The sequence below is a fragment of the Vanessa cardui genome, chromosome 13, assembly GCF_905220365.1.
Source record: "Vanessa cardui chromosome 13, ilVanCard2.1, whole genome shotgun sequence".
NCBI classification, from domain to species: Eukaryota; Metazoa; Arthropoda; class Insecta; order Lepidoptera; family Nymphalidae; genus Vanessa; species Vanessa cardui.
In genome coordinates, this window is record NC_061135.1 from 9,357,960 (window position 1) to 9,502,138 (window position 144,179).

The following is a 144,179-nucleotide window of genomic DNA, read 5'->3' on the forward strand; positions in this document are numbered from 1 at the left end:
TTAGTAAGTGTTTGAATCAATTCTAATCGTACCTGTTCCTGTTCTGGTCCCCAATTAAATTTAACATCCTTTTTAGTTAAATGTGTAAGACTAACCGTTTTAGTTGCGTAATTCCTTATATACTTGCGGAAATATCCTGCAAGGCCAAGAAGCTGTCTGACTTGCTTAACATTCTGAGGAGGGGAAGATTTCGTAAGTGCTTACGGGGGCTCGGCTTAACCTGACCCTCACTAATTAAACGTCCTAAGTACTCCATCTCGGTTTTTAAAAAGGAACATTTACTTAAGTTTATTGAGAAACCAGTGTTTGTTAGAGTGCAAAGAACCTCTCGAAGAAGAGTAATCCCTTCAGCGACACAAGAGCTCATGATACAAACGTCATCGATATAAACTAGCACGCGTCCCGAGTTAATAAAATCACGAAGCGTATTATTGATGATACGATGGTACACAACGGGTGAATTAGTCAAGCCGAATGGCATCTTTAAAAATTCGTAATGACCCTCTGGTGTTACGGACCCCGTATAATGCGTGCACTGGCTATTAATGGGTATTTGATAAAATCCCGTGGCCATATCGAGACTCGTAAAATATTTATAGCTTCCCAATCTATCAATATGGTCGTCGATTAAGGGCAAAGGATATCTGTATCTTACAGTCAATCTATTAAGAGCTCGAAAGTCCACGCACATACGATCTGACTCATCCTTTTTTTTGACTAAGATGATTGGACTTGCATATTCTGATTGCGACTCGACTGGCTCAGAACTCGTTAACTTTATGCACATTTCACCTGTTTTAACTGTTGTAGTCGCAGTACCAGAAATAAGATAGTCAGAGTAGTCTCTCACTACTTCTAATAAGGATCCATATTCGTTACCTTTAAGCGGGGTGTCTATTTTAACCCCATCGATAGTCGTTACCCGGTTAACAGCTTTTAAATCATTCAAAGAATGCGAGAGATATTGTCTGTCTTTAGTTCTTATATAAACTACCCCGTCCCGATTCAAAACGTCCGTACCAATAATTATAGACGTGTTCATGCAGGACGATGGTACGACAATCAAGTCTGCTTCGATCGAAATTTCGTCAAGTTCAATATTAACGGTAACAAAAGAGTCCACTATGATCTCGCGATTGCTAATACCTTTGAGGACACAATAGGTTGTCTGCGGCCGACTTGAAAGATAACGCAAAACATCGGAGGATATCAACGACACGTTAAGTGCCCCACTATCTATAAGAACGTCCATCGGGACTCCTTCTACTACCGCGGTCATAACATCCTTAGAGAAGGAAGTCAAACGAGCTCTGCATAGGTTAACTTGTCGTTGGCCTTGCGTATTCGAACGATTTTTAGCGAAACAATCTTTCTCAACGTGACCCATCTTTTTACAAAATCTACACTGTAACCGATCTCTAAAATTCCCACTTGATACTTGACTCGCGTCTACATTTGAGCGTCTACACGAGCGTTCAAAATGACCACGTAAACCGCACTTAAAACACCTAGCATCGCCTTGCCTGTTAACGTTTGAATTCAATCGTTTGAGCGGGTGACCGTTACCGTTTCGCGCGTTTGATTTATTTTTAACCGTCTTTACATATATAGATAAAAACGACACTATATTGTACTATCGACTGTTAAGTGTGCATTTGTAGCTGCCGCCCGTATTTGGGTATCTTCTATTCCGCGTATAACAATTAACGTACGCAACTTATCGCTCAAACCATTAATTACACGTAATCGAAGTAGGGTTCTTCGCGCATATTCAGCATAGGTTACATATTGACCAGATGTTAGGCTAATAACGTCATAAAGGATGTTTGCGTAATCTAAGCGCTGCGGAGAGAGAGGCCTAAGTTCCTCCTAGGATCAAAATTAGATATAAAATAATTGTTTGATCTAATGGGTTGTAACATCTTTAGGGCCTCTATTAGCTCCGACGAACCGACTTCCCGACTACGAACGTTATCGCCGTGACTTGATGAGCCCTCCACCAAACGTGCTTGGTGTGAAACATTGCTACGAGGCGTAACGAGAACGGACGGACACGCGGCACTTTGATTATTTATAGCCTGATCGATTTCTTTGGCAATATTAACATTAGGGTTATTCGGTAACGTATTAGTATGATTGACCAGATTACAACACGTATTATTAGGTAGATCGCGAGGTTCATTATTATCGGCGGGACTTAACTTTCTTAAAATAGCATCGAGCGTAAGTTGCAATCTATCGTTATTGACAGAACGAGAATATGCGAGTGAGCGCGAATCGTGATTTCGGCGTTCGCGAGAACGTGAACGCGTCTGACGACGACGTCGCGCGGCGGTTGTTACGATCAGAGCTAGCACTGCGATTACGATGACGTGACCTATCGCGTTCGTCGTATGGAGTTATTACACGCCGTAAACTACTGCGAGAACGGTGCGACGATTCATTGCTATCGCGAGGCATTGTCAATGTAATTAAACAAACAATCACAAAACTAGTTCTTTATCCCACTTCTGAATTTAGGTTCAGAAATGAAAATAAAGAAAAAAATAAAAAAATAAATTCGAATACCCTACGTAATTACATTTATTTATTCTTATTTGAAACAAAAATAACTTACTCTTATATATTATCACTTCATTTACACTTCAAATCACATATATTCATATAAAGTCTAATTACAACAATAAAGCACTTTTAGGAACAATGAATCAACGCACTTTCTACTTGCCGCAACGACCACCGAAATCACAATGACTCGATGGCGGTAGTGCAGCTCATTTTATAGTCAATCAAAACATATATCTTATAATACAATATATCTATCTGGTTTCTTATAAAATGATGATGATAGCTGAAATATTATTTAAGGTATTTTAAATGAAGTAGCATTATTTATTATCGTAATAGAATAGTCGTGTGTTTCAAATGAGTTGCATGTTTTTAATAATACATTTTGATAGAATGTCCCTTAAGCTTACAATTCATTAATGATTTAATAATAAAGTTTTCATACAAAATATTGTTTTATTCGAAAAGCCTTTTAGAAGTACTTCTTAATCGTCAAAGGCCGCTTCCGGTTTTAAATGATAATTCTTTTATAAAGAATTCCCAACAAGCTTAGCTTTTATAAAATATAAGGAATATTGTAATTGAAAGAATTCTGTATAAATTATATAGAATTGACTAATGTGTACAACTGTACATATTGCGTTCCGTCAAACAATTTAATTTATTATTAAAGTTATTAATTTCGGGATATTTACCATGTTTTTTATTTTTGTTCGGTGGAGCTCGATATTTCGACATTGTCTACGAATGTCTTGTTCACGAGATAATAACTTTAATAATAAAAATAACCATGTTAATTTAAAAAATTTAATTTATAATTTCATTTAATATAAAAACAAGTTGTGTTTAAGTTTGATGGGTAAAATTTAGTTAATATTTTTAATGTTCACTTTTGTAATATTATACCTACATTAAAAATACGTCTTGTATTTTATTTTCTTAAAATGAACAAATTAATGGTTTAATATTACGTACGACCTTACGGCGTTGAGCGAGTCCGTACAGTATTACTTTTGTCTTGTCTTTGGGGACGAAGGTAATGATCGACAAAGATTTTTGCTGTTTTATAATAATTGGGAACAAAATACTAATGCAAAAATAAATAAAAATATTTATTCAAGTCGGCTTTACAATTACTGTTGACTCGTCATTTAACAAACTATATTCAGTGAAACTACCACTAAGAAGAACCGACTACAAACTCTGTAATTACTTTTTTTCACGCTATAAAACACAATGTTATGTTATTTAAATATAATTATATATGTATATCCTGCCTTGAATTTATATATTATTACTTGAATTTATATGAGCAATTTGGGCTATATTTATCAAAATAGAATTATTGGCTAGAATGAAAAGTAAAGAACAAAGTTTTATATGTGAAGAGTGGGTCTTCCCTTCCTTTTATTATTATTTAATATATTACGTAAGATAAAATAATAAGGTTGTCGAATTACTATGGAAAAGGTGTATCTTAGCCTCAGGGTAAACGTTTAAATTAATTATCTTTATCACATCAAATGAGCCTTAAATCGTTTTGCTTATATTACTAAGCCGTGTTAATAATTATTTTTAATATATTTGCATATTCTGAAGAAAACTATTTAAAGTCAATAATGTATTTATAAATTCACACGTTCTATATGATGATCCACAGCCTTATCTCGCTAATACACAAATGAGACAGAGTCATACTAACGTCATATCTAGTGAAACATCCTTGAAAAAGTAACCACTGAATCTTTTGTGCTTTTGGTTGATTCTAAACTTTCAAAAATCTTATGATAATCTAATTAAACAAAACCAGCTATAATAAACAACTTAAATCTGTTTTTTTAGTGTTACTAGCGACTCGCCCCGCCTTCGCATAGGTGCAATGCTGATTCTAAATATACTTTAGAATGTCTTACTTGTTCACAGTTTTTCAATCGTTAGATAATACAAACTGCTATATCAATTTCAAATATTCATTGAAATGACATACTGTAACTGAACCGTATGGATCTGTGGTTAAAATATAAAATATTTTTTAATATAAGAATTAATAACATTAAATGCTTAAATATATACACATACGAACTAAAACTAGTTGCTGTATAAATCTTGACCGCGTGGAATGGTGGCAAGAATGCTAGCAGCATTTCCCCGTTGAATCACAATTCCGATCCTCTGGGCAAAAAACGAACCAGCCCTCCTGTCAGCAGTGGAAGCAATGAGGCTAGGTGTTATACTTTAGATGAGGCTTTTTGCACCACTACTCCAAGGGCCAAGCGTTTCGACAGCAAATGGAATAAAAAAGTAAATAAGTAATAATAATATGTTAAATGAGCAATGTACATATTTAATAAATATATGTACCTAATGATGTTTAGTTATGACGTATTATTCCTGCAAAGCATATTAAAATAAATGTCTGATGTTTATGTAACCGATTTAAGTTTAATATATCTTGTTTTGAAATTCTTATTTTATGTGTGCACGTGAAAAATATATAAATAACATTCTATTTACTGCTGTCTAAAGTTAATGTAAGCCTTATATTAACTTTAGACAGCTATAAACAAAACGTTCAACTTGGTATTAATTGAGGCTTTAAAAGAAAAACAAACTGGATGTGTAAATAATAATATTTTAAAAGCTCACTATGTTCACAGCGTAGCCAAAGAGAAAGTTAGCACGTGCTACATTCTGATTTACAATCTTTACATAGTATAAAACAAAGTCGCTTTTTCTGTCCCTATGTCCCTTTGTACGCTTAAATCTTTAAAACTACGCAACGGATTTTGATGCGATTTTTTTAATAGATAGAGTGTTTCAAGAGGAAGGTTTTAGTATACAATACATAGACAACATAGTTAAGTAACACTATAAGTCTTTAAAGTTTCTAATGTGATGTCGTAAATTTATAATTTTTTTGCGCTTACATTGTAAATGCTGTCTGAACCCTACTATGTAGATCAAAATAATGTACTACAGAATTGTACAACTCAAAAATGTCTACAAAAAAGTCCGCGATGGTATATGTCTATGCCCATTTAAGCCATGTTAATTTAAAATCTTAGGTAAATATATGATTTTATTAAACTCCCTCAAAAAGGTGCCAAAAAAGTTCCGCTTGAATCTTACGCTACGACAATAAAAGCAAGTGCAGTACTTTAAATTTAAGACGATCAGATATGTAACTATTGAAAACGTGATTGAATCGAACGCCTTGTAATCAACACCAATCAATCCATTATAGTACTTTTTACATAAATTCGTTTAAGTATTTTAATGGTCCTATTTCTCGATTCCTTATTTACGTAAACATGTATTTTTTGTAGACATGGTGTTAATTTTGGTTTAATGTTATCAATTTATTCAGCTCGCGATTGTTGACTCTGTACCAAGATTTACTTTTAATAATATAAACTGTTTTCCGCTGTTGTGGAATGCATTAAATCATTTCGTCAGGTTTTTAATGATACTAAAAACTATGAAATATTGAATCTAAATATTATCTTGGTGGTAAGCCTTTGTCAATTAATCATCATCAAATATCCTATCGCTAAAAAGCAATACTCTGTATAGTTGTGTTCCAGTGTCATAGGTAAGTGAACCATTGTAATTTCAGGCACAAGGGACATAAAATATTCTTTTCAAAATTGATGACGCATTTGCGATGTCAGAAATGGTTGATATTTCTTTCAGCTGATACCTTAGGGCGCTGGTGTACCACCAGATTATCCATTTGCCTCTGCACCTATATAAGTATATGGTAAAATAATTAAAACAAAAACAAAAATAGTGTAAACTAAATTTACACTAAACTTTAACTATGCCGTTTATATGCTGTAAATATTATTTTATTTGTATAAGTAGTTCTAGAGCAAAAATTAGTACGTCAAATATGTACACGCAAATAAGTAAGCTGTAGTATTGTACCTAAAATAATTGAGCTGGGTTTTGATAAATGGTAAAAACATTTAAAATATCTGAATCTGTACGCATTAAGACCTAACTTAGCATCTTGTTCTACAAATTTGCTGTAAGCAAAGTATGAATATTAAATCGCGTCGACAGTCTAATACTTTTGAAAAAGTTTTATTCTCTCCGGTGGTGCCAAGTTGAGAACAGGTTCAGATTATCAATAGAATAAATCAAGGAAAGAGGTCTTTTGAGAGATTTATTGGAAGAAGCGAGGCAGGATTCCTTTTTTAAAAAAATCTTTATTATCTGTTCTCGAGCTATAACACCTATTTTACTGCACTTATATAACTCTAATGAACTCTTAAGTCAATGGCTAAATAAATATCCTCTGACATTTATGTGTATAAGTTTCTTTATCAAATGTTTATGGTGTTTAATCTTATTTGCAACTTACATTTAGTAAAAATTAATATTGTGCTAGTAATATTAACTTACTAACGTTACTAAATCACATCGGGCTTAAATTAGTAAAACGTATTATAATTAATTCTTTTCTCTGTATTTTTATAACATTACTCTAGTTATGATATGACGACCGGAGAAAGTCTTTTTAAAAAGATTTATTTATTTATTACAATTAATTATACAAAAACATAACTTTATTGATAGGAAAGGATTAAGACTAAATTAATTATTAACTGTCATGATTTTTTAAATATACTTGTATAATTTTAATTGAAATAATAATATTTAGTATTGCTTTGACTTTTAAATACGTGTTTTTAATTGAAATAACATTTCTTCGTATGATTATTGATGTGGTTATCGACACCGTATAGTGGCACTCCCCTTAATATTTATATATATAGGTTAATTAATATAGTGGTATAACCTAAGTTGTTTTATTTTATACATTCATTCACGAATATTATAAATGTGAAACTATTGCTATCTATCAAACCAATGTACTCTGAATAAAAATAACAATATAAATATAAAATTTATTTTTTGATAAATGTGAAAACTAAGATCAACGGATAGATAAAACGCTTGCATTTATTTAATGAATGTTACATAATAAAAAATGTTAGCAATACCTCATGCGCGTCATTTGCTCTTATCATGTGGAGATAACGCTGCGAGCAAGCCGATGAAATATGTACTCACACGCTACTCGTCTTACCCTGTCTTACTTTGACGAAGTAATACCAAACATTATCCCGGGTAATCACGGCCGTGACATCTATTTCTTCCTGTTTAAGCTCTATATGATGTGATAATTTATTTGTAGCTTAGCAGCTTAACGAGTGCAAAGATCTTCATGAAATTGTGTCAAAATTAAACACCGTTATAACAGTCTTCCATTTATTTCCGTGAAGTATTGATTATGAATGATTTTTCATTCGCAGTCATAAATTTGATTATTACTGTTTAACATAAATATTAAAGAAAGCATAATATGTATATTAATACTCTTCGATTAAAATCTGCCTCATGAGAATATAAACAGTTGAAAAATTGTGAACGGAGATTTGACTTTTAATAAAACGTATAAAATTATATTTAATAATCTTTCGCTTGAATTTCAATACGAGATTTTATAATTTACCTGAAATATACTTCTGTTTCAATGCGGGTTGGTGGAATGCGCATGTGGCAGAATTTCGATGAAATTTGACTCATGCAGGTTTCCACCATGTTTTCCTTCACCGCCGAACACGAGATGAATTATAAACACAAATTCAGCACATGTACATAATGGTGCTTGCCTGGCTTTGAACCAGCAATTATCGGTTAAAATGCACGCGTTCTAAACACTGGGCCATCTCAGCTCTATTTACAATGTAACAGTGACGTATACATATTATATGTTATCTGTAAGCTATGTGACGAGACACAACGTCCGTCTCGATTATCGTCCGATACTAACCATGTGTGAAACATTAATGAAGATTTATTCATAGGCACTGCAATGATCGACTGCTTGTACATACAAGCTAGTAAATGAGAATCTTCTCGTATTACCTACTACCCAATAATTATCTAGCCAACGTACTTTATTTAATGATTACCGATCGATTTGCATTACATTACTTTGAAATAATATTATTTTAAATATCTAAGCTCTCAGACAATACCAGTTACTTTTGTATTTGTAATTTTTTTAGGATAGGGTATTTTTTCGACGGGGGAATTATACTGTGTTTGTATTAAAACAATCGTTTTTATTGCTCTACTAAGAGGCGCTAATTTGTCATTCAAGAATTGGAATTGTAATTTAATAGAAATATGGTACAATAACTGATAGTATTCTTTCAGTACGGTCGAGATTTGTATAGTAGCTATTTTGAATTCCTTAATGTAATTCGATGTTTAAATAAAAGTACCGGAAAAGAAAATGTAGTTTGAAATGTGATAGCTTGGAATACATCAACAAGATAAAGTATTTTTAACAAATCCAATGTGGAAAAGCAGTCGAAACAATTTATTATTAGATGATGTATACTCTTGTCGGCCTTATAACTATTACTATTATAAACTACCAGCTGGATTCGTAGTTTTGATTCATCAAATGATGCACAAAAAGTTTTAACTTTATTTATAATGAGTCTTTTATTCGTTACAAAAGAATTGATTCCTTTAACAAAATTCCAATTCTCATTTCACATCCTTAAGGTATGATTTATTATTAAATTAATGAATTTCTAATCCCTACTCAAGTAAGTAATAATATATAATCTGTGCTCATGATATTGACGCATAATTATCGAAAATTAAAACACGCAAGAATTAGATGACGATAAAACGTTACCCATTATGTAAACGTATAATATATTTAGCTATGATTAAATAAATTCATCAAATTATGTTGAAGATTGCAGAACAAATTGGCTTTCAAACGAATCCCACGAGGCAATAAATTAAATGAGGATGTACCTGCTGGGTGATCTATTCCTCTCCGCCAATGTTAAGCAGATCAAAATTAAACATCGTTTTCATTTACGGATATTGTTGAATATATTTATGTGAATAATGTATATCACATTTTATCCTGCAAATTCTTCATCGACAGCAAAGGAAAGGAGGAAAATATTTTTTTAACAGGCCAAGTTAAAAACAATTACGGAATTTTATAACATCAAGGAATACCGTGAAGCAGGAAGGATGTGCTTGAACTTGACGGCGGTAACTAAGTGTTATTAATTTACCTTTTCTTCTGTACAGTGATTGTCACCGTTTATTATAAAAATATAATCATTTTTGTGAATATCCATAATGCTAGTGTAAACAACTGTTGTATACCTTTTTTTAAACTTTAATAACTTTATTAAAATGAGCTGAAAGGATTCAGCAGTTTAAATATCGGTAGCGTTTTTTTTTTTTTTTTTTTTTTTTTTTTTTTTTTTTTTTTTTTTTTTTTTTTTTTTTTTATCGCTGGAAAAACGCTTTACGCGCTTCCCCCACGTGATGGAAGTGGGGGGGTGTGTGGGACTCCCCAGTTTCCTGGACGCCGAGTGCACCCAGGACCACCGGGTTTACCCACTAAAAAACCAGCGGTACCCTCTCCGTCCTTCGGCGGGCGCCACGGGATCGCTTACGCATGCTACCGTGACAATCGGTAGCGTTACCCCAAAACCAAGGTTATAATTATAAATGATATATAGCAAAGGTTTCGTAGTTTATGAACGCAACTCTTAGATAAAATAATTATTGATAGTTTTAACACCTTAAAGACTCTCATGATAAATTTAAAGAACAACCCTAGAATCTAGCAGTCGAAACAAAGAAAGCAATCAATTAATATTTTTAAAACCCTTCACCTGCAATCAAAGGTTTAATATGAAAAAGATTGTTAGTAAAGATTCCGATATTGATGGAAGTTATGTTTTGTTTTCAGGACGGGGCGCCATTCCTTCAATAAAATCCCTGTCACTTTCACTTCTCAGATCCAGAACAAACTATAAATCCAATGCTAATCCCCTCACCGTCAAACTCAACTTAGTTGAGCTAAAGATTTGTTTCAACCGATAATTCACGCAAACACAGATGAACTCACTTGATTTTTGTTACTGAAGACTACGTTCAGTTTAATTTCTTTCATTGCAATCTTAGCTTGTTTTCTAATTTTGATATATTTTTAATCCATACTAAAATGTGTCGTAAGCAAACTTGTATTTCAACAAAAGTATATTTTAATGTTATGTCATTTATCTTAATTTACCCCGAGAGTACCAAACGTAAAACATATAATTGCGTTAACTGACACAAAATGTGCTACGGGTAGAAAATCTTGACAAATATATTTTTCATTATGTTTGCGCCAATTTTAGTAGCTTATTAGAAAACTTACAAACTTTCTTCGTGTTCGGAAACATTTAATATATCTAAGGGTCAGAAAAACAAAATAGACATCCATAATATTATACAAACAAAAATCCAAATATGTTTAGGAGATGGTTTCAGTAATATATTATTATATAAGAAGCTCCGCTTCTCAGACTCTCTCACCTTAATTTTAAACAAATAACTTTAAGAAAATATATATCATTCAATAGAACACTACTTAACTTCTCTATCGAAATTAATAAAAGAGATTATTTCATATTACAACGTACTCGTTTAGTACATGTGATTTAATGCAGTTTAATTATTTATATAAAAAAATCAGTATTTAATTCTTACATTTGAACGTATTTCGAACGTAATTCTAATATCATATTAAGACGATAATTACTGATTGTGTGTCAATAATTATATTATTACCAATGAGATATATGAGCAGTTGCCTTAGTTAGTATATCAAGGATTATATAATGAGGACATTAACACATAACTAGACATGTATATTAACACAATTACCTTAACTAAACTATGATATGGTGATCTGATTGATTTCATACATCAATAAATATGATTTGAACAATAGATCTAATTAGGTATTGTTTATATCTCTCATAGTAGTAATATTCATATGTTATATCGATTATATTTGGAAATACTGCAGATTGAATCAAATTGTATCGATGTACATATTTATATACGAAATTTTAGAAATTATTTAATATAATTTTGGAAATTTTATTAATTAAATAAATTTAAATTCATATCTTGTAATTATTTCTATCATAATTTCTAAATAATTTTATATCCGTATTTCAAACTGACCGAAACAATCGGATAATCCGAAAAAAATTCGTGGCCATAACCTTATCTGAAACCGGTGAAATTTTATTTACATATCCGTATCCATACACATCCCAAATTATTAACTACTAGCAGTAAGGATATTAGGAGATCACTTGCGAGTTCACATTGCCGTTTCTGAACCTGATCTAGCTATCTGTCAATGGCTTACATCAGTCAAGTGCATAACTTGAACAAATTAGAATACTTAAAAATTAATTTGAATATGTTCAAGTAATGCTGAATTAAATAAATTATAATGATAAATTTTTCAAGCTGAGATAGCCCAATGGTTAGAACGCGTGCAATTTAACCGGTGATTGCGGGTTCAAAATCAGGCAATTACCACTGAATAATCATGTGCTAAATTTCTGTTTATAATTCATCTCGTGCTCAACGGTGAGGAATACAGCACGAGGAAACCTGCATGTGTCTAATTTCATAGAAATTCTGCCACATTTGTATTTGTATTCTTATTTTCACCACGTTGTTTCAATGCGGGTTGCATTGAAACAACGTGGTGAAAATATGTTCCAAACCGTCTCGTCAAAGGGAGAGGGGGCCTTAGTCCAGCAGTGGGAAATTTACAGGCTGCTGCTGTTGTTGTTGATACATTTTTATACTTTAATAAATACATTATTACAAGCAAGCGACGATATGTTTATTCTTTGCAATGTTACATAACGCTTGACAACAAAGATTTCCTTTTGGTTTGCGGTTGACAAACAAGCCTCCCAAATCTCAGAGGCAGCTAGCTCGGATGATATCTAAGAGACAAGGGAAAATAGCTTCGAGCGTAACACGCCTTCAACAAATACCAACGCGCTTACTATCTAAATTTTAGGCATGTTTTTAATCGTATCATCTACAGTTACGTTATCATCTTTTGTCGCCTTAAATATGAATAATATTATAAAAGCAGTGCTATTCTGTAAGAAAAACTTTCTTATCACGTTCGTGTTATATTTAAAAATTATTCTGTGGACCATTTACTGGGTACAATTTCCACAAAAAATATTTTATAGTAAACTACCGAACCACCCTGGCTACGCACTGTAAATAGAAATGATTAATAAAATAATTAATGATATAATCTATATTTTCAACCGACTTCCAAAAGGAGGAGGTTATCAATTCGTCTGTATTTTTTTTTTATGTTTGTTACCTCATAACTTTTCACTGGGTGGACCGATTTTGATATATTTTTTTTTTGTTTGAAAGGTAGTGCTTCCCGTGGGGTCCCATTTTTTTATTTTTTTTTCCGATGATGGTATCCATGTGAAAACGATATAAGTCTTAAATTTGCATTACGTATATGCGCGACAAATAGGTGAATAACTGAAAATCACGTTAACCAATTTTGATAATTCTTTTTTATTATAAAATATATACTTCAAGGGTAATTTGGTGAAAGTTTGGTAAGGTTCTGAGCACAGGATCCATGACAAAGTAACGGAACGGAAGGGAACAGAACAATTCTGAGGAGCACGTTAGCGATACTCGGTCGAATCTTTTATTTATAGGTTATTTGGATATTTGAGTCACCTTCCGTAATGTTTATGTAATTATCATAGTCGAATATTATAATCAACTAGCTACGCACCCCGGCTTCGCACGGGTGCAATACTGATACTAAATATACTACTGAATTTGTTTAAATACGACATCACATCGCAAACTTCTAAAATTATCAGTGTTTCTTTACTATATTGTTTATGTATTATATACACAAACCTTCCCCTTGAATTACACTATCTTTTTAAAAACACTGCATCAAAATCCGTTGCGTAGATTTAAAGATATAGGGTCAGAGAAAGCGACTTTGTTTTATACTATGTAGTGATGGAACTCCTATACGGCTCGCAGTTAGGGTGCGATATGGGGCAGAATTTCTTACTATCTTTAATCAAATTTTGTGTATGTGATGTGATGTCATATGATGTACGAAATATAGTTGGTCTTTTTCAAAGTTTTTTTGCTGAGTTCGATTACAGCTCTTTCGAGGGATCCTTGTAGTTTACGCCGCGTGACGTATTAAATCCGCATTTTCGAAAGTCTATTTTTGCTTTATTCGCAAGTTTCCTTTGAAATTGTCCTCGAAGTAGTTTCTGACTCATATAAACGGAACGCTTAATCTATCCATATTAAAAAAAATTAGTTAGTCAACATCAGCTTCACTTAAAATCAAAAAATAAATAAAATTTTAACAAAAAGAAAAACCGACTTCAAACCTAACACTATTTTAAAACAAATGAATATGCACGAAACAGTAATAAAAATAATTGCGTATTCAACATATTTTTAAGAGTCTTCCTAAGTTAAATTAAATGAAAAATATTAGACTACTTAAAAGTCGATTAACGATTATATCATGTAGTTATAATTATTGTTATATTTGGAGTCGGTGTTAGCCAATAAAACCCTACAGTATATCTATCAAAAAACAATACGAGAATACTTTAACAAATATGTTTTTTACAAATTACCTTTTACTCAATAATATACTGAATCAATCAAGGGGCTCGTATCGCTTCTTTCTTTTGATTGTTGGGGCAAGGGCACCGTGGCTGACACCGGCTCCAAATATACCAATAACTATAACTACATGATATAATCGTTAATCGACTTTTAAGTAGTCTAATATTTTTCATTTCATTTAACTTAGGAAGACTCTAAAAAATATGTTGAATACGCAATTATTTTTATTACTTTTTCGTGCATATTCATTTGTTTTAAAATAGTGTTTTGTTTGAAATCGGTTTTTCTTTTTGTTAATATTTTATTTATGTACCCGGAAATTTAGCACTCAGAAATAAAGTAGCTCGCTAAAATCTTTAGTTCAAACAAATAAACTATTACCTCTTTTTAATATTAGTATAAATTAAAAACTAAATTGTATCACACAAAAAATACTTTGTTGTAGAAAGCAGCCTTAGTCCCAAATAGTTTATTAAAATTTAAAAATAAACCCCCATGATTCAACCATAGCATAAAGAAGAACTATCAAGTGCGGTCATTGGGGTGAAAAAGAGGCGGTAACGAGCTTAACTTACCGGACTCAGGGTATAACATTTAGGGATGCAAAAAACTAAATTAAAGAGATAAGCTCAGTTATTTAAAACATGTACTTAAGTATTGTTTGTATTATATTCCTAGTAGTCTGGTACTCTACATATATGTATAAAACAAATGCATAACAAACAAACAAACAAATGCATAACATACTCAATATAAAAAAATAAATGAATAAAAGTAACAACCCTACGGCGATGACGAAGAGCGGCATTTCGAAACTTCAAAGGCGACAGCTTACTGGTAGTTTTTCTATACGCTGTTATAAAAGACCTGTTATGAATCCTCAAAAGGGCATCAAATAAAATCGAATGAACTGCAAATATCTAATATATTCTATTAGAATGTATGACTTATCGTCTTTAGTTTTCAGGACACTATTATTGATTCTCCAAAACTATTCATCAATTCTGTGTACGAATGACATTTCATATATGAATAATTCATTGATATAGGCAGTAGCCTGAAGCCCAGTTGCTCATATACGGAGATCAGGGTCACTGCGGGTGTTCCACATCATGTCCGTAATTGGAAAATAGTTTCGTCATAGTGTCCGTATGGGAATGTTTATTTGAAATTCATTGAACAAAATTTTAGCATAATATCGTAATGTCATAAATGTACAATATCAAAATGACTTTTACGACTTTACACTTTTAGTTATTGACGTGTTTAATGATGGATTAATATTAAAAACATATTTTACCCGTACAAAGTGATTATCTCCTGCAAAGTATGTCAAATTTTAATTGCAAATTAACAAAAAATTTAGTTCCCAGTCTAGCCTATAATGAATCATTCTTACGATGCACGCGAATTAATTAAAATACATACATATTATATATCAATTGTTTTGTTTGTAATAATTATTACGCATGAAATTTAATCTGTTTTTCACTAGAACCCATTACCGGAATCCATATAACGTTTTAATTAATATGATTTATTTGTAAACTTATAGTCTAAAAGTGCTTGCTAGAACCTACTTACGTACGTTATTAATATCAATGCATTTTATTTTTCAAAGCCACGTACATAATATATAACACCGTGGGTGATTTATTTATAAAATAAGCTTTGATCAGCTATGATATGGCGAATAGCACCGTGTGTAATAGACGAACCATTTGGAGCCACTTTTGATCCCTTCATAACTCAAAAACTGTTTGACGAAAACGTGTCAAATTTGCTAAGACTTGCGAGATACATATGTGCTCCAAATTTCATCAACACATCTTAAACGGTTATTTAGATATTAATGCCCAAAAATCGTCATAAAAAACACAATGAATATATTTTTTAATGATTACAGACATATTTTTAAGCGTCATTTAACATTGGACATACATATTTGACATTTAATTAATTGAATTTATGCGATTCTAGTAGTCGCCTGTGGTTTCGCTCGCATTAAAGGGTGATGGTTGTCATGTGTCATGGGCAAAAAGTAGCCTAAGTCCTTTCTTGGAGATCAAGTTAGCTTCATAGCAAATCTCATCAAACCCGAATCAGCGATTTTGTTGTGAAAGAGCGACAGAAACACAGACAGAGGAAAGTTTATAATATACTTTTGTAATATTAATATAGAAATATAGATTGCTTGTCGCGAGATTTACTTGTGTACACCAACAAATAAATGAAATATTTTGATATGAATGATTTTATCTATTTCAATTTTCAAACAAAATAAATACGAGTACTTATATCTTGCGTCAAGCTTTCATATCATATGAATGTGTCAATTGTAAAATGACGTTATAAGGTGACAGTAAAGTAAATATAATATATATGTATGTATAAAGTAAAGTTTGTTTTTTCTTTTTAGCGCATAAAAATAAAAGCTTTTTTATTTGATAAACGAGATGTGCCTGTCGTTGTTCTTCAAAAACAACATGTTAGTATTCTTTCAAATCATTATTAAAAATTATAAGAATAACATTTTTTTCTACTATTAATTCTATTTGTTAGACTTAAACATTTTAAGGAACAAATCACCGTGTTTATTAAGGCACCGATAACTAACAACGTTTTTTTTTATAATTTTAACAGTTAATACATTAAGTTTTTAATATCAGGACGATACAATTACGAACAATGACAAGAGTATAATAAAATGTAAATTGGAGAAGAATATTATTTACTATTATTTGGGAAGTGCTAATTCAGCAAAAAATATTAAAATATAAACAACTAGCTGACCCGGCAAACCTTGTACTGCCATAATCGAAATGCTTAAATTAGTCCAAATGTGATGTGCATAGAAACCATTGCACGCAACGAAACCGGTGAAGTAACTGATACATTAAAAGCGACACAGTCAATAATTTTTTCTATATTTTCAATGACACAGGAATCATGAGAGAGTGTGGTAAATTGCTATGTCGCTATGATTAAGTCCTTATAACATAAAGTTTGCAAAACCATTTAGTGTAAACTGGCTATACCATAAGTTTTAATTTGAAACTCATTTACAATACAAATCAATAAAATATCACTAAATACAACACAGGTAAAGTATAGGTGGTCAAGTTTTATTATTATTAAAATATTGTGTAATTTATATTGCTGAGAATGGTCACGTCACAACACTTAGATGATACTTACAAAAAAAAGTTTGTCTAAAATACTGGCTATTTAAAAGTGTTCAATTTGATATTGACACACATACAATAACGATACACTCTGTTAATTTAAAGCTTTCCGATAAACTAATTTTTTTTTGTTTTGTTTTGTGGTGACCACGCAACGTATAATTGTCCATGCGCGAAACAGGGAAACTCTAAGTAGATTCCGCAAACTTCCAACGACTGGCCTTGCGATTTATTTATTGTCATCGCAAATGCCAGGCGCACGGGAAATGAGATTTAATAGAATTAATTATTGATGTTTAAAATCGAATGGTAAATCCGTTGGAATCATTGGTATACGCGGGATCAAGACATCCTTTCCTTTATATTTACCCTTTATGATTGTTGCCTCAATGACGTTTTTCACTATCTTATTTGGAGTGTCTTTATGTGCAGCCACTATTTTGATGATTTTAGGCATGCGTTTAGTTCATCAGCAACAGTTGATTGGGGAATAACTGGAAGAGTCTGACGAAAATCACCTGACAACAGAATCATGGCCCCACCAAAAATATTTTGGTTGTTACGAAGATCTTTCAACGTACTTTCCAGTGCTTCCACTGATCTTTTAAGGGCCATTGTGCATTCGTCCCAAACAATAAATTTGCGTACCTGTAGGATCTTGGCCATTGCGCTATTTTTGGCGATAAATGAATAAAAATAAAATAAATGATAGGAATGATCTGATAGACAGTAAATATCTAAAGTTAGTTAAAATTAATGTTTTTCTTGTACCACCTGTGAATTAATATGTAGTTACAAAGATTTAACGATTCTTTCAATTTGATTTCTGAATAACGGGGGCAATATCAAATGGTTGAAAAAGTGGGGATTACCCATGTTACAAAAACATGATTACGGCGTTGATAACGACATCAATACCGAACATGACTGATTTGATACTTGATGTTTATGGAGCTCTAAACATCGATGTTAATTGATAACATTGGTGTTTTTTTGCGACTGGAAGAAATTATTAAATTCGAGAAATAGATATAACGAACTCATATATATCTCACCGCATAACGTTATCGATTTGATCCGGAGTTATTTTATGTACCCGCCAAATTAATACATGTGCATGCGGCAATTCCCTTTTTTGCCAATCAATGGAGTACATATGAAATCACCTCTCCAAATATACATAATTTTACAATTAAATACATAATTACTTTCAATTTTTGCCGAAAAAACGTGCTATAATGTCCATGACGATCAGTTGTCGACTGTTCTTCAAATAAATTGTTTTTAATATCATCCCACTGCGGATTACGTGTAAATGTAATGAACAGATCCGGTCGACCATTTTTCGTACATAAGAAATTGCGTCTTGTGTATATTCGTTCATATGCCGTGGGCAACCAAAAAACGAAGATGGCAATATAGACAGTCGCCCGATGTCATTTACATTAGCATCATTCGCTATCAAATGAATATATTTTTCGGATCTTAATTTTGCTTGGTCGAAACGAAGAAAATTTAGACGTTCAAAAATTTCACGTTTCTATTTTGGCATACATGTCAACGATGTACTGATGATATAGTTTACCACATCTCGAGATATAATTTTGTGTTTGTGGTCGAACCATCAATCGATACGAATAAAAATTCATGGCACTTACTTTTTTTCTGTTTATTTAGATATGAAAATAAATGCAAACGCTGTACTTTTAAATGTTAAACTATTGAAACTGGGGGATGATTGTACTCATTTTTAATTAATACTCACTTATGATTTGACCGCACAATTCCCCGTCTAAAAATTCTACATTAACAAAATGACCCGCCATTTATTGAATTCATTTGTTACAAAAAATGTGATAAATGAAGAACCACTCGACCGATTTTTTGCAAACTTCACAAAAATCATCTACTAAATAGTCCGAACAAACCCTGAAAATTTGGTTTGGATAGGTGGGCCCCTTCTTGAGTTATTAAGTGACATCGAAAAATGCTTCTTATTTTTATATATATAGATTCGAAAAATAGATGTAACGATGGTTTTAATTATGCAAAATCAACTTTAAAACATCAATCTTTTATTGTCTAACATCGATAATCATAGAAAATCAATGATAATTCTCTAAAATAGAAATAGATTTACTATTTCTAAGGAAAAACAAAGTCGTTGTTTTTATTATATTCCAAGTATTTTTATTGCACTTACTCACCTTCTAAACCTTCCCTGGACTTCCACATATAATTCAAGACCAAAATTAGCCAAATCGGTCCAGCCGTTCTGGAGTTTTAGCGTGACTAACGAACAGCAATTCATTTTTATATATATAGATTAGTCTTGCTCATATATTACCTTCGCTCCAATACAAGTGGAAATCGTCATAGATCTTGAATAATTATATACGTTCCGATTTTTAATAATTTAAATGCCACTAAGTTGTGTCTGCTGAATAAATAAATAGCTAATAAGTAGAAGAGATTGCCTATTTGTTTACAACATAGATTGGATATTTTTTTAAAGATTTTTAATTTAACTATTATATGCATAATGGTTAAAAGTTTTTCGTTTTTAATATTTAATAAAAAAAAATTAAACTGATGATAATATGAAAAACGTATTTTTTAAAAGTCATCCGTCCGTTAGCTGAAAAGTAAATAACAAATCGCCGTTTCGAATAAATATTGCAATAAATTTGAGGAATTATCTCTCGCTGATTGATAGAATATAATATAATATATAGATAGAATATGTAAACGAAGTGAGCAAACACATTTATTTGATTTAATGTATTTTACATCTAATGTTAATATTAATAAATATTAAAGGGCTCACTGGTCCTATAATAGTACTTTGAATATTTCTTTAAAATTACTACACGTCTGAGATGAATACCTATCAATCACTTTCAGTGCATACTAAATGCTATGCATAATTTAAGGCAACAATGGAAGTACATAAGAAGTGTTTTCATAATCAATATCAAAATATACTTTATTCAAGTAGGCTTTTACAAGCCCATTTGAATCGTCATTTAACAACTATGTTAAGTGCAGCTACCACCGATTCGGAAAGTAGATTCTACCAAAAAGAACCGGCAAAAAAATCAGTAGTTACAAAACTTCAATCTTTTTCAATACTTAAAATTTCATGTTAGTTAAATACTATCAATTAATTCTGTCATATAACAGCAAATGATATTAAATTGACCCCTGTAAAATTAAAAGATTGGTTAAATATAATTAATAGTGAGTTAGGTTCTTAACATACACCATATTTCAAATTATTAAAAGCCGTGTAAATAATAAATCGTATATTTGTTAATACAAGTATTGAAATGAAGCTGTGACCTATTGTCGCCAAGTGGGCCGTTTCCGATTGACTGATTAATGGTATTTCAACGTTTGTTAATAAACTAATTATATATGTATTTGTATTTTTGTAACATTCAAGCAAGAAGCAGAAATGAAGTGATGTACTAGAAGATAATTCTTGCTGGAATACTATTATATAGAAAATGTTATATGCTTCGAGAGAAATACACCTATCATTGTATCCTCTATCTATACAGGCAACCCTAACTATACCCTAATATATAGTTTCAAAGCAAAGTTCAGCTACAAGCTGAGCTTCGAGTTTAAATATATCTAATTTCGTATGTATTCCTATTGTATTTATTATTTAATTTATTTAATCACCGGCTTGTATATGTCACCTTTTTCACCAAGATTACAAAATTCGTAAAAAACGGTGACATATGATTGGTCGCTCTTGCAATAAGATCGGCCAATCAGGAAGAGCTTTCGACAGTTGACAATTTGACGCGAGACAGATTGTAATTTGACAGTTTAACTTCGATAGATTACAATATAGCGAAAAATATTTCGACATATTACAATCTGTCTCGTCAGATTGTAATCTAACGAATTTTATACTCTTACGGTGACATACACATACATTTCTAAGACCTCTAATTTATTAAAAAAAAATCCTCTATTCTCTCCATCCATACTGGGTTCTTCACACATCACTAAGCATAATCAGTATATATTATAAAACAAAGTCCCCTAGCCACGTCTGTTTGTATGTTCGTGATAAACTCCAAAACTTCTGAACGGATTTTCGAGCGGTTTTCATTAATAGACAGAGGGATTCATAAGTAATGTTTATTTTTATAATTAATTATGGTTTTTGTGTAAATAAGTTGAAATAGGACGATATTCGTCAAACATGTCGGAAAAATCAACAAAAATGAGTAAACAAAAGGTAAAAATATAACAAAAACCTATGTCCACCCGTGCGAAGCCGGGGTGGTTGTCTAGTGCATAAAACAAATTCCTCCATTAACTCTTGTTAATTTGTCTAATTATGTAAAAGCGATTAACGCAAAAACTAACAAATGAATTTTCAAGTTTCTTCCAATGGACAGAGTAACTCATAATACAGCTTTACGTGTAAAGTACATATTTTGTAGTAAGTTCTTATTGTACCAGTTAAGAATCGGGTCTTTGTACCAATGCCATGAGTATCACATTTTCTCTTAAAATCATAAATATTTTTTCGTACATACATAACATTGCAGAATATATATTGCGAAGCAACAGTCAATATCTTGATCTATTTATATTTATACCTTAACGATTCTTTAGCTCCTAGGTTATAGATTGCGCGAATAGCCCTCTTCTGCAGCACAAATATGGTATGGATAGCGGCTGCGTTGACCCATAGCATAATACCGTATGACATTATACTGTGAAAGTAACTGAAATATACTAAGCGTGCCGTATCAACATCGGTATAACAGAATAATAATAAGAATACACGAAAATATTCATTATCCTCAAAAACTTAAACATTTACAGACTTCCATATTAATTAATAATTGGTACCGAAAATCTGCTCTTCAATTTGTAATAGAACATTCATATTAATGAAAACCTTTCACTATAATTGACTTTCTGTAAATTTCGTTCGAATTTAGCATGAAAATTGAATTATCGGTAAAAACATCAATCGTGTATCGAAGATTTTTAATCTGTTATGTAATCAGGAGCAACAATTAAATATTTGTTAGCTTTTTACTTTGTGCAAGCCCGTCTGGGTAGGTACCACCCACTTATCCGTTATTCTACCCCCAAATAACAGTACTCAGTATTGTATTGTTCCGGTTTGAAGGGTGAGTGAGCCAGTGTAACTACATGCACAAGGGACATAACATCTCAGTCATTGTCTGTGAGTGATGGTAACTACTTACCATCAGGTGGCCCATATGCTCATCTTCAAACCTATACCGTAAAAAAGATAGCTAAGTCATTTTTTACACACCTAAACGTAGAATAACAAGCATTACTAAAAAAGAATATATATATAATGATGCATATAATTAATTTATTTTATTTAACCTTTATAGCCAGACTGACAAATGTATTACTTGATGGTAAGTGGTTACCATCGACCATAAACATTTGCTTCTGAAATGCTGCAATTTCTCTAACTTGTTCATTTCATTAAAATTCAATTGCTTCAAATTCATCAATATTAAACAAATAAATTTATTTAAAATGAGTGTGTTAATAAATTAATTGAAAATTTAACTATTATTTTTTTGTATTTGTAATTTATATGAACGTGATTTCATTCAAACTCGTTCACTCACTGGTGTTCCATAGCAGAGGTGATTAGGTGAAGTAATAGGCTATATCCAGCTATGAATCGATACGGACCGATGACGATAATTGAATGAATTATTTTTGAAAATAGAATAGAATAGGAACGTGACATTTATATAAGCAGCATTCAATACTCGAGTTCTAGACAATCCGATAACATATTGTGTAAACATTAAACTATCAACAATCTATGCCAACACACCTTCGAATTGTATAACAAGGGGCATAGACAGAGAGAAACTCAATAGTTTATCAAAGGGGATCGACAGCCCGGATGAGACCTGAATTCCTATACTATATGTTTAATTTAGCCTTATGTGTGTATAATTCGTACTGAGCATAATACTATATGCTATATTTGCAACTAATGTGACGCTTTCCTTATAATTAGTAATTAACATTTGCTATTAATTAGCTACCAAATAATTACATCAAATTTATATGTAATTAATTACTATAGTTTTTCATGAAACAACAACAGCCTGTAAATTTCCTACTGCTGGGCTAAGGCCTCCTCTTCCTTGGAGAGGTTTGGAACATATTCCACTACAGTGTTCCAATGCGGGTTGGTGGAATGCACATGTTTCAGAATTCCTATGAAATTAGACTCACGATATTTTCCATCACCGCTGAGCACGATCAGTGGTGCCTGGGTTTGAACCTGCAATCATCGGTTAAGATGCATACATTATAACCACTGGATGAAAAGCCCGAAATTATATAACTATAGTTTTTGTTACATTATATCATTATATCAAGCATTAATTTAAATAGTGTCCTGAACCAAATTTCTCATGGTCTTACTAAGCAACGTCCGACGTTGCTCCTCAAACATTCGATCGCTGTCTCTTCAAGATTTGACATAGGGAGGCTTATTTTTTATCACCAAAATGTTACGACCATAAGCAATCCGGCGTAAAACAAAATATGTATATATAACTTTGTTTTTAGTTATTGAATCTCATTCCTTTTTTATTAAAGACAGTAATTGTCATTGGACTTTCTACTAGCCAGCAATTATTCGTTTTGATAACTTTAATGTAATTGAATTTGGTTGAAATTTAATTTCTTATATTTTTATATATTTTTTATTGTCTTTAAATCGTACAGAACTTAATCAAAAAAATAATCTTGTCCTAATCAAAAAAACTTAGTAAAATATTTTATTCCAGACATTCAAATATAATAAAACCTTTGCGCTGGTATGTGTAAAAATTTAAAATTAGAACAATAGAGAATATTCTTTAATAGATCAATTACGGCTGACTAGGTTATATTTTTACGGATTACAATAAAATTAATCGATAGTAACATGATTCGTAAACATACATACAGTTAACTTTCGTCGAATCCAAATTATATTTTTTTTTATAATTTTGTTTCGTTAAAAATACTATTATAAAAGTAAAGTAAAGAATGTTCCTTTAACAATAAAATTTCTTAAAATAAAGAATGAATTTTTAAAGAAATATAGTTAAAACTTTTCTAAATTTCGGCATGTCGTCCGATGTCCAAAAAAAAAAAAGTGACGGTTTTTCGAGACGCTGGATTTCTTTAAACTTACATAGTTTGCAGTCTAAGATTTATTATACATAAAGAATTCTATTAAGAAGTAAGTAATTATGTTTTCTTTTAATAGTTTTTATAAATATATATGATAACATAATTTTAAATTTGTTTTATATTATTCATTTTATGCTCATCTTATGTGAAGGAGAAAAGCGCGAAAACCCTGTATGTGTCTACAAAAATAAAGCATTACAACAAATTCTGCCATGTGTCACAACCAACCTGCATGGAAGCAGCGTGGACTATGCTCCTAATCTTCTACTTAGAAGGTGAGGAGACCTTATCCCATATATATAATTTTGTTAAACAGACAAAGTTACTTTTGTTATCGTAATATTAATATATAATTATATTTAAACTAAGCTGTATAGTACTTCGATTAAATGTCAAGTTAATAAGTAAAATACGAGAGATGTCATTGTTTAACCACGCTTATATGCGAAACCGCTAAAGTCTAAAATTTATTTATCTGTCATTGGATTAGTTACATTAAATAATCAATATGCATCCACGTCCAATCACGAATTTATAGATGTCAAACGATTGAGCGTAATTATATAATGGCTTATTTGATCCACATCAAACATATTTGGGAAAATTAATGGTCGCTTTATGTGACTGAAATTTAATTAACATTTATTGAAACATAATTTGTACTTATGATTGAAATAGTAGTTAGAAACCAATTTTAAAGTTACGTAGAAAATGTAAATTTTAAGAAAATTTCAGTAAATGTAATAAATCAATCTCTATTTTATTTCAACCAAGAAAATTCAATGCCTGACTCAATGATTTCTACTTCAACACATGCAAGAGTTTTCTATTACTTCTAGGCCGGCAAGTTGCCAATATTTGTTCGAAGTTTTCAACAAGACCTACTAAGATAGCAATTTGTAAAGTTTCTCGGAACTCATGTCATTGTTATATACACTGGCCGCTGTTGGCAGATCCTAATCATACATTCTAACTTCGTCAGATAATATTATAAGAGTAAATACTCATATTATAAAATTTCCAACATTTACTTGGTTAATATTATTTTACTCTGATGTTGATTGAAATTCTACTCGACAAACTGTTTTTGTAAGAGTTATGTTGGAACATTAAATGTTCGCTTAATCTTTTTAATTAAATTAAATAAGTCCAAAACTTACTAATGAAATATTCTGAAAGTTTTATCATTTAGTAGATCTTAAGTTTTTTAAGTTTGCTCTTTTAGTTCACGCAAAAAATTGTTCATTTTCACACTGCGCGTTGGAACGTAGGTGCAAACTGCAGTGGCTCTTTTTAAACTTCAACGAAACGTAACCTATTTTCTTTAACACATTTCCCATAATTTGCTGCACAGAAATTCCCGACGACTTTAATCGTACTATTTTCGTTAACTAAATTTTTAAAAATGTAGTTTTAAAATTCACATTTCTATTTACATGTGCACATATGTTCTAATAACACAAATGTCTTACTTTAGAAACATAACTCTATAAAAACATATTTCAATTAATACGAACATTTTAAAATTAAACGTTTATAGAATTGTAGAACCAACTGGTTGTTTTGAGTTCGGTTACTTTAACAGGTGTATTCCAGGTGAGTTTTATTAATATGACACTTAGCTTCATTTTTTAGTATGGATGGATTAAATCCGGCGACTTTATAGAAATAAGTTGAATCCCTACCAAATGAACTGAAATTATTCACACATATTGAATTTTAAAGTTATTATATATATATATATATATATTATAATAAAAGTAGGTTTGTACGTAAATGAATAAGGAAACACCTTTGTGTACACGTATTTTCTTTCTAAAGACTATAAATCAAGCTCTTACATTGTCTATACGTTTAGAATCTTTCGAACTAAGATATTATGTGCCAAACTAGAAAACAGCTTTGCTGCAATTTTTTTCATAATGTTTTCAGAAAATATAATATAACATATATGCATGAAATTATCTTAATAAGCACATAGCTGACACGGCAGACTGAAATCTTGACCATCAAAAAGTAGAGTTAGCAACTCTATGTTTTTTAATCATGTATATAATAATTTATCTAATATTCGGTTACGAACGAAAAATTCTTATATAATAAAATGTTCTCAATTAATTTACACCTGCCACCCAGTCGTGAACAGTTCCGAATTTTCCGTAATGAGAGAGAAGGCGCCAAGTAGAGAAATATCAACAAAATTGTAATTCTAGAATTTATATTAAAATTTTAAACTTTTACGTAAAATCTTGCCAGATTTTTTAAAATATAAGTTTTAATGTGTATGTTTTAAAATGTGTAGAGCAATTTAATTATAGTTAAATTTTAATTATAAAATACTTGAGATTCGAGGTGAGAAAATAATTAAGTTTCAATTGAATTAAATAATGAACAATAAGTACGTAAAAAAACACACACAAAGTTCGTAATGATTAATGTTGACGACTATTTTTTCATAATGTATTTGTTGTAAATATTCTATAATCTTATTTTGGTACTTGTAGGAATAATTCTGTCCTATAAATTAAGATTTTTTACTCTAAAAAGAACGATGTGTATCGGAAACGTGTTATTGTATAAGTGTTCTGGTAACTAACGAGCTTTCTACCGCATCCCTTACACCTGCGCTATACAACCTTTTTATACAAACATTTTCAGTGTCTTCAGATAATACGTAACCTATATAACTGCATGATTACATTATAATCAAATGAAATTCTTGAAGTGAAGTTCGATCATTATTATATAAGCCGGTTCATTCGAAGATACAATTAACTAAGTATTATTCTTTTTATTTATTTTCACTCATATAATATTACATTTTTAAATATATCCACATCCCACATGTCGACAACCTCGTGAGCTAAGTCAAGATATTTTATTTGTTTATCTTTCTCAGCCTTCACGAGATTCTCGTCATGTGGGATGGTGATGTCAACAATTATCGTGCTCTGACCGATCTATCACCACTATATCAGGCTTGTTGGCGACAACAGTCCTGTCCAGTGATTATAGATAGGTCCCAGTACAGTGTGATATGACCATTCTCGAGAAATGGGTCGGGCACATACCTTTAGTATGGTACCTCTGATACCACAAGACCGTATCGAAGTGCAAATTGTTGATGAATAATCTTGGCCACTTGATTATGTCTGTACAAATACTCTCCGTTAGCAATAAGTATTATTATTATTAGAGCAGACAATGCCTGTTAAAAGGACTACTTAGTTAATTGTATCTTCGAATGAAGCGACGAATATATAATTAATTATATCGATGATTTCCCTAAAATAAATTTCAGAATTTCGAATGCAAAAAAAATCGTATTTTTAATCGAATCTAAGAATAACGTAGAAATAAAGTATAAGATATCTTATAAACTTCATAAAATCCCCTATATTGTATTTCTAACTACATTATGTAAGTAATTTACATACTCACATTTTATACGGATTTTGTAATATTTGGCTGAATCGTTGGTCTAGTTTCTATAAGGACACAGATTCCGAAATACTGGGTTCAAAGTCCATTTCGTGACGGTAAATTTATTGGGGTTTGCCGTCGTCAGAAACAGTCAAGAAATTGGAAATATGTCTACAACCGAACCTAAGAAACTACCTAAGCCATCGGTTCTACGCCTGAACTATTACTGGTCCAGGCAGTTTTGCACGATTTTGCACAATTGTTTTTTTTTTTTTATGGTATAGCTTGGTGGACAAGCATATGGGCCACCTGATGGTAAACTGAGTACTTTTATTTGGCGGTAGAATAACTGATGAGTGGGTGGTACCTACACAGACGGGCTTGCACTAAGCCTTACCACCAAGTGTGCACTATAAATTCATTTCATTATTAACAATTGATTAACTTTTCGTTACAATACGAATATTTTTCATCTCATATGATGCTTAAAGTCATAAGTCAAATTAGTTGAGGTGAGAACCTATCAAGTCTGGTAATGGCTAGAATTATAACTGAACGTTGTAAAATTGCGGCAAGTAGCACATTTTACGTGCTTGGTATTTGTAATTTAACAACACTGTCGATAACTTTACTTAATATAGTAAATATACTTATATACTAAATAACGATTTAAAAGTTGTTGTAAAAGCCTACTTGATTGAAATATATTTTGAATTGATTTTGTTTTGATTATCTCATGTACGGATGAAATTCTGCCACAGGTCAATTCCATGAACTCGGCTTATAGTGGACTGCTACAATGTGAGTATAAGGCCCAATCATTCTACTCAAGAGGAGGCCCACCTTGTGTGACATAGGCGAGCTTTTGCATCAAAAAATGAATTAATTTATAAGCACTTTATTTTATGAAAAACAGGAGTTCGTTACTTATCTTTGCATAGTATAAAACAAAGTCGCTTTTTCTGTCCCTACGTGCCATGTACGCTTAAATCTTTAAAACTACGCAACGGATATTGATGTTTTTTTTTTAATATATAGAGTAATTCAAGAGGAAGGTTCCGTATATAATACATAGACAATATAGTAAAGAAATACTGATAATCTTAGAAGTTTGTAATGTGATGTCGTAATCGGTGTTGTACCCGTGCGAAGCCGGGGCGGATCGCTTGTAATTAATAAAATAAATTATTCTGATCTTAATCATAAATTTATATAGTATATTATGTTATTTTCTTTGCTGATAACGCAACTATATTTATAAATAGAGTTTTATTTTGTCTATGATAATATATATTATGTGAATATTGTTATAACGCAAACGATGCCTTTGAAGTTCATAACTGACGCATAACTGTTGCACGTTCATTCGCTCGAGATATTAAAACATTTATTTATTCACATTCTTTAGATATAAAATAAAATAGACAAGTTGATGACTACATTATTTTAATAACTGTCTCATAGAAATAAAAAGATAAAGTCAAAGCTGGAGATTGTCATACATCGTTATTAAAAAACCGATCAAGGATTTTTTTATACTTAAGGTTTTTTTTTTTAAATAATCTCCTTACTAAATATCGTATGAGTAACATTTTTTTTTAATTTAAATAGAGGTGATATTAAAGGGTATAAGCGTAAATCAACATACATGTGCGCTCACTATTCTATCACCCTCCAACGTCACATTCTATTAAGTCTGGTGGTCTGTGTGTGATATCAGGTGATTAATATATTTCCGCACCGTCTAAGATGCAATATTGAGTCGAGATGGCCCTAGTGGTTAGAATGCGTTCATCTTAACCGATGATAGCGGGTTCAAACCCAGGCGAGCACTGAATATTAATGTTCTTAATTTGTTTTTTTTTTTTTTTTAATTCATCTCGTGCTCGGTGGTGAAGGAAAACATCGTGAGGAAACTTGCATGTGTCTAATTTCATAGAAATTCTGCCACATGTGTATTCCACCAACCCGCATTGGAACAGCCTAGTGGAATATGTTCCAAAACTTCTCCTCAAAGGGAGAGGATGCCTTAACCCAGCAGTGGGAAATTTACATGCTGCTGTTGTTGTTGTAAGGTTATTAAAATATTGGTTGTGTCAACTACGAGCCACTAAGAATTTTAACCTTGTACATATATTCTTAGCCTTGGATTTTAACTTGACCCTTTGATCACTATAACGTTGTACGTATGGATTACCTTGATATCGCACAAGAATCATGCATAACATAATATTGAGTATGTGGTATTCAAGGATAGAGTTCAGAAAAAACAAAATTTATTTACTTTTGTTTACTAAAACATTTTTATTCCGTACGATTATAATAGTTTTCTCTGCTTTCTCGATAAAAACACTTTCAATAAAAACTGTAATATGCAGTTTCCAATTAATAGCGTTCAAACAAACGCCTGCCTGAATTTATCGCGTTACATTATCAAAAGTGTTTCTTAAACAATACCTTATAATTAATCGCTTCTTGTTGAAAATTTCATCAATAGATTTTACGAAACAAAGCTTTGTATTGTTCTTGTAAAATAAACTGTTAAAACTAGTGATTGTTTTGAAGAATTTAGTTTGTTTTCCAGCTGCGACTCTTGAATATTCAATTTGAAGAAAAAAATAATATTAAAACATGCATAATACATACATATAATAATGAAGTAAGGACTATCATGTATAAACGCTTTACTCCTTTATGTTTTATTTTTATTTAAATTTCATTTTCTTCTTACAAAAAGTTTATATATTGCTTAAAGCATTAGTAATATTTACTAATTTGTGTATGACGAGTGAGTTAATCTTTGTAAGTACAGACACAAAAGGCATAACTCATACGTGATGGTAACATGAACGGTAAATATTACAGCACCAATTTCTCTAACGGTGTTGACCACGTAGCACAAGCCATTTGTTCCATCGCCTACATTTTTTATAAAAATATTTTTTTATAATACTTTTGAAACTTTGTGAAAAATGTTGTAGTATTTTTATTAACGAAAATGTATAACAAGTGACCTATAAAATAAACTATAGAAAACAAATTGTGATGAAACTGTTTAACGTAAAACAAGCGATTCCGTAATTCCCAGCTCGTCGCGGATAATAACTCCACAACGCTGTAGAAACGAGACTGGTACAATTAAAACAAAGAAGAGAAACCTTTAATGTTATACAGTTTTTATTACTTTCGCATTCAATTATTTACTTACAAGCTGACTAATTTATACAAAAAAGCACTCACAATAATTTTATACCACGTGTCTAATATACTGTATAAAGGAAATTTAAAAACAAAAAACTGTTATATTAGTGTTTCTTACACTAGTTCTAAGACTAATAGTTATTGATCATATAATTTATTTCCTGTCACAACAAAATTTCTGAGCACAACAAACAACAACAACCTATTAATTTCCCACTTCTGGGCTAAGGCCTCTTCTCCCTCTCTTTTTTGAGGAGAACTTTTTTTTTGGAAGATATTCCACCACGTTGTTCCAATGCGGGTTGGTGGTACACATGTGGCAGAATTACTATGGAGTTAGACACATGCAGGTTTCCTCACGATGATTTCCTTCACCACGAGTCATACGAATTTGGCAGATTGCGATCAATAAATTGTGAAATCTTTTCTCAATATTTCTTGTTCACAAGATCCCTAAATTTATTTTTATCGAGTTTCACGTAGATTCGATTCATAGTTACACTGTGCCAAGCTCGCCAATTAATGCACACTTGTGTTTCGGTGTCAATATTGACATACCATATTAATGGCCTTCCCTACATATATATTGATCGTAGAAACACCCTGTACATGCACTTTGTCTCTTTACGCCTACGGTTTCATAAAATAAACCCCCGGTAGTAACGACAAGACCACATAGAGCTAGGAATAACTGGATCGGTTTTGTGCTATTGATTAAATTCATTCACACGAATCGAGAAGATTCGACGGAATGAGTAATGACATAAACGGGCAAGTGCAAGTCGGGCTCGCCCATTGCGGGTTCTGTATAAATTTGTGCATATTATACACAGTTTGGAGTTATAACACAATTCTTCTAATATAAACACACCATACACTTTTATTCCCTTGTGTATAGTGAGTATATCATTTTAATTTCTACTCGATACCTTCGCGCGTCCCCGAGATGAAGGTCATGACAGACGGACGGCCAACATAGTGATCCTACAAGTGTTCTTTTCGTTATAATATACGAAACCTACTATATATATATGCTTAATTGGTGTTTATAATTCATCTCGGGCTCGACGTTGAAGGAAAACATCGTGAGGAAACGTGCATGTGTTTAATTTCATTGAAATTCTGCCACATGTGCATTCCACCAACCCGCATTAGAACAGCGCGGTGGTTGTTCCAAACCCTCTCCTTAATAGGAGAGGAGGCGAATAGAATAGATTCACAGGCTGTTACTTTACTTTTTACTTGCATACGGAACCCTACAAAACAAGAATTAACACATTTAGTATCTGGCATCCTTGTAAATACATGATCACTTATTTGACTGCTTTGTGGCTTACTCGTTTTGTTGGCCGTATCGATTTGTACTGATCAGACGAAAGCAAATCGTGATGACAATGGATAGTGTGATATTTCATGAAAACGTGGCACTTCGTCAAAATATGATCGTGCTCTTCGCGATGTACTCCATTCTATGGCTGGTCATTGGCATATTTATATCAATAACTGGTAATAATAACCAAAACAATATTTACGTTGTTGTGTTTGGTGAACAAAGTGAAAGAAGATACTCCTGGAATGGTACCATGATAAATCGTAAATCGACTTTTAAGTAGTCTAATATTTTCATTTCATTTCACTTAGGAGGACTCTAAAAAATATGATGAATACGCAATTATTTTATTACTTTTTAGTGCATATTTATTTGTTTTAAAATAGTGTTTTTTTAAGTCGGTTTTTCTTTTTGTTAAATTTTTTTCTTTCCATTTAATGAAAGGACTTTATGCAAGGCATCAAATCCTCCAAACTTTAATAATTTGTATGCTACGTTCTCGATAGAAAGACAGTTTAATTATAGACATAAGGAATATCTTTAATACTATACTTGTTGCTGAATTAAGGTTAAAAGTTAATAATGTTTATGGACAAACTCTGTTAACATTCGAAGATAAGTAAAAAAATATAATAAACGGGCTTGTCAAATAGTAGCAGCGATGAGAAAACCGATAATTATATGTTACTACAAGAATTATGGTTTTCTTAATTAAGAAGATACGTTTTCTAGGAAATATATATTTGCAGGCTAGCGGAATTTAGTCCGATATATTTCCCTTAATTAGATAGGAGTCCTCTTCCGGGGCTTGGCGAGATATAATACCTGTAATAAAATTTAAAAAGAGGTCATTTTGTAATTTTGCTACTTGAAATTTAAAAACTTGCTGCGACGCAATCTGCCTGTTGTTAAAACTTTCCATTTAAAGCAATTCTAGCCGTACAAAGATAAATTACTAGAATATATATTAAATATCCACAATTGTATTGATATATTCGACAGAAACAGCGACAAACATTGTATAAACTCGAGAAGTAAGAAGAAACTTATAGCACCAAGTTTCCGTCTCCGCAAAACCAATATATCCATTCTCGGGTAACGTATTCCCTACCAATAATAAAATGCTGCAGACACATTTAGCTCACTTATATTATAAAATAAAACATTACTGAATATTTATACGTTATTTCATAATCAAACATTGATACACAGTTGTGTCCTTGATGATACTTGTATTGAGTTAACAGAATTTGGACCAATCACGGTGTTCATTAAGAAATAGTCTATATTTTGCGCAACGTTTCCTGCTGAATTAGCTCTTCATTAGATCTATAACAAGAGATAACAAGTTAATATTAATGTAATTAAGTTATTGTCTCTTGTTACATACGTATGTTTGTATGGCTATAATATGTTTTTTTTATTTATAATTCTTTATTGCACACCACAAACAGAAACAAAAAAGAAAGTAACATAAAATTAATAGAATACAAAAAAAAAAGAATTATATGTTTATAGGTTATAGAATAAATATGAAAAGCGTGATACATTATGTAATTTAACTGTCTCAAAATATACTTTTTTGACACATATCAATCAGTTGTTCATAATGTAATTTCAATTATAACGTTTCAAATTAATTAGGTAGTAGTCTTCATTTTTAAATCAATTTATACTCTCATGGATTTTTATGAGATACATATTTATAATCCAATTGATTAAAGTCTTGATGCGTCTTTGCGACGCACATGGAGTCTTTATAACATTAAATTATGAATGTGATATTCAACATTGCCAATTACAATAAAGAGACTGTCATATATCTTCCTTGTTTAAAATAAAATAGGGTCACTATATTTATTTTAAAATTATAGTTATTATTTAAAATACCATATTAAGAAGTTAAAAAGATACATTTATAATAAATAAAGTAAGACAAACTTCTGATTAGTCTTTTCTTTTTAAAATGTTTCTTTCAGCTCTGAAAAAAAAATGTTAAAAATTAAAAAAAAATTTTTCAATTTTAATTTTGAAATTCATTTTGGAGCTACAAAATCTATGACATATTTTTAGACCTAAGAAGTTAATCCAAATCGGAGTTGCTAAATAATAGGTAATTGCAAATTAATTAATGACCAACAATTAGATTAGGCATTGCAATGAATCATTACTGGATAATGTGTGTTCATTTCACAGCTGATTAAATCAAAATTTAACAACATTGTGCTTTTAACTAATCTAATGCCATTTAATGAAGTCTGTTATTTCAATAATGCACATGCGACTTTTCTCAGTTATTAGGACTTTCTGCATTAATAATTGCATTATTTCATCGATGTATTAGTCTTAAGCTTTTTTGACACTAACGGCTTGTGCATTAAAATACATTAAATCATATTTTTTCCGTCAAAGTTTAGTTGATATAAAATCAGGAAATTTGTGGTCAAAACTAACATTTCCAGAATAGTATTAAGTAAGTAAGCCATTGCCTTAGATTATTTAAAGCTTATACATAATCTAAGGCAATGATTTTATTCTATAGAACTAGCTATACCCGCCCGCTTCGCTGGGCATTAGTCGTAGAAAAATATTTTTTTAAATTTTTAATTTTGTAATTAATTACTGATAGAATGTACAAATAATCAAGAAACATGCGAGCTCTAATCAAATACTTAAAATTTATTTCATTTAATATTCGTCAATGATGTTCTCGATAGGCTGCAGATTGGTCATAACACCCATAAACTTATTTATCAAGATCATATCGTCTTTTTTTGAATCCGGAAACAGATATGATTTATGAGTATGTTTTTGTTGGTGTAATCTCGATGAAAATTTTAATTAAATTTCTATAGTCTAGAAAAGTTTGTATCACACAAAAACGTCCTCTATTATTCGGTTCTATCAAATATCGATGTCATTACATTTACAACCTTGTCATCTGTATGTATCACGTAAATAAATGTACCCTTTGGCTTGAAGTTTTGATTGGTTGCATCGAATGTAATTTAATCGTTCGTTCTCGACCATAGCGTACATGTCAACAATGAATTGTTAAAACAGTTGACGATACTTCAGAATATGGTTAGATTAATTAACTCTAATAATACGATACGCATAAAAATCTAACTCTTCGATGTCATAGAGCCAGTCGTGAGATTATTTTGATACAGTCCGAGATGATATCCATCTTCTGCTCGCATTATCATAATTGGATAATCGTAATAATTGTCATACGATTGATATTTTTCAGCGACACCTTGATTGTTTTTGTGTCGCTTAATGATAACAATACCTCGTTATGTAATTTCTGTACCGACAATTACAGCTGTGACTTCAGGAGCTATGGAAGCTTTAATACGCCTTTTATGCTCTGCGTTCTATCTGCATTGATAATTACTTTGAATCATTTGTTTTTTCACTTTCTAGAGCAGTTTTAGGCATAATCCTAAATTTAGCGATTATTTCTCGATTAGTTGTGGTACTGTACATGCATCGAAGATCAATTTTTTTCTACGTTGTCCGTGAAATAAATGTCCAGAGATTGGGGATTTTATTTAGATACTGGAAGAAGTGAACCAATCATATGATACACTTTAAGCGTAGACGCGAAATTATTGAATTGTACAATATTTGTTGCTCCAAAAGATGTAATTTAAAAGCATGAATTGTAATTTCTAATATACTGAAGGAAATATTCAGACTCCTTAACAGTTCCCGTCACGTAGGTAAGAAGAGATTCTGGTGATTCAACCAGTTGTGGTAAATACATTTTACCAGTGGAGTAGCATATACCATCATTTTATTTAGAGTGACAATATGGGCATACTATATTCATTGATCACATCGGGATTCATCTTGTTATCATAACCTATATAGTAATTGAAGGCTGATTTATTGAGATTGGTTCTAGTTCTTGACTTAGTCTATTTTAATCGTTCATCATCCAGTCATTGGGCTTGTCAGGTTTATCATTATCTCTCGATAAAGATGCTTGTTCGAAGATCTGGAACTTGATCATTTCGTTGACTAACTGTATTGGCAGCTCTTAAAGTAGAAATTCGGATTCTATTTGTTTCTAAACGTATTTCTTATTGGTGTGTTGTTTCCGTAGCTCTTTTGGATCACGCTACGCATATATTGTTGATATTATGATCTTCTATTTCTTCAATGGCATGGTGGTTTCAATTTATATAAATAAGTTGTTTTTTTTTTGGTTATGTGTCTTACGTTTACATTTTATACTAAACATTCATTGTTATTGGAGTTATGAGTATACTTACCAATAACGATTATTGTTTACTTTCTTATAATCAGAACGGCTAATCACTTCTTCCCATATATGTAATTTATAATAATTATCTCATTTTAAAATGACAACTATTATTGTTGTGATTATTTTATGTTTATTGGCATATGACGGAAATTAAGTTAGTTGTTATGTTTTTTGAATAGATTTTCATTTTTTATTTCATATTTTATAATTATCGGTTGATCGGAATATAAGTGCATCGTGATACACGTAAGGGCCATCTGTTGGTATTTTTAATGATACGGATGAAATAATTACTTTCTCCATAACACAATAGATAAACATACCAATTTTCATAATGTCTAAATAAATCGATCAAATAGTTTCTGAGTTTATCGACGACACACATACAAAAACATCCTTTTGGCTATCTATATATACTTTTGTATGTATAGATCGCCTATGATTTGCGCAAGTACGTGTTTTTCCTGTATGCCAATTTTTATAAAGATACATACACACAAAAATTTCAAAAATGGTAAAAATTAAGTCAGTCAAAGAACACAGTTATGACGAATTACGACAAAAATAAGTGTACAGACAGACTCTAGAGATTTATATAATAGTATAGATTTAGTACTGACGTGCGATAGCTTTATTATTAGCGTATTTTATGTATAACTTTGGTGTTTCTATACCGATTTCTATGATTTTTTTTATGAAATAGTTAATACTGTTAACTTTTGTATTTTGGGATGATTGAGAGTGTTATAATCGTAGGAATAGACAAATATAATCAGAAAGCTTCGAACTACTACGCTATTGGGAGTGACACGTGTTATTGTGAGTCAACCATAAAAGATAGACATAGGCTGTCATGGGATATTTTTTGTATAATTTTAAGGAGAACATTTTCGTAACAAATGATTTCTGTGTAGCTTTAACCATTAAGGCTAAACACGCGACTGAAGCTCAAAATATGGGGTAACTTCTCCCGTTTTTCAGACATTTCCCTTCACTGCTCTGCTCCTATGGACTTTAACGTGATGAAAAGTATACTATAACCAGCTCAGGAGTATGAAAAATAATTGCACCAAGTTTCGTTAAAATCCGTCGAGTAGTTTTTGTTTCTATAACGGTTATATGGACAGACAGACAGACAGACAAAAATTTTACTGATTGCATTTTTGCCATCAGTATCGACCCCTGATCACCCCCTGATAGTTATTTTGTAAAAATATTTCATGTACAGAATTGACATCTCTACAGATTTATTATAAGTATATATTACACATACTTCAGCAATGACGTTTCTTAGTCCGAGATGAATTAAAAAAAAAAATACTTTCAGTAAAAAATATAATTCAAGTAAAGCTAAGAATTTGACCATGAGCTTATAAAGTAAATATTAAAATATTGTAGCTATCGCTAAAAAGATACGAGCACGAAACAAAATGTACGATATAATTCCGCTGAACTCAATTAAAACTTATAAGCATGAAAATGCTCTTAACATCTCGGCTTATTAAGAGGAAGGCTATTAGAATACGCAAGATATTTACAATGCAATTTCACTAATCCTTGTTTTCGCTTAAAACGTAAGTACACACTCGCATAAGTTTATTAACGCCGACGGCAATTCTAAATACGACCACAGATTTTAATTGCAGCCTTAACACGCTATACGGAATTCAAGCTAATAGAGGTGTTTTCGAACGCTGCCTCAAAGTTTGTTTTTGTTTTACACCATACATTACTTTAAAAAAAAATACTATAGTAACAGCCTGTAAAATTCCCACTGCTATGATAAGGCCTCCTCTTCCATTAACGAGAGGGTTTGGACCATATTCCACCACGCTGTTCCCATGCGGTTTGGTGGAATGCACATGTGGCAGAATTTCGATGAAATTAGACACATGCATATTTCCTCACGATGTTTTCCTCTTCACCGCCGAGCACGAGATGAATTATAAACACAAATTAAGCACATATGTATATAGTAGTGCTTGCCTGGATTTGAAACTGCAATCATCGGTTAAGATGCACGCGTTCTAACCACTGGGCCATCTCAACTCAGTATCGTCCTTTAGGTTTAAAAAATATAAAAATTCAAATTTATTAAATCTCACATGGATATACAGAGGTAGATACTTAAAGTCTGAAAGAGACATTGTATGTATACGTTTATTTTAAAAACACTTCTGTTTAATTTTTTTTTTCACAGCGACCATCGAACGGATAAACAGCTTAACGTTATTTGCAATGATATATTTCATTGAAAATCAATGAAAAATAAGAACAATAAAATAATCTAATCAAAATATTATAAAAGCTAAATTATCAATATACGTAATATAAATGTACGTAATAATTGATGGTTTACAAAATATTGGCAATGAATTAATTGAATTACGTATATGTGGTCGATGAAGAGTATTTGAATGTATGTTAATAGAGATTTGTAATATAATATGGAATAAACTATATTTCAAATAATGTAAAGGGGAAAATGGCCGCTTGGTTTTAAAATTTACTTATATTATTGATTATACATACATATAATCCTGATATTGATATAGCAGTTATAAGTTGTTTTTTTTTAATTAAATTTCCTTGGTATTATCGATACTTTATAAATATTATATCGTTATCGAACAAACATGTCATGTTATTTTATGAATAAAATATATTTAAAAACGTGTAGGTAAGTGAAATAATAAAAATAAATTCTATTGATCTCAGTTAAAACAGCTCCCATAACGGGTTTGGTTTCTGAGTCAGTCAGTCCGGACATTTTATATCATAAGTATAAATTGGTAGGTGCCGGCCGTATGGGTAATATAATAAGTGGTCTCCATTTTCCGTATACATTAATACTATAAGACTTTTAACAATTCCATACATCAAAGATGTTTTGTGTCTATAGCAACATAAAGGACATATAACATCTTTGTAAGAGAAGTGAGCCAGCTATTCACCCTTGAAACCTTACAAGTGACGAGTCATTTAAGTACTTCCTAAAACTTTTTACGTCATATACATGTCACTTCGAAGCACTTCGTACTTTTCATATGGACCCTTTTGATATACTGCTCGTCGATTGTACTATCTCAGCGAGCAAAAAATGTCTTTCTTGAAAATTACAAATACAATTAATTTCAGTAACTTACAGAGTGTCCCTCAACTAGTTTCTTTATTACGTAATAAAGAAAAGTACGTAATGTAAGATTGAAGATTTTTCAGTTTTCTTAACAATACGATAAGCCTTTAAGTTTACAAATAAATGAAATGATTTTGAAACAGTTTTAATAACAACGCGAATAGAATTTGAATTTCAGCGATTTTTATTAAATATTTTACATTTTTCCCGTCAATGAAATATTTTTATATGCGTCCAATGAGTAGCTCAGCTACGCTAGATTATTTTATTAATAAAATAGATTAGGATCATATCGTATTTAAAAATGTACAATGAAGAACACAAACTCGAAAAATTGTTTCGATATTTTTCCTTTGAAATATTTCCATTCCCTTTTATTATTATTTTTAGTTTATCGACTTTGATACTTCTATATCATCGTTGTAAAAATTTCCAGTATCGGTAATAAAAAAGACAATTTAACAAAAAAGGTTTTTGTTGTAGCCTAAGTTACTTCTTATTACATCAGCTATCTGGCAGTGAAAATCCCGTCAAAATCGTTCCGAACATTATCTGGAACAAACGGACAGACTAAATTAAAATATTTTTTTTGGTACATGTCCCGCGTATTCAATTCGAATATTACAAATTAACACTCTAATCTTACTATATTATGTACAGATTTTATCGTATGAGGTTCCACGTTCAAAATTCGGATTCTAAAGATATTTTCAGTAGCAACTCCGAATTGAGATACTACACTCTTACCTGCTTCGTGAAGCACTTAAACGAACTTAGAAATATCCAAGGTAACAATATTTTTCCACAGATAACCATTATAAACAGACATGTACAAAATGTTAAAATTAGGATGTATAAATGTTAAAAATATTATATTAATTTTTATTTATCGTTTAAAAAATAAGAGTATCAATAAAATAGACTACGAAATATCCAGCTGTGAAATAAGAAATATAAAGCAAAAATATTGCAGCTATTAAAAATATCCTTGACGATATAATATATGTTGCCTTCTTTCAATATATTTTATTACACTGTACGTGTTGCTCGTTAGCTCCCGGATGTCTTAAAGATATTCTAGCGTAGTCATTTCCTTCGGAGCCAAATTGGCTTGCTAGTTATTTGTGTAACTTTCTACATTTGAAATACATTGCATATTTTATTTGACAAACTAGACAATTTATAATATATCTATTAATAAATAATATTTAAAAATTATTATTGAATTAATTAAATGTAAATAATATTATTAAAATATTATTTTGCATTGATTTGTATCATTTTCATAAAATGTATTACAGGTTTGGAAAATATTGCCTGTTTAATTGCTAACATTTAAAATGTTATAAATGGTATTTATAAAATAAAAAAGCAATTTAATATGTTATATTACCAATTTACCTAAAAATAATTCACATGTAATATATTTACTTGGTTGCTTGAAGGAATAATTAAATAAAACATATGTATATAAGAGTTGTTTGTTCTGCATATATGGAGATGTAATGGTATACCAATAATTTTATTCTCATTTTCTTTAATATATTATTGATTCAAACAAATCTCATCACTTCTAAGCCAAACTCGCAGCGTTACAATCCGTATTTACAAACTATTGAATTTCATTAGCAATATTTAACATAAAAAATACTAATGACCACTAAACTATCTAACACGTATAAATTGATAAAATACAGGGTATTTTATACACACACACACACACACACGTATACGAGTACATCAAATTAAAATCATAAGCATCAACGAATTTTCTGCCTCCATATAAAGTGCTCAAATTACTTGCAGCATTATCCCGTTGTATGGATGACGTACTCCAAGGCGAGTTCGCATGGGTTGATTTTAATCGATGAACTGCTGAAGTAAGCTATCGTTCATCTTTTATTGATACTTTAAAGTGTTTTATAAGAACACATTTTTTGGACGAAATTTCTGCCGTTCATTCTACCGTTCTTGGTATTCAACGTTGAAATCGTTTTTATTGAATCGTGTTGATTTTTTATATAAAATGTTAAATAATATTGACAAGCGTAAAGAAATTCAATCAGTATGATATTTAGTCTTATTTTTACAATTTTGACATTTATGTAAAGTTTTTTTTACAAGCCTTTAATTTAATAAAAAAACAGTTCGGTTAATGAGATTTCCTTTTTAAATTTTCAGGAATCGATGAAAGTAAAACCATATTTTTCGTTATTTTTTCGAAGTTCTTTCATCGGAAAAATATTTTTAACTTGGACGATAATTCTATGAATTTGCATTTTCCGTATTATCGAATACTTTATAGGCTTACAATAATATGATACTATATTAAACTATATATATTTGTATAATCACTAGATTATTAAGCAGAGGCAGTTTTGAGTATATCGACCTCAGAACCACTGTCCAGTCACTTAGAAAAGCCGCTAAGTAAGACAGACGATAGAACCGTGTCTTAGCTGAGCTTAATTTCGTTTGGGCGGTCGTCAAGAAGTCAAGATTGGGCCGAAAACGCGTGATGAATTACGCCATAATACGTCTTCTGGGAAAATGCTAAAATTACTCAGGTGCGTATTTATTTAAGCATACATAACGTAGGTAATAATTAGTTATGTTGGTTTCTCTTAGTGAGTTACAAGACATGTAGTATATTCATATTATAGCAATTTCAATATGCATTACAAAAGTATATTACTTGATATCAAAACCGAAATTCGATTTTTTACAGCGTTTAATGGCTGCTAAACAGGTTTCATAATTATAATGACAAACATTTTAGAAACATCGTTTATGCATATTAAAAAGTTTAATGATAGTTACAATTTTATAGTCATTTAATCTTTTTTCATAATGAATCATAGAATTTGATTAGATATTTCTTATTTATTTCACGTACTTTCATTCATATTTATCAATAGTTGATATAACAACTAACTCTGTTTTATATCAACTGAGAAAAACAAAGTGAAAATTTAGGGAAAAGAATAATTTTCCAATTTTGAAATTTTAATTTTTTTGTAATTAACTTTCAGGTATTCAAATATATCTAAACACATATGTAAGTATTTTTATCTCTGATTATATTCAAAGTTATTGGGTATTTGTTATCAAAATAATGATAATATGCTTTATTTAAGTAGGCTTACGCAAGCGCTATTAAAATCATCATTTTAAAAGTAGCTTGGTTTGAATTTTGTACTGAAGAACTCAGTATTACTCGATTATTCATTTAATATTAACTTTGTAAGTACATATTATATTATTTTTTAACGTTAATACCTTGAAGTCATACTTCAAAACATTTTTAAAATATTTAACAACACATTGCTTCCACTGGTGACATGGGACTGGCTCTCTTTTCACTTTCACTTTTCTAAAGTGATTATAGCATTCTTGCAGCACATACACAATAACAAACTTTAAATGACAATTAAAACATATGATTGTATTGACATGTATTTTTAAAATGCCCATTATTATAACATCTATAAGTATTGAGTATGCTATGTGTATTTTTTTATAGATTTGACTTTAATTCGGCTGTCACATAGATCTGGATCCAATTTCTTACCGGTTCACCCAAAGGAATCACACATGACAAATGACAATCGCTTTGTTAGATTCCATTAAATCTGTCTAAATTAAATTGAGATGCAGTATCTAATATTGTCCGAAAAAAAAAATAATCAATTAAATTATTCTTTTAATAATGACTATATCATTTATTTTTTTTAATTTGATTGCTACCACTTCAACTAGCAATAAATAATGTCTTTAATTGGATATATTATTATTTTTTATTCATTATTGTAACACACCATAATGACAAAATGGAACACTTAAAACATCATGAAATTATATTATTAAATTAATTATATGTATTTTATAATAAAATATTTTCACGTAGAACTCTACAATGGACCCAATTCATATCAATCCACAATTATGTGTATATCGTTAAAAATAATTATTTTTAGTCGAAAACATATATCCGCAAAATTCGTATAATCGAGGTATTTTCGGTCTTATTATTATTTATTAAATCAATGAAATTCAACGACATGAAAGTTCAACGTGCAGCCATGTTTGACAAAATGAACTTTCCGAATACTACTTACTATTTTTGGAGATATATCAATTGGAATTCCAAAATTATTTAGAAAAAAATTCCACCTAAAAAGAAAATCTAGTTTGTTGATGTAAATGTTTCATAATCAGATTCATGATCGAAAAGTATATGAAAAAGTTATATGTTATATGAAAAGTAAATCATGTACATAATGTAAAATAAATGCAACATATACTTCGATAGCGAACGGAAATAGAGACTTTGGCAAGTGTCTCCAATAATTTATGGACGTTCAAGATATATTTTCTTATTTATATTTTTAATTTTTATATAACAAATAATCATAAACCCTGTACGTTTTTGCTCTACTTAGAAATTTGTTACGTCAATGCGACAAGGTTGCCAAGGCTAGTGTAAACTCTGGTGTCCGCTATAGTTTTCGGAGCAGAGGGTAACTTCTGCTAAATTTGTAAGGTTGCTTTCATATGTACAAGACTCAAATATCCTCTTTCGATACAAATATAAATTTATTATACGAAATGTGTAAATATTAGACACAGAGTAAAAAAAAGTGTAATCTAAGTGAGTTTAAACATTGGCATTTACAAATATACGTAGATTGACTTTAGAGAGACAAAGTTAAAAGCTGAGTTGCAAATAAATTTTCTTTAACGATGAATCAAAATTCAGAACGTAAAATTTATTAAGGATATTTTCTTGTCATTTTCCCATCCCATAAGCGTTGTGAAGACGGCGCTGACAGATAAGGCACGGTGACGAGGCAAGCGTGACGCATTGCGTTTCCGTAATAATTAATGAGTGACGTTTCATTAAAAATATATTTCGAACGATCATATTTTGTGTCAATACAGATTATACGTGAGAACTGAGCTCGTCTGAAAGATCAGCAAGAAATAAAAAAGTATAGTTGTTCTAATCTACTTAAAAAAAGTGGAGTTTTTATATTATCAATTTGTTTATATCAGTGTTTGTTTATAGAGTGCATCTCTGTCCCACCGCTGAGCTAAAGCGCTTTTGAAAAATCCATCCATCACTATACCCCACGAAATACTTTTTTCATCGCCGAGTATAGGATAAATAATGAACAAAATTAACTACAAGCCACTAGACTATCAGCTCTCGTAATCGTTATTTAAGCAAACCCGAATTTGTTCAATGAAATTCCACTATATTAAGTATATCTATTAACCCGCATTGCTACACGGAGGAATAAGCTGTAATCCAGCCAAGCTTTGACCAACATCGAGACATTTACGGGCTATTACTTCGACCTTTACAAACTATGTTAATAGGTCAATGGACTCATTATTCTATTCTTTTGAATCCAAAATTTGTAAGACCAGAACACGATCAAACAAAAGACGATCCATTATGATTTAAAAAAATAATATACATTCAATAATTATATTTTTAGAAATGCAAATATCCTTTTAAATTCGCCCCGACGCTCTCATTTAAAGACTATATTTAAAAACTGGTAAATTCTACAGCTAATTGAGAAATTGTGTTATTAATCAAAACAATGAATTTGACTACTTTCATTTGTACTAGCAATAGTAAAAGAAAATTATGTTTATATTTTAACCATGTTATAATGTATATAGCTAATTAAATTGATATTTTCTGTCTTGATATTGATATTATGGTGGTACTGCTTTGTGCGAGCCCGCTTGGGTAGGTACCACCTACTCATCAGATATTCTACCGCTAAACAACAGTACGCAGTATTGTTGTGTTCCAGTTGGAAGAGTGAGTGGAATAGTTAATATTTCTTACAGCGTCATTGTCTATGGGTGATGGTGACCACTTACCATCAGGTGGCTCGTATGCTCGTCCGCAAACCTATACCATAAAAAAAACTTAATTTATAGAACAAGTGGGTGGCTTTTAACGTGCTATCTGACTTTAAGTGTTCACCACAACAATTAAATAATTAAATGTGTAAATTTCTTGTCGGTTCGTTTCGATATAGTCGTCTTATGTTTTTTCAATGAATAAAGCTATTATTTCTTGGCTTTACAAAAGAAAACAGAAGCATCTTCTTCGTAATAAATTATCGGTCATGATCACTTTTATTGTTTCCCGATTTGGTACGAGCGCGTTCTCAGAATAAGTTACAAGGTAGTAAAACTTAATCGCGCGTGGTTTCCTTGGTTTTCTTTTTGATGAGACGTTTTATCGAAAAATCGTTTTTTTTTTTTCATTTGTATCGGGAAAACGCATTCTGGTGGTATTGAGGTTAATACCTACTTTTATAAATAACTTTGTTTGAACGTTTCTCTAAATTTACTTTAAGTTTTGGTTTGCGTTGTGATACGAGTAAGATGACGCTTGTGTTGTTGACAATTTGAACCAGGCCACATACGTTTTGCAAAGATCTTTATTAATATTTCATTTTGGAAAGTATATCTGTCTGTTAGTCCGTGGCTCTTTCACAACCTTGCCACTGAAACGAATTTCATGAAATTTGGTATAAGACATGCTTGAACTCCAAGAAATAATAGGGTACTTACTATGTCTAACACCTGATAATCAGGCCCTAAAACTCGAGTGAAAACTAATGTGTAATGTTAAAAATATTAACTTGCATTATGAGGATAACTTATTCTATTAAAAATGTAACATAAATTACAACTAACATTGTAAGACAAATCTTTTTCCATTTCTTCGACAAAGGCTATTTAAAAACAAATGTAAGAGTGGAGCAAAAACATAGAAAAGGTCATATTAGCATTTCTCGTTCTACGTTAATAGAAAAAAAAAACATATGCAGTCTTAAAAATAGCACAGTTTTTGTTAGTTTGTAGAGCAACCTCGTTCTTTTGTCGTGATTAGAAAGGCCAAGATACGGGTCATTTTGTTTCAAAAATAATAAAATTGCATAGTGTTTGCAATTATTCTTGTTTTTATTTTATTAATATAAATTACTAGTAGTCGCCCGCGGCTTCGCTAGAGTTTTAGGGTGTTGATTATCATGTGTTAAGCAAAATTAGCGTATGATCTTTCTTAGAGTCAAATTTGCTTAATAGCAAATATCATCAAATTCGGTTCAGCGGTGTAATCGTGAAAGAGCGACAGATTCGATTTCCCATTTATAATATGAATATAGATTAAGAAATGTCAAAAATAATAAACATGCATATTTTTATTTTCCTTTTAGAATATCAGACGAAAAAACATTGATAGAACTAAAACCATTTAGGCTGTCAACGTACCGCAAATCATGCTATCTATGAGGTTATAGCCTTTGAGCCTATAATCACACGTGCACACTCATATATTAAACCACAATATAGCAATACAGAGTATTCATATTTAGCGGTTTCATGAGTAGTATCAACTCAGACTTAGACAAAAACTGTGTTTATTTAAGCTATTATTACAGTATAATTATTTAAAAAACACATTCGGAAATTGTTATAATATAAATTGTTACTAGATTTAAATTACTTCCGTTCATTAATAAATATATTGTATAATTGTGAAATTTTAATTGCAATGTTAGTTATTTCGTCTTTATATTGTTTTCTATAAGCGTTTTAACTGTATTTTAGCTTATAAAAATATAGTATAGTACTAACTATACATAATAAGATTATAAAATGATACATACCTTTTTTAACAACATTAACAATAACCTTCTACAACATTCAAAGATTGGAAACGCTAGTTGCTTTATAGGACAAAAACCGCACACACTACATTAAAATTAAAATTTAGAAAATTTAAATTCGGAACAATAAAATAAATTAGTATGTAATAATAATTATAGATTCAGTAATACCTAAACCTTAATGTATATTTTGATATGTAAAAATTAAACTCCTAATTTGTACACACATGTTGTGCAATATGAGTTCATTAATTAATAGTAAAAAGTATGAGCAATTATTTGCAATACTACAGTATATACTGAATTTCTAATTATTTATTCGTTTAAGAATCAACATTTAAAAACATTTGTTACATTAAATAGTATTATAGGAATTTACTTGTATAAAGTATTTTTAATCTATCCATAAATTTATGAATTGCTTACAATGTTATACAAAAAGCCGTAGGCTATTTCAACAAAAAATACCAGATATAAGATAGCCGTTACAAAAATTCCAATGCATTCCAAACATGTTCTGAAATTGCCGCTTTTTTCCTGATACCAGTGTTCGGTTCAAAGTCAAGAATTTTTCTATGAAATTCTTAAAAGAAAAAGCTTTTACATCAAATATTTTTCGATAAAATAAGGAATATTATTATCCTAGTAATATTTAAAGTATTCCCGATAGACTGATTATTTGTTACTCATATTATCCTTAATAACAAAGAGTAGTCAAATATAAATTAAAAGTATCTTACAATATCAGGAAATTTTAAATTAATATGTTTGTGTACATTTTAAACAGGAAATTATGAAATGGAAAAGATAATAAGTAAACATAAAAATTTAGAGTAATTTTTCCAATCACTTAATCAATCTTAAATAATTATTTTTTATCTTGTGGAGGGCCTTTGTTCTAGCCCATCTAGGTAGGTACCAAGTCTGTTATCATACATACTAACGCCAAGTAGTAATTACAATTCACAAGCACTTTGAATCGTCATTTTTGAGATTTCTCTTTACTTGGTTCGGATTGTAGCATCTACTGAGATGAACTGGCAAGAAACATAGTTAATACTTAGTACTGCACAGGAGACATAACATCACAGTATGTAAAGTCATCAGTCGTCAGTAATTTAAGGACTTTATGGTGCTAATATTATGCAGTAGTAACACAACGTGACCTGTCTGTTCGTTCGTCTAGGCATGCATTATTTAAAAAAAATATATATAAAGCGGTAAACTACTTACATGAACAAATTACAAATATTATTCGCATCAAGACAATTCGTGAAAGAATAATGTCATAAGAAAATAAATCTTCCTCTTCGTGGAAACCTTCAGATATTTAAATATCATTTGATGGAACTGCTGATGCGCAATAAAACAGCGGTTGCCCTTAGGGTATTTGTTTTACGAGTTTCTTCCAACATGTGCTAAGCAGCTTGAAATAAAACATTATCTATCTCAAAATAAACGAGGAAAATGATCTTTAATAACGCACTCAGTGTGTCAAAAGGAAAGACATTACAAATAATATACCGGCTTATTTCGATAATGTTTACCGTAAAATATATTACATCAATCAGAAATGTTTTTAGACATTTTAGATTAATATGTGTTAATTTTAAATGCATTACAAAATTGATTACATGAAGATTTAAAGTATATTTATTTATGTCAAAATATCATGAAATGTTCAATCGAGCGAACAATAAAATCATTATTATGTCAGTGTCATTTCCTGTTGATATAAATTATTTCCGAATTTAAAATGTAATTAGCGACGTGGCGGAAATCATCAATTTTAAATTAATTAAATCATAATAAATTAACTGACACTGCCTTTGAGTAACATTTAATATGAAATGTTAATTACATACACCTTCTTAGGTTAATATAAACAGCTGCTCAAAGGTGCTCATTTCTTAATAAAGAAAGTTTGTAAATTATTCAAGAGTTAAAAAAAATAGAATGTACACATTTCTGATCGGCATCACACCTGCAACCCTTGCCTGCGGTGTTGCAGATTTCCATGGGCAGTAGACTCACTTTCCCTCAGTTGAGTTTTCCACCCGTTTGCCATCTACAACATATAGTATGTAGTTTTTGTTAGCTTTTCCAAAAAGCTCGCAGGTGGAAATTCACTTAGTTATAATTAGTTACATACAAAATTTTCCTGTATTCTAAGAAACAAAGAAGTATTCATTCTATAAACCAGAGATTTTTAGCCGACGTAAATACAGTCAATAGCAAATGTGCATAAAGTAAGAAAAGAAATATAAAACGATTTTTTAAGCATTCTTTTAGTCTTTTTCATTGTAGACTTCATAAGTACGAAACGAATAGCTAACGACCTATTGAAACTGTATAAATAGTGAACCCCCAGAGTCTACACTGCAGACGCCCATAGCGGTAACAGTGGTACTCGTGCAAATATAAATAAAAAGTTGTAAGCTTCAAAAACACTTCTATTATGAAAACGTTTAGGTAACTAGCTAAATACACAAATTACTTTTGATTGATATTAGATAATCATTTTATTTAGTTAATATTGAAATTGATTTTACTTACACTTTCTTTCTATTCATTGATTTAGTTTTTTTCTACATTATTGAATTCTTTTTTTAAGACGGAAAGGGTTCTCGGTAATCTCAAGAAGAACACTTTCTATGTTTACCTTTTAAGGTTGAAACCTTATACAATATAAATTCAAGAAGAATAACTATTTAGAAGGTTTGTCAATAGACATATGTTTGTGTTAATATGATATAGGTGGAGGGACAAAGAGGCATCCTGATGGTAAGGGATCACTACCATAGGCATTAGCGGTGCCAACTACCCACATTCCTTGTGATCGAATATGTAGTTCCAAATTATTAATCGAATAATACCCGGTTGGATTTTTATATACTAATCGATATTTTATAATATTTATCTTTATTTATATAATAGAATGCAAGCAAAGCATAATAGTGTTGTCGAAACGAATGCCAACCTTTTTATTTATGAAAACAAAAGTTAATCCCTCAACGAGATATTGTCTAACAAAAAGCTCTTCTATCGGAATAAGCATTAATATTTAAAAAATATAAAAATACATGGGATAGTATTGATGTCGGTGCTTTGTAGAAATCTGTCTGGAAAATTACTACCTACTCATATCTAATTCTACCTCCACACAACATTGTAAATTATTGGTGTTCTAATACTACTTTTATGAGTCATAAAGCCAGAATCATACCAGACAAAAGTAATGTTCATTATGAAACATAGTTACTGGTGCAATTCCAATATAAAAATTATGTATTTAATATTTATTAAATTGACGATAGTCGCTTATTATTAGTTTCTGGCCTATTTCCCTACCTAGGACTTCGGTGATAGCTTGGTTAGAAAACATGAATCCTAACCTTTCTTTATGGTATAGGTTGGCAGACGAGCATATGGGCCACCTGATAGTAAGTGGGTGACCACTTACTATCAGGTGGCCATCACCCATATACAATGACGCTGTAAGAAACATTAACTATTCCTTACATCGTCAATGTGCCACCAACCTTGGGAACTAAGATGTTATGTCCCTTGTGCCTGTAGTAAAAAAATTTACGTATTTATTTCATGTTATGTTTTAATTCTTGTCATATCTATCTTGTGAAGGATGGTGACAGCGACCGACCATAGTCACAGTGAAGAAACCTTTCATATTTTTCTACTGCAGCATTATAAAATAATCTGCCCATTCAACCCATATTATGTTTTGTTATGTTCATTATAATTAATAATAACAAAAATAACCATGTTTCCAAATTCGAAATGTATGTCACTGAAACTCAATTTAGAAACTAAGTTTATATTTAAAGGAGCCGCGCAGAAATATCAAAGTCTCCATTTAAAGTCACGTGAAGCACTGCAAATAACGACGTGAAATATGTACGTGAATTTTGTCCATTCCACTCCAAGTCGTATGTACCATTTTATACAATACAACGTATGTTATACAAAGTTATAAACGGAATTCCATTTTAATGGTTTTAAGCATAACTGGGTTTTCATGTATATAGATTGTGTAAATAAATCAGGTTCAGGACAGTTTTTCTGGGACAGTTTCATATAATAAGCTCTAAGTCATTTCTTTGAGTGAAGGACTTTGCCTAGTAATGTATTTCAGATACATACTTGCTAATAAGAAATGCCGTGTTAACAGAATATTTTCCTGATATTTAAACTAAATATTCATAATCGATCTGCAAAATATTTGTCGTTAGTGAAGTCAGTATACATTTTTTGTTTGTTTGTAATTCGAATATAATTGGAACAAGAAAATAATTATCTATAATTTATTGGTTCATGGCATAGTTTTAACGAGCTGCTACTATTTTTAGTGTTGCATATTTTTGAACAAACAAGAGTAACAAACCATCCACATTAAAAAAACACAACTGGTTGAAATTTTTAATGAACGAATACTGTTTTTATCTAATGAGGCGCAAAACGGCGTACCGGCATATTCGAATTTAAAAGAAATGTACAAAATTCACGTACGTAATTATTTTTACTTCGTTATTTGTACAGGCTTTCGGGGGTTTAAATAGATTTTATATTCTCTGCAGCAACTTAAAATATACACCAGCAGCTTCACTTATAAATTTTGTTTAGTTAATTTTTACCCAAATACTAATATCAACATTCCAATTTATTTTTACTCGATTAGGATAAATTTGAGCATGTTCAATATTTTGGAGCAAATCTGAAATCATATCAGTATCAGATAATAGTTTATAAATAATTTTAAATAGGCAATGCAAAGCCTGGCTTTACCTGGTACATATAAATTAAGGTTTATTTTGAAATTTTTACAAATAGTACTCAATTCATGGAATTAATGTTAAAAATATTTTTGTTGAATCCCACATCGGTATAATTTATATATATCAGAAATATAAGGTCAATTACGAACACTTAAATATAAAACGTATACATTAAACTTTCAACAACCCTCCCCTTTAAAATGGAGTTTAATGAATCTCCAAACAGAAATTAATAGTTAGAAGATGAAATATTTCCAAATTGTAACATTTAAATAAACCTGAACAACACTGATACTTAGGTTCGATTCCTGGCTGAGTCGATATAGGAAAAGTTCATTAGTTTTCTATATTGTCTTGGGTCTGGGTGTTTGTGGTATCGTCGTTAATTCTGACTTCCCATAACACAAGTGCTTTAGCTACTTACATTGGGATCAGAGTAACGTATGTGATGTTGTCCATTATTTTCTTTTTTTTTTCTGAATGATTATAATTATGACTTAACACGTTGAAATGTTGAAATTTTTATAATAATAGATCACCTTGCATGTTATCAAATCAGTGACTTTTAAAAATCTGCGTATTTATTTTTGTGGGCCTGTATGTGTATCGTATTTTGGATATTTAATAACTTCTTCATAAAAGCGGTCAGCGATGTTGACTCAGCGACAGTACTTTATACTGTACCGATCACACAGTATGTGGATAAGTGTCCCGATCTGTTACATATGGATATTACTTTTTGCTTACCTTAGCAATATTCTCTACTCGAATAACTTATATGTATATTCTGAATTTCAATATAATATATTTTTCAATGGTTTAAAATTGGCTTACTTATTCCTTAAACTATAAATCTCCACAATTAATCATTACGTATTTCAGGATTACCAATTTTAATTGCCGTTTGTTTTTTCACTTCATTAATTAAATGTGCTTAGGGAAGTTGATACACTATATCGGTTTATCATTCATTATTGTTAGGAGCCGAGATGGGGCAGTGGCTAGAACGCGTACATTGTACGTCTTAACCGATGATTACATATTCAATCCCAGACAAGCACCAGTAAATTATCATGTGTATATTTTTTTATAATACATCTCATGTAGTAAAACTTAACGTATCTGATTTCATTAAGACCTGCATTAGGGCAGCGTAGTTGAATAAGCTCAAAAACCTTCTATTTAGAGGGAGAGGTTGCCTTAACCCAGCATTAGGACTTTGCCCTGTATATAACTATTAACTAATTATTGTTAACGTTGTATGATGCCACTTATAATATAACAAGAGTCTGTAAATTTCCCATTGCTGGGTTAAGGCCTTCTCCCTTTGAGAAGAATGTTCGCAGCATATTCCACCGCGCTGTTGTGGGTTGGTGGACACATGAGGCAGAATTTCTTTGAAATTTCCTCAAGATGTTTTCCTTCACTGCTGAGCACGAATTGAATTATAAACACAAATTACGCACAAGAATATACAGTGGTGCCTACCTGGGTTTGAACCCGCGATCATCGGTTAAGATGCACGCGTTCTAACCCTGGGCCATCTTGGCTTTTATTTATATCATGCAATAAACTAAATTTTAAGATAAAGTTCCTTTATTATCATTATCAAATTATATTTAACGTAACTAGTATTACAAAAGAATACGCAATTTAAAGTCCCATAAGAGTTTAACTACACGAAGATTTAAAATGCTAGACTAATTTTGTGTTTTCAAACAAACAATTTTCTTTTCAAGTATCACGGCAACTGTTGTTCGGTTGCTGCACGAAAAAAAACGACACACAAAACTGCGACTGCTTTTATAACATTACATATTTTACTATTTGTAATTCAGTACAAATACAAATGTAATTCTAAGGAATAATTTCGATACACATTTAATCAGGAGCATTTTTATATCAGTACAACATTCATATCAAGAATGAATGTCCAATATATTTAAAACGAAGGAAAATTTAGGTTAAAGTGAATCGGGCGGAGTAATACTTTCAATACTTTCTTTAATTTTAAAGATTTACCAACTGTAAATATTAATAATACGTTAGTCTACGCGAACAGAAACAACAGAATATGCAGTCTGTAAACATTTACTAGAAATACAACCTTTTTAGTAATAAAACCGCCTGTTATTGGTAAAAAGAAATTTCCATATATATTCGGCTGCAGATTTCCAGGCATTGCGCTATTTTTTTATTTTGTTCATAAATAAAAATTGGTAGGTGAACGGATGAACAAGCCACATGATGGTAAGAGGTCGCCACTGCCAATAAATATTGGTCCTTCATAAACGTTAACCTCTTTCACGAATTCACTTTCAGCCTCTTATGGAATATGAGCCTGTTATTATACTGGCTCACTCTCATCAATCACCAAATTGGATAGTATAAATATTAAGTACTGCTGTTGGATGTGAATATATGTGATGACTCATGATGACTCATCAGACATTCTCAAATCAAGCACCTACCCTCACACACACCTACGTGGGTACAAAAAGTCGTACACAAAGTCTCACTACCAAATAAAAATCCGAGTCGGCAAAAACAATTGAGATTTTAAAAGTACAATAAAATACTTTCATGCTTTGGAAATCACGTAAGGTCCTTGAACTCGCTCCGGATATACTAAGCACACTTTTATGAAACATCTTCTCTATACTTTGCTTCTCTCCATTAATAAACACTTTATCTGTAGTTGTAGAAAATTATTAAATATCAAAGTATATACTTTGAATTTTATAAAATGGTACGTATACACACACACACACACACAATAAAATAATGATTAGTTTTCAAAAACTTATTTTTATAACAACGAAATATAAACTTTACTGATCTAAAACAACCACACACACAAATCGAAGATTTCCCCGGAGTTATCCGTTGTAACTGTTTGCACAAGCTTGGTAACACGTTATTATTTAAAGACTACAATTTACCTCACAAAATATCTCTCATTATATATAACGGAGCAGGCATGTCCGAGCGCGTTTTTAAAAAGCATGACGTCAGCACAGCTGACGTCACGAGTGTCAGTGTTTCGATCTTTAACCATCTTCGGTGGTATGAAATAAAACTCAGGAAATAAATCTCTCTGATTTATTCCAATATGAGACGGTCCGATCGCTCCGGCGGCTCGACCAAGTCTGTCGATACCGGCGGGCGCTTAATCTTTTATAACAAAAATAGGTGGGTAGACTTATTCACTCAAGATAACAGTTGTTTACAAACATTAAAATATTTCAGAGTAATTTAACATTTCAAAATTCACTAAAAATTATTCATTTAACAATGAAACAGTTTTAAATTATTAAAATAATCATTTTTGGACACGTGTTTTTCTTAAATTCGTGGCTCCGCGCCGACATATATTTTGGTAACAAATCTGAAATTTGAAAAAATTGTGTTAAATTTCATTTAAAAATACATACCATTTTATAATGAACGCATTTTAATCAAATTTAAATATCAGTATAATTTATCTTCATTGCGGGTTCATTTATTATTAGTAAATAAAACTAAAACATAAAAAACACTGTCCCACCTATATTTCATTCTTAAGTACACATTAAAATGTAAATAAGCCTCGGGCGACAGTCTTCCTTAGGGTTTTGCTATAAAAATAACGTTCTCTGTTGAAATCCATTAATATACTCTGTTTAAATGTTCAATAAATCAAGCTAATAAGGTTATTATATATTTCGATTAACCTATTTCATATAAATGTGTAATAAGTTCAGCGCACTATTACTTTCCTTTCAAAAATGATTTTATTTTAATTATGATGTGAAATAAAGAAGCATTTGTTTTACACTTTTATACATCAATTAATACTATAAATGAAAGTGGATGTTAATTTGTCATTCATAGTATACTAATGGGTTCCCCGTGGAACTTCGTGTTTATTCAAAGGAATTGGAATTTGTCGATAGTAATTTTGTTTACGTTTTTCATTTGTTTTCTTAAACTGTCGTATTACCGCCTGTAGTCGGCCAATAACTTCTTTCCGCTCTCTAATAATAAATCTTTGTTAAATCGCAATAATTTAGTTAATTGCAATCAAGAATTTTTGTTATTTTTCTACACATCTATAGCTAGAGATATCTATAATTAGACTATAACCAATTTTCTATGACCGGCTATCATCCCATAGTCAGTAGGTCAAAAATCAACTTACGCTATTACCGAGAAGGCTGCTTATTTATGCTCTACTGTTTATATCCGTGTATTGGAAAGCAACAAAACAGTATCTTATCATAATTCTCGTATCACGACACACAGCTGAGTAATCGCAAAAAAAAAGCAAAATTCAACCCTTTTTAAAGATCACGCACTTAGAAAATCGAGGTCGACAATTTTAAGTTAAGCTTCTATAAGGCCCTCCTACAACATATCCAAAAATCAGCTTCCTCTTTTTATTTGCATTTACAAACGTACCTCTATACCTAATGACTGGGCTGTGATGTGCGGATGCGAATGTGACATGTGAAACATATTAAAATTGTACAAATACACGTACAAATTCTTATTTTCTTTATTATCAATGATTAACCAATATACCTATCCAATTTCATTTTTCCTTCATGATTTCATTATTAAAACAAAAAATAAACATTATTCTTTATGTCTGTTATTCCACATTTAGTATAAAATATCTATTTACATATTATCGGAAGTATAATATGTAAATAGATATTTTATATTGTTTTAAATTACTATCTAAATAAATAAAGAACAAAGCGTTCACAAATATTGTGATAACATTTCATATAAATAATATTATTTTACAAAATGTATGCCGATAGAGATAAAATTTTCTATATATTATTTGAATATATATCAATATATAAATAGTTTCTCCTTGTTAACTCTAAGATACCTATTTATTAATCATTTCAAAATATAATTTATTTAAACAAACTTTAATGTTCCTTCGTCCAGACAATTTAATTAAGAATAGGTTAGTTAAATAGGTCGATGAACTCTCTCGGTCGGTCACCACTTGTCATCAGATAAGTGATCACCATCACTTATTGCTATATTTAGAGTAAAAAAATATAAACCTTAACACCGCCGCTCATACAATTGTACGTTGTATATATTTAACGAGCAGTTGCGGAAAATATCACAAGGAATTCATGTGTCACATGAATATCCTAACCGTATTAAGGGTAAGACTAGGTTACCCTTTCTAGTGGTCGGACGTGCAGAGGCATTACATTATTGCTAGTCTAGAACCTATATAGTGGACGAACACATAAGCACGCGTCACGTATACATCAGTATGCTTTATCTGTTTCTTATACTCAAAACTATTAAATACCTTATTATAAATAAATGAACGAGAACTACTTAAAAAACTTCACAACATACATACTGCTCAGCGACTGAGTAACACTCGCCCCGAACTTGCCTATACAAAACTAAAGCTTACAATTTTTTAATGTTTCACACTGCATTACAGCTCTAAAGCACCAGTAACGAAGTACAAAATACTAAGTGAACTTTATGACTTCCCGAGAGTAGTCTACCTCGTAAATTTCTATTTTGATACAAGAAATTCCTCTAGTTCAGGTTTCACAGAAGATAATGAAAGGATATTTCATTGACAGAAGTCGAAGACTGTGTCTGTGTCAGAAGTGGAATGGTTTTACTTGATATTCGATATCATTTTTTTTTACCTAAGATGCAGGTACAATTTTATGGATACAAGTCTGGATCGATACCGTATCGATATTCTTTTCAAAAGAAAGGTGGCCTAACCCCAGCAGTGGGAAATTTACAGGCTGCTACTATTATTGTATATAATGTACTTAGTTAAAAACAATTATATCAAGAGTCCACATACCTTTGCCCGTTCAAAGCATACCTTTTATGGCCCCATTATGTAGAATGAACTATGCCACAAATCGCTTTTTGGTAAGAGTATGTGATAATTATAATAAAGCAATGTACACAAGACACCTTTAATATAAATCTGTTTAAGTTCTTCGGAACCTTAAAATATTCTATTTGTCTTTAATATTCTTTTTTTAATTTCATTTTAAAGTATAACCTTATGCTATATAACAGTTTTTAAAAAGTACTATATATAAATATTTATATTTCGTGCGAAAATCTGCTATGCATTGTAACAATTTTTTAGTCAAAATATAAAAATAAAAATATACTTTATTCAAGTAGGCAGACAAGCACTTTTGAATCGTAATTTAACTATATGAAGTGAAACTACGTTCACATTCAAAATTCAGAAAGTAAATTCTATAGAGAAAAACCGTCAAGAAACTCAGTAGTTACTCCTTTTCAAGATTTAAAAATATAGTCATTTTAGTTAAATATAATATGTATGTGATACATCCTGCCTGGAAGTCAACAAGTATTGATTCCACGCTTTTTTATCATGTGTATAAGCTTGTCTCGAATTATATGCCTACATTACCGATGTATTTTTACAAATGAATTGAATTTATTAAACGGCAAAGACAAAAATATCTGTGGGTTTTTTTATAGAAAGGGATGCCTTGTAATTCATATCCTATGTTTATGAAATTATTATAACATTTTATCGAAAGATTTATAAATATCATTATGTATCTATCGATATCATGAAGATGACACGAAATAAAACAGTTACATTATGAGTGTGGCGATAATTAATTTAAGCATAGCTAATTACGAGTGAACGTCAATTAAAAGCTAACCGAGAAGTGGGTCATTTCGTTAGCAACTAATTAATGCTACGTCTTACGAAAATTTGATTAAACCCAAACTGCGTCAAAGGGATTCAACTGGTAATTTGATTTGAATGTTTCAGAACCACAAAATAGGTAGATATTTAAAATTACAACCCAAAGAAACGTGCGTAAATAACAGCTCTCCAATTAAATAATTTGTTTTATTATATTACAAATTAATTATTTCAAGATGAAATTAAATTCCTGTTTAATTTTGTATGTTATTAGCAGGGACTACCGGTTTTGGGTTGTATTGGATGTAAATATATCGAATTCCTAAAGCCCACAGGTAAGGTATATACTGGGTCTAAAATAATATATATGTATTATAGACAACAATTATAATAAGTGAAAGGCACTTCCTTTCTTTCATTTACCATTAAATGTGTCTATAACACTTCAGAGTAACAATTAATAAATATTATCAATAACTTTACCGATTTCACTATCATTATTCTTACATAGTATGAAACAAAGTCGCTTGTACTGTCCGTCCCTGAGTTTACTTAGATCTTTAAAATTACGTAACGGATATTGACGCGGATTTTTTAATAGACAGAGTGATTCGAGAGGAAGTTTTTAGTATATAATACATGAACAATATATAGTAAAGAAACACTGATATTTTTAGTGGTGTAAATATACAAATCCTGTATTTAATTTAGTATCAGCGTTGCCCTCGTGCGAAGCCGGGGTGAGAGTCCGCTAGTTTATAGATGAACGTTTGACGAATACGGGGCAACGACGTTTGCTATTAGCACAGAGCACATGCGTATAATTACGTCGTCGACATTCAGTAAGCGAAAATTGCTCACAGCTTGTTTAGCAAAGTTAGCCATGTCCATAATCAACTAGGTAAATCTGGAACAATAATTGGTCTTTGTGCACAATTCCCTGAAGCCATGCAAAATGTTACCAGCGCAATTGTACCTCTGTTGATTTCCGTAACATGTAAGAATCTTCAGTGTTATTTTGATGTAGAATATATTATGACGTACCTAGGGTAAGACTGTCGTATACCGTGACGGCAAACGTCAAGACGTTTACTTTTATCTTCATGCTTTTTCAGTAGCTTTTACGTGGCACATATACGATATTTATACAATATGCTGTATTCTGAATTTAAAGGAATAAAATGACCCTTTAATGCAAACATGTATGTATGTACATTCAGACTAAATCTGTACTAGATCATGTTATCAGCGGATTCGAAATTGCGTGTTAAATTTTATCTCAATTGGCTTAGTTACAATATTTGATGAACAAATTAACAAGGGAAATTGGAGTATGTAAATAAAACTAGATTACTCAAATAAAAAAAAGTAAATAATTCAATAGACTTAACCAATAACAGAATTGTAGTATTTACCCATTTTCACCTCAAATAATTACATATTTGTTTTTTTTTTTTTTATAAAGGATGTTCGGATGTAAATTCTTAAGGCTTTTTGTTCTTCTTAACTTTGATTACTTTGTTACATTAAAAATTATTTTCATAATTTTAAATTTGTTTTAGAATTATTTAAAACGTCAAAAAGTGTCAATTCGCTAAATTCCGTGCCATTGACCCATTTCCCACTTAATTTATGTCGGTGTTGCTAGAATGCCGCTTCAACTTGGCATTTTCTAAAATTTTAATTAATAAAATAAATTACATTTATTTTAAAGGCACATTAAAACAATTATTAAAATAAGATTTTAATCATCTAATTCGTTTGCTGAATTTGATTAGAGGTCATTTCACATCGTTTCAGATTAATTTAATAGCTGTCTTCCAGTTTAAAGGTTAGTTCTTCGATGTAGGTGTCGGAGTCTAGTCATGATAAATTTACTTTGCCTCATATTTGGCTTTCTCTTAATGTTAATAATTATTCCATAATTATTTCCTTGATTTAATTATGGATATAATTCCTTTTTCATTAAGGGTATTTTGGTAGTGATACTGGTCACACTCGCTAACCTTTCAAAGGTTCGTGAACTTTCGATTTCGTTCTTTTTGAATTTTGGATATACTGAATATATCGAATTTATATTAACAATGAAGTTTTGAAGTTTGACCGAACTTTATATCATGTTTACCGACTCGTAAAAATTTTGACCCTTTGAAATGGTTCTCCGGAGTTGAGATCGTCAATTTGTGTAAGCAGGACTTTGAACCTCCAGAAGGAGGTTTTTTTTTTATCGGATTTACCCACCACGTGGACTTCTTGAATGGAAATATTAAGAGTGAACAGCTCCAGGTTCCTGGTTGAGTGTGCCCAGATAGCGGCTGGTGCAACTCCAAGGACGGCAGGCCTGTTCCCTAAGCCGTTGTCAGTATCCACGTGTAGCTGGAAAATTTGGTGATGTACCCCCTTTCAATTATATTATAAATTTCGTTTACACCGGTCTGGCGAACGGTGTATTCCTTCAAACCACATCAACTAATTTATTCGTCAGTGGCGCTTAATTTTCAACCTTAAATTTTGGATTAGTAAACATTGAATTTTCAAGCTTGCCTTTTATCCCAAGTGACCCACGCTGAGTCTAGCTGGCATAATTTTATATAATAGTCATTATAAGAAGTAACTAGTAAATTAAGTAATTGGTTGTTTATAATAGGTACTATGTTACTGTGCATTAAAAATTTTATAACCTAATATTGTTTCTTTTTACCAACCACCCAGAAAGGTAACAACTTAATTAATAAATTTATAAAAAAAAAACATTATAATTTCATAACGAGGCCTTTTATTTAATAATCTCATTATCCTGTTAATTGTTGATTTTCCTTAAGCTTTTATATTAACACAATAAGCCCTTAATTTCTCCACCATCTTCCTTATAATCATCAAATATTAGTCGCTATTATCATGAAAATTTAAGAACAAAAAAACTGTGACTATCTTAAAGACACAAGTGTGATACAACACGGTTTTCATGTAACCCTCATCCTGTATTACTTTAACTGTCTCTAGTATGATACGTATTGTAGACGAACACAATTACATGTTATAATTGCTTAATTAACATTTAATATGCTTTATATTCAATTAATTAGCTGTGATAGTCAAACAATACAGCTAATTAGGTTGACTCAGACTGTGCATTTCAGACATAATGTGTAATATTTTACGTAAAAACAGTTATTCATTTCATATTTATGCGTGTGATTACAATTAACTTTATTTAATGTAATTTTATAAGTGTCAATAATTTATAACTTCATTCATTTTTAATTAAATTTACATGATACGCTTGTTTGTTTTAAGTACGCGATAATTTCAGGAAGTCCATATAATAGACAGATTGATTCACAAGGAAGATTAAGATAAAAAAAAAAATCTTATGATGATATTGATGAAAAAAGTTTCCACCAAAAAGAAGCTTAACTTATTTGAATGTAGATGTCCAGCAAATAAAGCCAATAGAAAAAAACTACGATACTATACGTCAAATTAAAATGTACTTTATTCTAGTGGATTTAAAAAACACTTTTGAACTGTCACTTTACAGAATCAAGTTATAATAAAAAGCGTCAAGAAACTCGATATACAATTTTATATTTATCTATTTCCATTAGACAAACTGATTATTTTTTTTATGTTATAGTTTGGCGGACGAGCATTTGGGCCACCTGATGGTAAGTGGTCACCATCACCCATAGACAATGACGCTGTAAGAAATATTAACTATTCCTTACATCGTCAATGTGCCACCAACCTTGGGAACTAAGATGGTATGTCCCTTGTGCCTGTAGTTACACTGACTCACTCACCCTTCAAACCGAAACACAACAATACTGAGTACTGTTATTTGGCGGTAGAATAACTGATGAGTGGGTGGTACCTACCCAGACGGGCTAGCACAAAGCCCTACCACCAAGTAAGCCTATGTGATGCCTAGATTCATAGTTATAAATATTGTGGATAAACTTACCTGTTATATTTTGATACATATAGCTGTATAATGAATAAAATTACCCTTTTTAAATTTATAATATCATTATAAAAGGCTAAAACCAACCCCCAGCGAAACACTGTTACGATGGTAGTTGACAAAGTTCGTTTATTATTGTGAAAAGTTTAGCTTGTGTCGTAAATTAATTGCTTTCGGCACTTTGTAGCCACTTTCAGTTCCACTTCGCTTGACAGACGTCCCTTCCATTATACTTTTATAATTCTTTCCGAATTCGTTTCTTTGTAATTAAGTCTGAAGCTTTTTATAAGTTCTATGTGAACTCAGTGTCTCTTGAGTAAAAAATCAGTGGAACGAAAATTATTGCCTTGTTTGCTTTTTAGAATATTAAATCGATTTTAATTATTAAAATTATGCTGTGATAATATGGTGGACGAATTATCTTGATCAATTTATTATTTTTAATAAATAATAAAAAAAGCATGGATTAAATAGTTCTGATTTCAAAACAGTTCTTATGAGTGTACTTGAATGAAGAATATTTTGATTTTGATTTTCTATATGGCTCATTTTACTGGAAGTTGATATGGGTTGTATTGTGAATAAGAAAAAAATACGGTAGACAATTTCTCAACACTTGTTGTCCGCTGCACGCTGGTGTGATTTATTACAGGATACAAAATCTTTCTTTTTATGGATTTGCACGAACATCTGGTAAGACTGTTAAAATAAATTTATGCAAAAATTCAACCGCCGTGATGCTATGTGTGTGTGTGGGATGAAAATCAGTACACAATAATGCTTTATGCTCGAAAAATTATTATAACGCGAAGATCTTTTTATCCGAAAATATTTATTATTATTCAGTAATTCCCCGTTCAAACTAAAAAGGTCTAATAAATTTTAATAAAAAAATATAAAGGTGTCTGTGGGAAAGTTATTTGGATAGCTTAACGCGATTCCCTTTGTAAATTTGGATTTCGTTAATTCGTATAATTTATTGTTTATTTTTTATTCATAAAGTCATAAGGTAATCGTGGTGATATTTTAAACCTCAGTGACAGTATAACGATTGAACGGATGACAATCTCAAACTCGTTATCAGGCGATACATATACATATACTCGTCTTATCAAACTACATATATATTAAATATTCTTTGTATACAAACATAATTTAAACTAACCCGCGCAACGGTTACGAAATTTTTCACGTTTCTTCTCGCTTTAGGCTGCTTTATTATTATTCCTTATTTAAATATCGAACATTCAAAAACGCTTCATTGTGAAGTTAACTTGAATAAAGTTGATTTGATTTGATTTGTTATCCGACTTCCATTAAATTCCTATTCGAATTATTCCAAATTGGTTTTAATATGAATAAATAAACATAAAACCTCGTAATTAAAATATCTAATAAATTATTGAAAACATTTTATCAATTTCGAGTTACAGAAATATATAATAGTTGTAGAAAAATATGCATTGATTATATACAGGGTTATTGGTAATTCGACGTACATCTGCTAGGAGGTGATAGGGGTGACTATTTGCAATAATTTTAACCCCCATATGCATGATCCAAAAGTAAACCGGTTTTGAGTTATAACGTTTTTTAGCTTAATAATAAAATGTGAATAGAAACCTATTTTTTTCTTCTTAAACTTGTGTTAAGTAAGTAGGTTAAGTAAATAACAATATCTAATGCAAAAAATCTAACTTACTCAAAGTTAGATTTTTTGCATTAGATATTGTTTTTAGTACAAATTCTCGCTCGAGATGAACTATAAGCATAAATTAAGCACACATATATAGCGCTTGCCTGGATTTGAACCCGCTATCATCGGTTAAGATGCACGTGTTCTAACCACTGTGCCATCTCAGATCTGTAAGTTATAATCTATATTAATGTTATTAATATGAATTTAACGCTGTCCGTCGCTCTTTGATGACCAAACTGCTAAACCGAATTTGATGAAATTTGGTATGAAGTAAACTTGAAATCCAAGAAAGGACATAGTCTATTTCATGACCACCAAGACCCTAAATTGCGAGCGAAGACGCGGGCGACTACTAGTAAATAATAAATAAAGATGTTCCTATATTCATGGTCTGAGTAGAAGAAACTACATCGTACTTTTAAGATTGGAATAAAGTAATATTTAGGTTTTATATCAGAAATTTTATGGAATCACACCGCAGGTACTTTTAAAGGAAGACTTTAATCCTCGAGGCGACGAAGTGCAGCTTATGAAAATCGTGTTCCAATATTTTACTAAAAATATTTATTTCGCAGCACAGTTACAGCGAGCTGCTACAAGTAAGTCATATTTTCAGCATCACCGGAAATCTCTCGTAAACACATATACAAATAGATCTCGTGCCATCTTTTTATTGGTATTATTTTTATAACAATAAAATAAAAATAATATAAAACAAGTTATATACAGCATGGTGGAATATTTTCAAAATGTTTTCTCCAAAGGGAAAGGAGGCCTTAGCCCAGCAGTGGGAAATATACAGGCTGCTGTTTCTGTTCTTGTTGAAGTTATACATTTTTTTATTAGGTATATTATTGTTTATCTTTTGTTTTTATTTTAAGATTTTCTTTACATAATAATAAAGAGTGTTTAACATCTCTAACAGAAAATAAGATAAATAGTTTAAATACAGTTTAATAAATCCCAAAAGCTCGACAGTGACATCAACTCTGTTTTGTATTACATAATTATTAAAAGATTTATTTTTTATTTTACTTACATAACTAACATCCGTGGCTTCGCACGGGTGCAATGCTGATACTAAGTATACGACGGATTTTTTCTTGTCATATTGTCCATGTTTTACATACAAAACCTTCCTGTCAACTCTATCTATAAAAAAACCGCATCAAAATATGTTACGTATTTGTTAAAATATAAGCATACATAGAGACAGACAACGGTAAGCAACTTTGTTTTATACTATGTAATGATATCAAAAGTGTATATCGTTTGAGTTATCATGTATAAGCTATAAGCCGCGGTTACACCTACGTTAAAATGCGTTTATAATCTTTGTTTCATACAGACTGCGATATTGGTATACGTGACTGGTATACGTTTTACAGACCGCATTCAGCTTTGCAATATATATGTATTTCGATTTTCATAGTGGTTATACACAATATTGATTGAAGTCTTAATTATCAAAACTTCTCCAGTTCGTTGGCTCCTCGCCAGGCGAGAACATTACTCGCAAATCCGTCTTTTTTGTCTATGCAGTTTTCAGTGAATGGTTGCTGAACTTCTTATCTTAGAATAAATTCCTAAAGCTAAATTACTTGGGAAATCCTTGAAATAACTATTTTAAAGATATTTAAATTTAATTTTCGAAACCTTTAATTGAATTTCAGTACCGTAGTTTGCTATATATAATTTTTAATTAATAACTACTGTTAAAACTTCATGTCTGTTTAAATATTGATTTAATTTGTTTTAATTTTGCCTAAATGTTCTTAATAAATAGCATAGTTCTGTCACTAAATTTTAAATACAGTATTAATATAATTTCACGAAGCTTTTTTTCTGTAAATTAAGTAATAAAATAAATATTGGACAACATCACAAACATGACTCTGATCCCCATGTAAGTAGCTAAAGCACTTGTGTTATGTAAAATCGGAAGTAACAAAGGTACCACAAACACCCAGACTCAAGACGACATAGAAAACTAATAAACCTTCTACATCGACTCGGCCGGGAATCGAACACTGGACCTCAGAGTGGTGTACTCATTAAAACCGGTGTACACACCACTCGACTGCAGAGGCCGTCAAAATAAGAATTCAACAAGAAAGAGCACGAAAATAAACAGATTGATGTTATGTTAAATTTTGTGTTCATTATGCTTAAAGTATGCTTCCATTTTTAAGAGTACCTTAAATTTAGGGGATTAAGTAACCGGGTAAGCATTTGTCATTGTTAAACCTTCTAAATGACGCAGTTTTAATCCTTAAAGCAAATGAGTAATAATTTGGCTCACACAGAAAGATTTTACTGACTTTAGACTGTTGCAGCATGCCAACATTTTAAGAGTTAAAATTAAGATCATAAAATGTTTCAGTCGAATTGTTTTGTTTTAAGCGTATTTTGTTTTAATGTTATTTTATTGTTCGTAAATACGACCTTAATTATAATCGTTATTTAACAGTATTTTTATATAAAGTAATTAAGCGGAATTAGGTTTTATATTGGTCATTTAATGCTAAAAGATAGTAACAACCTATAAATTTCTCATTGCTGGGCTAAGGCCTCCTATTCCTTTGAGAAGAAGTTTAGGTACATATTCCAACAGAGTGACTGATTCACACGTGGCCGAATTTCATTGAAATAAGGCAGGTTTTCTCACGATGTTTTCCTTCACAAATACAATATGAATTATAAACACAAATTAAGCACATGAAAATTCAGTGGTGCTTGCCCGGGTTTGAACGAGCAATCATTTAAACTAGAACACAATAATACCAATTGTTGTTACAGTGTACTACTTTCAAAATTTCCATTTCGATTCGACATAAAAACAACAAAGTATCTTATTTGAGCAACCATTAAGTAAGTTCCTAATCATTTACATGTGGATATCTAGAATACTATTATTAGTGAAAAGCCTATACGTTAAAATTGCACGATGACACTTAGTATATTATATGACAAGCTAATATCTAAGCAAGTGATATCGTAAGTACAGCTAGTACTAATATAAAATTTTGTAGACAAATTTGAAATGTTGAAATTTTGCTTCGATTGCGCCCCATTAAGTTTATTTCAAAAATATGCCTTTTACATATTGTGATGCCGTATAAATGAAGGTTTTTGGAGTCAAAATTAATACCATTTTTTTAGATAAATCACCACGCTCCTAATTATCAATTATCATAATGACGTATAACTACTAAATTAGATAAAATGATTCAGAACCCACATTTAGTCGATGGATTAATTCTCCGATTTCAACGGTGCTAGATTTGCTGAAATAATCTTAAATCTTTACTCGTATTTATGGCTTGATTGCGATTCCAAGACATGGAGTCTCGTTGTAACATTTTCTCTGTTTTATCTGAAAAGGATAAAGTAATGAAACCATTTTAAAGATTAACTTTAAAAAAATAGCAATCTTGTTTGCTATAATTAAGCGTCATAAGTTTCATATAATTAATATATAATATACAATTTTAGTTGATAATAAAATAAGCGGTTCATTTATAATAAAACTCTCTGTATCAATGAATTATGATGATAATTCCATTATGCATAGATAATTTAGCATATCTTAAAAGTTTCAAAAAAAATAACTTTTATTCATCTACATTACACTCTTGCCTTCTTCAGCTTCTTATTATTATGCAGTATTTTTATTACATTATTTTTTGAATAAATAGTAAAAAGAAAGGTTTTCTGTCTGTAGCAACAGATATATCTTCAGGATACAATATGTCTTAAGGAGAAGCATTAAAGTTTATTCTCTCCTATAATATTAAGAATGGGTGTTTAAATTGTAGCGCATAGTAATAATTTCTTCAGTTTGATCTCGATGCTAATATAGTTTTGAATTATATATATTTTTAAAATATTATAATTATTATTCATTTATTTTCTATTGTTAATCAAATGAGTATTAATTACCAAAAATGAGAAAAGGTAGAACTCTATTTCATTATATTTTGAAATATTCAATATGACTATAATTAATAATGAAATTAAATCAAATTAAAAGTTTCATTTCTGGTAATAAGAATTGAACAACACCAACGCTGTGAATATACATACATAGAGTTCGATATTATATTTTGGCAATCGGAATTGAAAAGAACCAAAGTTATGAATATTCATAGATTTCGATACTATTATTATTTTTAAAGTATATATCCCTGCCTTTATAAAAGTAAGCCTCCCCTCCCATTAAGGAGAGAGCTTGGAACATACTCCATCACGACCAGCCCAGCTGTGGGAAATTTACAGTCTGTTACTTTACTTTTACAAAAGTAAATAATGAAAACAAGATGCGCTACCTGCAAAACATAAACAGCAGCATTCTCCTATCTTAATAGTCTTTCAGCATCATTGCATGCCATTAACCGGCAATTATGATTCGCATATAGACTGCTAATGGGTCGTTCAGTGTATGAAAAGAAAACGCTCTCTCAAGTACAACGTTCCGAATGTTGTTAGCGCTCTTCAAATGACTGTACTTACGCATATCGCTACATTCTTCCTATTTACACTCCTATTACATACACGGAACACTTAAAATATCGTGGAAGATATATTGACACTTAGGTCCTTTTTTATTGTTTTGTTTTGTGACCTGTATCAACTGTCAACAAATATTTTCTTATTCTACAATTGGTTGTGGATTTGTTTTTTTTTTATATTTTTTTTAGATTCGTTTTTCGTCAAGGTACAAATGTAAAATCATAATTAAATTAATTATATACTTATAATATTTCATGCTTCAATAATAGTATATTAAACTTGAATATAGTGAACTTAAATTGTATACTTCATATTAATTTAATTCATATTTTGTTGACAATAAATATGCACTTATAAATTTTATTCCTAGGTCTAAATCACCATCAGCCGTACCCGTCCAGTGCTGTGCCTCTCCAAGTGCACGCCTCTGTGGTCTTTCTCCGGCTACTCGCATCCAGCTCCTGCCTGCCGCCTTGCGTAAATCGTTATTCCACCGTGCCTGAGGACGTCCTACACTACGCTTGCCGAGACGTGATCTCCACTCTAGAATGCGTTTTCCCCAACGGTTGTCGGTTCTGCGACAAATGTGACCAGCCCACTGCCACTTGAACTTGCTAATCTGGTGGGCTATATCCATGACTTTGGTTCTTTGATGTACTTAAATAAACATACTCTAAATATTGTACCTATGAAAAATCTTCTATATTAATCTGTCACTATTTGAACAGAGTGCAAAGTGTACGCAGATATCTAATAAATTTGCTTCGTTCAATAATTTTACAATAGGATTTATAAGTCTCGATATTTTATGAATTGAAATAATTATTTGCCCATTTTGAGCATCTCCTTTGTACAGGAAGATTTACATGAAATATTTCGATTCAATAAAACGTAAAGGTACCTTAACTAGATAACTCATTGTATAAGTATCGGTGTTGTTATAGCTCGTGGCTAACAATTTAGAAGAAAACAAGAATTAGTGATGACAAGTGAATTTGTGATCAAACTTATTTAAAAAAATATCTGACGTAGCAATTAAAATAATACAAATAATAATAAAATATTGTGAGGTTCTCTGGTATAAAAGGAAAAAAAAAAACATTAAACATTTCTGTCACGACAACCATAAATTTATCAAATATTTATGATCCATCAAATAAATAACATAAATGTTAAAATTAAACCTTCATCAGTAGAACTACTGGATAGCTTATTCAACAAAAACTTCTGCTTTGATATGAAATCAAATATATAAAAATCACTTCAATACTGCGCATGATGTATGACCGATCGTAACATTTAATAACTTACCAACATCAAAGTGTACCCTCTCGCCCGTAGAACTGCGTCACGTACAATACATTACTACGCTCACTGGCCACAGAGATATAAATCTTCAAGCCTCCGAGATAAAATTGTGAGTGAACTTTGATTCTTTTCTTAAAACAAGTAACGAAAACGCCTTTAGCGAAAGAGAAAAATGTAACAAGTACAGTTAAATATGTTTGCAATTTATAACGAGAAGTGAACTTTGCAAGAAAAAAATGAATAGGTATCTTTTGTGTCATAATTTTATGTCATAAATGAGAAATATGAATAATGAAAAAAGTAATAATCGTGAAATTTATATCAAAATGATGTGGTTACGGATTTTAGATTCGAATTTGGATAATTTATAATCTATTTTTTTATTCTGGTATTCTTATCTAAAAATTATTTTCGAAGCACTCGATTTGGAAACTATGATGATTATCTTCTTAAAATGATTAGAAAGAATTAATATGAAGGAATGATGAGATGAAAATGGCCTCGTAAATAACTTTTTTTTAAGGTATACGTTAGTGGAACATTGATACTACGACCCTTGTGCTTATAATTACACTGGCTCACTCACCTTTTAAACCGGAACATAAAAAATACTGAGTACTATTGTTTGCTAGTAGAATATTTGATGAGTGGGTGGTACCTCACCTACACAGGCGGACTTTCACAAAGTCCTACCACCAAGTTTAGGTATACACGTGTAAGTTTTTACTAATTTTTCAGATAAGTACACTCTCTTTTGTTTCACTACATTTTAAAATTATATTAAAACATTTATAAATAAGTCGTACAACTCAATACATGATTATACAGATGATAAAATAGCGTGAAGTTAGTCGTTGATTTCCCAAAGGATATATAAATTTAATTGTATACAGTCGACTATATAATTTCGTTTGAAAAAAAGAGTAACAACTGAGTTTCTTACTCTTTCTTTATAATATAATCTACATTGTGAATATAGATCCTCAGTATATAATAACAAGAAATGATTTATAAAAGAAGGTTCTATCCTTCACTGTTAATAATCATTAGAAAATTGGATCGATTATAAACTACCAACGACACGCAGTGTAAACAAGTAAAAAACTCAGTTGTTACTCTTTTTTTCAAGTGAAATAACATTCTTGACAGGATACAATTAAATCTATAAACCTTCTGTATTCAAATTCTAGATCAGGTATATATATCTATAGTTAGTTAGTTGGCCGAAAATAAGCTAATTCAATTAGTGGTACGTCTAATCGCTTGTCGGTTGAGTCGGATTGCCGTTCCAGCGAACAGAGAATCTAATGGGATAAAGAATGCAAGTTTTGCATACACTCTTTTCCACATCGTGCGTAGAATAGAACTTGATACAGAATACTAAGGTTCAAGGGGACATTATCACAGTTGTGGTGTTATTAAACAAGATACTATAATATAAAACAAATGAAAACAAATTCTTACGCGACCAAATTTTATACAAATGATAAAAGATCATGGAGATTTCATCCGTTGATTTTCATGCAGGATAAATGTTATCTCATCCAAGGCCAAGAAGGTTAGAACGCTTACCTCTTAACCGATAATTGCGGGTTCAAAACCAGGCAAGCACCACTAAATTTTTAGGTGCTTAATTTGTGTTCATAATCCATCTAGTGCTCGGCGGCAAAGGAAAACAAAATCAAAAAAAATAATCAAAATAAACTTTATTCAAGTAGGCTTTTATAAGCACTTTTGAATCGTCATTTTACAATTAAGTGAAGCTACCACCGGTTCGGAAAGTAGATTCTACCGAGAAGAACCGGCAAGAAACTCAGTAGTTACTCTTTTTTAACATTTAAAAAATACCACGTCATGTTAATTAATTACAATTATTTCAATTAATGTATCCTGCTTGGAAGTCAACAGATATTAACTCCACATCTTATAGAAATCTGCATGTGTCTAATTTCAACGAAAATCTAATTCTCATATGTTAACCAAACAATCCGTATTGGACCTACGTTTAGAATAAAACGTTCTCCCCAAAGAGAGAGGATCGCCCAGAAATGCGAAATTTACCGGCTTAACATGTGTGTGTACTGGTGAACATTGAGTAAATCAGTATTTAATTTCAATAAAGTTCAGCCACATGTTTGGCCATATTCACCAACCTAATGTAGTTAGGAGTAGCGTGGTGAAATAAGTTCAAGACATTGTCCCCAAAGAAAGAGTAAGGTCTCCACTTAGCAAAATAGTGGGAATTTTATAAGCAGTCAGTTTAAAAATTCACAAATAAAATATACACGTATGCAGTTAAAACTAGACAAGTTTCGTATTTCGGAACAAATACGGACAGTGTGTGCGGCCAACCTCAGTGATTATGACCCATTTAGTCGGTGATTACAGCTACTCGGCAGTTAATTTTGATTAAATCTGACAAAACTCGGCAGCGCTATGCTATTATTTGTGAAATATAATAAGTAATTAGGCTTATGTTACACGATGTGATGGTTTCAGTAACATCAAGACTTAGATAAAGTCTGGTCATTTTGTTTTAATATTAACAGCCAATCTATGAAGTTGTCATGATACCATCAAGCTAATTTGGTTAAAATCAGAAAAGTATGTCGTTTTTATACGAAACATAACTCATTCTAAGTATTGACAAATCAGATTGTGATTTTTGTTTTATTTTCGGTAAATGGTATAAAATATATTACCAAATTTTCAAAATTTTGAAAATGTATAATAAAATACACGCAGGAATTCAAGCCAAATTCAGGAACGTACCAACGCGATACTATCATGTGTATGTATGTATATATCTTATACAACAAAATAAAGTAAAGTAAAACTCAATGTTTAACGGATACCCTCAATTCAAAATAAAATCCTTAAAATACAAAAATATTACAAAGATAAATTTAAAGTACCTATATTACTTTTACTGTTATTTTGTAAATACCATGGCTTCAGGTTAAAGAACTTTATTACCCATGAAGAACCTTACAGTTCACTTTACAATGAGCAATACTTATATCTTATATACAAAGATTGCTTTTTTGTTGCATACCGAAAACGCGTTTCAATACCACGTGGAATAAACTTTTTAAGAGATTATATTCAGTTATCACGAATGTGCCTTTTGATCGCATTTATAATTCAACACAATAGTAATACGATCCTTGATCTATTATGATAGTATGAGAATTAATAAATCACAATTCCATCAAGTATCTTTATGTATAATTAAAGCAGGTGTCGCAATGTAACAGTACAACTTACACCAAGAGCGAACTTCATGAAAGTCGTTAAATGCAAAACCAATTAACATTGTAAAGTTTAAAGCGAGTGCGTAGCAAGTGTGAGGAATAATTAATGCTACACCTTCGCTTAACGATCGCACCTTACATCTGAAATTTGTATAATTTTACTCAATTTCGCTTTGCTTCAAAATAATAATAATAATAATTTAATTAACTTTCTTCAGGTAAATTTTGTTAATTGGTTCCTCGAATAAACGACGATTAAAGATTATAAACTTTTATTTTAGATTTATCGTACAGTATTAATAAAGATTTACAACTCTCATATATTAACACACGAAGTTTTTTTACGTCCAGGGAATCAAAAGTATATCAAAATTAAAAATAACTTCTGTAATATTCATAACCTCATTGAAAGATGCCATAATATCATGCTGGATATATGGATGTTCAAATATCTGATCATGCCGAACAAATGAACGAATCGGTGGAAAAAATACGAATTTAAAAATACAATGTAAAAAAATGATTTGTACGGTTTTTTTTTTTATATTACAAACGGTATTAATTTGTTTATATAGCATATTTGTCAATAAAAAATAGCACTAACCAAACGCCGCAAATAGATAAATACAGCGTAGATTGTATTGAATAAAAAATACATCACACACCTGAAAAGACTGTATATGTGTGTGTACTATTATAATAGAAACTAACGAGGTGGAAAGCGATAATTGTTAGTGCACCAACCTTGAATCTGCAGCTTAGTTATAACTGTCTCACGTAGTCGCTGTAATATTGCGATACGGATAAAAATCTATGAAAATATTTGTTACTATGCAGCGACTTTTTTATCCGCAAAGTCCAGACTACTCCAAACAACGATTACAACTTCAATTGACCATAAAGAAAGAGAGACACTACGTTGAGCGTAAAGCCGACTAAAACCGAGTGTGGCTTATGCTATTTTTAGCGTAAACTTTGGTGAGGAATCCGCAATATAAAGTAATATAGTACTGTATGGGCTATATTTATTATAACAGAGAGATAAATATATCAGTAGGAAATAAGCTATCTTCCCGAAGAAAAGTAAATCGATAAAATTTCAATTGAAATAACACCACAATCACACAATAATCGTTTTTTAAAAGTTATTTCCAAATTTAGTAAAATTTATTCTTTAATCCTTACGGGATATTTATGATAAAGTTGGTATGTTTTACAGCAATATTACATATATATTCATAATCAAACCGATATTTTTGCAGGAAACGGTGACAATCATTGTATAGATACCTACGTTGATGAAAGGTAAACTAATCACCTGGTTTTCGAATTCTCAGAGTTAATATATTCTTCCTGGAGTACGGCATTTGTTTCTATATTAAATTTCACAATCATTTTAAGCTTAGTTGAAAGCTCATATCAAGATCATTGATGAATAAGGAAATTACACTAAATTTAAGTACTCTACACAAGACTGTATTACAGAAAAAAGCATGGATATAATGATATATAAAAATTTAATCATTCGTTACTCACTTACTCCGTCGTAGTTTTACATTCGATTCAACACAGGATGTGGACGATTCAAAAATCCTTTTATAGGCCTTCTTAAATAGAGAATATTTAGATTTTTGGTTTAATAAATAATTATAACATAGGTATTCTCGCGACTAAACTTTTAATTTTGAATCAATATAACGTATCTACTACACACATTGTCTTAAATTAAACTTATCAGAAGTCGCTGCTTCTACTTCTATTCAGTCTAATAACATAGATAAACTAAATTATAATTACCATATATAAGTTAAATTTAAGTAAAATAACTTTATATATATTAATTTTTTTTTTAATTAAGCGTAATGGACGAAACCTTGAAGAGTCGATATCAGTCTACGTTCTTCACCTACGTAAAAGAACACTACTTATAACACTACTAAGTACCAGTACTACTTAAACTTATTCAGCAGAAGTCAGTCAGCTTTCAGTCTGCAGACTCGCTATGCCATTGTTCGGACCACAAGTAAGAATCGTTCTTTTGTAGGTTGTGGCACTGTTATGGGATAAGTGACGTATAATTCTGACAGTACTAAAGTACTGGAATAGAACTAAAGTAAAAGCAATAACATCCGCTACCCATCGTTTCACTCTTTCAAAAATGAATAAAATTAATTTAACCTCAATTATTGAAACACAGGTTAAAGTTATGGACAGTGACCTAAATTAGTGACTCAAAACCATAGGTAAAAATTAGTAATACTTAATTAATGTTATTGGATATTGACCGCACTGTTGACAAATTACAATTAAGCTGGTACTCGATTTCGATAAACGAATCAATGCTTCATACAAAAAAACCTATTGAGAATATTTGAGAGGGCAATTTGATATAACTTGCATATCTTTTTATTTTTTTATCGTTTCAATAACTCAATATAGTCCAGTGATTACAACGCGTAATTCTTAACTTAAATCCCGGGTTAAAAGGTGAGTGAAGGAAAACATTGCGAAACAAAAAAAAACCTGCATGTGTCAGATATATACATTAAATAGAGCAATTTGGTAGAGTTAGCTAGAAACCTTGTTAAAGAAAGAGGATACTTATCCCAGTACTTTAGAGACTGTATTATTATGATAATGAATTATTGGTACTTTAGTAATATATTTTAGCATATATTTTGTGATTGCCGTAATCGTGTTAATTTAATAGCACCATATCATCATCTAATTTCTCTAAGCGAGTAGTGATTGCTTAATAAATATTTTTGCATGATATGTTTCAAAAAGCTTATAACGCACTATTGGTGGTGACTAACCGGTTTTCACTGATCAATTTTATAAATAAGTATTTTACTAATAATAAGACAATTTATTGATTAAAAGACGTATAATAATTTATAGATTTAAAGTACACATAAGTCTTTAAACCTAGATATTTTTTACACGACAAAGAAAATGTTACATTGATTGAAAATATGTACATGGAAAAACTTCGCACAATAAAATATCTTATAAAGGACAAACCATTATTATTACTATTAAATAGGGATCCCAAGCATGGTGGTAACATTTCAGCAGAGATCTTCCGAGAGATCATTCATTGTTCCTTCCTAAAATAAGTGAAGCGAATTATTCTGGATATCAAATTATCATATAGGGTCAAGAATTCCACAAACCGCTCTAATACCAGAATAATCGATTTCACCCATAAATGCGATTTGCTGAAATGGAACTTTCATACCAGGTGATTTCGATACTCGAGTTAAAACTAAAGGAACATTTGTTTATGTCATTGTCTCAATAGTCAACAAAGAAGGCGATATGTGCAGTACTACCACTAAGAGCACAGCACACTCACAACGCTTTATTTGATAAAGACATCAGACTATCAGTTGCAGGGCTATTATCTAAACGGAATGCTGATTGGTCAGTTAATTTACAAGAGCCTTTGTGAATATAATACCTCGAAAGTGACAATAAAAGTACAACAGTAGAACCAATCTGAGTATGCTACACAAAAATATTTTTTACAATAAACTTTAATTAGCTTATTTAGTAAGATTGATAAAAAGCACCGTTTTCCACATTTTAATATAATATCCAGTTATTAATTGTAAAAGCATTTACTTATTGATTGTCAAGCCTTTATATTAATAGTGAAATTCAAGCTATCAATGTGCAATTATTATTATATAACTAGAGAGCCAAATTTCTCTAAATGTCACGACTTTGATAATAACCCTACGAGATATATCAAACAATATGTGAACAGTTTTAGTTGCCACGCAACAGTCTAATGATAAGATTGAATGCCTTTATGTGTTCAGAGGAACGTGAAAACAATTCTATTCGACAATCACGACTACTGAACGAAATAAAATTAGATTCTAATATTGTTATCAATCTGTTACTTGCAGACTTTTGTAAATGTACAAAAAGTATTATCGGGATATAAAAATTAAATAAAGTTTTTTGCAATAATAATATCAAACTGTAAATCCTAAGAGGCGAGATGGCCCAGTTGTTAGAACGCGTGCATCTTAACCGATGATTGCGGGTTCAAACCCAAGTAAGCACCACTGAATATTCATGTGCTCAGTTTGTCTTTATAATTCATCTCGTGCTCGGCGGTGAGCAAAACATCACGAGGAAACCTGCAAGTGTCTAATTTCTTAAAAAATCTGCCACATGCGTAATCCACCAACCCTCATTAGAACAGCAGTGGTTGAATATGTTCCAAAAACCCTTCTCCTAAAAGGGAAAGGAGCTCTTAGCCTCAATGGTAAATTTACAGGCTATTGTTGCTGTTTGTAAATCCTAAGCATGTATTTTTGTAAACGAAAACCAATAAATCGAAAAAAAAATGCGAGGTGTATTATAAAAAGTGTTAATACAGTACAAACAATCAATTCGCTTGATTTTGTATAGCTCGATATAAATGAGAACATGAGAAATCTTCATTTTATCCTTTAGAACTCTAACAAATGTTATACTTTAATAAATTTAAACATGAATAAATATTAAATTTTGAATCAATTCATTTAAATAATTTTGTATTATTTCTACTACAATATTGTTTATATCTCATCGAACCATGAATTCCTGTAGATTCTAAAGACTGTAATGAAACCTTTTATAAAATATTAAACATATTGTTATTGAGTCGAGTTTAAATAATTATTTAATTTGTACCTTCAACTTGTATATTTATACTTTTTTGTATACTTTCTATTATTACTATTTTTAACTTAAAAATTTGACGACCTCCGTGGTCGAGTGGTGTATTATTATTAGTTTTCTATTTTGTCTGGGGTCTGGGTGTTTGTGGTACCGTCGTTACTTCTGATTTTCCATAACACAAGTACTTTAGCTACTTACATTGGGATTAGAGTAATGTAAGGGATGTTGTCTCATCTTTATTATTATTGTATATATTAAATTTTTTTAATAAACTTAAAACTGTCATGCTCATTCATCTTAATGTTATGTTGTTGGCGTACAAAATAAACTTATTCAAATGATTAATATTAAAAAATAATTTGGAATGTAGCAGTATTAATTTTTATGCATGTTTTCCTTGCCAGTAGGTCCGTAGCCTTCGATAGCGTTACGAGTTGGGAGTTGACGACTACTGAGAATCAGTCTAGGAAAGGGTAGCCCTAGTGAGGCTTAGTGCGGCAAACGTCCGTAGTATTAGAATACTAATATTATTCTCTCCTTGTCACAGGTAATAATATGCTTATGCTCTGCTCCATACGATATCTTAATACAGTAAATGAATGAACGGACCTTACATACACAAAATTTCATAATATCTGCGTTAATTAAAATATAATAACATAATTATCCGTGTGTTTTATTAAAGGAAATCCCCTTCTTATCTCGCAAATTTATCACCTCTATCCTACTCGCATTACCGGTGTGCTTGAAAGAAGATAAGTCTCACGTCGTCAATGGGAAAAAGTTCGTCCCTAATGCTAAGGTAGGATTATTTTGTCGCTAGTAGAGCAATGATTCTTTGATTTACTTGCGGATAAAATCAAAAACTAATTTTTCATCCATTGTAATTTACGATCGACATAACTTAATACTTTTTGAAGGTCGTTAACGGAGATTTTATTTATGTATCAGCAACAACAACAGCCTGTAAATTTCCCTCTACTGGGCTAAGGCCACCTCTCCCTTTGAGGAGAAGGTTCAGAACATATTCCACCAAGCTATTCCAATGCGGGTTGGTGGAATAAACATGTGACAGAATTTGTATGAAATAAGACACCATGCATGTTTCCTCACGATGTTTTTCTTCACCGCCGAGAACGAGATGAATTATAAACACAAATTAAGCACATATATATAGTAGTGCTTGTCTGGGTTTGAACCCGCTATCATCGGTTAAGATGCGCGCGTTCTAACCACTATGCCATCTCGGCTCTTTTCTATTTATGTATCGTTTATCTTAAACATTTGCATACGTATTGAGTAATATAGTTCGTGCTGAGATTTCGGTGTCCATTCATATATTCATCTGTCCGTTTATCTAATCAGTCAGCTAGGATTACGTACAACCGTATTGAAATGCAGACACAGTACATACGGATTAGCTTATACCGCTATCGATTACTTCAGCGAATCTAGATTTGAAATTGTATGTGAGAATGTGATTTAGAAAATATCAATGAAATTGAAAAGAAATGCGCAAATGTCAAAAATAAGTTAATTATTTTTTATTTCAAATTTAATCAATATAGCACAGTATTATTTTTAAACATTTATTTAGTGGTTATTAGTGTCAATAGATGTAGTGAGAGAGATAATTCAGAAAAAACGACGGAAATGACCGTCGTTTTTTCTGAATTATCTTATTATTATCGTTGTCTTGGGAACGAGTGATGTGTGGATTTCGAGTAGTATGGTTAGTTAGTCCACTAACTCGTCCAGATCTAGATGATTCAAAACAATGTATGCACCGCTAATATTACAAACAATATCACACTGCAAATGTAATTATTTTCTTATGTATCTAGGTGATTTAAGGACATTTCGGTTTGACTGTACTGAATTATATTATGTAATATATGATACCCCGACGGTTTCGTGTAAACACTTCCACAAAATTAACCCGTGGACCTGCGTGACTATCTCCCGTCCATCTGTGGTCTCGCTCTTAGTTGAACAAATATCTGTCGAGGGTGGGGAGTACCTTAAGATTACTCAAGTGATCCTTCGAGTAATGTTATATAGAATCAAGAGTATTTGAACTACTAATAGAAGTATTTTATCAATTCTGTCGAATATGTGGACGTTCAACAAATCTATATATGTTTAATATAGATATCTAGATACACTTGTGTATGTATCCAATTCATTTAAGAGGTTTTTTTTCTATTTTTATTCGAAAAAATCCTCGGGCACTTGTTTTATTTTATAAAACTTGGTAGGAAAGTTATTGTTAGACGCTAAAACTATTTAATTTGTAATAATGTACCTTTGATCAAAATATTATGTTTTGATCGTAAATAAATTTCGAAAAAATAAATATAATATTTTCATTGTAAAATATTTAATCAACTTTATCAATAATTATGGTCCCACATTCATTAGTGAACTCATTTGGACACACGGGCTTCTCTGGCTCCGCATCGGTACTTACGAATAGAAATAATCACGTGGGTTGTTCAAGGTTATATGGATTAAAATTTTAAATGGATATTCGTAAATTTTGTAAGTTGCAAGTATTGGAATTGATGATAAAGTTACTGCTTATAACTAAAAGACAGAAATCACAGACTTTAAAATCTATTCCATGGGATTTCTAAAGGGGATGAAATTTAGGCTGAAAATTAAATATTTTTGAAGATTTGAAATTGGAACTTTTTGCCTTTAGATATGATTGTTTTTCATATAAGAGGTTAAAAGTGAGTGAGACGATCTTTCGATAGGTACAAAATGAGGCCTTTTCGAAATGTTTGAAATATGATTCCGAATAGAAACAAATGATCGATCTTTATGGTTCGGTTTGTGAGTAATAAAATTGGTGCCATTTTTCTGAAAATTCATTCTTATACAAAATATCATGACAATTTTCAGTATGTAGAAAAGCTTCACTTTTTAAATTTCCGAATAAAATTTGGTCAAAAAGGATAAGAGGTAAGAAAAAGTAAAACCTGTAAGTTTCTACTTGGGGTATTTACTAAAAAAGGTTATTTAGTTTATATTTAGAATTTCAAAAAATCTCTTCATCCCTAACGTTTGATTTATTTATATGGGCTGGCTTATTTATGGGGATCGGAGATTAAAGAAAGGTACTATACGCAAAATAAGTATAAAAGAAATGTATTACAGTCTGGTTTTAAAATATATTTCTTAAGTTTGAATCAAAGTAACATCAATAGGGATTTGTATCCTGTGACAAATGACCTGATTCCTCGATCCGTTTATAAGCCGAATTTATGAAAAGAAACCACAAGAAGATGCTGTTGTTTGTTCGCCTGGAATAATATTTTTAAACCAAGCTATGGATGACGTAGACATTCACAAATCTGTAGACGTTTGATCGTATCTTGTTTATAAAGCTTAAATATATTAGCAGTCTAGAATAACATATTTATTAACTCCCTTGTCACTTTTTCTGTTATAATAATGACAGGTAATTGTATACGTCATCATTCATCATTGCGACGATTTAAAAGTCATAGTAATAGTCATTATTTTATCAGTACATTTATAATGTATATAAAATGTATGCTAACAATATTGACCTCCTTACATTATATTCGAAGTTATAAGATCTCTATTCAATTTTTATAAATCACTGCAGATGCAGCCGGAGTACCATCTGCGTCCTTCAATAAAAGCGCGTACATAACAACCATTAGTCGACTTAGATAGTACATTTATTATTGAAATCTTGTCGTTTCACATTTCTAAGCTTACTGGATATTGGAATAGGTCTTGCTTGAAACATCACTTTAAATTAGAGTAAAATTAAACTATCTCAAATAGTAAAGTCATTTTGACAGTGTAAACTTAAAATTAATTATAGAACACGATCGTCACTTCTGAGAAAGTGATATTAGGCGAAGTTGACAATAATAATAATAATAACCAATTCAAGCACTCACGCCTACACACGTGTTACATGCCAGTTTCGTAAATCATCAATCATAAATCAGTTTTAAATATATCTCAAGTAAGATACGATATAAAGATAAATATTTTTATATACGATCGATGGACGATGGATGGATTGTGTGAAAGACGATATGGCTGGAAGAAATGTTACCTGTGAGATGACGTCAGGCAGGATGATGATGCTATTTTAATGTATTTAACGGTCACTCTTTAATTTATATTACAATCAGACTATTAATAGATGTCACATTGGAGTAATAACATTATTAATAATGCATTTGATTTATAAAACGAAAACATTGGGTTTTTAAGAAACAATTTTTATTAAAATAGAAACTTCATGAACGCAAAAGTGTTATTCTGCGTAAAAAAAAATCAAATGATTCGGGGCTTAAGTCTGAAATCTTTATTTTTACGCCAGAAGCCTCGAGCTGACAATGTATTTTCTTCTCGTTGGCGTTAGGAATTCTCCTGAGAATTCTGAAGCCTTTAAAACTCAGTAAAGATTTCACAATTTTCCCCACGGGCTATTACTTACTCGACCACTCTAAATCCCTATTATATAATAATTTGACGTAATCAAATTTCATTATTGTTAATAGAAGGTTATTAAGTTCGTACATAAATTTATAAAAATAGAAAATTAAAAAAAAGAAAAGTTATGGGTTGTATACATATTTCATGCGTAGTCAATTAATCTTTACTTTTATTACCAACTTTGGTCTGGGCGACTAGTCTCAAGGTAATCTTTTTTATCTCGCTGGAATTTGGGCTGTATGTAAGACCCACCAGTGCCCTAGACGCCGAGCTCGCTCCGGGATACCGGAATATCCATTTAAAAACCAGAGGTGCTCTCCGTATCTTCGGCGGACGCCACGGGATCGCTTTCGCAAACTACCGTGACAATCTCAAGGTAACCTAGCCAACCGCGAATAAAATATTATCCTGCAAAAATATATATACTCCTTGTTCTTATAATACGATACAACTGGAAATAGCTCAGGCGTACGAAGTATTATACACACTTCCAACTCCCAGACTCCAATAACTTTTTATCGATCCGACCGGGGTTGGAATCCAGGCCCTTGGGATCTGTTTTATTTCTTGCCACTAGATCAACGAGGCTGTTAGATAATATTTGGTACGAGGAAAATCCGGCGGACGTTTTCGTCTCAGTGTATAAATATATAAATAGAAGTTGATGATTTGCACAACAAAGCGATAGTAATAAAAAAAAATCATAATAATTTTTTTACGTGTGCCAACTTTAGAGGTAATCTATCAAATTGTAAATCTGGTTTGTTGTTAAAGATCAACTATGTGATTTTCTGCTTTCCGAAACGGTGGCAGACTTTAAATATTGACGATTCAAAACAGATTTATTGTAAAGTTTTACTTGAAAATAATTTATCGGATTCGGATTTATTGTTTAAATTTATATTGATCTCAAAAGTCTTCATAAATATTAATTTATTCCTTTAACATATTCATCTGTATTAAAATTAATTGTGTGTTCCAGTTTGAAGGACAAATGCGCCAGGGTATCTGCAACAAGGGACGTAACATCTTACCTCCCAAGGTTAATGGAAGTTCGATGTAAGGTAAGATTGGTTAATATTTCTTCTATGGGTCGTGATGATGGCTTAGCATCAGATGGCCTATTTGCTCGTCCAACTGTAATATAAAACATAAGAAAACTTTCATTTGTTAGTTCAGTGGCGAATACATCACTATTAAAATTGTAATTCTAGATATATGGGATCTTTAGATATTTTCGACTTAAAAATTTGCTTCAAACTAACTGGATGAAGTAAACCCTACGTCGGGGATTTAGAAACACAAATACCCAAACTACGACGACATTCGTACTACATGTACCAATATTTGTCATGACCAAGCCTAGCTAGTACCAGTGCCAACTGCATCAATCAGCTATGAAGTAAATATAGGAAGTATAAAGTTTTTAACCGAAACAAAGAGCATTTACAGTTGAACATAATAAAATGTTAAAATAATAATAACTCAAGATTATTTAAAATATTTCTTACTATCAGTGAAACGTAATCTTTTAATAAAGAACGTGTTTGTCTTTCTTTTCTAAGAACCGCTTCTAATAAATATTTCTGTAATATACAGGTACTCTATGTGTTATTGATAAATATAAGCTTAATAGAAAAATAACTTTAAAGTATTTTTTTAATTTAATGTTATTTTCGGTCTATTTTCATTTTGAAATGTCAATATTTTATATTGTATTGCAGAAAAAAAATTTATAATACAAAGATTTTCACATGTTCGTGGATGAACGATATAAATCAAATCTTATTAAGTGCAACAGGCGGATTTAATAAATAAAGATAAAGCATAAATTAAGATAAAACAGCGATTTACTTATGGCCTTAATATTCTAATACAAAAATATATATTACAAAATTCATACATGCTTATCATACAAAATTCATTTATACTTATAATGTCGTACGTTATATTTTTATTCATACATAAAGTTATATCGAGTAAAAATATAATACCGATTTAAAAACTAAATCGCATTGCTATGCAGATATCTATTTTACGACTTATGAAAATAAAATTGTAAAAAAATAATTTTATTCTAAGGATTTCATGCAATCCAGACGCGCAGACACGTCATCATAATATGTACATTATATCGCCAAGCAATAATACTTAGTATCGTTGTATTTCGGTTTGAAGGGTGATTGTACCAGTACAACAGGCACAAGAGACATAAAATCTTAGCTCCAAAGGATGGTGGCGCAATGACGATGTAAGATGGTTAATATTTCTTATCGTTAATAGCGCGACTATGAGCGAAAAAAGGATAGCAATCGATTTTAAACGTTTAACTAAAAGAGAAAAAAAATTCAAACATCGATCACAGATTTTCGTCTTCACAATATATCAATATAACTGAATGTATAGCGAGTAACTAAAGAATCGTTCCCCACGGATGTTGAGCACAATTCAGCCAATATGCTATAAATCTTGAACCCAGACCACATGTCTACTGAAACAATCATTGTCTGCATATTCAAATAGTCATAATAACAATAGTTGTTTGTTATATACTCTTAATTACCATTATTTTAGTATTTCAACTTGTTTATTCATCTCGTTTCGACGAATATAATTTGTTGTACTTGTGATGATTTATTATATTATATATTCTATTTTTATATCGTGATCATAAACAGTAAATAATCAAGCCTTTGATTGTGTTCAGCATGAAACTCTGGTCAGGAAACTATATCACTACGGAATTAGAGAATGTGCACTCGACCTTTTGACTTCCTATCTTAACAATAGAATTCAGAGGGTTGACGTTAAAGGGACAAGGTCTCCTGGGGTCTCAGTTGGTATGGGGGTCCCACAAGGATCAATTCTTGGACCTTTTCTATTCCTCATATACATAAATGACTTGCCCTTTCTTGTTGGGAACAAACATGATATAGTATTGTTTGCTGATGATACCTCTTTGGTTTTTAAAATTAATAGGAAACAGGTTCAGTATGACGATGTAAACAATGCTATGTCCGATATAGTACATTGGTTTAGCGTAAATAATCTTAGACTGAATAATAAAAAAACTAAAATTGTAAAATTTAGCACACCAAATGTGCAAAATGTAAAACCCGATGTACTTATCAATGGGGAATCGATGGATCCAGTTGAAACAACTGAATTTCTTGGCCTTACTCTTGATGTCAAGTTACAGTGGCTCCCCCACATAAACGGATTGGCGGGTAGACTGAGTTCTGCGGCATTTGCGGTCACAAAAATTAGATTACTTACTGATGTTGATACGGCTCGACTAGTATATTTTAGTTACTTTCATAGTATAATGTCCTACGGTATTATGCTTTGGGGTAACGCAGCCGCTATCCAAACTATATTTGTGCTGCAGAAGAGGGCTATTCGCGCAATCTATAACCTAGGAGCCAAGGAATCATTAAGGCATAGATTTAAAGAAATTAAGATATTGACTGTTGCTTCTCAATACATATTTTGTAATGTTTTGTATGTACGGAAAAATATTAATGTTTTTATGAGAAAATGTGATTCTCATAACATTGGTACAAGGAACAAACACAATCTTGTTACTCCTGTTACTCGACTGCATAGAGTCAGTAACTCTTTTGTGGTGCAATGTATACGCTTCTACAACAGGATCCCAGAAAGCGTTCAAAATGCTTCTGTTGCCAAATTTAAAAAAAATGTTAAGGAACGCTTGTGTGCAAAAGGTTACTATACAATTAGCGAGTTTATGTTTGATAGCACACCTTGGGAATGAAACGATCGCCTCCTGGCTATTTCTAATCACATACTACTATGTACCTTATAAATTTGACAAAAAAAAAATAACAGAAAAAAAGACCAGCTGAGTTTCTTTCGCCGGTTCTTCTCAGGTCAGGGTGTTTCTTTTTCCGAACCGGTGGTAGTGTTTATTTGACAATCAATAAGTAAGTGTAATGCTTTTATATTGAATAAAGGAATTTGAGTTTGAGTTTGATATTTGCATAATTAATAGGGACATCAATCATCAATATCAGTAAAGCAACCAAAACTAACATATCTAACACAGAACATTATCGTCCAATGATGAAAATTCAATTAAAAAAAAAGAAAACTATATCAAAAAATTGAAAAGAGTTATTTTAAACTCAAAGTGATCACGTGAACGCTATGAGTTCCTATGAGAAATATTTATTAATTTTAATTGTTTCTTTAGTTCACTCGCCTTACTTTTCTAAAGCTCGCATCGACGTATTAACTGCACAACTATAAAGTTACCCATATATTGCTATGCTTAAATCAACGGGCACACAGTAATCGCCTTTGGAGCTGCAGAAAAACTAACGGCAGGATTTAGCATGGCGCACTACAAAAACTAGAAATGACAGATTTACAGTTTTGTATACCCATTCAAGATTATAGTTTACAAAAAATAAGCATTCAAAATCTTTTGTTTCAATAAATTTTTATAAATAAAAAAAAACCGCCTTCAAAAATGAACTAAAAAGAAAAAAATAATCATTTACATCCATATCCAAGTTACGATTTTTTAATCACCTCTCAAAGTCGGTGCCAACATTGCTTATATAGGTACATAATACATACATACAAAAACTAAATCTATTTATTGTATAGATGACACCATTAGACAAACCTTACTATCGATACAAATTAAATTATTTCAATATAGGAATTTATTTACTTTGTTGGCACCGCCTTCAAAAGGTGATTAAAAAATCGTAACTTGGATATGGATGTAACTGATTATTTTTTTCTTTTTAGTTCATTTTTGAAGGCGGTTTTTTTTTATTTATAAAAATTTATTTAATGCTTTTCAGTGTGGTTTTGTTATTTATAATTACAATTGGTAGTGTTTGTCATTCACTTTATTATACTCAGTACATTTCGGCTTTCGACTCTAAACATAACTCAACGCCGTTTCAATACGATGTGGACTGCAACTCAAATTAAGCGTTACCTAAGTTACAATAGCCTAATGTTAACTGCTCATCGCCAATTAGACAATACCGTTTTTCCCGATGCAATGCCGTTAATCATTGAGGAATTCTCCTGGTAATCCACCATAGCTAGACTTCATCATAGGCATGTTTACTAACATCAATTGCTTGAAAACTATCTTAAAGAAATAGAACTAAACCCGTAAAATAGTTACTTACTAATAGGTTCTGATTACCAGTTGTGGTCTTCATCATCAGTTCCACTTCATCAAATGTCACTTTTCGTGAGCATATGACCAAGGCACTTTGAATAAAACCGAAATCATTATAGGTGTGCCTATAAAATTTGAGGAGTTCCCTCGATTTCTCCAGGATCCCATCATCAGATCCTGATTTCCTGACAATGGGACCACCTGTAAAACATGCCCTTTCAAACAAAAAAAGAATTGTCAAAATCGGCCCAGCCATCTTCGAGTAATTCGGTAACATACATAAAAAATAAAAAAAAAAAAAAAAAAAAAAGGCCCCGACGAATTGAGAACCTCCTCCTTTTTTTGAAGTCGGTTAAAAACAAAACAAAGCTAAAATTATATTATTGGTCCGTTGAATAAACAATAATAATATTGAAAACCAATGAAGTTCAGATCCCATCCGATATTTATAATTTTATTTATACTTTATTACCTTAAAGTGACACAAAAAATATCATTACAGTGAAATTAATTATTATTCAGTTTAATGAGATGCAACTCATTGAAATTTGAAATTAAGTTATTGCTTATCTAATAAAATACTTTTTCATTTTAGTGTTAATTTAATACTTCATTTAGTTTAAGTTGTTTCGAGCGGCTTATTGGAAAATTTGCAACAAATTTAAAATTAAACGAAGTACTTAAACAAATTCTCTTTAAATTGAATAAATTATAGCACTTTATTGAAGCTTATTGTATTTAATTACTGGAATATATTTTAACTATTTGACCTACCTCGATAAAAATATTGAAGAAAATAAAAACTGACATCAAATTCATATTATTAAGAGAAATGTTGTTTGTTCATGTTGGTATTTTTAACGTTAATATATGAACAGTGTATCTAAAGACTCATTCATTCGTTCATTTTAGTTTTTAAGATGTTGATTTGGCAATTTATGAATGGTTGGTTAGAGTTTCGTAAGGCGGCAATTTTGGGAATAAGCAATGGATCACATACCAGTCCATGTACCAATATAATCATCTAATCAAATATCATCTAAACAAAGTCACTTACCGCTATCTGTCCCTATGTATGCTAAGATCTTTAAAATTAGGCAACAGACTTTAATGCGATTTTTTTAATAGATAGAGTGATTCGAAAGGAAGGTTTTTGTATATAATATATGGACCATATAGAAAAAAAATGTGATATTATATATCGTGAATAAACAAATTCTGTAGTATATTTAGTATAAGTATGGTGCGAAGCCGGGACTAGCAAGTAAATAATAAATTAAGTATGCAACGAAATTAAAGTTACCAGTTTTTTGTTGAACTCAATCTTCAAATCTACAATACTTATCGCTACTGAATGCTACAAAAGTGTTTGGAAATAATGTGACTAAGAGGCAGTTTGCAGCAATAACTTTGTTTTCATTTGAACAAGCGCTTCCAGTACAACACGCATGTACGTTAGACATAAACTTAACAAACAAGGTTTAATTAAAAATATACGTTTTGTAATTCAAGAATGAATTCATAACATATCATTATTTCATACGAAAACAGACAAGTTATACAATTAAAGCCTAATTTTACCGGAATGTGATCCATATTTGTAGGTAATCATCTAACCATTAAATAAATTGTTTATTTGGAATAAGTTGGGAAATTAAGTTGTTTATTGCTTATATCAATGCTTCTATATTCATATTTCCTATTTTTGTCTATCAAGATTTATACAGTAAATATTTTTGATTCATATTCCTTATTTAAAATAATATGATTTTCTATCGTTTTACAATTGTTCACATATTAGCCTTACTTAAACTATATAGGTAATCGCTATACGCCCTCAGATTAAGGTGTTCTAAAAACAGGACTAAGATTTCGTAGCAATTAAAAAAATAGGTCTATATTTTAACATTTAAGCAAATGTATTACTATTTCTGATACAATGCAACTACATAAAATCACAATTTTTCTAACTCCAATCAGATCACCTTACGTTCATACTCAATGAATAAGTGAATTGATTCTTATATTGATAAGAAGAGTGTTATGGTATGATCAGTTATCATAAAATAAATCCTCAGTAAAAAGGATCACAAAAATGTTACTCCTGATGGTGTTGTATTATTATCGTAACTTATTTTATGAATTTCATCTTACAAATAGTATATATCTTTGCCTGGAATTCACGCAAATGAAACCAGAACAGAAACACGTCAAAATATTATACAAGACAAATTATTATTTATTAAAATATTTCAGACGTTCCCTGTATTATTATTGCTGCCTGTAATTGGATCCAAATTACCGCATACCAATGATAAGGCAATTAGCCTCTGGGATGATTTATTGGTGACAAACAGCTTCAATGTGATAATAATAATAATTAATGGTGTTTCATTTACACAAATATTTAGCGAATAATTTTGATTTTCGAAAAACTTTGATCATTACGAAATTAATTTTATTTTCTTAAAATTTACAGTATTTATTATAGTTTAAAATATTTCTTTTTACCAGCTTTTTGTTATAATCATCCATTATCTTCCGTCTTTGAATCCAGATTAACAAATTTTCATGTCAAATTCAAAATTTATTTTTCTACTGTGATTTATAACAAGGTCAAAACAAAAAGTATCTAACACACTAATATAATTCTATGATTGAATATAACAATACAGCTAGAAGCTATACAACCTCTAATGATTATTATTTTTAAATATATTTTATTATTAGTGATAGGCTCACAGTATCATACGTTATATTTAGGAAATTAGTCTTGACGCAGGTTCGCCCACGTGTGTGGAGGAAACAGGTGTTTGTTAGTACTGTATTTACTTGTCTATTCTCAAGATAAAATTTTATGGTAGTATAGTACAGGTGTGGAAATGTAACAGATAAACTCATATTCGCAACTTATATGTTATAAGATAATATCTCGATAAACTAATATTTGGACAAAGTTGCTTTCTAAATACACTATAGTACCTATGTATACGTATACGCATTGAACAAATTTATGTTATTGTTATTGCTTGTAATTATATAGAATTTTAATATTTATTGCCACTTTATTATAATCAAAATCAAAATAAACTTTATTCAAGTAGGCTTTTACAAGCACTTTTGAATCGTCATTTTACAATTAAGAAAAACCGGCAAGAAACTCAGTAGTTTCTCTTTTTTGACATTTATTTATTTCATTTTGTTTTTTCTTTGATACATAATCTACGGTGAAAGGTACATAGTTCTAACTGAGTGTCCCAAGATACCTTTCTTATCCATTATTATCACCAGTGGCGGCGCAAGATCGAATCTTAATATGGGCAAGATACAGTTTGCGAGGCTCTTGGTTTTCTTTTTTTTACAGTACTCTTATCTCGATGTGATGTACTTTTTCGAATTTCCGGCGCGAGGCAATTTGCACCGCGAGGCCGTGGGCAGTGGCCCACACCGACCACGCCTTCAGCCGCCACTGATTATCACCAGATACACTTTACCATAAATTTAACAGAGGCTCTCTTAAAATCAATTTTAGATCTTGCCTCATAAATTATTACCTATAAATACTAGGATTTTTTTAATAAAAATATTAATACGGACGAAGTTAAAAGAAACTTATTTCAACGTTTCGTGGAGTTCGGAATGAATTAATCTTAGAAGAATAACTCAATCGAAAATTTTATAACAAATACATACTCAATGATTATTAGAGATCATACTTTGAAGAGAATTGTTAGAATATTATATCAAGTAGTATAAATTCAGCGTCTATTTTTAATATGCTGCAATCTTCCATTTACTTTCCCACATACTTTAAAAAATATCCAAGATAGCGTAATACAATATTTGAATTCGTGGGTACTTTTATCATAACGCTATAGCATCATAATCGCTTCATCAAAAAATACTCAAACTAAACGATACTCGAACAAGGCTTTTTCCTCTCATAACAAATACTTATGATACAAGTGCTTAAATATATATATATATATATATACACTTCGAAGTCTTAACATTCTTTTTTTTACTATTCGAAAAATGAATAAAAAAAATAAAAATAAATTTAAAGAAAAAAAAACCTTTTTAAAAACAAGCTTTTATTATTTGTTTATGAAATGAACTAAAAAGTTAAAAATAAATTAACTTTAAAAAGAAATATAACACTTTGTAACTTGATTGTAACCTTTAACGACAAATAAGCGTCTTCGTCTAGGATAAAATAATTCCATATTGTACAAATTTATTTAATTTTAACACTAAAACTTTTCACCATACATAATTATTCAATCTCGTCCCCCCTCTTTATCATAGTCCCCATTTATAAATAAAAGCGTGTTACATTTAATACAACACAACATTTTCCTTAAGCTATCACAAGCTCAATCGGAAGTGGATCAAATTTATGTTGCAAGATTTGATTACAGAACGACAGACAACGGGACAGGTGAAACTAAATAAAAGCTAGTAATATAATCAGTTGATAACCATAAAAAAAAAACCATTGATGATAGAAAAAAGTAATTGAATAGCCATATAAAAATATATTGATTTTATCTGTTATGAGTTCAATTTGTAACGTTAAACAGCCGGTCAATAATTCCCAAAAGGGACGCATCAAAATAAATGACCGTTTATAACTTAATAACATACGTGTTAATAAAGATATGATAACAGTATACCTTTAAATGTGTCATTGTTTTAAAAATTAATAAACAAAATCGTTACAACACTAAAACAAAACACGGAACACATTTACTGAGACTAGATGTTAATTTTTGTAACGCATTTCTTTTACATAAAGTGGGGGATATTTGGGACTCACCAGATCTCCTACCATACACAAGTAAACCGGAATAATCACCAAATATAAGTGCATAAAATCAGCAGCCGTCCAGCTGATATAACCGAGTTCAAAAGGATATGTGGACAATGAAATCGGTACATAAATATAAAAGTTGTATTAATATACCTATTAATGGTACAGTAAATTCATCATCTAAGAGGGTGAAACTTTGGATGAAAGTTTGCATGGAAATCGCATTCGCCAAAATTTTTTATGTTAGACATTTCGAAATTAGTTCCGATGGGATATCCATTCAGATACGCGGTTATTATTTTGAGGAAAATTATACTATTTCTAATTAATAATTAAACAAACGACATACTATAAGGGAGAATCTAAGAGTAGCTAAATAGATTACCATGAAGCAGAGCTGACATAAATGGGTTAAATCACGTTTTAAATAAAAAACCGCATTGAGTTCGGTCCCTACATAGACAAAGGCTAAAAGCTAATGACACTTCTCGTTTTGGGCTAAAGATAATTTATAATGTAAGGGTTGTAATGAATTCAAACTTCCCTTTTCATATAAAGACTAGTTTTCGCCCGCGGCTTCGCATGCATTTTAGGATCTTGTTTGTCACGTGTTAGGCAAAAAAGTAGGCTATGTACTTTCTTAAAGTTCAAGTATGCTTCACACCGAATTTCATCAAATTCGATTAAGTGGTTTGGTTGTGAAAGAGCCACAGACAGACTTACATAGTTATTTTCACATTTATAATATTAAATTTAGATTAAAAAAAAGTTTGAGTCAAACAGACTTGAAAGAATTGGGTCCTTTTACGTTTTATTTTTGAACAGACATCATAAGTATGGCTATATTAAGGGTATTGCTTCTGGCAAAATATACATGGGTCTCTAGCCTTGTAATTTAGAATTAATCGTTGACTACACAAGCTACTCAAGCTTAGTCTAGTTAGGCTTAAGGACTTAACTAATTTTTTACAATATTGGGCATGACTCAAAGCCGCTGCTTAGGTTTCGCATTAGTTATAACTATTACTATAAATATAATTGCCTAGATAACCTATCAAACGGTCAAGTATATATAAATTAAAATTACCGGGGCAATCAATGTATGTTAAATAGTGTTTATACAAATGTTTAGGTGGACAAATCTCTAATAATCTTAGACTGTTATCGTAATAGGACGTTTATAAATACATTTCGTCGGTTAAAGTTGTGACACGGGTTGCAATGGAAGAGAGGGTCGAGTGTCGGTTTAGTTTTTGTCCGGTGACAAATGGTTTTCTTCGCTTTTCAGTAATTTGTTGAATTAAGGGAATAAGAAGGATTCTACTTGACCACTCAAATGTAATTTTTGGTAACATTTGCTATCGTTATACTCATTTTTAAAAGCAATTCTAATTCGTTATGAAAATTACTTACTTATTTACTTTTACAAGCGACATTATTAGAACTTCACAGGAGAGCTGTTCGAAGTTTATTTGGCTCATTTAAAAAAAATAAAAATGTCACAAACTAGAAGGAGAAAAATAAATTATTTGAAGTAATAGTAAAATATTGTGTAATATAAAGTAATGGTATCCAGAACAGAATTATGTTGCCATATTTTAAAATATGTTGTATTCATATCAATATAATGTTGAGAAGATGAAAATACACGTCACGTCATGAATTAATCACAATTCAATCACACACATTCTTCCAATAAGCACGATTAAATCAAAAGAAGATCAGATCAGTGTGCCCAAATCGCCACTAAAATTAACTCAGATGACAAACTTTCTGATACGAATCATACTCAATATCGTCTAGGGTATCGCTTAATACAAATAACCCGTGAACCCTCGACATACATTTTTTTTTATTTAAAAATTAAAATATATAAATAAACTTATGTATATGTATATAGCTTTTGCGATAAATATGCTACGAAACAATGATTAACCGATTCGTAAATAAATTCGTCTATCATAAATGATTTTTGCCATCAATACCACATTGTTTTAATTTTTTTAAATTGTTTTATGCCGAGGGAAATCGAAAGCAGTGAAGCGATAAACACTGATTGCTCGACGTGCTTTCAATCCGTATCCCACGAACATTCCCTGTATAATTAATTTATTGCAATAAAAATGAATAAAAGATTTAACTATTTACTTTTTTTTTAATATTGCTTGCATGAAATGGAACGAAACTTTTCTAGAAATAAAATTCAAGTTAACATTTCCGCTTGTAATAAATACGGTTATAACTCAAACGGTCGGAATCGAAGTTTCCACATTGCTTGTCGCTAACTGACTCGCCCTTATCCAACTAGATCGTCCATGGAAGTTTCCTTACTGTTTCTAATAGGCAATGCTATGTGTATACCTCATTTATTTCTTGTGAAATATCTCGCAGTGACTTGAGCTATATAAAATAAGTAGTGTTGAACTTCGCGGATTGGAATCTTTGCAGGACTTAATGAGAGTTCCTTACAAATATTGGCAACTTACCAACTTTTGTGTAATACGCCATTCTAGCTTGTGGTATTCGTTGTAGCGTTGCTGAAATTGGTTTAAAATATTTTATATAAAATGAAATAATCGTAGTAATGTAGTAAACGAAAATACGATAGATATCACACCACCAATATATTCCTTTATTGAATTTATTAACTGTTCTTGTCATATGAGCTAATAATATGAAAGTATCCTGAAACAATTATACAAAGTTAAATTGAATGTAATATTTTCATTGTATAATATGCTATTGAATATTCTTGCAACTCGAAAAACTTTGAGAAACGAACCTAAAATTGTCTTCACAGAATATGTTTATAATGTAATCCTAATTGTTTGTTATAAAGACATGATTTAACGCATTTATTTTAACTAAACTTCGAACTTTTATATGAATCTTAAACAAAGTTGAACGGACTGAGTTATAAACGTGTGTTTTTACGTTTTACTCGTAACGCGTTCGTTCGATATAAAAAAACGTATAAAAATATGCTTATTTGGAATGGTTTGTTAAAAAGAATTACCGCTTACTCAATTTCGAATGAGTCTATTAAATGAAGTTGGTGATTTATTTATACGTACCTTTTTACGTTTTATGTGCGTCACGTTCGTCGAATATGTTAGATATATGAACATTGATAAATATCAAAATTTCTTATGAAGAATCATTTCTCAGTTTTATAATGTGCGTAAAGATAGAAAGTAAAGCAACAGCCTGTAATTTCCCACTGTTGAGATAAGGCCTCCTCTTCCATTAAGGAGAGGTCTTGGAACATATTCCACCACGCTGTTCCAATGCGGGTTGGTGGAACGCACATGTGGCAAAATTTCGATGAAATTAGACACATGCAGGTTTCCTCACGATGTTTTCCTTCACCGCCGAGCACGAGATGAATTATAACACAAATTAAGCACATATATAAAGTGGTGCTTGCCTAGGTTTGAACCCGTAATCATCGGTTAAGATGCACGCGTCCTAACTACTGGGCTATTTCAGCTCTAAAGATAGAAGAGATAGAAAATTAACAATGAACATTATAATTTTACGTTGTGTAATACGCTTGTCGTCAAATATAGGCTTTAAACAGAATGTTTGCTATTGCGACATGCATAAATACTCTATATAGTTGAACAATGTGGCGACGTTTGGACGTAATCCAATTTATCTCGGTCTCGTGCCAAATGAACTTTCCTTTTGTCCCTACAAAGCTGTTAGATCCTTAACTAGCTCGACGCTTTAACTGTAAAAATACTTTCCTAGAGATGTCGTCTATTGTCTTACGAATATTACAAGTGCGAGTTTGTTTGGAGGTTTGTTTCTTAATCACGATGAAACTATTCTATGAACGAATGAATGGATTCGAACTGAACTATATATTTACGTAGGGTAGGTTAACTAAGCCCGTGCCATACCAGTGGGTAACGGATAGTAATATACGTTGAGTACTACTTACTAATATCTACATGCTATTGGTCGCATTATATACGACGCAGATAATATATATAATATACGATAAGATCACGAATTATGACTTTATTTATTACAGTTCACAGCGATAAGTAATGCAGGCTTTTTATCAAGACATATGTCTCTTCTAAAGCTAGTAGAAACTTTTTAATTATTTCTGAAGAACTGAAACATTTTTTCTTAACTTCATATTATGGGACGTGCATACACTTTTTTTTTTTAAATATTAGACAACATCACATATATTACTCTGATCCCAATGTAAGTAGCTGAAGCACTTGTGTTATGGAAATCAGAAGTAACGACGGTACGACAAACACCCAGACCCAAAACAACATAGAAAACTAATGGTAATCTACATCGACTCGGCCGGCAATCGAACCAGGGACCTCAGAGTGGCGTACCCATGGAAACCGGTGTACACACCACTCGACCATGGAGGTCGTCGAACATTGAATCATTAATTTTGTTGAACATATATTGGCATATGCGGACCGTAGTTAAAATAGTTACCAACCATATACATTAGTACTCCATAGTGGTTAAAGCTCTTCTACTATAGATCACTTACATTGCCAATTATTGCATTGTACGTATTACACTGCTCACATTTAATTACACTGGTTTACTCACGTTTCAAATGGAACTGCAATAATACTAAGTACGTCTAATTATTGGGTACTTACTGTTAGAATATCTTCTGAGCGACTATTGTACTACGAAGAATTGCTGAAAGTGATGAAATGTAAACATTTTAAAAAAACAATTACAATCAAAAAATCAAAATAAAGATTTACTCAAGTAGGGTTTACAAGTCGTCGTCGTGAATCGTCATTTAACAATTATATTAAGTTAAGCTACCACTGGTTCGGAAGTAGATTCTACCGGAAAGAACCGGCAAGAACCACAGTGGTTATTTTTTTTTACATTTACAAATACAGTCATGTCTGGGAGTCAACAATTATATTAATTCCACGTTTTTCCTCGTCTGTATAGTAATTAAAAGACTTGTTTCATTTATGAATTACTAATAGTGCAACATTTCTATTTTCAAATATGGAAATAAACGACACTTCGTCTGCAATTGAGAATTTTAGCGGAAAACGTAAGTACTAATATGAGCAAGAAACCTTGATTTATGGTTGTTTTTAACACAATCGTATATATATATTAATTTTACAGACTGCCTAGCGATGTATAAAGTCAGAGGATTCATACCGATATCTTTGGCTATTTTAGTCCTCACTTCTAGGACAAGTAGACCAAAGGAGGGGGTGAATAGGCGTATATATGTAACAATTAATACGTAATATAAATATATATGTTTAAAATTGTGTCGTATTCAACGCCAAAGAAAAACGCCATGATCATGAAAAATATAGTAAAATGTGTATCTGATAAAATTCCAACGCAAATGTATTAAGCAACACGTACTAATGCTTCGTCATAGAATGAGTATCAACACTTAAGAAATTAATTATTTTCCCAGTAGTGAAATGTTACGAGAGGTGACATTACTTAGTTATTTGAAAATAAATATATATGTTTTAATTATAAGGACACAGCCCCGCTATGCACATTGCATTCTCATTAAACTGAATCAAATACTCGTATTGAAAGCTTTAGTGTTTGAATGAAAAAAGAAAAAATGAGTTCACCGATATTGGAATATCTCGTGCACATGTGAATATAAAGATAGATTTTTATATTTAATAAAAGTATAATTTATTTAAACTTTTACAAAGCAAAGGTTTATTCATATTTAATTAACTTTAGACTTAATTTGCTCTGTATTTATTACGTATACGTAATATACTATGTTTTAAGATAACCTCTTGCTTTACCTTTTTAATTATATTTTTTTCTTTAAAGATTTCTTGTATGTTATCATAAGTGTGTGTAAGTGGTCTTGAGTAGAAATCATTAAATGTTGTATGCGTTTACAAAGATAAAAAGAAAATGAATTATACCGCTACACAATCACTATTGAGACTGTACACAACAGTATTCGAACATTAAAAATATACATATAAATCCTTCTTTGAACTGCAATAATTAAATAATTCTAAAAACAAAATTATCAACACCTGAAATTTGATGTTAAATTTAATCAAATAGAATGTTATCGTTTTCATATGATGTTTAGCTTTGCCGAGCACGAGATGAATTATAAACACAAATCAAGGCACACGAAATCTCATTCACGTGTTCTCCACACTGAGCAATCTCAGTTTGAAAGTTGGTTATTGAAATTGAAATCGAAGAAACTTTATTTGTAACAGACACGTCTACGGTAAAGTATTTGAAAAATAGACACTCAATACTATAACAATAGGATGTCTACACAGCAGTGTACCGAGACAAAAAGGAAGGTTACTCACTCTCAGCTTATATGGAAATTTAGGGAAGCGTACAATGATTCCCAAGATCGCTTTAGAGGATACCGTAAATAGAAAAGTGGTTAGTGACAACTACATATAAATGGATACAATACATAATAAATATAAGACTGTACTTCGGATTAAATATTTATTATTTTAATTTGTTTTTATAAAATTAATGTATGATATACCAGTCATTGCATTTGAAAAATAAATGGTTTTTAAATTAGTTATACATGTTCCCTTCCATTTATTCCATTTACTTGGGATCCGCGCCTTAGTTCTTAAAACTTTTACAAACTGCCTTCTGATATAAGACTTCCTTAGAATGCTTCTGCTCGTGGGTCATCACAACATCACATATATTACTCTGATCCCAATGCTATATAAATATAATATAATGCTAGCTAAAGCACCTATGTTATGGAAAATCATAAGTAACGACGGTACCACAAACACCCAGACCCAAGACAACATAGAAAACTAATGATAATCTACATTGACTCGGCCAGGAATCGAACCCGGGAGAACTTGGAAGGTCGTCAAATTATGAGGTAGATATGAATATCCGTGCAAATGTTATTGATGGACAAAAAAAATAATACTGTGTTAGTAGTGAAATAGTAGCTACTGTGTTAATTTGCTCTTACCACGTAACAATCTGTTTTAACGAGTGATTATGATGGATGTTTCATTCTATTATATTGCATCGCAAAGCAATATTTGATAGTCTGGATATAATATGCTTGAGTTTCGTGCAATTACTTTTATTGAAGTACCACCAAACTAATAAATATAAGGTATACTAACGCTACACGACACTATTTTGAATTAGTAATTCTTATTTTAGGAGAGTATCAAGTAGCGAGTATAATAACAGCCACAAGTGATACTTCTTCTTTATACAAAAGGTTGGTAGTACTTTGGTCATGTTAGTAATTATTAGTATTATTAATATTTAGGAGTAATTACAATCAAGTGATTGATTTGTCAGTCATTCTACCTGTAATTAACTGCCAGTGTTAAACCAAAGTCAATTGTGTGCCATAGAATATTCTTATCATCAACGAATTTTTCAAATCATATTTCGAACTTAATCAACAAAATAAACAGTACTCCACATAAGTAAAACATTGTAAACAATTGTCAAGAACCCATTTAACGTTAAACAGCAACTGATTTCGCAATTTTCAGCTCGTCGCGAATAATAACTCCGCAATGATGTGGAAACGAGTCTGTTACCGTTAAATTAAACCAGATAAAACGCATTATTGTTGCACAGTCCTTTATTTGGACACAGATAAAAAAGTTTCCTTGTAATGATCTGAGTTTCGACTTGTATTGGCAATAATGTAATACAAACGTCCAATATTAAATTAAATTAAAATAAATATCGTAAATGAAATCAGGTCGAAGTCAAAACATTCATTCGATACAAAGCGATCTTTCTTTCCATTTGCCAAATAAATAGGCTTTGGAATCTCAATGGACCGATTCGTTTTTAATGACGCATTAATTTTTTGTTGTGTTTTTTTTTGTAAAAGTCTTATACACATTTCTGTCACGAAATGTCTTAATCGAAAATTAATCATGAGTTAATAATTCATTTTCAATTCAATGATGATTTATATGAAATATGTTGAGTATTTCATTAATTTTACGTCTCATTGTTATAAATAATGTTTAAACTTATATTTGACAGCTATCTACCACATCGAAGTTTGACCAAAGAGTTTGTCAAAGGGTCTTATTATCCCTCCTCGTAAACCCCATTGCAACTTCTGACTCGATTTCATCGTAAATTTATTAGTATTGTTTGTAGCTTGTTACTAGTTGCTAAGTGGAAATGCTGTCAATGTTTGGCCCTTTAGTGAAATTACTAAATTAAGTGTAGTTTTGAACAGCCATCGTTTTAATAGTTGCTAGCTTAAATGTTAACTTGCAGTCTAATTGAGTTTAAATCATTCTATATGAGCTAAGTCTGGTTAGCTAGTTTGATGTTCAAACATATTTACACTATATGTCTCACTGATCTAGTGGCTATAAGGGTGCTTATCCAAAAGACCTATGTTCAAACTGCTTTTTATCGAAAAAATCCTTGTGGCAGCCGAATTTTGAGAGATAGCAATTCTTACACTGTTGTGCGTCGCGTTGTACGTAAAGCCATATATAAAATAATCTTGCTCCTTATCTCATATAAATAAAGCCTCCATGGTTGAAATCCGGAAGGAAGACTTCATCATCATAATATATTCGATTATCAATGTAACAAACGATTAAAACTAATAAATATAATATGTGAAGCATGATCTTAAAATGTTAATGACATAAGATTTTTTATTTTATAATTTAGCTGTTTGTGTAAATTGCATAAATATACCGAATAGTATTTATATCGAATACGTATTTCCTTGTACTTGTCGATTTAGAGTTAAGGCCATAAATAAGCCAAATATTTGTCTAATTAACCATCCACATTTGGATCAGCTTAGCAACGTTATAAATACTATGATATATTCGTGTTTTGCAAAACAAACAAATATTCTATAAACAATACTGCATACAACAAACACTAAGTCAAGCGAAGTGCCAAAATAATTACAAGATTCACATTTTTTTTTCTTGTACTACATTGGAATAACGCATATTTACCCTTGAAACAATTTACAAAATGTAAAAAACACATAAACGTTATTATCCAAATGGAAGAAACATCCAAATAAAAAACGCAAGCAAAAAAACTAGGTTAGAACTCATAAAGGTATGAATGAGGTCAACGTACATGACTATACCCAAATGTACTCTTACAAATGCAACATAATATTATATTGAATAAACGTTAGTAATATATGTATATGGTCTATTGGTATATGTGGTCACCACCGGAGATATTGATGATGTGACAAATATAAACTGTACCCAATACCACCAATTTGCCTCTAACCTTAACTAAGATATTATCTATATTAATTAATATTATAAAGTGAAAGTAACTCTTAATATCTGTCTGTCGCTCTTTCACGACCAAGCCACTGAACCGAAGATGAAATATGGTATGAAGCAGACTCGAACTCTAAGAAAGGACATAGGCTACTTTTTTGCCAGACACATTAAAACACGAACGATTGTGATTACGATTACTAATCTCCAATAATGTATTGGCATTATCTCTCTATGATTAAGCAGCCACCACTCAATATTGCACTACTGAGCCTTTCCATTCGAGGAATTTATTTCTCCATTGATTGTCTAAAGACGCAGGTGACAGCCCTCATTCATCCAGCATTGGTATAGAAACTTAATGTGATAGATTTCCTCATGAAGTTTACATCACTACCGGGCACGAAACGATTTATTACAGGCAATTTGTCTACACATGAAAGGTTTTTTTGTGCTTGTCTGTTCAAGATTCACTTATTCTAACCATTGAACTATGACAGCTTATAGTGAATCACAGTTCACGCTCATGTTCATTAAGAAATGAAAGATTGTCTTCCCGAAATATCACGATTATAGTTATTGCAATATTTGACTTAAATTTCGGGAGTAATTGCTATAGCGTTGTGTATAACTCAGTATCTTCGAACCTGGAAATAGCCAAGATAGAAATTAGGACAAGCGCTTGATGACAAGTACTAATTACTTGCTGCCTGCTCGGCGGTTTCACTCGCGTTAAACTTTAGTGCTCTCTGCCGTTGTGGGATTTCACATACAGCCTATATATATTTATGTTACCAAATGAGCTCAAAAAATTTGCTTGATTAAAAACAAATACTTCTTTTTCAAATATTAAACCATGAGGTCATTTCGCTCAAAAGAAACTAAATAACTATTCGACATTTTATAATATATAAATATAGATGAAAAAAAATATTAAAATATAATTTCCTAAATCATATACTAGTATTATTAAGCTTGTCAAGCAAGTTTAATTAATTTGGAGTATATAAATGTATATCACATAAAAATAGCATATTTATTACCGAAAAAACTTTACATAAGTATTCTTATAGTCTTCGCTTTTGGTAGTATTCCGGTAGAGGGTGCAATTTACTTCCACAAAGGACGGAGCAAATGGCATTTGCACGTTTTCAAAGTCAATATTTTCATTCACAATCTACATGACAGGCACACGGCAAAAGTACTTCAAAAAGTATAAAAATATTAAGCGCGGGTCAAAGAAAGAATAAAATGTTTTGTGTTTATGAAGTTATGGTAAAATACATAAAAGAACCTTAGCCAAAAAATATTTACGCATTTTATGCTTTATACAGCTGTAAAATATTTATATTAAACCCAAAAACAAATTGTACAGAACAGTTAAACGATGCTATGTCTCTCTTATTCGAATGTCAAAGTTCTTTTGAAAGAAAGAGAGAAATAGTGAGCATTTACCCTCTATACAATGTGTATTATAAAGGCCGTAAACTCAAGTCTATCGAAATATTAATAATAGCACCTGATTTTATTAAAAACTTCAAATATAAATTGATTGTATAGCTATCTTATTTACGTACTGAATACGGAATCGTGAATTAGTATTCCAGTGAACTGCTTGAATAAAATATATGGTCCCATTTCAAGTTGTTTTATGTGATTGCATTATACAAGCATTCTTAAAATTAAATCCTTACAAAGTGTAGCTCGCACGTATATACCACACTAAACATAGTATATAATAAAAACTATATTGTTAATTAGATGATCGAAACAACTTTCAAATTTTAATAAAAGAGTACTTTAAGTAACTTTAGTTCTTGTTCACTTACGATAAAAAAAGAAGTGATTTTTTTATCGTTAGCGCTCATTTCCTTTAATACTTATGTACATGGATGTAACAGAATACAAAGCCCCAAACAAGCCAAAATTATTTAAAAAAAAACAGGCCTTCATATAATTTTCAGAACAATTATTTAATACAAATTCTAAATTTGTATCTTGATCATATAATTCTACCTATATTATACACTCGTATGAAAGCTATCAGTTCATTTATTTATTGGTAACACCATCGGCATATTCACAAAAACAAAATAATAAAAAAATAGACGAACTGATGCAGTGTGATACACCACTACCGGCATTTACTTTAATATTAAATACAAAAAAAAACTAGGTACAAACATAGACAAACATAAAGTTTTAAAAGTAAACAACAATCGTAATACTCTAAAAACAACAATAATAAAAATATAAATACAACAAAATAATGCTACTTACTTATTGCGCATATAAATTATATCTTAGAGTTAAAGAGATTTTGACAGCGAATATTGGATTTTAAGTCTGTTTATAAAATTTTAAGTCCGTAATGTGTTCGTACGGTGTCTCGGTATAGCGAACGTGTTTTAAATACAGTATCGATGAAAAATTACGTCAAACATGCTATTGAATTTTAGAGATAAGCACTGGCGATTGTATTTTACCGTTCATTAATTTATGTAAAGATAATAGATCGGAGCGGCGTCTCTACAAAAAAGCAAGGCAACTATATAGTTGGAATAACCTAAGAATACTCAAAAAAAGATAAAAGGTACGAGACGTTCGACTGCAGTATTAATTAATGGTTATTAACAGAAATATTTAAAGCGAGACTATCAAACTGTAACTATAACGAGCCGAGATAGCCCAGTGGCAATAACGCGAACATCTTAACTAATTGAGGTTCAAGTCCAAGCACTACTGAATTTTCATGTGCTTGATTTGTGTCTATAATTCATCTCGAGCATGGTGGTAAAGGAAAACATCGTGAGGAATCCTGCATGTATCTAATTTCAACGAAATTATGCCACGTGTGATTACACCGACCTGCACTGGAGCCTCGTCGTGGAATATGTTCCTAATGTTCTCCTCAAAGGGAGAGGTGGCCTTAGCACAGTAATAGGAAATTTATAGGCTGCTACTGTATCATCATCAAACTATAAGGAGTAAAATTAAGAACTTTCATTGAATGAAATTACTGAAACTGACAGCATTAATTAATAATTATAGAGTACTATGAGTTGCTTTATTAGATTAGTATTGATTTTAGATAATAGATTATTAAACTATACAGAGACCTAAAATTAATTAAGAATCATAATTAATTCGATATACAAATTAATTATTCAAAGAACCGTGGATTCGCGGATATTAGCGGACTTTGATTTTAGTGTAATTTCTGAAGACTTGTAGAACACAAAGCGAGGTATTAGAAATATTCCTCGCAACATCAACATCAAGATAGTGTAAAAAGTTCAGGGTCGAAGGCGAGAAAATTTAAACACAGTACAAATTACATAGATGGCCCGTCGAGAACGGCAAGACTTCCGCTAAATTTGCTCATGGAGATTTATAACCCCTTCTCTTACACTTTAATTTCTTGAGCAATATATACGCTGTATATGCCAGCGCTGAGAAAACAACTGTAAATCTTTTCGTTATTATCCAGGCCTCAAAATTCTCAAAACAAAACTCTCTCTTCATATGTGGTCGAAAAAAAGTATGTCGTAACAACAACATTTGGATTAACTGCTGCTGCTACGACTGCTACGTTTGCTACGGCTGCTGCTTTTGCTGGTCTAGTGGATAAAATCGCAGATAACTAAAATTGTAACACAAGGTATGGCTGATGTAAAAGTTATTTGATTTTTATGAAATAAAATTTAGTAACAGCCTGGAGTTTGCAAAAGCACAGTACATATCGTGTCAGGTCGTTACTATTATACGCTTTAATATTTTGTTCATGATTGACTGGTATCCCTTGTTATAAGCTGCCGAATCCAACCCTGAAGAGGAAAAGGGGTGACCTAGTGCTGCCGTAAGTACTAGTGAGGAGAAGTAGGAATTACATATAATCCGCTTTCCACCTCTATGTACCTTTATGAATATTTCCACAGTGAGAAAAAGAAGTCTACCGTGGTAGTAAATCAGGACAACGTCATCACCATTAATATGGATTTCAGTAGGTAATTGAACTCGATGCAACGTGTTATTTAGGCTACCAAATACATTATATCTACACCGAGTAAATATGGAATTTATCTTCTGTACCATCACTGTCATTCTATGTAACATATATCGTATGAGTGTAATTAAAACGATATTAATTAAAAACAATTCTTGATATATTTTTTTGTTACCAATAAGTGATTTTAGTGATGTTTAATGTAAGTTCTAAAATATTCGTTCAGTAAATATTTTCTTTAAAAAATGAAGAACGAAGCGAGTTTCACAAAACTAATACAAATTTTATATCGACCAAGTTAATTCCACAACGAGCTGAGTAAACTACGTCCGGTCGTGTTAATATTATTTCTCAGCGTATATTTCTTTACTTGCTAAGGAATTTCGCTTCAATAACATTTTTATTTTGCTTTTGTATTGAGTTAACGAAATAACAAATTTTAAATGGTCAATATTAAACGAATATCACAATAAAATTTTGATTCTTGACGATGACCATTTAGTTTTGTTCATAAAGTATTTATATTATAATATGTGATATTGTAATTAATTTGTCAAAATATGCATGGTATAAACTTCTTGGTGTATAAGGAATAAAATACAAATTATAAACAATACCGAACAGAAACAATAAAACTGAGTATTTGAGTAGTAGTAGAGATAAGCACTGGCGATTGTATTTTACCGTTCATTAATTTATGTAAAGATAATAGATCGGAGCGGCGTCTCTACAAAAAAGCAAGGCAACTATATAGTTGGAATAACCTAAGAATACTCAAAAAAAGATAAAAGGTACGAGACGTTCGACTGCAGTATTAATTAATGGTTATTAACAGAAATATTTAAAGAGAAACTATCAAACTGTAACTATAACGAGCCGAGATAGCCCAGTGGCAATAACGCGAACATCTTAACTAATTGAGGTTCAAGTCCAAGCACTACTGAATTTTCATGTGCTTGATTTGTGTCTATAATTCATCTCGAGCATGGTGGTAAAGGAAAACATCGTGAGGAATCCTGCATGTATCTAATTTCAACGAAATTATGCCACGTGTGATTCCACCGACCTGCACTGGAGCCTCGTCGTGGAATATGTTCCTAATGTTCTCCTCAAAGGGAGAGGTGGCCTTAGCACAGTAATAGGAAATTTATAGGCTGCTACTGTATCATCATCAAACTATAAGGAGTAAAATTAAGAACTTTCATTGAATGAAATTACTGAAACTGACAGCATTAATTAATAATTATAGAGTACTATGAGTTGCTTTATTAGATTAGTATTGATTTTAGATAATAGATTATTAAACTATACAGAGACCTAAAATTAATTAAGAATCATAATTAATTCGATATACAAATTAATTATTCAAAGAACCGTGGATTCGCGGATATTAGCGGACTTTGATTTTAGTGTAATTTCTGAAGACTTGTAGAACACAAAGCGAGGTATTAGAAATATTCCTCGCAACATCAACATCAAGATAGTGTAAAAAGTTCAGGGTCGAAGGCGAGAAAATTTAAACACAGTACAAATTACATAGATGGCCCGTCGAGAACGGCAAGACTTCCGCTAAATTTGCTCATGGAGATTTATAACCCCTTCTCTTACACTTTAATTTCTTGAGCAATATATACGCTGTATATGCCAGCGCTGAGAAAACAACTGTAAATCTTTTCGTTATTATCCAGGCCTCAAAATTCTCAAAACAAAACTCTCTCTTCATATGTGGTCGAAAAAAAGTATGTCGTAACAACAACATTTGGATTAACTGCTGCTGCTACGACTGCTACGTTTGCTACGGCTGCTGCTTTTGCTGGTCTAGTGGATAAAATCGCAGATAACTAAAATTGTAACACAAGGTATGGCTGATGTAAAAGTTATTTGATTTTTATGAAATAAAATTTAGTAACAGCCTGGAGTTTGCAAAAGCACAGTACATATCGTGTCAGGTCGTTACTATTATACGCTTTAATATTTTGTTCATGATTGACTGGTATCCCTTGTTATAAGCTGCCGAATCCAACCCTGAAGAGGAAAAGGGGTGACCTAGTGCTGCCGTAAGTACTAGTGAGGAGAAGTAGGAATTACATATAATCCGCTTTCCACCTCTATGTACCTTTATGAATATTTCCACAGTGAGAAAAAGAAGTCTACCGTGGTAGTAAATCAGGACAACGTCATCACCATTAATATGGATTTCAGTAGGTAATTGAACTCGATGCAACGTGTTATTTAGGCTACCAAATACATTATATCTACACCGAGTAAATATGGAATTTATCTTCTGTACCATCACTGTCATTCTATGTAACATATATCGTATGAGTGTAATTAAAACGATATTAATTAAAAACAATTCTTGATATATTTTTTTGTTACCAATAAGTGATTTTAGTGATGTTTAATGTAAGTTCTAAAATATTCGTTCAGTAAATATTTTCTTTAAAAAATGAAGAACGAAGCGAGTTTCACAAAACTAATACAAATTTTATATCGACCAAGTTAATTCCACAACGAGCTGAGTAAACTACGTCCGGTCGTGTTAATATTATTTCTCAGCGTATATTTCTTTACTTGCTAAGGAATTTCGCTTCAATAACATTTTTATTTTGCTTTTGTATTGAGTTAACGAAATAACAAATTTTAAATGGTCAATATTAAACGAATATCACAATAAAATTTTGATTCTTGACGATGACCATTTAGTTTTGTTCATAAAGTATTTATATTATAATATGTGATATTGTAATTAATTTGTCAAAATATGCATGGTATAAACTTCTTGGTGTATAAGGAATAAAATACAAATTATAAACAATACCGAACAGAAACAATAAAACTGAGTATTTGAGTAGTCATAAAGATTTTGAAACTCGAATTTATTCCCGGCGGACATATGTATGTAGATCTTCTCTGTCCATAAATAAGTCATAATAACAGATATTTTAAACCAAAAGAATAATAATTTATCATAATATATTTCATTCTAACAAAATTGCTGTTTAAACTTTTTAATTTGGATTAGAAGTTTTATTGGTATTAAAAGAAATAAATCGTTCCAACCAGGCACGTGGTAAGATCTATCGTTCTTGCTGAGTACGGCGACAAAATCGCTTAGCAAGCCACCAATTGTATTAAAGAATTCTTGATATTTATATAAATCTATATCGTACCAGTAAAGAGAAGTTTTATATAATGTATTGCAAAATTACGTGACGTGATTATGAAACAAGTACATCAATTTTAAATAAATAAAGTTAGCTATGATAAGTAAAGCGAAAACAAGTGAGTCTATTGAATATGTAATATACCTGCATAGAAGCGAGACCATGCCGCATAATCTTCCGGGGGATAAACTTAATTAAGTGTCATCTAAGCCAAGACTGTATAAGAGGGTAAACTAATATCAGCATACTAGTTTGTTTTGAAATAAACCTTGAGAACATTCATCGTTTATTATAATGAGATTTTCTTTAACGAACGAAGAACCATTATCAATATAATCTAAAATGTGTTTTAGACAAACACTTGAATACAATCTCTCTCTCAAATGTTGAACTAATTTTGCACGGACTTATTTAAAATTTATCACTTATCTCTTTTTATTGTTATATGTTTATACAGTTCGATTTATTAAATAGCGATGAATAAAATAATTGTTAACGATTTTTTTTTATAAGTTAGCAAGTATACTAGCAGCTTTATTCCAGTTTAATGGCCATTCCGATTCTGTGGGCAAAAAATCAACCTGTCTTAATGTCATGTATGAAAGAATTACGACGAGCTATATTGTTAATTAAACTTTTTGCAATAATCACGGTCCAACTATTTAAATCAAATAAGAAATAAGAACACAATTTAAAGAAGAAAAGAAAATTGGTATAGTAATATATATAACCTCTGATATTTTAATAAATTGTTTCGTTTGTACGAGTCAGGCCACACGTGTAGCGTAGACGGTAGGGCTTCCGACAGAACATATATCATTTCATCAGGTCTTTTGCCATCATCACTAATAAGTTTACGCCGCCCAATATGACGGTTTTTAATTGTTTTCTGAGCTTTTGGTGTATCTATCTTTTTTTGATTCTATCTTTAAATTTTTTTTAGTGTGCTTTCATATTTTAAGTGTCAGGCAGCATCGCAATTTATCTTTAAAAATATGTAAAGAGTTATTAGTATTTAGAGTTACAAGTATTCAAAATACTAAGCAATAATTTTAAATACAGTTCAATACAAAAATTATCTAAAAACAAGATATGATACAGTTATTCGTGAAATAAAGCAAACAGTAGGTTTATAATTTCACCTGAAACCGATATAAAAGCTTATAGAGTGCATAATTAGTTAAATATTCCATAACCTAATTATCGTTGGTTATACTCCGTTGTTTATCTTAAATGTATTATGCAAAGTGACTCAATCATAGCATGCAAGAATAGTTTACACAGTGTTAATATAACGAGCTCATTTCGCTAATATTTGCATTACACAATAAATAAAAAAACTATGTTCATACACGCTTAATAATTAAATTAATTTCTACTTTTATCTCTACATCGCTCGCTTTAGCCTTTCGTTGTTTGAAATCACAATGTGTCTAAAATTTCACTACAAATTACCTATGAATTTATCGTATAATTTTCTAGCGAATAGCGATAAAGCAAAGAGAAAGGAAAAGTATGTACGTATTAATATTTTTATTCCAATTTTTGAAATTTATATATTTTATAAATACCTTAACATTGTTACTCTTAAAACATTTAAATTAATACGTAAAATTGAAACGCATAGCACGAAATTGTAAATTGAATATGTAGGTCACATCGGTAGGATTAAAGATAGTAATTCTTATAAAAACATACTTTGTTCCTACTATAGGCGTTCATTCATCGTTGATCCGATTGAGTTCTTAACTTGGTACAGATGTTGATGGCATATATGTATGTACGTGAGGGTAATGTGATCGATCTATTGATTAATAATAATATAGTAATCAAAAGAAATGATACGTCGTGTAGTCGAATTTGTGGTAACATTTTTAATGTTTATTCGTGGTATGGACCGAATGCAAGGATTCTATACCATCTCATAGATGTAAAAAAAGACTATAATATCTTAATAAATTTAAATTGTATGTGCACAACGCCTACTTAATTTAAACACAAACCTTAGTCTAACCAAATCTACTATCGACGGTAACAGAAAAGACGTATACACATACTTAATTACTTACAGACGTTCTAAAGTTTTAAATATATCTAACAAATAAATAAGAGATAAACTAGCGAAAATAAATAAAACAAAAGTAATAAACACAATGAAATAACAATGAAATACAGAACGGAAAGAAACGAATCGTGATAAACAGGAACGTCCACCCAGGTAGAATAAATAGGACATAAGCTAAGCTCTAAAGTAATATCTGGACATCGTTTTAAATATTAAGAAATATATGAAACAATAAAAAGTAAAGCAATGATACTAATTAAAATTGGGAAAACTAGGAAATAGTAGATTCCTTAGTAAAGAGAGCACTAATAGAACAATTAACCATATAAATGGTTAATTGTTCTATCTTCGGTGGATGTATAAACATCCAAAGAGTTCTTACATATAACCGCTTTACTTCTGGCGAAGATGTAACAATTAATAATTTCCTCGTAGTTGTAACATCTGATAAAAAATACAAGACAACTCCAACGAAGTTGATGAAAAGAAGCCGTTAAATCTTAGGACTTTTCAAGATAGAGAGTTCAATGGCGACAAATGAGAGGCCGTAATCCTTCTTTCCTAGATGTATAGATAAAACAGTAATAATTTTCAACTTTTCATTACATTTTCTTTATATCATTTTTTTTTTATTATTTCTGGTGGTAGGGTTTTATGCAAACCCGTCTAGATAGGTACAACTTAGTCATGATATAGTGTATTCCGGTTTAAATGGTGCGTGAGCCAGTGTAATTAGAGGTAGAAAAAATATAACGTCTTAGCTCCCAAGGTTAGTTGTTCATTGGCGATGTAAGGAATGGTTAATATTTCTTACAGGGCTCATATCTATGGGTGGTCTAGTTGCCCAATATAATAACTGTGAACTACAACAAGGTGGGAGCCGAGATGGCTCAGTGGTTAGAACGCGTGCATCTTAACCGAGGTTAGAACGCGTGCATCTTAACCGATGATTGCGGGTTCAAATTCATTTCGTATTCATATTATAGTGATACCTCTATATATACATTTATGTTTATAATTCATCTCGTGAAAGAAAAAATGGTGAGGAAACCTGCATGAGTCTAATTTCATTGAAATTCTGCCAACTGTGCATTCCAACAACCCGCATTGGAACAGCGTGGTGGAATAAGTTCAACACCCTCACCTTAATGGAAGAGGAGGCCTTATACCAGCAGTGGGAAATTTACAGGCTGTTATTACAACAAGGCAAGACTTGTTTAAACAAACAATGTGCTACATTACGTGGCACAAAACGCGTCCCATACGTTACTAGTGTTTTTCAAATAAATCTGTTTTATGTAAATGAAGCCTATATTTGTTGCATAAATACCCGAGGACGTGACCAATTTTTCTAGTTTGTTTTGAATAGTATATAAATTTCGCTCACATATACACAACGTATTTCTTATATAAAATGTTACTTTCTCATGTAATATTTTGTTTTACCCACGTCTTCTTCTCAATTAGTTTGTACAAGAGGTCGACCTGATGTTCACTTGCAAACAAATTTGCTAGTAAAGTCAACATAATTTAAAAACCTTTTACATGAAAGCTGAGGCAACTTTAAGCTTAACTGGTACGCGCCCTTTTTCAGCCTCGTCTGACGCATTACTGTATTTTTGTTCATATAAATTATACATTTTACTAAAAGAACCTTTAATTATCTACATATACAAAATATTGATACACAAATTGAAATTCGGTGTAATTACTATGGCAAAAAAAGGCCATCCCGTTTATTTCTATGATTAGGTTGGCGAGAGACAATTAAAGGATATTTAAGGATACCTAACTAACAAGCACGTATTATGTAAATAAAGATACTAAAATGATAGCCTTTCATGTGTTAGTTGACATAAATATTTGACACGTATCATTATTTCAATAAAATATTCGTGATTTTTTACACTAAAAATCAAAACATTGAAAGCATTTTCACTGGCTACCTTGTAAACAAGTTATCAACAATATTCATGAATTAACGATGGATTCTGGTCGGATGCGACGCGCATTTCCGCTGAACTGTATAGCGGCAAGGTTTAATGATTCTCTTTGACAAACCGTTTGATATAATATTTGTGTGAAACTTACACTACACTTAATTTATTATGGAAAATTAAACAAACTGCTTTTTAAAATGCTATAGCATACGATGTATTTAATTTATAGTCTTGTATTCTAGACATTAGAAGCAAGATATCCCACTGCTGGCGTTAGCCTCCAGTGGAATATGTTGTGGATGTATGATCTGGAATCATCAAGCTGTTCCAATACGGGTTGGTTTAAAGATATATCAATATCATAATAAGCTTACGGCTATAGTATTTAGACTTAACCAAAATTAAATTAAATTTTATTTTATATAAAATAGTAATTAATTTCACTTCAATAAATATTTTTTGTCTTGCACTTCACTTGTACGTATAAAATAAAGATAAAATTAAATACATAGTTAGTTTTATTATTTTTTTAAATTTATGAATGTGTTTTGTAAATAAAAGATTAAAGCTTAGTTAAAAAAAGTATGTGTTTCTGAACATTTATATTTCCTGAGAGGAAATTTACAAAATAATAAGCGTCTTGCTTTGTCTTGGGACTTCAAAGTTTTTCCATTTTTGATGCTTAATAATTTACAATTTCTCTTGCACTTTACGACATTGCTCTTTTTCTACATAAGCTGCATAATATTTAATTTTGTGACTTTTTATGTCGTTGCGTTAACTTTATCCTAAATTACTATGAGTTAATAAGTTATTTAATGTACTGCTACAAATAAGCGCCAACAATATAGTGTTATTGGTATAATAACATAAAGATAGTGATTTAAACATACTTTAATATCTTTGTTTATTATTAACTATAGAAAACTAAACTTATTTTCTCATTTAATCAAACTTTGTCATTTTTATGACACTGAAAGTAAAAGTATTCAAGATAATAGAAATAAAACTTTAGTTTTCCATATTTCTTAAACTTGCAAATATCACATATTTATTCCTTGTTCAGCCTTTTGATTTAGACCATATTTTTATGCAGTATTAATGATATCTAATTATTTTACCTACTTCATTTATTAAAACAAACTTATGATAACAAACCGAATCAAACAAGAAAAGCAATACCTTATGAAAAAGTCGTTGTGACGTTAATGAAATTTGTATTCAACACTTAAGGATTTGTATTAATTTGTGGAAGTACAAAAATATTCCATCAACCCTTTGACTTTATTTTATACATGACTAAATATTTTTTTTATTACCATTATAAGTCACGCAAATACTAATATTCACCGATGTTACATGTGTGCTGAAACGGTCGTAAGTCAAAAAAAACCGTTGAAATACCCTCTTAAAAACCTGAAGCCAAAAGCCTATCTTAAAGGCAATGTGTCTGCTGAGATTACCCGGGAGCTCAACCGAGTACGACCAAAACCGCGTTGCCGATTCAACTAAGGTTAACGTTCCGGGGTTAATAAATCGCAGATTAAATTAGAAATAACGAAAACGTCAATGAAACTACGTTATTGATTTTTCTGAATTTTAAAATTATCCAAGTTTATTTTTATTTTAACTGCACCAAATACTAAAACAACAGTCTGTAAATTTCCTACTGCTGGGCTAAAGGCCTCCTTTCCCTTTGAGCAGAAGGTTCGGAACATTTTCCACCACGCTGTTCCAATGCCGGATGGTGGAATATACATGTGGCAGGATTTCTATGAAATTATAAACATGCAGTTTTCCTCACGATGTTTTCCTTCACAGCCGAGCTTGACGAAGTGAATTATAAAGAAATATTAAGCACATGAATAATCAGTGATGCTTGCCTCGGTTTGAGCCCGAAATCATCGGTTAAGATGCACGCGTTCTAACTGATACATAAATGACAAAACCATAAGAAAACTTGGCTTTAATTAACTTAAAGAATTGTACATATTGAAATGACAATGCACAATATTTGACAAGAAAATAGATTACTGTAATTTCTTCTTAAATTATACGTCATTCACCCCCTCTAACTTTTTCATCACGCAACTGTAATCCTTTAAATAATATGGAGTTCGTTTTGTCCTTTCGGATCTCCTAACGTTTTGATCCGCAGACGTACTTGGCGTAGCAGATTGTATATCTTGTACATCATTATTTTCAGCATTTATCGCTCGATCTTCTGAGTCATAAAAAACGTCAACAATCTCTTCTTGTTTTTGGTGTGTTTTTGAAGTTGAATTATTTAATTGTTCTTCTAAATTTTGATCACCGTAATATTCCATTGGAGTGGGGAGTGGAGCTAAATTTCGATTTGAAACAGTGGATTTCCTCCCATTTTTATCCTTCACAAAAGAGTAATAAGGGTTACTTTGTAATAGTTCAACTTCTTCAACATATGGATCGTTTTTATTGCGTATATTTTTTTTCATTAGCACAGGTCCAGGAACTAACCAAGAGGGTAACGATTCTCCATGAGGTGATCTACGAGGATGATTAAATAGTCGTTCGTATGGAGTTGTGTTAATTGGTATACAAAGAAGAGAACGAATTGCGTGTAAGGAAATTGGTAGTAAATGCTCCCAGCTTTCAATCAACATTTCTCTTGTACGAAGAGCAAGTTGTAATGTTTTCCACAAAGTACCATTGAGACGTTCGACTTGACCATTACCACGTGGATTATAAGGCGTTGTTCTGCTACATGAAATTCCCAAGGAACTTAAAAAATCTGTAAACTCTTTAGAAATAAAAGCAGATCCTCTATCACTATGAATATAAAGCGGCGTTCCAAAAGTGTAAAATAAATCTTTTAAACATCTTATAACAGTTGCAGTTGTTATTTCCTTACAGGCGTATGCAAAAGGAAATCTACTGTATTCATCGATTATTGTCAATAAATACTTATTTTGCGTATTCGATGGTAAAGGTCCTTTAAAGTCAATGTTTAGTCGCTCAAAAGGTGCTGTTGCTTTTATCAATTGACCTTTACATTTCATAAATCGAGGCTTAATTTCGGCACATATTTGGCAAGACTGTGTAAGTGATTTTATGTCATTCACCGAATACGGTAAATTTTTCATACGTACCCAATGCATCATTCTTACAATGCCAGGGTGACAAAGGGAGTTGTGCAGGTCCCGTAATTTATCGATATTCAAATGAGCACACACTCTTGACAAAGCATCAGCGACTATGTTTTCTTTTCCCGGTCGATAAATTATGTCGTATTTAAAACAAGATAATTCGAGACGCCATCGTTCAAGTTTCTCATTTTTTATTTTACTAAAATGGTTTTGGTTAAACATAAATGTAACAGAGCGTTGATCTGTTAAAAGTAAAAAATGTTTACCAATTAAATAATGCCGCCATTTGCGAAGACTCTCGACAATAGCGCACGCTTCTTTTTCAATTGATGATTGTCGTTGTTCTGAATCTGAAAGTGTTCTAGAAAAAAAAGCTATAGGTCGCCCCTTTTGAGACAGAGATGCAGCAATCGCAAATTCTGATGCGTCAGTCTCAACTGTAAGAATCTCATTATCATCAATAACAGTTAGTGTTGATTTTTCTATTTCTGACTTTAATGACTCAAAGCTAGTTTTTTCAGTATCATTAATTGGGAAAGATTTAATGCCAACCAATGGTTTTATTTTTTGTGAAAAATTATTGATCCATTTTGCGTAGTGAGCAAATAAACCAAGTGTTCGTTTTAATTCATTGTTATTCTTTGGAGGTGGCAGGTCTAATAAAGGTTTTAATCTGTCAAAATCCGGCTTGACTGTATTGTCTTTGATATGGTATCCAAGAAGATTAATAGAATTCACACCATATGTAGATTTTTGTTCATTTAAGGTTAAATTATACTTTTTAACAGCAGCCATAAAACAATTTAGGTTTTGTTCATGGTCACTTTTATTCATTCCACATACTGTTACATCATCTAAATAGCAAAATGTACCTTTTAAACGTTCAGTTTTAATAATAAAATGTAAAGCTCGTTGGAATGCTGCTACTCCATTTGTAACTCCAAACGGTATTCTGGTAAATTGGTATAGATTGCCACAAGCTTCAAAAGCAGTAAATAATTTTTCTTTTTCTAGTATTGGGATTTGATGGTAGGCACTTTTTAAATCTATTTGACTGAAATAATTATATTTTGCAACTTCAGATACTATATTTTCTATATTTGGTAAAGGATATGCATCTAACAAAGTAAATTTGTTGATAGTATGCGAATAGTCTACTACTAAACGTTTTCGGTGAATTCCTCCTCCAGCAACAAGGACTTGGGCACGCCAAGGTGAAACGCTGGGTTCAATAACTCCGTCTGCTAGTAGCTTCGAAATTTCAATATTAATAAAATCGATATCTTCTTTACTATATCGTCTAGATTTTACCGCCACAGGCTTAATATCAGATGATAAGTTAGTAAATAAAGAAACTGGTGGCACAGATGCATTCATAACGTTACATATTTTTAAAGGATCTCGATTACCTCCAAATTTAAATTCTAACTTCGAATGATCTCTTAGTATGTCATGGCCAATTATGACATCGGCACAAAGATTGTTAACTATTAACAGTTGACGATGTTGATAAATATGTTGTTGTATTTTGACTGTAGCATGGCACATTCCTTCTACGAAAGATACGTGAGTCAACGATGCTAAAGTGATTGTCTGTTTACAGGGCTTTATTTTTAAATTCATTATTTGTACTAATTTTTTATCGATAAAACTTACGGAGCTTCCTGTATCTATCAAGGCATCAGCGCGTGTATAATTTATAAAAATAGGTACGGTAGCATTTTGTAAGCTACTAGGCGATGCAGCTAAGAAACTTTCATTTGAATAATGTAAGTAAGAGTCTGTTGTAAGAGCATTTGCAGTTTGTTGATTGCTGCTTCGACATACCTTAGCAAAATGGCCTTGCTTAGAACACAGTTGACATGTGGCTTTAAAAGCAGGACATTTTATTCTTTGATATATATTCCCGCCGCAAAAGAAACAGCGTTTCCGTTGTGTAGTAGATACCGCCACATTTTGATTAAAATCATTAACATTATTAGGGAATGCATTTAGTTGTAAAGAATTAGAGTTACCAGCAATTATTTCTGAATTTCGTTCTGCAGTTTCTAATGATATAGCTTGATTTAAAGCTTCATCTAAAGTAATTGAATTGTTTTCTAAAAGACGCTCGCGAATTTTCTGAGAGGTAATACCAGCAATAAATGCTCCTCTTATCGTTTGTTGTTCGTGTTCTTCGGCAGTAACGTTCCGAAAGATACAGTCATGAGCCAAGAGTTTCAAAGCTCTTGAATATTCAGAAATTGTTTCTTCCGGTCGCTGTTTTCTTGTAATTAGTATGTGCCGTGCTAAAACTTCATTTCTAGGCTTTATGTATATATTATCAAGTAATTTAATGGCATCTTCGTAAAATTTACAATCACGAATATATGAAAAAATTGTCGGTGCTAAATGATTTACCAATAACATAAGTTTCATAGAGTCAGGAGTATTGGTAGAAATTTCTTCTGATAAAAAATTTGTAAAAGTAAATCGCCAATGAGTCCATTTTAAGTCAGCGTTGCTAGAATTCGGTTCTATATCAAATCTGTCAGGTCGGAGATAGCGAGACATTGTGCCTTGTGAAAACGAATGCGTAGTATCGACAGAATCCTCTTGAGACATATTTTAAGTTAATTAAATTGATACATAAATGACAAAACCATAAGATAACTTGGCTTTAATTAACTTAAAGAATTGTACATATTGAAATGACAATGCACAATATTTGACAAGAAAATAGATTACTGTAATTTCTTCTTAAATTATACGTCACTAACCACTGGGCCATCTCGGCTCCTTTCATACACTAGTGATTACTTAATGCTTACGTACTACTGAATTTAGCGAGATATTCTGTGTATCGTTTTTGAACACGTCGTTTTGCTACAGCCATCATATTGTGGACAGCCCAACAACAATTAAATCAAATGTGTAATCCGCTTACTCGCATCACAAACAGTGATAATACGTCCAATTTCAGTATTGTGGTATTCCTCTTAATATTTACGAAACATAAAGCGATGTTTCATTTTGTTAAATACTCAACTGATTATAATATAGGTAGACATATTGAATAAAAATTAACAAATTACACAACTAAAGAGTATTTATATAAATAGATTGATATGGTAGATTACAATATCGATTAAAAAACTTAGGAATTGTTTCCTCTTGTATTATGTATTTAATAATAGACACATTGAAATAAATTAAAGAAGCTTGAGAATAATTAAACCAAGGCGATAAGATTATTATTATTGTCCCGTATGAATTAAACTAATAACGTAACATTAGTTACGATCATGATATTTAAAACCGTCTCTAAAAGAAAGAGAATAAAATGTCACCTGGGGCATAAAGTCTTACCCGTAAGCCGTATAAAAAAATTTCATTCCAAAAAAATTTAAATCTTCATAAATTAAGATAACGATACTCGATTTTATACTTAAGGCGCAATATGACAACAGTTCTTTATTAGGACGTTAGCTTGACGTCAAATTGGAAAGGTATTTCGTGGTAAAACTTAATGCAAGTCTATCTGAGCAGATATCACCCACTTCACACATCAGATAGCAATACTTTGTATTGTTGTATTCCAATTTGAATGGGTGCAAATATAAGCGCAAGAGACATAAAATATTAGTTACCAAGGGCGATAACGCATTGGCGCTGGAAGATATTTTTATTACCACCTCGCGTATATTTTTTCAGAGATTAGCTTTCTTTTATAGAAATTACATATTTTTAGTAGTATCTAGTAATCTTCAACTATGCGATCTGCTAGTGTTAGTTTAAGGCATCACTAGGTATCGTGATCATTTCCCAAAATCCTTTAACAGTGCTCCACTGTATTACATAAATAAAATTTTAACAAAAAGAAAAACCGACTTCAAACAAAACACTATTTTAAAACAAATGAATATGCACGAAAAAGTAATAAAAATAATTGCGTATTCAACATATTTTTTAGAGTCTTCCTAAGTTAAATGAAATGAAAAATATTAGACTACTTAAAAGTCGATTAACGATTATATCATGTAGTTATAATTATTGGTATATTTGGAGCCGGTGTCAGCCACGGTGCCCTTGCCCCAACAATCAAAAGAAAGAAGCGATACGAGCCCCTTGATTGATCCAGTATATTATTGTGTAAAAGGTAATTTGTAAAAAACATATTTGTTAAAGTATTCTCGTATTGTTTTTTGATAGATATACTGTAGGGTTTTATTGGCTGACACCGACTCCAAATATAACAATAATTATAACTACATGATATAATCGTTAATCGACTTTTAAGTAGTCTAATATTTTTCATTTCATTTAACTTAGGAAGACTCTAAAAAATATGTTGAATACGCAATTATTTTTATTACTTTTTCGTGCATATTCATTTGTTTTAAAATAGTGTTTTGTTTGAAGTCGGTTTTTCTTTTTGTTAAAATTTTATTTATTTTTTGATTTTAAGTGAAGCTGATGTTGACTAACTATTTTTTTTTTAATATGGATAGATTAAGCGTTCCGTTTATATGAGTCAGAAACTACTTCGAGGACAATTTCAAAGGAAACTTGCGAATAAAGCAAAAATAGACTTTCGAAAATGCGGATTTAATACGTCACGCGGCGTGAACTACAAGGATCCCTCGAAAGAGCTGTAATCGAACTCAGCAAAAAAACTTTGAAAAAGACCAACTATATTTCGTACATCATATGACATCACATCACATACACAAAATTTGATTAAAGATAGTAAGAAATTCTGCCCCATATCGCACCCTAACTGCGAGCCGTATAGGAGTTCCATCACTACATAGTATAAAACAAAGTCGCTTTCTCTGTCCCTATATCTTTAAATCTACGCAACGGATTTTGATGCGATTTTTTTTAAAAGATAGTGTGATTCAAGGGGAAGGTTTGTGTATATAATACATGAACAATATAGTAAAGAAACACTGATAATTTTAGAAGTTTGCGATGTGATGTCGTATATAAACAAATTCTGTAGTATATTTAGTATCAGTATTGCACCCGTGCGAAGCCGGGGTGGGTAGCTAGTTGATTATAATATTCAACTATGATAATTACATAAACATAACCACATGACGGAAGGTGACTCAAATATCCAAATAACCTATAAATAAAAGATTCGACCGAGTATCGCTAACGTGCTCCTCAGAATTGTTCCGTTCCCTTCCGTTCCGTCACTTTGTCATGGATCCTGTGCTCAGAACCTTACCAAACTTTCACCAAATTACCCTTGAAGTATATATTTTATAATAAAAAAAGAATTATCAAAAGTGGTTAACGTGATTTTCAGTTATTCACCTATTTGTCGCGCATATACATAACGCAAATTTAAGACTTATGTCGTTTTCACATGGATACCATCATCGGAAAAAAAAATAAAAAAATGGGACCCCACGGGAAGCACTACCTTTCAAACAAAAAAAAAATTATCAAAATCGGTCCACCCAGTGAAAAGTTATGAGGTAACAAACATAAAAAAAAAAAAAAAAAAAAAAAAAAAAAAAAAAAATATACAGACGAATTGATAACCTCCTCCTTTTGGAAGTCGGTTGAAAACAAGGGTTGCCTATAAAGAACAATAGCAGAAATCGTATACCACCATACCTTGAGCCACAGTAATTGGTCTACACAAATAAGATCACATCGTCGAAATTCGAAGGTACTCGTATTTCTAGTACGTTAGACATTGTTACTATAAAGGTGAAAATGGCTTAAATATATTATATTTCTTTAATAAAATCCTTAAGTTTAATGTATACTAGTACTAATTCTTTAATTTTTAACAATATTTTATGTCATATTTGGAATATTATGTGTATCTATGTAGCCCATGTGCAATCCTACTGGATTATGCGTGGGCTACCTGATTTACACATGGTCTATGGATGACAATACGGATCTGTAATACTATAAGCTAGCTAATACATTAATGAAATATTGGAATTGGAAATAATGAGTGTGTAATCTCCTGAATTATATATTGTGCTACCTGTTTTACACATGGTCTATGGATGACACTATCGATCTGTAGTATTATAAGCTATGTAATAAACTAATGAAATGTTGGAATTAGAAATATCAGTAACTAACCAATTAAGTAGAAAGGCGACTGCCCTCTTGTGTCTTGTAGAGCACATGAAGCCATTTGATGTATTTGTGAAAATAAAAGAGTGGACAATGTACCTATTTCTGAGCACACATTATTTGTCTTAATTGATATGTATTTACGAGAATTTTGTTCGCATTGTAATCACGCATATTTCAAATACGTATCATAAATAATTTTTACTTGTAATTAATTAATGATATTGCGAAAGGATCGGTCAATGACATAAGAAGTAACGCACATGAATGCGTTTGCTCGAGGGTACGATCTTTTTTGCGTGACCTATCTAACGGGGACGAATAAAAGGACATTTTGCGCATTTGTGTGCCAACTCAAGTGAATGATTATGAGAAAGATTATAATGAATATTTGAATACAGAGAACATGTTTAAATACAAAATAAATTGGATGTAATAATAGTACATCACCAATTTCATATACCCTCTTATGTTGGGACGGGATAATAGAATTTATTGCGATATTATTAATCTAATTAAAAACATGTACATGCTTAGAATCAAAACAGTCTTAATTGAATATGACTGATTATAACTAAGATCAACAAATCACGTGGTTACTGAAAGAGGTAACAAAGTGCACATAAGAAATGGGAAATAATTAGGTTTGGATATTTAAACAAAAAAGAAACTACCTTAATTCAATTATTCGATCTAAATTAATGAATATAGCACGAAACAAACCTTTTGTACTGAATTAAAATCTCCGAATGAAACGAAATTGCAACGAGGAAGTGATTAATTAAACTGTGAATTGTTTAAGAAACACTTGTGCTCGATTTCGATAATGCAACGCGATTAATTCAGGCTATGCTTGTGTTTGCGAACTATTAAATGGAAACAATTTTATTCGCCAAAGAAATTATTAAACGATTTTAAAAAGCTAAGTCTCCGTTCATAAACTGTATGCTTTCCTTTCATTAACTTGTATAAATTTGAAGTGTGAAATTTGTTTTTCTTGAATATTGAATCTAGGATAAAAGTTCTTGATTGCTTTAATTAAAATTGTTGTTCCAAGAAAGGTTAGAATATTTAAAATGTGATTACAGGATTAAGTTCAGGGGCTTAATCCGCTTCCAAATACGAAATGAATTATAAATGAAAATTTGGCTCTTAAAAATTCAACTTTTACCTTTACAAATTTGTATCTATGAACTTTTGTTATAATCATTGTACTTTAAAATCAATTGCAGCAGAGAAAATAAAATCAGAACAACAGATCTGTTTGATATAATATTCAGAAAATAATAATATCGTGTAAATTTGACGAAAGCTAACTCCTCTGAAAAGGCAAAACCGTACTTATTTTATCTAAATCTTATTATTTTGGTAACATTGTAATATACGGTATAAAAAGCCTCTATTATCCGTTTTGGGATTTGATATAAATATACGGCTAAATATTTACGATAAAAGTAAAATAATTTTAAGACCTATAAAAAAGTTTGGTAAGAAGGTTTTATAGAAAAAAGTATTATATTCGATGTCCCTTAGTTACATGCTATATTTAGTTACTAATGAAGAAGCATGCGATAGTCGTTTCAAATATTAAAGCTTCGGGGTTAGGAGTTAACATCGAAAGAAAAGAGGGTGCTTTCAGAATTGATCTTTATTTTTTCTTTCCACTATTTCTTAAATCTCTTGTTTTTTTCGATAACTATTTTTGTTATATTTTTCTCTCAATTTCACTTCTTTCAGTATTTAAAAACGGATGGCATTAATAACTTGTGTACTTCATATATGGTGGCGCGAAACCACGAATTTAAGAAAAACACGTGTCCAGAAATAATTATTTGAAACTGTTTGATTGTTAAATTAATTGTTTTTATTGAACTGTGATATGCTAAATTAGTCTGAAATATTTTAGTGTTTGTAAACATGTGTTATGTTGTGTGATTAGTCTACCCACCTATTTTTGTAATAAAAGCGCCCATCGTTATCGACAGGCTTGTTCGAGTCATCGGAGTGATCGTACCGCCTCGTATTGGAATAAATCAGAGAAGATTATTTCCTGAGTTTAATTTCATACCACCGAGGATGTTTAAAGATCGAAATCCTGACAGTCGTGACGTCGTTTTTCCGACCTGTTCGGCTATTCTGTAACAAGAAACTCGAAACTCACCGCTGAACGCGAGCTTTAAATGTCAGACTGCGATATACGATATTGGTCATCAAAATGGCGTTAATCATTATGACGACCTCCGTGGTCGAGTGGTGTGTACACCGGTTTTCATGGGTACGCCACTCCGAGGTCCCGGGTTCGATTCCCGGCCGATTCAATGTAGATTATCATTAGTTTTCTATGTTGTCTTGGGTCTGGATGTTTGTGGTACCGTCGTTACTCCTGATTTTCTATAACACAAGTTCTTTAGCTACTTACATTGGGATGAGAGTAATGTATGCGATGTTGTCTCATATTTATTATTATTATTATAAGTCGGTTGTCAACATTTCACGAATGAGAGACGAACTAACTTGATATAGAATCGCACTAATATTGCTATTTCGATTCTGTTTTTTCCTCCGTTTTTCAGGTATCGCCATAAGTCTCTCTTGCATGAACTAGCAAATCACGTTCCGAATATAAAGTGTGGAGTTTTCAATACCTCTCTTGATAATCGGATGCGATGTCACAAACAGTCACAGGCGTTCATTTCGGATAGTTCAGCAGTAAATGTCGTGGGAATTGGGATAGCTTTCGCTTGGCATAGCGTGGCTTAGCTCGCCTTACCACATGGCGTTACAATTTATTGTAAATTGGAACATTAAAACTCAAACTCAAACTCAAATCCCTTTATTCAATATAAAAGCATTACACTTACTTATTGATTGTCAAATAAACACTACCACCGGTTCGGAAAAAGGAACACCCTGACCTGAGAAGAACCGGCGAAAGAAACTCAGCGGGTCTTTTTTTTCTGTTATTTTTTTTGTCAAATTTATAAGGTACATAGTAATATGTGATTAGAAATAGCCAGGCGGCGATCGTTTCATTCCCAAGGTGTGCTATCAAACATAAACTCGCTAATTGTATAGTAACCTTTTGCACACAAGCGTTCCTTAACAATTTTTTTAAATTTGGCAACAGAAGCATTTTGAACGCTTTCTGGGATCCTGTTGTAGAAGCGTATACATTGCCCCACAAAAGAGTTACTGACTCTATGCAGTCGAGTAACAGGAGTAACAAGATTGTGTTTGTTCCTTGTACCAATATAATGAGAATCACATTTTCTCATAAAAACATTAATATTTTTCCGTACATACAAAACATTACAAAATATGTATTGAGAAGCAACAGTCAATATCTTAATTTCTTTAAATCTATACCTTAACGATTCCTTGGCTCCTAGGTTATAGATTGCGCGAATAGCCCTCTTCTGCAGCACAAATATAGTTTAGATAGCGGCTGCGTTACCCCAAAGCATAATACCGTAGGACATTAAACTATGAAAGTAACTAAAATATACTAGTCGAGCCGTATCAACATCAGTAAGTAATCTAATTTTTTTGACCGCAAATGCCGCAGAACTCAGTCTACCCGCCAATCCGTTTATGTGGGGGAGCCACTGTAACTTGGCATCAAGAGTAAGGCCAAGAAATTCAGTTGTTTCAACTGGATCCATCGATTCCCCATTGATAAGTACATCGGGTTTTACATTTTGCACATTTGGTGTGCTAAATTTTACAATTTTAGTTTTTTTTATTATTCAGTCTAAGATTATTTACGCTAAACCAATGTACTATATCGGACATAGCATTGTTTACATCGTCATACTGAACCTGTTTCCTATTATATTTAAAAACCAAAGAGGTATCATCAGCAAACAATACTATATCATGTTTGTTCCCAACAAGAAAGGGCAAGTCATTTATGTATATGAGGAATAGAAAAGGTCCAAGAATTGATCCTTGTGGGACCCCCATACCAACTGAGACCCTAGGAGACCTTGTCCCTTTAACGTCAACCCTCTGAATTCTATTGTTAAGATAGGAAGTCAGAAGGTCGAGTGCACATTCTCTAATTCCATAGTGATATAGTTTCCTGACCAGAGTTTCATGCTGAACACAATCAAAGGCTTTGGATAAGTCGCAGAAAATCCCCAAGGCATCCTGCGATCCCTCCCAGGCCTCATAGATATTTTTTATAAGTTCGATACCTGCGTCGGTAGTCGAGCGACCCCTCATGAATCCAAATTGTTTTCTGTGAAGCAGATTGTGTCTATTGAAATATGCTAATAATTGATTTAAAATATTTTTTTCAAATATTTTGCTGAGGGTAGGTAATATTGAGATAGGCCTATAGTTATTAGGATCTGAAGTGCTACCAGATTTAAATATTGGAATGACTTTACAATGTTTCATCAGGTCAGGAAATATACCACGCTGAACACAATCATTGAATATTATTGCAAGATAAGGTGCAATCACATCAATAATTGAGTTTATCACCTTTACAGAAATACCCCATAGATCAGCATAATATACATATACATATTTTGTAATGTTTTGTATGTACGGAAAAATATTAATGTTTTTATAAGAAAATGTGATTCTCATAACATTATTTCGCAGGAATACTCACATCCTTCAACTTCTGTACTATATCCTGTTCAACCCGTCTTCTCCTTCATATCTAAAAGAACGTTTTCAATTTCTTAGTTCTTCACACAGCCATAATCTTCGTTCTGAAGAGAATTTGGTGCTAAAAATACCTCCCCATACAACGTCTTTTTATAGTGATTCATTTACAGTCCAATCAATTCGTCTTTGGAACTCTCTTCCACTAGAAGCAAGACGTGCACCAACTATTACTTCTTTTAAAAATATGATAAAAGAGCACTATCTTGCTTCATAAAGAAATACTGCAATTAAATATTTTATTTATTATGTAAGTATCTATAGTATGTAGATGTATATATTTATGTGTATGTATATTATATTATTATATATTTATGGAATATTTATTTATGTATCGTATATATACATATATTTATATATATATATTGTATCTATTTTTTATGTATTAAATAATTTGTACACCCCTACCATTCTATCTCTCTCCTCTACCAAAGGTTGCCTGGAAGAGATCGCTGTTTTAGCGATAAGGCCGCCTATTGTACATAATTCATAATTCATTTATTTATTTGCAAGAATATGGTACACAATACAGGTGTTCATTAATATAAATTCTCATATTCTACCGATTTATCGGTGTGCAAAATATTAAACATGCCATAAATAATAATTTATATAACATTAACAAAAGCAAGACTACCATAAATTCAATCACATTAAAATAAAATAATAAAATAAAATTAAGGAATAAATAATTTAGATTAAAAAAAATAAGGATTACATAATAATACAAATAGTTTCAATATTTTCATCAATTTTTGTCACATAAATATTCATTAACGTTATAGTACAATTTATTCAAAAGCAAATCAAATACCTTTTTTTTAAACATAGTAAATGGTAAATCCTTTAAGTGGTCGGGAATATTGTTATATATGCGTATCGCCATACAGTATACATTTTTTTTATATAAAACTAACTTTTGTACAGGAGCATAGAGCTTATGTTTATGTCTAGAATTTGTACCCAATACATCACCATTTGTCTTAAATAAATGTCGATGTTTTTGGACAAACACACTTACTTCGTATATATACAGACAAGGAAAAGGAAGAATTCTTAATGATTTAAAGAGCGGTTTGCAACTGTCTAAACATCCTACACCACATAGCGATCTTAAACATTTTTTTTGAACTTTAAAAACTCTATCTGAATCTACGGAATTTCCCCATATTATAACTCCATATCGAAGATTGGAAGATACATATCCGTGATATGCTAACATTGCGGCTTCTTTAGTGGCTACTTTATTGAGACGTTTTAAAACGTATACAAATTTCTCAATTTTATCACATATTGCATTCACATGTTCTTTCCAATTACAGTATTTGTCTACATGGACCCCTAAAAATAACGTTGAATTAACGTTTTCAAGTTTCGTATTGTTCCCTGATACATTTATATCTAAAAAATTACTATTCGATGTTTGAAATTGTATAATTTTAGTTTTAGATAGATTGATTTGTAGATTATTATTATCTAGCCAGTTTATTACTTTTGTCAAAACGGTGTTGGCTTCCCGTTCAATATCCTGTCTATTGTTACATTTTATATTAATTGTTGTATCATCAGCAAATAAGATACATTCGTGATTTAACGCATCTGGCATGTCGTTTATATAAATAAGAAATAGTAAAGGTCCTAGAACACTCCCTTGTGGAACTCCGTAGCGATTTACCAGATAATTAGAGAAAAAAAAATGCCTTTTAGACTTGCAAACTTTTGTTATCAGCACACATTGTTCTCTGTTATATAGGTAACTTTTAAACCATTCGAGCTGTTGACCTCTAACACCATACCTATACATTTTTTGTAATAGTAAATTGTGAGATACGAAATCGAAAGCCTTTGTCATATCTAAGAAAATTGATAAAGGGTATATTTTTCGATTTAAACTTTCAGTTATACTTTTTATGAGTGTAAAGCAGGCTAATGTTGTGGAACTTATTTCCGAAACCCATATTGACAATTCTTTAATATCTTGAATGTTGTTAAAAAGTTATATAATTTATCACTCATTACCTTCTCGAAGATTTTTGAAATTATTGGTACTAAGGTAATGGGTCTATAACTACCGGTATTAAGCGGATCACCTCTTTTATATAATGGTTTTACTATAGATTTTTTTAGTCGTGATGGAAATATACCTTCTTCTAAGGATTTGTTTATTAGATGAGTCAATGGTTCAGCTATAATATAGGCGCATTCTTTTATAATTCTTGTATTTAGTTGATCGTAACCAACAGATTTTGTGTTTTTGAGTGCGGATATTATTTTAAGTATGTCAGACATATTTACTGGTGTAATGAACATAGAATTATTATTTATAGGTATATTTGTAGTATTTTTTGTCACTTTACAAGTTGTCAAATCTTTATTAGTTAAATCTATAAAATAATTGTTAAAATAGTCAGAAATTAGTTTAGAGTCAGTACATTTTTTATTATTAATAATTAATTCATTTATGTCATTCTTATCAATTGTATTATCAAATGACTTTTTTATGATATTCCATGATGATTTACATTTATTTTTAGAATTTATTACATGTCTTGTAGCTGTGATTTTTTGTGAAAGATATATACATTTTTTAAGTATCCTGTTGTAATTGATATACTTTTTTTTGTTGTAATATTTATTACTCGGCGATAAGAGATATTTTATGTATATCTGTCGTTTAATTATACTACTTTTTCTTATTCCTTTAGTTATCCACTTGTTACGGAGTGCTTGGCGAGATATTTTAATGTATATAATGGGAAAACACAATTCAAATAATAGAGTTAGCCAGTCGTGAAAATTTGAAAATGCTTTATCAAAATCGGTTTCTGTGTAAACGTCTGTAAATGAAAGGGCTTTTAGATATTCCTTAAATTTCCTAACATTATCTTTGTTAAAATCGCGTCTTGTTTCAAACCAAAAAGTGGGATTTTGGTTAAGAGATGAATCTGGTAATACCTCTATCAACAGGCTCTGGCCAGTTTCATGATCAGATAAAGCAAGGTTATGAAGGTTAGCTATAACTTTATCATAGTTACTTACAATAAGATCTAAGCACGAGTTTTTTCTGGTGGGTTTTACAATATGGTTCTTAAAATTATAAATATTTAAAATTGCTGTAAGATCATTCGATATCTTGTTGTTCTTTAAAACATCAATATTCCAATCACCACACAATATTATTTTTCTATTGGTTTTTCGAGTTAATGAACGTAACAAACAATCAAGTTCAGTAAGAAAACTACTAACTATTGATGATGGTGTTCTATAGATGCAGACAATAATGATCTTGTAATTTAACAAATCTATTCCGCAACTTTCAAACACATAGGGCTTACTATTTTTTATTTTAAGTGGTTCATAAATCAAATTCTTTCTTATCAAAATACAAGTACCACCTCTCCGTTCATTTTGACGAGAAAAAAATTATGCTAGTTTATAATTTTGTAGGTTCAAGTTGAACTCACTACCATGCTTAAGAAACGTTTCTGATAAACAAATCACATCAATGTCTCCCAATGTTTCCCCCAATTCCAATAGAGCTATATCTACCGGATCCCGTTTACTTAAGATGCCGGCAATATTTTGGTGAAATAATTTAAAGTGCGATTTATGTCCGAAAAAACTGTTGTTGTAAATTTGTTTTGTTTGTTACTTCTTGTTCAGCAGTACATTTAATTTTTTTGAAATAATAAGGAATTGTACCTTTGCACTCAGTTCGTTGTTCGACTAAACTTTCCAACTTATTTTTGTAATGGGTGTAGGTTTGTGCATTATCTAACGAAATATGGGGTGACTCTGAAAGATTTTTTGTTAGTGTCATTTTTCTTTGCCTTAGAGGATTTACCAAGTACTTATCTTTGTAGTCTAGAAAATCTATTTCGGTATTTAACTTAAAACATAAACATTTAATAAAATCGCGACGAACAAAATAATTTAAATTTTGTTTAAAATCTAATTTAGGTTCTAAATCTAGAAATGTACAATTAGGATATTTTTTTACTATTAATTTAATATTGGTATTAAGTAAGTTTTCATTTAGATGGATATTTCTTTGAACTCTTGTTAAAAATATTCGTTTACATTGTTTCAGTCTATCAAGAGCAATACATAAATTGCAGAATAGTTCATAAGGATTTTTATCATTACTACCAATGAGTAAAACGACTATGTCACAATGGGAAATGTCCGACTCTAAATTATAACAGCCATTTAGAATTTGGGAAGACATGGCGTATGGCTTTACTATTGATGTTACTTTGTAAATATCATTCCTTTTATTGTAACGACTTTTTATAAGAGTCATCGATAAACCCTTCGCTTGCTGATCTCCTAAAATAAAAATTCTAGGATATTTCTTTACAGAATCTTGTTCTTGTATGGGAAATGAGATTTGGTTACTTTCGGAATGAATTAAACGGGTGTCGCTTTTGTTTGAGTCCTTTGTGAGATGAAATGTATCCTTTTGCTTCGTTATAGAATCGTTGGATTTCAATATTAATTCTGTTTTATAGTGCTGTTGAGTCTTATCTAAACTATTGTTAAATTCATTTTCCAAATTCAAGCAAACGTTTCTGTTAATATTAGTCTCCATATTGGTTTTCTTTCGCGCTGATAAAGATAATTTGTTATTAGAAATCGCGTTTTTGATAATAGGAGTACTCATTGTCTTTACTTTTTTCAAGAATTCGATTTTTTTATTTTGTTCTTCTGATATTTGTTTTAGTCGTGTTATTTCGGAATTTAAATTTATTATTTCTTCATGAGCACAAGAAAGTTCGTATTGTACAGTTTCTAATTTTTGTTTTAGTTCGCAAACTAATGATGTGTCTAAGTTTGAAGCTGGAGGTAAACTGTTGTTTTTGTTGGTGCAATTGTTGGTACTTTCGTTCATCGTAGAATTAAGCAGTGAGCTATTCAGTGATCTGTACGAAAGATTTAAATCTGAGTCCGAAAGCGAAACTGCACGTCTTCTTTGTTTTCTTTGCGTTATATTATCCATCGTTGTAAAAATTGTTTGAAAAATATAATCCTCGCCGATGTGAGATTTGAACCCACGACTTTTTGACTTAAAGCAGTAGGGCATCTAGTAAGTCCACGGGCGTGTTAGACTTTGTGGTGAATTTACACTACAGTATGTAACTTATAAGGATACTTTGTTCATTGAGTATAGCTGAGGTCATTGACACTACTTTTGCAAGACACAAGACACACAACGTTTTAAACTTTGTAACTGACACCCATATCTTTGCACTGATATTTTGTGTTTGTATGTTGTTTATAAAACAGATTTTAGTGAGATAATGACACTTCACGGCAACTTAGTCTGTATGTTTACATTTAATGACGAAATAAATTGAAATATTGTCGATTTAATATTTTTAAGCACAAATAAATTACGGAGCTAATGTAACACCGTGCGCTGCTAGCGCTGCATACATTTTTTCTTTTCTTTGTTTTTGTTTTACTCCTATTATTTTTGGTGTGCAATAAAGAGTATATAAATAAAATAAATAAATCAGCAGTTTTCTTAATGTCAAATGATTTAAATGCACAAATTATGATATTGGTGTTTACAGGGGTAAAATTAAATTTTGATTTGCATTCTCGTACATTTTCTTTCATCAATGATTCGGCAACAGCTGGAGAAGAAATAAGTAACCTAGTTGTAGAAACTGGTATGTCAGCAAAAAATTGTTCAAAAACTGAAGCAACTTCCCGTTCACTATTTATGACTTTATTATTATAATTTAAGTTTAATTCGGAGCTCCGATTACCACTTCTACCAGTTTCACAATTTATAACTTTCCAGGTCATTTTTATTTTGTTATGTGCATTCTTAATTCTATTTTTTATAGTTAAAGACTTAGCCAGAAAGCACACTTTTCTAAATAATTTTGAATAGTTACTTACATAGTTGGCAAAAGTGGCACTATGATTGTACGTCCTTTCATTATAAAGCTCGTACATTCGTTGCCTACTTTTATGAATTCCAATAGTAGCCCAATCATTGAATTTCAAAAAGTTTTTTGTATTAACTGTTTTAGCAGTGAATATTGCATTAAACTTGTTTCTAATTAATTTAAATAGGTTATTATACAAAACGTTGGGATTATCACTAAGAGTTAGGTGAAGGAGACTGGCCATAATATTACTTCTAAACTTCTCAATACGACTTCTGGTCAAAGGAACAAACATTATTTCTTCACAATTGCTTGTTTTATTAATATGAAAATTAAATAAAGCCTGTTGTCCACAGTGATCTGAATTTAGTTTATTAATAATCATTTTATTTTGTGGAATATAGGTTGCAAATATATTGTCTATGCAAGTTGCTGTGGAATCTGTTATTCTAGTTGGTTCTAAGAACAGATTTACCAGATTATATGAATTTAACAATGATCTGAATCTAATACTTGTGGTTGTATTATGCAGTAAATTTATATTAAAATCTCCACAAACAATAATTTCTTTATTACATTCAGATAATTTTGATAAAACATTTTCCAATACATTTTCAAACAATTCATATAATCCACTAGGGGGCCTGTATACGCATACAACAATGACACGCTCAAGCTCTGCACAGGCTATTTCTATAGTTTGCTCAATAGAAAGGCTCACAATATCTTTACGTTCCTTAAATTTAAAGTGTTTACTCATAAGTATTAAAGAGCCACCGCGAATAGCTTTATTCCTACAGAACAAATTAGCCAACTGGTGCCCACTAAAGTTAAACATGACCTGATAATTCAGAAGCCAATGGTCAGTTAAACACAAAATATCAATATCATTACAGGTCAAAAATAATTCAATATCTAGGTCCTTCCCTAACATTCCTTGAATATTTTGGTGCACCAGGTTTACAATTTTATTATTAGTTATTTTCCTTTTCTTTTTATTGGCTTCTATGGTAACTATACTATTGGTGCCAGAGACTACCTCTATTGTCTTAGAGTTTAATTTAAATTACTTGGAACATGTTCCAAAATATATGGTCTTGTATTATTATACTGCTCAATAGAAGCAGTTGTCTGGTCAACCAAACAGTTGGTTGATTTTGTAACAATAAAATATGATAGCGTGCTTGCTATCTGTCTCTTATAAAAATTTGATAGGTGACACCTATCACATGTCAATAAACATGAACTATTATTAATTATATTATTAACATCAATTAATTCAATTTTATTATTGATGTCATTTTTTGATACATAATAACTATTTGTCATTATATGTAACCTATTATTTAATTTAAACCTAATTGCATTTTTCTGTGGCATATCTTTAATATAAGGAAATGTGAACATTAATATTCTTTCTACATTTAAATTTAATAATTTGGTGTAATAATTATCAAGAATTTTTTTGTTCACATTTCCCCTTCTCCCAACTAGTATGATTAGTGTAGTAGAAGGACAATGAGTACAATTCAAAATACTATTCATTATATGTGAGTAACTTGCACCTGGCATACAATAATTTGTTACTAATTGTCCCCTACACATGTCATTGAGCAAAACACCCATATCTCTTCCCATTCCATCACTATAAATTTTAGTACATTTTTTGGGAGGAACATGATGTGTTTTGCTTGGTATGGCGCTGACATGAGCTGTTGACTGAGATGGCACTTCATGAGCAGTCACATCAGCCTCATAACCTTGTCTCATATCTTTCAGATTCTTATTATACTCAATCATTTTTAATTTGAGTGTATTTCTTTCCTTACAGATTTTTTCATAATTAAGGCAATTATTTCTAGATTTTATCAATTTTTGTGTTTTCTTAATATACCTATTAATTTTAATATATTTCTTGAATTTATTATTACTTAATACTAGACTGGAAGAACCCATGTCATCACCAGTCAAATCAATTGTCGAAATGTCATTGTTACTGGTGAGTGGGGACACTAATGTGGCTTTATATCCAACCAGTTCATCATATAAACACTGGGTTTGAGAGGCCTTCAAGTTCAGGTTATTGTTTTCTAATTCTGATATATATAGTTGGGCCTTATGTAATTTAGCTTTTAAGTCATTGGTGAGCATAAGAGCTTGCTCATACTCATCTCTGCAATTATCAAACCCACTGACTATTTCTTGCAAATTATTATTTTGTTCTTCCATTTCTACATATCGTAAATGTAACTGCGAAAGCTCAGATTTTAATGCGTTGTTTTTATTAAGAATTTGCAAGAATTCTTGTTCATTATCATCCCTTTCTTTTAACAGTAGATCACACTGAGTCCTGGATGCTTTTAGTTCCTGGAGCGTCAGCTGGAGTTGTTCCTCGGCCTGACACGCCTTGGTGCTACGAGTCATCATGTTTTATAAAAATAGAAGTTATTAGATAAAATAATATAGACGGCGTCATTGTCATCAAACCGTTGCTATAATATTTGATTTATAAATTGTGAAATAGGGTTTCTATAGTAAGTTAGAGGGATAACAAGAAGTTGAACGAGAAAACTTTTTAAAATTGAGTTCGTTACCTGCGTAATGTCAGCTGACGAACACAACACAAGGAAACACTGCACATTAACGAACGACACTCAGTATATTAATATACTTTTTATATATTACATTAATAACTTGATATAAATACAAAATTAAAGCTAATACAGTTATTTTTTATAACAAAATAATAATTTTTATTTGTTGAGAGAAGTTTTTTATGACATTAGGCTAGTGTTGCCACAGGAAAAAAAAAAGGTTTTTTTTTTTTTTTAATTATAAAAGTCTTTTGGTTTATTCAAAGGTAAATTTCGTAAAACCATCCTGATACTAATTTAAGTTCAAATTCTTATACTTTATTGTACACTTAAAACAAAATATATAGAACGATAGAAAAAAATATGTATTTTATACCAGGCCGACTTACGGCTAATTAGCCATCTCTTCCAGACAGCCCAATTTACTATGAATTTTAAAAATGTTAGCGGTTAATTTCGACGAAAATTAATTTCTGTGTGATTAATATATTTTGTTTCGTTTTTATTATTTTAAATAATATGTCTCTTCCAAAGGTATAAAACAGTTTAATATTATCGCAGCCTCAATCTTATAATTTATCACCAAATACAAAGCTCAAATATTCGACCCTTCTGTTTGCCCGTGAACCCGTGTCAAAACTTTGACTGACTAAATGTTGTAATATACAAACATTATTTCATTAATACATTAAGTAAATATTATTTAACGAATAAAATAGGTATTTGAGTATGAATTACGGCAGAACTTCAATTATCCGAATTAATTGGGACCGTGACTAGTTCAGATAATCGAAAGTTCGGATAATTGAAATGTGGGTACTTTGGAACAAAATACAAAATTTTAAAATTCGAACACACATTAAAATATAAACATTAAACACCTTAAAAAGTATTTTTTTTAGTTATATTATTTCTTTATAGAATTAACAATTAATTATTAATTGACGAACGGCTGCAACGCGCTAATGTTCGGATAATTAAGCGTTCGGATAAACTAAGTCAGCGTTCGGATAATTGAGGGTTCGGATAATCTAGGCTCTACAGTATTAGAAAATGTTAATTCGTATTACATTCATTAATGATTACATAGATTGATTATTTTTTAGCGCGCATACTATAAATTACCTAACGCTACTGGGAACTTCAGTACCTAAATTAAGTTACATGTCATGGCGCGCATCATATCAGTAAAATCTGCGTTGTAGTGTTTCTTAGCAAATCTTATTCACCAAAGTAAAAGTAAAGTAAAGTAACAGCCTGTGAATTTCCCACTGCTGAGCTAAGGCCTCCTCTCCCATTAAAGAGAGGGTTTGGAACATATTCCATCACGCTGTTCCAATGCGGTATGGTGAAATGCAATGCATTCCTTCACCGCCGAGCACGAGATGAATTATAAACACAAATTAAGCACATATACACAGTGGTGCTTGTCTATGTGTGAACCCGAAATCATCGGTTAAGATGCTCGCGTTCTAACCACTGGGCCATCTCGGTTCTGTCACTATAGGTATTTACCAAAGTACATTTTAATTAACGATTCGATCTATGTAAGAAAAATCAACAGTTAACATAAGTAGCATCTCAATTCAAGCGCAAAGACAATCAAAACAATTGTTTAACTTTGAACCACCGTAACCATTTTATGTACATCAAGTTTTAGGCGCTGTTTGATAAATATATCGTAGGTATTTTAAGATTATTGTTTATTATAGCAGCAATTTGATAAGATTTTATGATACTTAAAAACGTTATTATTAAAATTAAACATTGAAAATATAAACCTCAAAAATAAGTCATTGCTCGTGGTAGGAACAATGGGCACTAGTTGATAAACAACGAAACAAAAAAATATGTATCAATTTTATTAAAATTTGTATACCATATTTTAATGAGAATGGCAGTTATTATTCAAGATAAAGAGCTTAAACTCTTGTTTAAAATATCTCTTAAATTGACACTACTGAGCAGGGACGTTGAACTATTCACTGATGTGGAAGTAATTCCCATTTACTGCTATTATATCTTCAAATGATGGAAAATATCATTAAAATGTATGCAAATATTACAATAAGTCGATTCAAAAAACTATCCTCTCTCTCTAAAGAATCATATATAAGAAGAAGAAGCCTTGGAACCAAGTCCTTATGCTGCAGGATTTACCAGTATAATATTGCCTTATCGCTGAATAAAAGCCCGAAAATCCACAGGTCCTGGGTTCAAATGTCAGTTGGTCAATAAAAAGTTATTTTCTTTCGATAAAAGTATACTCCCATGCTGTAAAAAGCACGTAAAGCGGTTGTTTCTGTACTAGTGTACTCTATGCATCAACACAGCGTAGTTGCCCGATTTCGCCTACTTATAATTTTCTAACTTTTTATATTTTGACATAAATCCAAAAAATAAAACACTATTTTATTTAAATGGCTTTACTGTTCGTCACTCTTAATCTTTTTAGTAGACATCTACATTCATAAGACTTTAATTTTCAGCTTTTGTCGCTACATTAAAGGTGTGAAATTACATGAAATATTATATTTTATTGAAATAACCGTTAAGAAATTCTGAAAGGAAAAGTTGCCTGACAAATGACTGTTGAAAGCGATAAAGAATCCACGTTAAATAGACATCCGTGTAGAAAATGTTCGATTCTAAAAATAATAATGGAATTTTCCTCTTATCAAGGAAAATTAAATAAAAAATATCTTTGTGACTTGAAATGACTTTATACAAAATCTACATTTTGCTTGTAAACTGAGAAGTATTTGTTATTAAAAAGTCTTGCATTAACTTATTAGTAGTATTTCATTATACTTTTTTTAGAAAAACACATTTTTTGCTACAAAAAGAGAGTTGATTCATTTTTTTTGACGAGTTAATCGGAATTGCAATTGAATTTACATTTAATTATGAAATCGTCTATGTATATAGTACTTTTAACTTTTATTTTTATAATTATACTTATCAAAGGTCTGTGTATGTTATAAATTAAAAGTATTAATTCATTTATTATTAAAATAACATTAATGATTTAGCCTTTAAGTAATAAGATACGGCTGTAGTTTGAATCAAGAATTCGAGAGTATTGGTATTTTGAGCGAGCTAAACAATATATACTCAATACAGGTTATGTCACACGCGGCACACTTTTCTATATCATCAATCAACTCTAGTGGAACATATAAATTAGATTATTCGCGTCAGCCTAATCTAAATAACCATAAAGTTCGTGATCTTGAAATATACGGTTTTTTATAATACCTCGTGAAATGTAGACACGAGGGAAACAAGCCATAACATTTGATGCGTTACGTGTGTCTGAATTTTATTTTATGAATTTACGCAGACTCGAGAAACGAGATCCAATCTCATTTCTTATTAAGCTTCAAAATATTATTCCATCACCGCTATGAGACGTGCGCCTTAAATGTAATCTATGACGCGAATAAAACAAAATATTGAACGAGGACTCCGTTTTTTTAAAGATTATAAATTTTATACGCTAATATATACACTCCAAACTGTCTACAACTTTGTATTATATCAATATTATGAAGCGATAGTTTTATCTTAGGATGCTTTATCAAAGAATATAAATTAATTATTTGATGCTTCTTATGTGTCAATAAGTTATCGTCAAAATATCACTATTTACTTTAATTAATGTTATAATCATTTATCATATACAGAGTGAAAAAAGTACTATCGTAAATGTATGTAGTATGTATACATTATTATTAATATATAGTACAGACTGGTGCTTAGAGCATCGCATTGTAGTATTCGTTCCTTATATAGATTATTGTGTTTGGATTTCTTGTAGATCTAACTCAAAAGCTAGTCAGAGAACAAAAGGAGACATTTCAGAGATAGTGTTCACTCAGATAAGGTTGCTGAGAGAATGAAGGATTTGATTGAAATCTACACTTCAAAACTGTTACATTTCTCTTAAGCAGTGAAACCATTTCAAATTAATCATTGAAATATTTGGAAACACATTCTTTTGTTTGAATGACATCCAGGCGATCCATTAGTGGTATATTTGAGACCTGATTTTATTCTCCTCTTGATTCTCGTACGTGGTCCTCATAATTCGGGTACGCACTCATTTTTTAAAATTGGACCCTCCTGGCTCACTAATAAGAACTCATGCTATACAATATCAAAAACATGTACAATAAATAAAAATTTTAACAAAAAGAAAAACCGACTTCAAACAAAACACTATTTTAAAACAAATGAATATGCACGAAAAAGTAATAAAAATAATTGCGTATTCAACATATTTTTTAGAGTCTTCCTAAGTTAAATGAAATGAAAAATATTAGACTACTTAAAAGTCGATTAACGATTATATCATGTAGTTATAGTTATTGGTATATTTGGAGCCGATGTCAGCCACGGTGCCCTTACCCCAACAATCAAAAGAAAGAAGCGATACGAGCCCCTTGATTGATCCAGTATATTATTGTGTAAAAGGTAATTTGTAAAAAACATATTTGTTAAAGTATTCTCGTATTGATTTTTGATAGATATACTGTAGGGTTTTATTGGCTGACACCGACTCCAAATATAACAATAATTATAACTACATGATATAATCGTTAATCGACTTTTAAGTAGTCTAATATTTTTCATTTCATTTAACTTAGGAAGAATCTAAAAAATATGTTGAATACGCAATTATTTTTATTACTTTTTCGTGCATATTCATTTTTTTTAAAATAGTGTTTTGTTTGAAGTCGGTTTTTCTTTTTGTTAAAATTTTTATTTATTTTTTGATTTTAAGTGAAGCTGATGTTGACTAACAATTTTTTTTTAATATGGATAGATTAAGCGTTCCGTTTATATGAGTCAGAAACTACTTCGAGGACAATTTCAAAGGAAACTTGCGAATAAAGCAAAAATAGACTTTCGAAAATGCGGATTTAATACGTCATGCGGCGTAAACTACAAGGATCCCTCGAAAGAGCTGTAATCGAACTCAGCAAAAAAACTTTGAAAAAGACCAACTATATTTCTTACATCATATGACATCACATCACATACACAAAATTTGATTAAAGATAGTAAGAAATTCTGCCCCATATCACACCCTAACTGCGAGCCGTATAGGAGTTCCATCACTATATAGTATAAAACAAAGTCGCTTTCTCTGTCCCTATATCTTTAAATCTACGCAACGGATTTTGATGCGGTTTTTTTTAAAAGATATTGTGATTCAAGGGGAAGGTTTGTGTATATAAAACATGAACAATATAGTAAAGAAACACTGATAATTTTAGAAGTTTGCGATGTGATGTCGTAAATAAACAAATTCTGTAGTATATTTAGTATCAGTATTGCACCCGTGCGAAGCCGGGGTGGGTAGCTAGTTGATTATAATATTCGACAATGATAATTACATAAACATAACCACATTACGGAAGGTGACTCAAATATCCAAATAACCTATAAATAAAAGATTCGACTGAGTATCGCTAACGTGCTCCTCAGAATTGTTCCGTTCCCTTCCGTTCCGTTACTTTGTCATGGATCCTGTACTCAGAACCTTACCAAACTTTCACCAAATTATCCTTGAAGTATATATTTTATAATAAAAAAAGAATTATCAAAATTGGTTAACGTGATTTTCAGTTATTCACCTATTTGTCGCGCATATACATAATGCAAATTTAAGACTTATGTCGTTTTCATATGGATACCATGATCGGAAAAAAATAAAAAAAAATGGGACCCCACGGGAAGCACTACCTTTCAAATAAAAAAAAAATTATCAAAATCGGTCCACCCACTGAAAAGTTATGAGGTAACAAAAAAAAAAAAAAAAAAAAAAAAAAAAATACAGACGAATTGATAACCTCCTCCTTTTGGAAGTCGGTTGAAAATACTTCTATAGGTATGTCGAAATTTCAGAAAATGCAAACACGTATAGTTCCCAATGAAATGTGACCATTTACAAAGTCGAATACGTCCACTACTTACTTATTGAAAGGCAAAATGCATTTTACAGTAAACACTGATAATATAATTAAAGCCTCTCTTATATCGTTGAGCTTTTGTATTCAGAAATTGTATAAAGTCTGCTTTAAACCTTATTATCGTTTAGAAAGGAACTAATTAGAATCCTCTGTTACCTGAACATCACAGCAGAGTAGGTAAATGGAAATAAGAATTACTATTAATATTTTGGAATTTTAGTTTATTTGTCTCAATTTATCAGTGAACCCTAACGTCAGCTAGATTATATTTTGACGCCCTCCTTGGTCGAGTAGTGTGTACATGGATACGCCACTCCGAGGTCCTGGGTCCGATTCTCGACCAAGTCGATGTAGAAAACATTTATTAGTATTCTTTGTTGTCTTGGGTCAGTGTATTTGTGGTACTGTCATTAATTCTGATTTTCCATAACACAAGTGCTATTATTTTTAGAAATAACAACTAAAGTATCAATAATTTATTAGTTGACATTTAGGATTTGTTAAAAGTTTGCTTATTATAACACTCCCCAGATTACATAATAATAAAGAAAAAAAATTAAATCAATTTAATGATTTTATCGTTGACCAAAAAAGTCTATTACTTCTCACCGAAAATGAGTTGACCTTGTTCTTAAAATTAAACAAATTTATAAAACTTCTTAATTAAACTTAATATTTCAAACAGAATTAGAATAACTAAGATATTAAATCGTAGTGTTTGCAAAATAAACTAAGTGTTCGCACTCTCCAATAGTTTTAAACTCGATTAGTTCAAACTCCAGCGCTATTTACATAACCTAACAAATTGCATTATGCTTATTCGTAGAGAGAAGTCGATTTAATTGTCTTAACCAAGTACCGTTTAGTCAGAGAATGAGCAAGTCGAGAAAATGAAAATGTGTATAATATATATGAAAGGAATAAACGAATGAATTGAGCATTACGCGAGTCGTGAACTCATTAAGAGAAGAGGAGAAGTTTAATTGGAAAATGTCATTAAAAATACCGACCCCATCCACCGATTTTACACGTAATAATCCTTAAAAAAATTGGCATATGCTCTCACGTGCTTGACTTTACTGTAAAGTCAGTAGGACCTGCCAAAGCAGAGTATACTCGTACCTAATATGATTATTTAAAAAAAAATTAAAATTAAAAATTTGTTTAATTTTCTAGATAAATATTACATTAGAAGATATTGCTAATTTGTATATGTTTCTTTTAACTTGAAAACACATACTCGCTGAGGTCTGCATTCGTACAAATCATACGATCAGTAACATCAGTTATCTACTGATATTATAATATTATTTTGATTTCAATAAAAAAGCCAAGGTCTTTAATTTTTACGATTATCCATTTTATACCGGATTTAAAGGCGAAGAAATTTAACGCCAACGTATTATTTGTTTAAAGCTTACGCGAGCGAAATAGCACAGAGATAAAGGCCGAATAAAATTTAACTGCTGCGGATATTGCTCCGCCGTATCTCCATTACCTTTGGCTCAACTCGTAATAATATTTTGTCCGAAAAAGCAACCAAAAAGAAACACTTCCGTCTTGAATAGGTCCTTCATCCCGTCGCAATTTATGTCACGCCGAAATCTCAACGATACGCCAAAAAACGTTTTTGTCAGTTTATGCACAAACTTATTTATTTCTTAAAAGAAGGGATAGTTATATATATATTTCATTGCTATATTATTCATATACCAACAGTATTGATGATTTTATGTCTATCCGCCACGACTTCTCTTAGCTATGACTATGAATATGACTAGTATAGTAATATATAATAACAGTTATTTTATCATATAGTACATTCTTAAGAATAAGTGTTACATAAAGACCAAAATTAGTCAAGTATGACTTATTTTGATCTTTATTTACGATTAATTAGATTAATGCAAGAACCCGAGTCCATCACTAGCTACTGCTTCTAATCTAAGCCATCTAGGGACGTACTTAAATACACACAATAACTAATAATTACTTACTTGGTAGGTAGGGCTTTGAGCAAGCCTGTTTGGTAGGTACTAGCCTCTTATCAGATGTTTTACAGCCAAACAGGAATATTTGTGAGTGATATATTTGGGAAGTTTTAGTACAGACACAATGTACGTCACATGATAGCTCCCAAGGTTGGAGCAATATTAGTGTCTGCCAGTAGTGTGCCATGCAATATTAAGTACACGTGATTTTGTCTTTAAAAATTGGCACGCCCACGAATATATTGCTTATATCTTTCTCCGATATTTCATATTTATTAAGACATCCAAATAAAATGTTTATAGTTGCAATACTAACCTAAATCAGGTTTCCTTCATCCAAGATAAAATAATCCTCTTATAAGCCTAATCCTTGAGA

At 31.1% G+C, this 144,179-nt stretch overlaps 1 protein-coding gene across 1 annotated transcript; it reads right to left on the reverse strand.

The window, feature by feature from the left end:
• Window positions 1-1,835: 1,835 nt before the first annotated feature.
• On the reverse strand, window positions 1,836-119,126 carry LOC124534947. The gene is made up of 3 exons (XM_047110985.1): window positions 118,230-119,126; window positions 115,613-118,166; window positions 1,836-2,377 (listed from the first exon to the last, which is right to left on the reverse strand). The coding sequence occupies exons 1-3, from the start codon at window positions 119,124-119,126 to the stop codon at window positions 1,836-1,838; spliced, it is 3,993 nt and encodes a 1,330-aa protein (XP_046966941.1).
• Window positions 119,127-144,179: the final 25,053 nt, after the last annotated feature.

Bases quoted from the DNA above. Each gene is read 5' to 3' on its own strand.
- LOC124534947 (XM_047110985.1), bottom strand. From the start codon at position 119,126: ATGTCTCGCTATCTCCGACCTGACAGATTTGATATAGAACCGAATTCT. The intron at 118,167-118,229 runs GTAAGTTTTATC...CCCTGTAAACAG, and splicing joins TGATAGATACAGGAAGCTCC to ACAATCACTTTAGCATCGTT. The intron at 2,378-115,612 runs GTACGTCTGCGG...CGAACGCGATAG, and splicing joins TATACAATCTGCTACGCCAA to GTCACGTCATCGTAATCGCA.